Source organism: Vidua macroura, chromosome 4 (genome assembly GCF_024509145.1).
Source record: "Vidua macroura isolate BioBank_ID:100142 chromosome 4, ASM2450914v1, whole genome shotgun sequence".
NCBI lineage: Eukaryota > Metazoa > Chordata > Aves > Passeriformes > Viduidae > Vidua > Vidua macroura.
The window spans coordinates 5840974-5983949 of NC_071574.1; the positions used below are offsets into that span (position 1 = coordinate 5840974).

Genomic DNA, 142976 nt, shown 5'->3' on the forward strand with positions numbered 1-142976 from the left:
TCAAAGAAGAATTACAAAACTAATTCAAAAGGGAAAAAAAAAAAGGCAACACAGGCCAGCTATTGTTGCACTAGCACTGCCTACACACTTCAGCTGGTGTGGGCTTCAAGCTGTGACATTTTGCACGGAGAATACGTGAAAAGTAATTACCAGGCCAAGTAATTAGTGCAGGCTGTCCCAGCATCGTTATCACACTTGCTCTGACCAGGAGGGTGACAGCCCTTGGGTCAGGATAGCCACCAAGGGTCAGGGCCTTGGTTTTATGTCTTGTTCTGAGGACATCAGCCCCATTTACTCCTGTGTTGGCTGCTCACAACCAACCCACAGCATTATTTAGTACGTGCTCAGGGAGCTGCTCTTCAGTGGTGAAGCTCCTTTAGCTCTTCTACTGCCATAGAAGGTCTGACACATTCCCAGGTCCAGCCTGAAGTTACATTCAGAAAAAGCTTATGCATTTTTACAAACACTCTCTGTGCCTCCAGCAGTTCAAGGATCAGGAGGCAAAATCCCACAGATACAGGAGGGAGTAATTTGCTCAGATGTGAGTTCTAATCACACTAATGGCAAAGGAAGCACATCTTTTGCTTGGGGAATTAAAATTAACAAATGCAAGGGCTGTGCTTCACCTGTACCTCATCTGTTACCTCTTCAACAAGAGGGCAGCTGGAGACAGCTGACCTTAAAATGCTGTTCATGATGAAGACATCTCGTGACATGACACCATTTGATGGAAATTCTCTCTCCGCAGTAGCCAACAAAGTCTCAAGCAAGCTGCTGAGAAATTTTCATCTTGGCACAGGCCATTTTTCTCCCCTGTATGTAAAAGGATAACACAACTTGACTCACTTGTATTAAAAATAAAAAACTATTTGAGGATTAAAAATTACAGGAATGGACATGAAACTTAAGTCTGCTTCCACACGAGCATCCTGTGCTTATTCAATCAGAAAAAAATTTGCTTCCTAGGGAATTTTACTAACCAAATGAGTCAAACCCAAAGTCTTCCATTATGCTGCAAGAACTGCATGAGATACACAAACAGCAAGTTGCTCAAGCACAAACATGCAAAGCTGACTGACTGCCATAAATATGTAACACTCCTGTAACTTCCAGTGATGATTTTTTCCTTTCTAAAAATTCAATTACATCTGCATATCCTGTATCTGCCTTCTCCTCCTCACTTGGTTTTTGTTGTTACTCAGTGGCAGATTTAGGACTAATACCACCAAACCAGGAAAAGTACTTCCAGTAGTGCCAAGTGATGCCGAACTTCATTCCCACTGAAGTTCAGGGCAGCACTGCCACGCATTTCAGCAGCTGCACCATGCCTGATCTCTTCTGAACTCCTAAGAGATCCTCCACTTCACTACACACACAGAGGTAGAAGATTCTCTTCTGATTCAACATCAGGGCTGAGACCATTTAGTTTTGTGGTGTCTTGCATGCTCTTTTACGCTTTCATTAGATAATGTCGAGTTTGGGGATACACTTCCTTAAAATGCCATGCCTGCCATCAGAATGGAAAGCTTTCCTACCCCAAACCAGGGCAGCAGTCTTTCCAAACACCTCAGTTAAAAATGCTGGTTGGTGTCACGCACCGCACCAGTGGGAGGGACAGGGTCACCATGCAGCATTCTTACACGCAGATTAGATATCAAGTCCCCAGTAGATATCTCTATGCTAAACTCCAGGGAAACCTTGGAGATCTCTTCCTTCACAGCAAAGAGACACCAGGCAGCAGTAACATATCATTTAACTTGCAGCATCCTACTAAAAAAAGCCTTATTTCCTGACCTGGAACTACATTTATTAAGGAGGAAGAAATTTTCACCGTAGTCCCTGAATTGCTGCCAAGAAGTGAAGCTGAATTAGTGGCTCTGGCCCTGGGGTCTCTGGGAAGGAAACACTGCTCTGCTAGCCAACCCTCTGCTCACTGAGCCCTGCTAACTATCAAAGGCTGGCATCAAAAGCTCCTTGGGCTGGATTCAAGTGAGCAAATGAGAATTAAAAAGCAGTGGCGTGCAGCAGCACCAATTCCCTGGGCCGCCCACCACGCGGGTCATGCCAGCTCTCACAGGGAGCCGTGCTTTCCCGTGGAGAGCAAACATGTGAAATCCCAGGCCAGAAAGCTTCATCTAAAATTAGATCTACACATCCTCTGAGCTACTCTAAATTGAGCCAAGAGAGACAGAGATAAGAGGAAGCACATCAAAGGCAAAGGGCAAGTAGAGCTTCAGAGCTGCAGAGGAGATGATTTCTGATGATGCCCTGCTCCTGCCCCTCTGTACCGTGGTGGAGCTCCAGGAGAAGCCATCTATCACATCCCCTTGGCCCTGCCATCACCAGCTCATGAAACCCAGGCTGCCTCTGCCTGGATGCACATGCCTGCGTAGGCATTTTCAGGAACGTTCCCCAGAGCCAGCACTTTTGGCTGAGTATACGAAAGACTTTATTCCGGTTGGAATACCAGAAATGTTCATATTGACAGCTGCAGCCAATGTGACATAAATAAAGCCAACAGAGCAATGGAAATCGTGGCTGACAGCAATTATTCCAGCCAATGCTAGAACTCCCCTAGGAAGGAAATACAGATTCCCTGGACTCACCAGCAACTGAAGATTGCCTTAAGATGTCGAACAGCTTGCATATATTTTTAGATCAAAGGAGAAGGCTGGAAGATGCTTTAGCTTCTCTGAAATTTTTGATGCTTATGTGTAGCCTGTCTCAGCTCAGCTGGGCCCTGCATCATCACAAAACCACGGGCAGATTTCACTTCTCTCCTAGTGACCTCACTGCTGTCCTCAATCCGCACACTGACTCGGGCTCTGGTGGGTTTTAAGCGCTCTATAAATGCCAAGACAGAATAAATGCCAATTTTACCTCTTTTTTTTCAGGGACAGAGTAAAGAAATAGCATGGTTAAGCCATTAGCACAGCACCCCAGAGCCCTGCATTCAGCAGGCAGCTCTGCCCTGAGGAAGAAGGTTTCATTATTTTTTAGTTATTGTTTAACATCCCTGTCCAAAAAGGGACAAAGGCAAAGCTTACCCTGTGCAGAACCAGGTACATGGCAGGGGAATGCCCTGCTCTGACCCAGTGCCTTCACTGTGACCACTGAAGCAGAGATCTGATGAGTTTGACTTTTCCAAGACTTTTTTCCTCCCCCTTCCAAAACCAAACAGAGCTCAGAGCAAAACCTGTTGCAAAAAATGGCCTCTTCCAGCTTTCTCTCCTGGCAGTTTTAGCCTCAGAGCTGGGCTGCAAGTGCTAAACCTCATTAAAATTAGAAGGCACAAGCCCCCTGCACCCAGCAGGTCAGTTAGCCAGAGCTGTCAGATTGGAGGATGGTTTATTGTTAGCTTACATGGTAAAAATAAAATCTGATTACAAGAAATTGCTTGGCTTCAATTATAACATCAGTGTTAGTTACAAGTGCAACGGTGACTGCAGGGAGGGTAGGTGGAGTGGCAGAGATGAGGAACCACACTGATTTCAGTGCAGTAAGCCCCTTGAGACTTCTCCTGCAGAGAAGTCCATCATGACTAATCCACTGAAACTCCTCAGAGCCTGTATTCTGCCATCCCCACCTGCACCAAAGATAAAAAGCTAGAGCCAGAAATCCCTGATGACTCCCCAGAGCTGCCTGCACCGGCTCAGGACTGGAGGACCATGGCTAAAGAAGGCACTTTATGCTTTTGTGGCCTTTGGCTGGGCTTTTGTGTGCTTGCCACAGACAGCTCTGGGGGTGCCAACAAACCTTCCCTTCAAGGGGCTGCTTCACAGGGATGCCTCTCCCAAGCTCATGATGTCAGGGGGCAGCCCAAACGCCAACAAATTCAGACAGGGATTTCTACCTTTGCAGGGTCCAGCTGTCATCTCTGCCCTCATCACACGGATCAAAAGGAAAGAGTGCCTGAGGTTCTTGGGGCTTGGCTGGTCAGAGCAGCCCAGCAGTGCTTTGTGCTGGGTGAACATCCCAGTATCAAGCACACACAGCTTTACTGCTCACTCATCCATTCCCACTGTAAGAATTCTTCAGGAGTGCCTTGAACCCACTCCTGAGAGCAACAGGACCAAAGGTGCATCACACACATCTAAGGCTCAGCACACACGTGGAATTTTTTCCCCATCCCTGTGCTCGCAGTGACCACGTGATGTGCAGCACACAGGACAGAGGGAAACAACACAGGAGCACCACCAATGCACTGGGGATGAAATCAGGATAAGGAACAAAAACACGTACTTTACAGCTGAACACTGTGACAGACAAGACCTTAAGGAACCACCTCCTCCAGCAACAGTTAAACAAGAGACGAGTGAACGCTGGGGAAGGGAAAACATCCAACAGGAAGGAGTGTCCTCAACAGGAGATCATCTCAGAGCAGGATTCTGGAACAGACCCAGGAACACTCTGTGACTGTATCCATCCATACCTATTCCATGAACAGGCTGCCCAGGGAAGTGGTGGAACCTCCATCCCTGGGTGGATTTAAAGGATGTGCAGTTGTGGCGCTTAGGGACATGGTTTAGTGGTGGACCTGGCGGTGTAGGCTAATGTTTGGTTTTGATCATCTTAGAGGTCCTTTCCAACCCAAGTGATTCTGTGATGCTGTTCTGTCTGTGCCTTATGAGAGGGTGTGTTCCCAGTTTTACCAGGGACACGGAGCTCAGACCATTCCCAGACGTGTTACAGCCACCCCCAGATCCGGGGCTCGTGCCACTTTTAAAGAGAAAAGCACTGTTTGAGAGAAGACTTTGTTCTTCTCGGAGATGATGGGAGTTCAGCTCTTGATGCCAGGAGGGAAGGAAGAAGCCAAGAATTTGGCTGTTAAGAGTGACAGCTGTATAACTACACTTTCAAATGGGCCAGGGGAGGAAAAACCAGTCCAAAACCTCTCTGGAGACAACCTCTGGGCAGTTGTGCACCTCAGAAATGCAATTAACATTTGGATGCTCCACTTCCTCTCCATGAGATGCTCCATGATGCTCCACCTCATCATCTAGTGAACCAGCTGCTGTCTTCAACAGCTGAAAGCACGGTGGAGCTGGGAGCTGATGGACAACAAGGCCAGCCTCCTGTATTCCACAGAAACTTCCCAGAGCTACTCTCTGCTCATGGCTGGCACTATTCTGGGAGCCAGCAAACAGGAGATCACCATGAGCAGTAAGGTGAAGAAAGGTCCTTCTGTTCATTAAGCCCTTCCCACCAAGTATCCAAGATAAATGAATTTGTTCCCTATTTCTGACCCAAAACCTCACCTACAGAAATCACCTGAGCACAACCACTGTCCAGGCCACAGGGGAGCATAACCACTCTCCAGAGTGGCAGCAGGAGTGACAGAGAAGTTTCCATCAAATGTCCCCATTTCACTGGGTGTGAAACAGGGACAATATTTGCGCTCTCCTTCATCCACAGAGGTACCAAGGGGGAACTTCCCCGGGGCTAGGATTGTTTTATTTACAGCTGTCCGTGCAGAGATTCCAACGCCGTGCGTGGGAATGGTTTCGGACTAAAGCCAGTTAATAACCAGAAAGCCAGCAGGTGGCACTCAAGAATATCCAAGACTCTGGAATCATGCAGGACCAATAAAACTTGCATCTGCAGTGCACAACAGCAACCTGTGCCTCATTACATAGGTGTGCTGCCTATCAGCAGCCTGAGAAAGAGGCGATAGCCTGAAGTGCTAAGGCCACAATTGCTTTAGTCTCCTTTATTGAAGGGATCCAGGCATCCCAGGCAGGATCCAGGCATCCCAGGCAGGATCCAGACTCTTGCCTGGGAGCAGCCTGCATCTCAGGAAGGGTGCAGCTGGGCAACACCACTGCTCCTTCTGCGTTCCCAGCCAGCCAGCACTCGTGCATGAGGGAAAAGCTGAGGATAAGCATGGCAAAGTGCCCGCCACGGCTGAACATGAACAATCTGCAGCTCTCAGGAGCACTAAAACATCTCCCAAAGGCTGCTGAAACAACAGCAACAAGCCTCCCTTCCCATATGAGCACCATTAGGGCAAGGCCATCCTCCTTGCCAAGCCCAGGCTCTGGCAAGGCACAGCAGTGTGTGACATCTGCTCCTCCCTCACGCAGCTCTGCCAAACACATCCAGGTGATTTGGGGTTTCTGGGTGGCAATGGTCACGCAGGTTTTTAAAGTTGTTTCAGCAGCCTGAAATGAAAGGTTTTAAAGCAGGTGAACAGCTTAATCTCTTTTGTGGTGGCTCTGTTTCCTAAAATTAATTTGGCTACTTCAAGTGCTTCCTCACGAGCCCTCTGCAAAGACTAAAAAGCACCTTTTTCCAAACAAAATCCAAGACAATCAGGTGATTCCCCCAGATGGAGTCTTTAAGAAATTACCATGAGCCCACCAAAAGAAACTGTGAGCAGCTGTTAGCATTGGGCCTTGCAGTGAAACGTGCTGGTACTTCTCTCTGTACAAGGATTTCAGAATTTTTTAGCTTGCTTTCCTAAATCAGTTCCTCACTGGAACTGCTACAGGGTGCACCTGGCTGGAGCAAGGATTAAGAAGCATAATTTAATGGCACGTTACTGTCATAGGTGACCTCTGGAAGGTGGTGCAGCACATCCAGCCCAAAAGAGGACATCAGTGAGCCACAGCCCCAGCTGGCCACAAGCGCCCCTTTGCACAAGATCATTCCTGGGAAATCTGCACGCTTGGCCCAGCCAGCCCCACTGGAAGCAAGCTGCTCATTTCCTCCTGGGATGATGGTGATGCCTCCCCTTCAAACCTCCGGATGGTGAGCACCAGGGGGAAGGCAGCACGGTCTTCTCCACTCACCCCCACACCAAACCACAAGTCAGGCTGGCAAAGAGCAAGGCAAGGGAGCTCCCAGTGAGCCCGGGCTGCCGCAGCAGGGGACATTCCACAGCCGCTCGGCAGGTTCCACGGCTGTCCCACGGGCACAGCCCAGGGCTGCTCCATGCCTTGCACACACCATCTGCTGCCTCTCGGGTCAAGGCAGCTCCCAGCTCATGGAAAATTTTGACATGAGTAATTTCATTGTTTTTGTTCAGCTTGGACTGAAATCAAATTCCACAGAGACACTGGGATGGCCCTGAAAGCCTATGTATTAACCAGCTTATCTGTACATCCCTTGAAAGATAACCCAATTCTGGGTTCTGCAGCAATTCACATCCCCAGTTCTGCACCACCCAGAGTGCTGTTTGGGATCCCTTGTGCAGCCCTAGCTCCACGTGGGGTGTGGGAAGCTGCAGCACGGGCCTCAAGGTGCCGGTGCGGGAGGCAGCGGGAACAGAGGAGCCCAGATAACCCCGAGTAAACAACCAGCTGAGCCTTCCTTGGCAGCACTTTCCCATTGTCTATTGTGTACAGCTGGACAAATGTCAATAAATTACCAATGGAAATGAGCCCTGCTGAGCAGGCAGCTTGGCTTAACAGCTGTTTTCTAGGTGGCACAGTGGCATTTCAGCTCCACTTTGCAATCGGTGCTGCATCGGCTGCCTCCGGGGGAGGGAAGGGAAGGAGGAAAGCAAGCCCCGCACAGAGGGAGGGTTTGTACCTGGCCTCCCCCAGGGGAGAACACAGTGAGAGGTGGATACCTTGGGGGAGGAGAAGGTAAAAAGCCAAGCAGGCTGTGGTGAGTCATGGGAAGCTGTGGCTTCCTGCCAGACACCACGGAGGTCACAGCCAGCAGCGGCATCCCACTCCCAGCTCACTTGTTCCTGCAGCTTATCCATGGGGGAGCAGCGGCGGGGAACACGGAGCGGAGCAATGCAAGGGCTTGCACAGGATCACCGGGAAGCTTCCCGAGTGCCAGGAAAGCTTGGGAAGAGAAAGAAAACCACAGAGGGATGCATGGAAGGCTGCAGCTCCTCCATCTGCACCCTTCAGCGTACACACTGAAGGTAGCTGCACTACCTGACACTACTCTCATAGCTGCCATCCAAGTTTGCCAGCGTGCCAGCCCGGCTCCGAAGGCTGGCTGGCAGCCAGCGCCCACAGAGAGGCAGTCTCACAGCTGATCTGCACAAGGGAAGGGGATGTGGAGAGCTGGGGAGGGCGAGGGACACGTCTGATTGACACCTATTCCTCCCAGCACAACTTCACTGCTTGCCACACTGAAGCGAGGTGGGTTGTGAACTTCAGCAACAGCCACCCTTTTTTATCTACCCTGAGCTGCTCAGAGGGATCTCAGAAACAGGTCACCAGCGTGACAGCAAGCTGATTTGTCTGACGTATTCTGCAGGAGAGTGTGTATTTTCACGTTGCTCAGCACCTCTGAGGGGAGCAGAGCTGGCAGCAGCCAGACGTGAGAGTGGCACGCAGTGTCCAGGACAGCTGGAGCCAGTGCACTCACTCCCTGCTGTGGAGGCCCTGTAAAAACCACCCACCAAACTCCCATAAAAAACTCTGTGGTCTGCTCTAGGGTGGCTGTTAAATACAATTATGCCAAGAAATGAGAGGCTCTCACTTTCAGAAGGAAAGGCATTAAGCTGCAAAGTCATTGAGAACTGTTTATTATGTAGCGTCTGTTTAATCTCCACCAGGAAAAAAATACCTCGGAGGATGGAGGGCTGAATTGGTAATTCCATCCTTTGCCTCCAGCCTTGGGGATTTTTGTAATTAAGCACAGTGAAATCAGAGATGATTTCAAATTGTCTTCTTGGAAAGGCAAAACAGAAGAAGAAAGCCCACCTGCCTGCACACAACAGGACCTAAAAGGGTTGAAAGCAGACCACAGGCTGTGCATTCCAGCCACACAGCTCCCACAGGCTCTCCTGGTCTCCCTGATCACCCAGCTGTGGCCAAGATAAACTATGAAATCAGCCTGAACACAACCAGGAATAGGGAGGCAAGAGGAGTAGTGCTTACAGAAGGAAACTATGCAAAACACAACCACCCCACAAGCTCTTCTGGTCAGGAGCAAGCCCGGGGGATTGTGCAAACCAGGCTGCCAGTCAAGTGCAGGTGCCCTCCAGGGACCCAGAAACTGAGAATGGTAATTGATGGAAAGATTCCTTTCCCAGCTGCAAGCAGCAATGGTGGCAATTTCTGGGGGTTTAAGACAGACTGAATATCAAAAGCTGAACCTGTGAAAAAGAGATTTAGGACTTCTCCAAACACAAGGAATCAGCCTGACTTCCAAAGCATTTAGCTGGGGCTTCTGAAGAGTCACCTCGACAGTAATGATTGCAGCCTAACAACCCAAATTCCATGTGAGTTCCTGCAGCAGAGACCCTTTTTTTCCTCTGTATAAAAGAATCCCAGGCTGTTATATCCTCCACTTACCTCAAAGCAGAGTATTTACCCAAGAAACTGCACCAGCTGTAAGCAGCACTCAAGTTTTTACCCTCTTGGCCAACCGAGATTTATATGAATCAAAAAACAGTTCTGCCTGCTGAACAGCGATGCTGACATTCACCATCTATTTGGTCTCACAAACCCTGACAAGCCTTGCACAATACTGCAGTGCTTCTATGGAGCGTTTTCTCCCGGCATCATTCTTCTGTGGAGAAAAGAGGACCTCACCACTGTAGGGTGGAAGAAAAGATGCTGTATTTCATATTCTCTTCCCCAAACCAAATCCGTGGCTTTTCATGCCTAGCAGGACAGACGCTGCAAGCCAGAAAGCACAGCCTGGCTTATCGTGTCTGTGCCAGCATCTTATAGCACTTACTCGACTTTCACATCTTCCTTAATGAAAATTTGTTATCACCTTCCTCAAGAAACAAACGAGGAGCTGATTTTCTACTCCAAACCGGAGTAAAATCAGAAAAAAAAAAAAAAAACAAACAAACAACGGAGCAGAAAATCAGAAAACCGTGGGTGTTCAGAAAGTAACACGCTGAAACAGCAAAGGGACGGCCAGCGCGTCCTCCCTCAGACCTTTAAACGGAAACATCAGCGCTTGACTGGGCTTTTTTAACTAAAAAAAAACCTGATAAACGTAACCGGAGGGAGAGCGCCTCCTGTTTCTACAGCAACCGAGGGCCCGGCGCGGCGCTGGCAATGGCATCCCGGGAGCGGCCGTGGGAGGTGGGGGGGCTCGGCAACAAAAGCCGCCGCGCCAGTAAAACGGGGGACGGACACGGGCAAGCCGAGAGGCTGCCCGCCGCCCCGGGGTCCCGCCGCCGGCCGCCCCCCGCCCCACCTGTAGCGCATCCCCGGCACTCACCCCAGAGCAGGGTGAGGATGTGCGCCCGCGGCACCAGGCTGAGCGCGTAGACGGCGCCCAGGTGCAGCAGCCCCATGAGCACCACGTTGCGCCACACGATGGCCTGCCCGCCGCCCGCCGTGCCCGCCGTGCCCGCCTCGCCGCCGGCCGCCCTCCGGGCCGCGGCCATCGCGCCGGCGGCGGCCCCCGCGCAGCGCGGCCCCGCAGCGGCTACGGGCGGCCGGGACGCGCCGCCGCCGCATCTGTTGCTGCCGCCGCCGCCGCCGCCGCCTCCATGGAGCCGCCGCGCCGCCGGCTGCGCCCCGCACCGCGGCGGGGACGGGCGGGGGGCGGCCGCGGGCACCGCATAGCGACAGCCAATGGTGGCCCCGGGCCGCCCGCTCCGCCCCGGCCGCCGCTCCGGCCCCGCCCGCGGCCGCCTCCCGGCGCGCCCCCGCGGCGGCGCGGCCCCGCTGCCCGTGCGCGGCGCTCCCGCCGGCTGGCCGGAGACAAAGGTGGCGTTTAATTCTGGGAGGTGGCGCCGTCGAAGTAAAAGATGCCGCTGGCGCTAGAGGGGTGCCGGTGTGGGAGACGTGGTGGGTAAAGTTTCCTGCCTGGGAGTGACAAGGTGGGCGCTGAAAACGAGCGCGGAGACAGGCAGCAAGCTGTCGGCAGCGCGCAGCCGAGCGGGGAGCTGCCTCGCTTGGTGTTTGCCCCGTCCCGCCGCGGATGGAGCGGCATTGTTGTAGCGCTCCGGTGTGGTTTCGGGGGGGGGGCGCCGCCCCCTGTGTCCCCACCGTGCTGCCGCGACCTCCCGCTGCCTGCTGTGCGGGAGAGAAAGGATCCCGGGGCAGCGGGGATGCCAGGGTGCGCGTTGTCAATGGCAAGTTCAGCGGTGGCACAGGGGTGGCCCGGAGGAGCGGCAGGCGGAAAGCAGCTCGCTGGTACTAGCGGGGTGCTTCACCTGCCGCGGAGCAAGAGCATCCTGCACAAGCAGCACACAGAGGGTTTAAGTCATTAGGTGGGAGCCAGACACTGATTCCAGATAAAACGTTTGCCCGTGGTGGATTTTGTTCGGTGCTGAATGCTCCTGGGAGGACTGGAGGGAAGAAGGGAGCAAGCCCGGGAGCACCAACAGCCCTCTGCCCTGCTGGGACCAGATTTTCCATGATTTACAGCTTGCCATGTCCTTCACTTGCTGCACCAGGACCGCAGAAGAAGGTGATTTAACTTGCGCTGTGCTTTCCTGCCCTGACCTCCTCCAGGTGCCCAAGGTCAACTGTCAGGCTTATTTCATGTGTACCTACTACTGATCTAATACGTGATACTCATCCTCCTGTTTGCACTCCGATGCTGGGGGCAGGCAGGAGAGAAGATTCCATCCCTTCAATGATTTTTCCATGTCTCGGTGCCTGAGAGCAGGAAGAAGCCCCCACACCACACAGAAGGAACCTGCAGAGCCCAAGCTCACCTCTGCACACCACGGATAGGATGCCCTGAGCGTTTAAGGCAGGAATATCAGGGTTCAAGGTGAATGAAATGGGAATGCTGCCAGGCAGCAAGGAAGTAGGGTGACCCAGGGAGCACACCCCCCTGAAAAGGCAGGATGTAACCATTCATCCTGACCTGTTTTTGCAGACTGTTAAAGCATGGCACAGGACAGATGTCAGTCCTGTATGCTTGTGCAGATGCAAGTGGCACTGAAGCCTCCTAATTGCCTTCCACAGACATTCCTGCCACCCTGGCAAGAGGCAAACACACAGAAATTGCTTTGCCAGATTTCCAGCTAATTTGAGTCACTGATGAACACATCTGTGAAGGTTCCCTCTGGGAGCCGTTGAACACAAGACCGTAAGTTTCACACCCCACATTTATCTCTGGCTCCCAGCAGTTTGCTTACAGAGTAGCCAAGGCAGCAGGGAAAGCAGGTGAACAAAGATGACATGAAAAATGCTCTGCTGTGGCCACAGGTCCTCTGGGTGTACAGAGTGCTGATGCCTAGGGTGACACTGTCAGGTAACTTCTGTGGAGAAGTCCTCGTGCCCCTCTCCAAGTGAAGTTGGCTGCATGCAGAGAAAGCTGGGCAAGTGCTGCAGCAAAACTGTAAGGGGGATATTATGTGGTACCCAGCCCAGATGGCTCCAGAGCAGTCCCTAATGCTCATGGAGCTGCTGGTCCTGATGGAGGAGCAGAGGAAGCCCAAGGCAGACCGAAGTATCCCGGTTTGAGAGCGTCATTGCACGGTGTCATTCCCCATGCGTGGAGCCCATCACTGTTCCCCTGCTCCCAGAAATCACTGCTTGGGCAGAGGCAACTCAGTGACAGCATCAGCATTTTTCCCAGGATCACTGCAGTGGCTGTGGGAAGCAGCATGTTTTGGGACACGATGCTGTGAAAACATCTACTCTCTTAAATAAAGGTACCTGGCTACACAAATCACAGTGTCAGGATTATGTGTCACAGAGAGAGGTCTGAACTTTCAGATGAAGGCCTTGCTAGTACCCAGAAATGCAAAGAAAAGATTTTGCAAATCTGAATCCTACTTCCCTTGGTAAAAAAAAAAAAAAAAAAAAAAAAAAAAATTGGAAAACATTCAGTGAGCCAGAATTGCCTAGAGAAAAAAAAAACCTGGGGAGCTGCAACCAAAACAGCAACAGAGTTAAAAGGAGATTTTCTCAAGAAACATTCCTGAGTTCATATTTTTAAAAGCAAAGGATGTGCAAGTCTGGAAGAAAAAAAAAAAAAAAAAGCTTGTGAGTGTAGTTCAGAGATCTGGAAACAACTTGGTTTTGTCTGCTGTACCCAATGGTGCATGCAGACGAGCTGAAAAGGAGAACTCAAGGCAGCGTTTTGAGAGGAAGATGACAGCCTCCCTCTTGTCTGCACATCTTGCCTTAGCTGGCAATTCCAGCTGGACTTTCTGTTGTCATGCCTGTCCATCTGCTCACTGGGTTTGGCCTCCAGTGCTGCAACAATGCCTTTTCTGTGCAGGTGAAAGGGGCACCTGGCACTGAGCTGTGGTCCAGGGGACCTGCCTGTAGTTCTTGTTCCCATCTTGTGCACTGACTTCAAATGATCTCACTGTGCCGTCTGCCTCACACAGTTCTTGCTTAAATCTCACTGCTGGCTGAGAGGGCTGGACTACAGACTCAAATCCAGTCGCAGGAAGCAGGCAGGAGTGTGATTCCCCCTGGGCTGAGCCTGCCTTTCTGAACCTGCCTGAAATGCTGCACCAGGTTGCTGAACACACACACTGGCACAGGCTCTGAGTAGTGCTTCAGTGCACCCCACAAGTGATGGCACATCCTCTCAGCCTCGCCACTGAGAGAGAGCTCATCCATCATCTGCACCGAGGTGTGAAATGCTGCCCTGGACACCAGCCTGGGAATACCTCGCTGGCAGATTCCCACTGCTGATGGGGGCAGCTGTCTCTGGGCCACAAAGATACTTCTGTGTTGCTGGGAGGAAGGAGGTTATAGGTAACTCTGCCAGCACAACCGAGTGTCCGACAACCAATGTGAGAACAAAGGACAAGGACCTAAATCTTGTGGAGCTTCCTGTCCCAGCAGAAAACATCCTGGACTTGCAGGGGTTCAGGGTTCAGCACTGCTGCTGGAGTTAGGCACTGCCCCTTAGACAAAGCCTGTTTTCTTTCCTCACTTGGCAGGGAGAAGCGCGGGGCAATCCACTCACAGCTGCAAATGGCCCTTGCCTGATGTGCTCTGTGTGTCAGTGCCTGTGTGGGCACAGCAGCAGCTTGTCAGGTGGATGCCTGTGCCATCAAAAATCCTCACTGACAAGTAACATGAAGCCTAGAGGCTCTCTGCCTCACTGGGGTGAGCCAAGCTCCTCTGGAGCTGAGAATGAGAAGGGCCTGAAAGCCTTTGTATCTCCACAATTTTATTATCACAAAGGTTTCAGCAACAGCAAAAACTGACCCTTAGTGTTGCATAGCTCCAGAATTTATTTGTCCTTCTCCAGTTATGTGACCTGGCAATTTCCTGCCTTAGAAAGCCACGCAAAGGAGGTCAAAGGGAGGCTTTTGCCAGGGTTTGAGAGTGGTGTGGCAGGGGCAGGCAGGCAGACACTAGCTCACCTCCATCCCAAATGGGTCTCGGCGCAGCACTGGCTTCGACTCCTGATGGGCCTGGACCCAGCAGAGCGTGGCTTAATGAGTGATATTGCTACCAAGCACATTAGTCTGAGGAGCTTATTAATTACTAACTACACCTCCTGAGGCAACTGAATCAGCAGAGAGCATATCACTAGATCCAATATTGTTTTTGATATATTTTAAACAGTCTTCTAGAATCCTCTGCCTGGAAGAAAGAAAGAGGGCAGTGGTGATGAAAGGCGGTGAATGGTTCGTGGGAACATTGAGTATATTTTAATGGTTCTCAATCCTGCCTGCTACCATCACATTTCAGTGCAGACCTATTTAATATGTTGTCAACAGTGGCCTTTCTTTTTTTTTTTTTTTTTCTTTTCTCTTGCCATGAAAAATAATGATCCCAAAGCATTGTTTAAATGAGCACTTTAAGTAAAGAAGAAAACAAAGCCTTAAACATCAGAGGGACAAGGAATATGTGATCAACGTTTGTGGATTGAAGTGCTTCTTCTGTACCTGGCAAAGAATTTGTGCAACAATTTCTCAAGAAGTCTTCTGTGTGCTGTCCAGGCACAGGGGACAAACAGCACCCAAACTTACTGGGTGAGGTCAGCTGCAGCTGCCTTTTTAATAAATCCTCTCCTAATTAGATGCTCTTCTGGATAACTTGCAGCTCTAAAGCTCAGAGGAATTTTAATCAGTTCATCCTCTTTTGAGTGAGGATTACATTAAATGTATCCATACATCCACGCTGACTGGCCATTTGGTGATGTATCTGTTTGATCTGCAGGATCTCCAGAGGAAACATGGGAATGATCAACCCAGTACACAGCAAGTCAAGGCTGGGAGATTACCCGTTTGGGGCTGGACGTGCTGAAACTGTTCCTGGTATCAGTACAGTATTTATTACATTCTTCAGTATTCTCTGGCAATGGCCTTGGCCCTTGTTCAAGGCTGAGCAACTCTGCTCAAAACCTCAACAGGACACTCAGCATTCCCTGCAGGGGAGGTGCTGTCAGTTGGTGGCAGATGTTTGGCTGGATTCCCCTTTCGCTTTGAGCCCTGCCTGCCTCTAGACCTGCCGCTCTGCCTTTGCCATGGATGCCTCAGAACAACGAGGGGTGTGGAGCCATGTGGGATGGCAGGTAGTGGGGAGGGGAAATATCTGACTCAGGATCTCCTCTGTTTCCCCTCTCAGGCGTAAAGGGGCTGGGCTAATGATCCAGCTGGGGCTGGTGCTGCTGAAGCCAAGTACCAGTGGTGCCACTGCTCTGCATGCTGGCTCTGCCATGCTTCCCAAAACATGCCCCCTCCCCTCCATAGCTTTTTGGGGAAACAGCTCTGGCAGCAAGACCCCTATCCCTTGTCTCTCATTAGCCCAGTCAGCCTAGCACATGCTTCCTTCTGGGCAGAGAAAGCACAGTGAAACGCTATGCAGTAAACTCACATTCCCAATTTATGTTTGGGAACTGCATGATCCGGCAGGCGCAACACAGGAAAAATCCGAGGTACACTGAGCACAGGCTAGAAAGGCAGCAGCAATTAAAGACAATCTCCAACATTCATGCCTAATGCCTAATGCTGACCTCGGACCTCTGCCAGCAAAACCAAAGCAAATCCATTACAGAGCTGTACAAGCACAGAAAGGTTTTCACTCGAGCGTTTAACTTGGATGTCCTGCCTGCAGCCAGGCCTCTCTGCAGCATTGCTGCTGTTACATCCCCACCTGTTTCCAGCAAATAGGACACAACTGCATTAACTCTGCCCTTTCCTGCTGGCCCTTTTGCTTGGATGGTGGCCGCTGAAGTAGCAAGGTACCTCCTCATGTCAGCTGCCATCAGGTAACACCTATGCTGCTCTCTGAATAGATCCTTGAATTTCCTTCAATCCCTTCTTAGAATTCTGCAGCCTTGGGTGGCAGCAAAGAGGAGCAGCTTCGTTGGTGTTACAAAGGTATAAATCCCTTCTCACTCAGTGAGATCAAAATTAGGCTATTTGGGGCCAAATTATTTCACCAGCATAACTTGGCAGGACTTCACTGCCTCCTGTAAATGAAGATGGCCATTTGCATTTATCCCATCAGATGGGTGGCTAATTGCTTGGCATTCCTTGAAGATATGAACAGACGGCAGCATAACCGATAATTCATCTCAGCTGCTCTCAGGAGAGAAGTAGCAGATTTTTGCATCCACTCCTGTTATGCACTCGGGCAGTGCAGCTTTCCTGACTGGCTGAGGTGGAAGACAGCTCTTGTTTCAGCAAGGAGAGGAGATTACTCCATTGCTGACAGTGTCCAGGCCATGGTGCAACATCAGGGTACTCTTAGGATGCTATCACCTCAAAACCTCTCCTCATTTCTCTTATCTGGTGGTCTCATTTTCGATCATTTCAATTTCCAGACCAAACCTACACCTGGCCAGCTCATAGCACGTTTGTTCTCATGCAACACTGCTCTCTAGCTCCAAATAACCCGATTCCCTTGTGCTCTTCACAAGGGGAACAGGCAAAATTTATTTAACTTCTTCCTATTAAATAAACTTTTCAGTCCTGTCTCTGGCATGTGTGCCTTGCTGAGTCCCTTCTCATTTGGCATCCTCTTTGACATGGATGCAAGTCTCATGAAGGTTTGTGTCATTAAGCACTCCTTAATTTTCACAGAGCCATATCTTACACAGGGATAGTCCCAGCTAATTACTCTCACATCCTGCTGCTCTTGTTCCCAACTTATGAGCTTCCAATTTACAGCAGTGCTTTTGCCCACAACCCTGCACCTACTGGAGGGCATGCCCTTCTGCCATCAACATCAGTCTCCCCAGTTGTCACTGCCAGAAACAGCCAGCTTCCCAAAATATGAAACATCTACCGGCCCTTCACAAGTGCCAGTGCATGCCACCACTCCTGCTCCACGTCAAGAACCCCCAAAAACTCAGGGAGAACATATGCAAGGCCAGCTCCTGAATTCCTTTAGCATTACCTAAATTATAATTTATAAATAACTTTATTATTTTAGTTTTTATTATTTTTATTATTAATTTATAAATAAAAAATTATCTGCAGGTTTGGTCCTGAAGTACTGAGATTGCTTTTTCTTTTCCTTGCTGAGCAGTGCATCACAGAAAGCAGAGGCCAGCCCAGCACAGCTGCTTTTCACCCTACTGAGGGTTGTTCATTTTAAATTTATTTTATTTTTGTTTACCTTTGAATGTGTTCTTATAAAACTTCTTTTCTACCTTGAATCAAGACACAAGGGTGCTGAATACACTGCTGTAAGTACATTTATACAAGAATACTTGTAACACTGCTTAGAAACCTATAAACTAGGTCAAAAATTTTACTCCAAGTGTTGTTTAAACTCCTGGAATAAGGTTAACTCCAAGCTGAAGCCTTGTGTTCACCAATTTTAAAAGCTTATGAAGTAAGAAAATTCTGGAAAGGAAATAAAAGTGTTTTGCCTAACAAATCTGTTTGAATTCACAGAAGCCAGCAGTGATTTACACTGTTATTATTTCTTGCAGTATGCTCTGCCAAATCTACATTCCACAAGCACTGATACTTTAGGTTGTTTCAATGCAAAACTGCCTCTTTCGTTTCCCAAACCCAGACATTTCTTCCAACTGTTGATCTTTCTGTGTCCTACACAGACCTTTTAGTGATAAAAAGAGGAAAAACAAAAGTATTCTCATGCCCAGGACACAACAGAAAGCAGCCCCGCTGTACTCCACATCAAAATCCCTGCACTGCACTTCATAAAGACAAATTGTAATAAATTTACATTTATTGAAAATATCACATTAGCTTTTATTTTACTCATTTGCCCCAGTGCACAATTAAGCTATTTAACATGTAAATTGTAGTAACAGAACTGCAAGCAGCTTCATAAAATGAAAGACCAAATACACTTGTAACATGATCAGACTGCTTTTAATCTGGTGGATAAGGAACAGTGGGGTGGAAGGGAATAATCTGTTTTAGGGTCCAATACACAACCTACCTTGTCGTTTCAACGCATATATCTCTTATTAAAAGCCACTGTTTAGCAGTGTAACATGCACCTAAAAATTGACGACGTGGGACATCATCCATTAAATATCCTATTGGTAGATGAGAATCGTTAGGGATGGGGAAAAGGATTAAAATAAGAAGAAAAGCACCAGGGCTCCACAGCCCTTCTAGAACCAGGTACTTTGCAGGGAGAGTGTAATGCCATTTGTCAGCTCTACCGCGCCATGCTGTGAGGACGAGCGTTTGGTCCATTTCCCGCATGTCTGCCGTAGAAACGCACTTCTCTTTGGGAAAGCAACCACCAGGGCTCTCTGCAAGTGTGGGGCCACCTCACACCCCCAGCTTATTGGCCTGGGTGAGGACAACCTTGAGGACTGGCATGAAAGCAGAGGTCTCGCTGAAGTTGCTGGTGCTGACGATGTGTGTGTGGATGTTCAGTCCTTCCTGGTAGTTGCGGGTCTCGATGCTCTTCACGATGTTGTGCAAGCCACTAATGATGGTTGGAGAGAGCTGCAAGGAAGGCAGGCAAGGCAGGTCAGCACAAAGGAAAAGAAAAGCTAGAAAAAGAACTAGAAAAACTAGAAAAAGAACTTGAAAAAGAAATTCTGAGCGTGGCACTTGGCTCTCGGGAAGGTGTAGCACTTAGCTCATTTATTTGGGCAGCCATCTTCAGAGCTGCACCACACTGGGAACAGTCACTGGGAAGTCTAACAACAGACTTCAACCAGAATGGACCTTCTCTGCAGTATTGCTATGCCCTGCAAGCCTTCCCTGCCAGCCCCTGGGTGCACTTCCCTGGGCTGGGAGACCTGCTGTGACACACTCCTGACACCAGAAAAACCTACTGAGCTTTTGCCTTTGGGTAAGGTTGATTGCTCAGCAAACGTGGCCTTGACAAGAGGATTACATCACTCTAATCTTAAGGTACTAAGACATTTAAGCACAGTCCTTTATTCTGCCAAAGCCTCCTGGAAGGCTTTGGAAAAATTACCAGATCTTCAAAAGTACTTGCACATCTGCCTTCCAGTGAAGTCACTGAGCTTCCAAAATTGAAGTCCCCTGGGTTCTGTTTTGACCCCAGCTGTGTGTCTCATTTCCTGCTGCAAGGGGCTCTGCTCTTTGGCTCAGCACAGCCTCTGCACAGCACCATAAAATTCATGACATGACCCCAAAACAACACTGTAAAGTCTGCACAGGCATGTGGGGCTAAGTACAATAACTGGCTGTTTTCTAAGAAATCCATGCAAACTTCCAATAAACGGATGTGGAGCACACTTCCAAAGAAAAAATGAGCACCTGCTACATACTGCAGAAGTAGTACTGCACCAGTGAGGTCACTGGCCATACGTGACTGAGGGATGGGGGGAAGTAAAACAGAACTTACTGTCTGTTCCCTAAGTTTGTCATACAGAAACTCCAGGCGTTTATTTGCATCATCCAGTTTCCTCTTGGTTTGCTGCAAGACAAATAAATGCATCAAAGGACAGCGATTTTTAGAATCCCAGACCAATCTGATATCATTGCAAACAGGTCCATGCAGCACATCAAATTCCTTTCTCAACATTTTCCTAACACATCATTTGGATTCTTTGTTCTGTACTCTTCTCCCCTGATTTTGCTAGCAAAGACCACATGACTGTAGTTCTCCACATGTAAACACTTCAGCTGCCTACAGAATATAGACAACTGTGAGGTGCACCTCTACACTGGTCATTTGCAAACCCCACTGGCACAGCTGATAAGAAAAGCGACAATTCTGAGTTGCAACATATTTTTTTTTCCTATGGTTCACTGAAAAAGCATAGTGATAACTGGATAAAATTATTACTCGAATGAAGTATCCAGCAACACTAGTGAGAGCTTAAGGGCACATGCAGATTCTCCATTTCTAAGTGTGTAAAACTCAGCCATCATTTATGGCAAATCCTAATTATATTTTTCCTCACGTGAATAGTAAAGCCAGCAGTTTGTCTAAGTTTTTAGTGTCAACAGAAAAAACTAATAGCCTAACCCAATCTGTCCTTACAGACACTTTGTGCTTCCATGGCTTTTATAAAGTAAACCTCTCACTGGTGTGCCTGGAATTATTTTGCCACCAAAGGCTCTTAAAATAACCCTAATACATTTCACCTGGAGCTGCAGCTGCTGTAGAAATGAATTTTCATCCACTTTTTTTTTTATTAAAACAACATCTAAAATTGTAGATTTTGGTCCAGAGTAATAAAACAGAAATAAAGCATCAAGGTTACAATTGCAGGAGCACAAAAAAGCTGCTGGTCAACAGCAGCAGAAATGGCATCAGTGCACAGGAGTAATGGAATTTCCTCCTAAATCAGTCTGTGCATCAATCCATCTTCACTTAGGATAACCGCCGTTTTCCCTGGCAAGTGGAAATGTTTCTCTGGATTAAGTAACTGCCTGGAGAAAATAAAGCCTGTGGGAAATGCTCTAGCTCAAGGGTGAAGACCAACTGCTGGCTGCTTGCTGTGCTAGAAATTAGGGAAAGCTGTTCAGATGGCATAAAGGCGAACACAGCACATGGATCTTGGGTCACATGCAGAAAACTCCTCAGCAGCAGTTACATCATCAAGGAACTGAGATATCTAAGGAAAAAGTACCCCAAGAGGAGCAGCTAAGAAACCCCCAGCTCAGCTCCTTTGGACTGCCTGACTCTCAGATGCATGACCACAGAACACTTGTTTCAAAACCCATGAAAAGGTGCAGATGCTATTTTTATTTTGCAGATGGCCAGCTAGGACAGAGAGGAATAAATTGTGTCTAGGAAACAGCAAGACAGCTCTCCAGCCAAAGCAATTCAGCAGAAGTGCAAACTGGGTGTTCTCCTTGCTCTTTGGGTCCTGTTCCCATTTTCCCCTTTAGAATGTAATAGCTGAGCAGTGCCTGTATTTGCTCTGACAACAACTGATGTGTACAGTCAGGGTGGTGTCTCTTGTCTCCGTGGGCTGAAACACTTTCACTGCCTAAAAAAAATCAGAGAGACTTAACAAGAAGCAAGCAAAATGTATTGGCAGAGCAGAAAAGCAATCCCCAGGTGCAGGTACGAGTGGAATGCTTTTGCCTTCTCTGTCTGTCTGGGGGAAGGGGCACTTAAGAGGAAGAAAAGGTCAAAGGGAATGCAGAATACACTATATATACATACAAACACAGACACACACACATATTTATGCACTCCACAGCCTTTAAATAAAGGATTTTGAGCAGTTGTGTGATACTGAACCGACAAGAGCACGAGTCTGTGTTGCTGACCAAGCAAATTCAGTGCACAAAGCCCTCTGCATGCCACCAGCACCACCTTTTAGCATGTGGCAGGCACGAGCTGAACAGTCAGCACCTGGGCTTTGTGGTGGCATGTTATTTACTGGCCATCAGAAATAAATGAGCAGCTTTGGGAGGGATAGCTCATTTATGAGGTACTGGCTGCCATGGGAAATGTTTTCCCTATCCAGCTCCCAGTGGTTGTGTTAAAGCTGTTAACCTTCCTTTTCCCAGGCAACTGCTGTTTCCCTTTGAAATGAGTTTCTTATCAGAAATCACAAGTCACAGAAATCACCTACCGGATCGGAGGCAGACAGCAGGCACCTCTGGATGAGAGCTTCAAACGTAGTCTTCAGAATAAGGTGCTCCTCAGGGATGGGCTTCTTGGTGATCTTCTCTGTTGGCAGTGCCTGCACATGCTGAGCAACAGAGAACAGGTGAGGCTTCTCCAGGTCACTGTGCCCACATGTTGTTTTCAGCTAAACCAACTGGCATTATTGCCTAGCTTGGCACAGCTCCTATTTCTTCCCTGTGGGTGTGTGGAGGTGACTTTACCAGCATCTGCTGTTGCTCCCTCTGGGAAGCTGTGAAAGTTGCAGAAGGAAGCAGCTTGTTGGCCCACACTGACTATAGGATTAGTGCCATCTAGGTGGAGATTACAGTAGCAAAATGCCAGCACGGTACAAAGCCAGTGCCTAGAAACTCCACAGTACACTTTGTGGCTACAAGGAAAGCCTGGACAGCAGGATCCTGCCTGGCAGGCTCTACTGATGGACAAGCAAACCCATGCAGTGCTGGGGCTACTACGTTACCTGGATGGCATTGCCGATCGGGGCCCCCGGGGCCCCCTCCGTGCTGGGTTTGGAAACAGTGGGTGGCATGGTGGATGGCCCCAGGGGCTGGGCAGCAGGCTGGAAGCCACCCTGCAGCACCATCTGCCCTGCAGGGAGGTGTGGAGGCTGGAAGCTGGGGGCACTGCTGGGCGGTGCTGGAGCCTGGGGCTGCTGCATCTGAGACTGCGGGTCCGCCAGCGGGTTCATGATGGGGGATGTGATGGGCACCGGGGGCAGGAAGTTGTCAGGGACCTGGGGAAAAAAGCAGGGCATTTATGTTGCTGTGGCTGCTGCAGGCATAGCACAACACCCAGCTCTTACTGACTTCCCAAACCTCAGTAATTGGGAGTGCTGGACACAGAAATAACAGGGGCAGACAACACAGAATTTCACTCTGGCTGACCAAACCCATCCCTCTGGCTGCACAGTAAGCGCCTTGGTGCAGCCCAGCTTGCCCCTGGCCACAAGAGCTGAGTGCAGCCACCTCAAATCAGAGCCACTCTCCCTCCAAACCACAGGTTTGGCAGACCAGCACTATTAGAAGAGAAAACTAACCCACACCTACATCTATTCTTACTATTGGGTCATTATATTTAGACTTTTGTGTCTCACTTTCAAGGGTGTATTTTTGTCCACGCAGTACAGTACGTAGGTCACAGCCAGCAACATGCCCCAGTAAAGCTTCTGAAAGCCTTTCAAGCTTCTGGCACACAGGTCTGCACTAAGGCAGATTATCAGGGCATTTCAGATTCATCCTTGAGCATCTGCCAGTCTTTACACAGCGGGGGTTTCACAAACATTTGGTAGAGGGAAGAAACAACAAAATGAGCTACTGGCCTCTACTACACATCATGCAGGAATCAAAACAACAGAAAGGGCATCCATGGGAATGTGCACATTTCTTCAGATGTGCATGGAAAAAAAAAAAATCCCAATCCAGCAACAAAGTCAATTATAAAATAAATTAATCCAATCAATAAACTTTTGAGTGGTGAGTAAGTTCTAAGTTAGGAGGAAAACAGCTGAAAATTGTGGCTTGAAATGCCAGATATTTCTTCTCTTTTATAACAGTCCATGTGGTGAGTCATTTTATAATATCCTAAACCACCCCTCAGACTGGACAGAAGGGAAACAAACATAGAAACATGACTGACAGATTTGTTAAATACTCAAGAGGGACTGCAACAAACACATTCCTCATTTAGAAGGAGCCAACCCGCAAGCCTTGGCTCTGGCAGAAATTCTGGCTGTGACACACACATGACAGAAGTAGCAAGAGCCCCGTGTGCAGAAGGCTGCTTCTTGAGCTCTCTGCTCCAGCAGTTATTCTGACACTAAGAGCTCTCTATCCAGCCTCCAAAAGCTTCTTCACCTTGAACTGCAGAGACCAAAACCCAAAGGGTAAAGAAGACTTCTGCCTTTGCCTTCACCCAGACCTTATCTTGGCTGCTCTCATGTTTTGTTCTCCCCACACTTTACATGCTCCAGACTAACTCTTGCCTCCCAGGGTCAGAGTGGTGGATAACACTGACTGCTGTGGAGATATTCCAGGCTACAGCAGCACCAGGGGATGAAAAGGCTCGCTCTGCTCCGTGCCAAGTGTTCCCAGTTATCCTGCCCTGCTGCAATTTAAATCCATTTTGTAAAACTACATTATCTCCATCATGAAAATTGTCTTACTCTCAACAGATCTCTCGGGGTCAGACCCTTAATCAGGATAAATTGCTTTCGGCTCCAGCAATGTCAATAATCTATAACAATTTGCACAGCCTCCTTATTTTGCCTAAGTATCATCTCCTGCAAAACTCTGCTGATGAAAACTGCAGATGAAAACACAGTTGGAAGTATTTGCTTCAAACCACAAACAATGTTGTTATTAGCAACCACAACTTCAACAAAAACCCACCATCTCTTTAGAGGCTAGGACATTTTGAGAGGGATAATGCATATTAGAGAGACATAAAGGCCATTTCTGCTCATGAGATGCAGCTTTTGTTTGTTGCTAACCCTTCTCTTCCCTTCTCCTGCCAACAAGTTTCCCAGGAAAAACTATTGTTTTTCAAGGGATCAGCACTCAGTTGTGTTGAGGTAGGACTTCCTAGAGTACCTTCTTCTTCTTGGCAGCTCTGTTGAGGGTGGGAGGGTCATTCCAGCCGTTCTGAGGCCCTGGGACAGAAAGAGAACAGAGACTGTAAGTACCTGGGAAGAAGGCAGTGATGCCTTCTTAAGCTCAGCTGGGCCACATCCATGCCATGGCTCTGCTGGCAGAGCCTGCCCTGACCTGCCTGTTCCTCTGCCCTTCCCTGAGGGCCAGAACATCTCCTGTGCCAGCCAGAGCCTCCCAACATCCCTGCCATCAGACCCTTTGGGCTCCACGCCCACTGGGCAAAGTTTGGGACCTTGACCAACTGTTCCCAAGCTAATAACCTAATTATTAACTTGTTCTTTTCTTGCAGGAAAAAGAGCTTTGAGCAGATATGCCTTTGAGGAGGGCCTACCATGCCCCAAAAAGCTCTGCTACACAGACTGTATATGTGAAGAGAGCTTATCCACGACATTTGTACATGAAGTTCCCCAGCCACACCACACAAAACACCACAAAAAAAAAAGAAGAGGCGTAAGAGGCTTTAAGCATTTCAGGCCAGTCACCTTGGAATCACAAAAGAGCTGTAAACCCAGCTTTCCCCTGCCAGCTACAGCATGGTTTTGGGTGCTTTGCATCCCCAGATCAGAGCAGAGCTGCTTGAGCAAGGTGGAAAAATCTGGCTTTCTGTACCAGGGATGATTTGTTTGAAACAGGAAGCACAGAAGATTTCTGTTCTCCCAAGAAAGCAAGCCCCCTGCAGCTGTGAGATTTGCACCCCAAAGCTCCCATCAGTGCAGTAGGAAGAGCTCCTCATGGAGCACATGGAATTGGGCCCATGGCATTGCACCCAGGCATTACCAGGGCCGCCCCGAGTAATCAGGATTTATTGCACAAAGCCACAAAAAGCCAACAAAACCAAATCCCTGCTCAATGGACTTTTTCACCACAGTGTTTTTCACTTAGGAGATGATGAATTTACCTTAAACAGCACAGGTTAACATTACTGCAGAATTTGCTCAATTTATCTGAAATTTCATTTGCTCCCAGGCTTCTGTCAAGCAAACTCCACATCCAGAGCATGTTAAAGGGGTAAATGAAAAGCTATTCAAAACCCCTTTCACATTTGCTTTTTCTTTAACCAAAGGCAGTGCCATCTCCTGGCAGCTTCCTCTATTCCTCCCTATCCAGAAAATCCCAGAGTATTTCAGATACAGGGAGTTTAACTGATAGAAATAAGACATTAAGAAAACCTCCCAGACTGTTACTGCTATTAAATTCCTGGAATAATTTGCATTAAAAAAGAAAAATATTTTAAAAGTATTTGTTTCTGTGGTTAAAAACTCCAGACATATTGTTATTGGCTTCAATTAAGGAATTAAAAATCAATTTGATTAAAGTCTAATTGGCAAACAGCATCACACTTAATGTTCTGTAAAGAACATTTGCATAATTGATGTCCGTTCAATTAATTTCATGTAGTGGCTGTAATTATTTTCAGGTTAGGTGGTACCTAGTTCACCTGCGAAGGAAGAGGCCTGGTCTTGAGATGGTAGACTTTCTGCAGACAAAATGCAAAGATAACTAAAAAAAATTTTTTTTCTTCAAAAATAATAAAGCAGCTGGCCTTTAATTTTTGACCAGCAATTTAGTTTCACAACATGCATCAGCAGAAAAAAACACCTAACCAAATTACAATGCCAGCCTGGAGACAAGTCATTTGTTCAAACCCCCCATGGAATTGCTTTTGTCCACCTTCCCCCACAACAAGCCTGTTTGCTCTTTCCATGCAGTAAATCAGTGTTTCTAGTTGTTTGTAACAAATGTTGCAGTGTTCTGCCCTTTTTTCTTCTCTCTTCTGATGCTCTCATTTTCTATTCCAGTGCAGTGCACAGACCATTACTCTTAGCCACAATCTTCTCAACACCATTTTACCATTCCAGAAAGCTTTTCAAGAGATGCTTGAAGTACCTGACTTTAAGGTGGATCTCCCAAGTATTTTCTCAAACCAAGGCAAGCTCTCAACTTGCATGCAGCCCAGCAACACGAGGATGTTCACACATCAGCTTTACACTCACACAAAGACACAGTGCCTGCTCAGACTGAGCAACAAACCCAAATGGCAAAATGTAGCCAATAAAGCCCTCACCATTCCAAAGAGGAAAAAGGAGCACTGGGGAGGAGATAACTCCTGTCCCTGGGGTTGGCCTGCTCATACTTCTGGTGAAAACCCTTCCCTTAGCTCAGGATTGGTCTACTGCATTTTCAAACAAGATTCAAGATGCTGAAAATCAGAACTCCCTTGAAAGTATGTTTTAAGATCTAACACAAAACAAAGTGAAAGGGGTTGAATATAAAATTAAATATGGGCTTTTCTTGCTTACAGAAGCTTCAAACACAGCTTAACATACTGATGCTATGTGCCTTTGCAAAAACCAGAAAATATTTACAGAACTCTTCCTTTTTACATGCATCTTTAAATCCAAGCCAGTTCAAAGATCAGGTGGTTGTGAAGAGTTCAGACTTGAGATATTTTTCCTTCCTCCCTTATTCCTGCTTTTAAATGAGTCACAGCTGCAAAGTGAAGCAGATGATGTTCCCAGATGAGAACATCACCACACACAAAAGCACACCACTTTGTTGCCAGGATCAGCATCACTGTACCAGAACACTCAAGAGTTACAGGTAAGATCTACTTCTGGCTGCAGATCTCAGTGGTTCTACAGGATCTCATGCCAAGGCATCCTCCACTAGGCACTGCAGCTGTTCAGAAAATGTGTTGGTGGTTAAGCATATTAAGCATGTACACTGTCACTGCTGCACTTAGAAAACAAGGGTTTTTTCATTCTTGTTGGTACGCTTTCTGAAAGGTGTAATCTAAACACTAGAAGAGAACGGAGTGTGCTCTTCAGACACACTTCATCTTTCTTCCACAGTTCTCCAGCTGCAATCATCACTTGTGTGTAGGCATGAGCCATCCTGGGCTCAGCACCTCACCATGCCCAGCAGTCCACCCCTGCATTTCAGCCTAAGGCTGCAGAAATCAGAGAGGATGCCCAAGTTTGGGTTCCTGAAGGTCTGACACTTTGTACTGGCTACCTTGCTCACCACAGCTGCTGAGAAAAACAGAAGCAGCATTATTTCTGAGATAGCTCTCAGAAAGTTTGATAAAAAGCCTAATATGAACAACTTTGAACTCTGAAAAGAGCTTCACCCACTCTGAGCATGCCATGTGGACTATGTCACACCACTGCAAGAAACTCAGCAGACCCAAAGTGCCTGCCAGTGATGCAAGTTGAGCAGTAAAATGGATAAGGAAGAACAATTTTCTTGTTCCTTGCATTTATTTGGAGGTGCAGAAGCTATGCTGTCTGCATTATAATGTGCTGCTTGACAGTCCAAGTCTAGAACCCTCTCCAACACCTCTCCCTCCATCCAATTTAATAATTCCTCTGGCTTAGAGATTCAAGTTTGACACACCCTGTAACACGGGGTCAGGAGAGATCACACTACAGCACCTCCAAAAACACTAAGGACACCAAATCTGGCTGCATGGTGGATGGAAAAGGCCTTTTCTCTCCTTGCAACTCGGGCAGCCCTACACCAGTCCTATTTTTTTGACATAGCAGAAGACCACTTTTTCCCCCAAACACAAGGGGGTAGGTGAGCTGCCAGCCTCGAGGACACCAGCAGGAGCACCTTCTCATAGTATTCATGCTGCCAAAGGCAAAATGCCTTTTGTGCACTGCATCACCCCTAAAAGACTTTTAAAATAAGAGAGGGAATGGCAGTGGGCACATTAGGGTCTGTCAGTAAAACAGACATCCCCAAAACATCCCTCAAATCTTGCCCAGTATTCCCTGTACCCTCTGCTTCCCAGATCTGCTCCTTGACTCTTCAGCTAGACCACCTGGATGTGAAGGGTGTTCATGAGCAGGTTTAGAAAAGGACTGCTGATTCTTCCTGCACTGTCTGACATGCAAAGCTGCTGTTTCACAGGCTGCTAAGTGAAGGCACAGGTTTGTTATGGCAGGCAAGGTCACTGTCCCACAGCAGTGACACCCAGGCAGTCACAAGCAGACACAGAGCCCCACCTCAGCGAGTGCTCTCTCACCAAGCATGCTCCAACATGCTCCTAAGTGTCAGCCACACACACATGCTTTTGATTGACATTCAGGGAAGAGACATGTAAAAGCATTTCTAAATCACTTCTGATTATCTTTTAAGGCATTCATAACCTCAGTAAATCCCATCACAATAAGAGGTTAGGGACAAAATAACAAAAGAGAGCTGATGCTATGGGAAATGCTGTTTAAATTAAATATGCTGCCAATCCAGGCTTAAAAGGCTGCTCAAGAACCAGGGACGTGGACAAATCACATCTGCAAAATCATTCAGCGAGGAGAATCGGGATCATCTTGTCTGCAGCGATTAGGAAAACTTGCTCATTTTTGTACTTTGCTCTCCAGTCCCAGTGGAGGCTCTGACACCAACGTTAAAACTGAGCCATGATCCATCCATGGCATACAACAGCCTCTTAAGAAGCCTGTTGTAGCATCCTGTCTTGGGCAAGACAAAAGCTCTGTGACAGTGGCAAGGTCTGGCTCCCCAGAGAAAGGTGACTGCTCATGCTGCTTAGTGCACCAACATAGCTCTATCACAGAAGCACAGGGGTGATGACGTGGTTTAGAAATGCTTTGAACTGATCTCTGAGCAAAAGCAAACTTTTTACAGAGCATTCACAAGGAAAGAAGTGCATATTTAACTGAGTGGGTGAAGACCAAACCCCTCCCTCCTCCCTGCCTGCCCCCCTGTCCAAGCGCAGACCTGTTCTCTGGGATGCAGGAAGGTCACTGGCTGCAGGCAGAGTACCTGTTGGTCCAGTAGGTAATGCATAAGCCACAGAAGTTGCTGGAAGTCCTGGCCTGCCATGCTGAAAGGATGTGCCAGAAGGAGGAACAGGGAAGGAAGAGATGGGATTCAGGCTCGTTGGGGAGGGTTGAGGCTGCCCGGGGTACAGCGGGGAGGGCATGGAGTGGGCAGGGGCAGAGGGCAGGTAGGAGGGGGTGGTGTTAGGGGCAGGGCTGGGGTAAGAGGCTGAAGCAGGGGCAGCAAGAGGCTGCTGAGGCTGATAGAGAGCTGGTCCTCCAGTTCCAGAGGAGTACTGCTGTGTGGCCTGATAAGCTACAAACGGAGAAAAAACAGTCAGTGAGTTCACAACAGAGCATCAGGTTTCATCTGCCTCTGCTTCCTTCTTCACTTGACTCTCCTCTCTTCATGTCCCACCCCCCCAAAACCACTTACCTGCCCAGTCAAATCCTGGCTCCCACAACTCTGCCTGCACTTGCAGGACTGCTCAAATCCCCAGCCTGTCACTGGGAGCAGGGAGGCACAGAGAGGATGGCCTTGGCTCAAAGGACTGCTGCTCTCCCACACAAACCCTCCAGCCCAGAGCCACCATGATGCCTGGGGTGGGGCTGGACACATGGACACTGCTGTCTTCTGCACCACTGCAATCCTCAGAGGGGCTCTCAGAGAAAGGAAAGCCCTGTCCCGAGGTTTTCACAAAGGGAAAGCTTAGGCCAAGGAAATGAATACAGACTCTGGAAGGGAATGTAAGCTCACAGCCTTTCACTGTGGGTCCTGCAGCCTAGTTTCACTGCCTCTGCCCATCTATGGCCATTTTTCCTCTCTCATGCCAGTACTTTCAGTCCCTGCTTTGAGTGAGTCAGGGCTCTGCCCCCTTCTTCGCTCACCTCTACTCATTTCCTCATCCCCTCTCCCATTCTCATGGAGCCCCAGTGAGAAATGGATGGATCAGCTGTGTCTCTCTTTACCGGGTCTGTGCTGCTTTCCCAGGACTCAGACTTTGGAGTGTCTGACTCCAGCACAACCTTGGGCCAGGCCAGCTGAGGAGCGAGTCAGAGAGCTGTGGGAAGACACCTCAGCAGAGGAGGAATGTTTGACAGAGGGCGTCCGAAGCCTGGACCCCACCAAGAAATGACAACACTCAGATGTCACCTCACCTTTCTCCCCACCCTGCAAGAACTCTGGGACTGGCTTGGTCTGAACACTCCCAGCCACAGGGAGGGCCCTGGTTATCCCTGAGTTAAGGCTGGAGAGGGGGAGGCTGCTGTTACTCACTCTGTGGGTACGCTGGCCGCGTTCCCGCTTGCGAGTACATGCTGTAGTTGGAGGACGTGGCTTGCTGTGGTGGCATGCTGGGGCCAACAGCACCTGGCATAATAAACCCTGGAGGAGGTGGGTTGTCCCCCTGTCAAAAAAAAACAAAACAAAACAACAAAAAAAAAAAAAAAAAAAAAAAAAAACAGGAAAAATGGTTGTGAGAGATAGGATTTAATCAGTAATGGTAATGCAGTGCTGAAGCACAACTGCAGCAAAATGATGAGTTCACATTTCAAGACCTGAAACCATGTTCCCTGGAAGAAGGGAATCACCAGCACAGGGGCAAATGCCTCCAACCACCCCAGTGCCTTATTAGGGTGCCCAGCACAGCACTGAAAGCACAGCTGGATGGGCAGTGACTTCAGCAGCAAGCAGAGCAGCACACACCTGCCTGCACAAGGAAGAGCTCCCTGCCAGTGCTGCCTGGTGTTCAGGCAGCCTGAGAGCACCCTGCCATCTTTCAACTAAACTTAAATGGTAGCTCTGAAGCTTCTAATCTCCATGGAAAAGGGGGAAAGGAAAAATCACACTTCAAATATTCCAGTGTGGGGCAAGGGTTGGGGAGACTCAGGTCATGCTGAGCTCCCACTCAAGACTTTCCAGTGCCACTCCTCTGGGCATTGGTGAAAAAAAAGTAAGGAGATGGAGAGGAGTAAAACCAGAGCACACATGGAAGCTGCTCTGTCCATCTATCTGTACCAGACTGTGCCAAGCATACAGATTACACCAGGATTACACACTGGGGTGGAGCAGAGGCTCAGAGAGGAATAATGAAGGTTATACCTGTGTGTCAGAGGGACAGCCTGCAGGAGGATGGCTGGGAAGGGCAGTAGGAGTTTTGTTACTCCAGGTAGTGACAGTAGGGGCAATTCTAACCTGAATTGAACAAAGAAATACCAATCATGGAAAACAAAACAATAAAAAGGTCTAAAGGGTTTCACAAAACAAGATGCAAAGAAGTGAATGCAAGAAGGTTTGCATGCTGGCACTTGTAACAGCCATAAAATCTCAGAGGAAGAAGGGAACAGCATTCAAGACAGACAAAAATCACTGTGCACTGGAGCCAGAGTGAATTGCAGAGCGCGGACGAAGCACAGTGTTGCAGCTGCAATAGGCTGTGGAGCTGTGGAGCAGTGTTATGTGTGCCAGTCAGCCAGGTCTCCATCTTTCATCACATTTTCCTACTGCAGAAGCACCCCCCCCCCAACTGGTCCATGACAATGAGCATCACTAACCACAGCTGCAAGCCCCAGGTTCCATGTTAAATTCAAACATATGCCTCACACAGAAGGAGTCTGTTCAAATTGAGCTTCAGATGAATTTCAAAAGGTTAAGATATAGTTTTAAAAGGTTAAAAACCTGATATTCAGCTCTTGCACATGCACAAATACACATCTTAATGGAAATTGCTTCCCAGCCAGTCTCCCATAGCTCCTTTCCTCCATCTTCCTTCTTTGCCACTCCAAACAGCTTCGATTCCATACAACCACTCCCACCTTTCTGATGGGATAGAAATCAAGAACTTCCCGTGCCTGGGACATTCCTGAGCAAGGAGTGGGCATGCTGCCCCAATGGTTGGGGTTCAAGGATATAAGCAGAGGGAAAGCTGTGACCCTGCAGCCCTGGCTGGCTCAGCTGGCTTCAGTCTGTGTGTGTCTAACCCCACGCAGTGCTAAGCTAATGGTGCAGTCAGCTGCACCACAGCCACTGCTAATGCCTGCATAACTCATCATCAGAGTATCTAAAAGACTTTTCACCCCGTTTCACGCCTGGTTTACTCAGATGAAAAAGAGGGTTCAACAAAACTATGCTGAAAGGAATCCAAGTGTTAAGAACATGTTCCTATTTGGGACAGCAGTTAAACAAAGGCTGCCTCAAGCTTGAACAAGCCCTATATACACTCTTTCTTAAAAGGAAGTCAAGTAAAGCAAGTATCCTAACGTGCAAACATGTAATTTCTCTCCATTCTGGTTCATCAGCTGGGAACCTTTCTGACTGACACCTGTCCCCTTCAAGCCCTTCCTGCTGAGGATGAACTCCCTGAAAAGCCAGCAACACAGGGGGTTGTAACTCCCAGTGAACTCATGGGGTTGTGATACACCCAGCCTTTAATTAACGAGCAGGGCTTGCTGAAATAATTGCTTGAGGCATTTCGGAAACAGTGGGAGAAAGAGGGAACTCTGGTTTAAAAAAGCATTGCTCATATCTCAGCATCTAGAGGAGAGCTGCTATTCTCCAGAGCCAAACAGGACACACAGAGCTTCACTTCTCAAGGCAACTCATTGGTTACAAGGAAGAAGGCCAAAGACACAGAGAGCAGAGTAGACTTGATTATTAATGATGCTGCATTTAAAATCATATGCAATGGGGTTAGCAAGGTAAATTCTGGATGAAGGATTTGTCCCTTCTGAAATCTACCATGCTAATACCCTGGAGAGAAAGCAGAGACATACACTACTGCTGACATCAAAAATGTCCAACTCCCCCCACACCCTTTCATCCCTTCTTTCTTCCTGCCCTGGTTTTTCTGGCAGGCAGTGCTTGGGGGCAGCACAGACAAGTGATACCTCTGCTTGTGCCAATCTCTGCCTAAGGAGAACACCCACAGCCCTAACACAGCTCTGCTCTCAGAAAAGCCCAGCCCAGAGCACCTTTAGAGGGGGGCCAGATGAGCTGCAGTGTTGTGCTGGGGGATTAGAGACCTGGCAGTGCTCTCTAAGCACACACAGAGCCGGGGCTGCCCAACACACCACACTGCCCTGATGGCCAGTGTGTTCTGCTGCAGTGTCATCCTCAGGTTGGAGGTAAAACCAGAGAATTTCCCTCCCCCAGTTCTCCTCTTCCTCCCTTATTAGTCTCATACTCACCTGGTCTTTCTTGTAGCAGAGCTCGTTCTCAGCCTCCCCACCAGCCCATGCCCTCTTACACCTGGGCTGGGAAGGTGTTTTCACAGCAGGCTGTACCCACAGCTGCAGAAAAGTGCCCTCAGTTTGCTATAACCACTGCTCAGCAACTTCTGCAGCCAAAATCAGAGCTAAGGGTGGGAATAATCTGCCCCAAAGGAGGTTGGAGAGCAGCATGTGCAAGCCCCAAGGCTTGCAGGGATGGGACAACATGGGACTGTGAGAGGAAGCACACAGAACTCCTGCAGTGCTCTCCCACACAGCTGTTCTTGGCACTGAAGCACATTTTCAAAAAAAGAGGGGGGGAAACACCTAATCTTCAGAAGCAGGCTACTTGACAAGGTGCTTAAAGGATGTTTCCAGGGGAGGAGTAAAGGAGGCATCTGTATTGACTGAAAGGAAGCACCAATGACCTTCACCACAAGGCTCTCAGTAGAGGTTTGTCACACAGCCTCAGATCAAGAGAAAGGAAAAAAAAGAATTATTACATCCATCACTCTGCAGAACTCAAGCACCACGTCCCTCCCTCACTACCAAAGGCCCTTTACCTGCTGGTAATACTGCTGGGCTGGAGCCTGGGGCGCTTGCATGCGTCCAGCCACGGGGCCAGCTCGCCCTTTGGGCATGGGCTCTCTCTCATATGGTCCCTTGAGGCCGTCCTGTCCCACTGGGAGCTCCCCTTGGGCTCTGCAAAGCCTGTCCCGTAGCTGCACGATGTTTGGCTGCAATCAGAAAAGGACACTGAAGGGAGCTGAAACGCACTGCCCGGCACCCAGCGCGTCACACCGAGAGGCTGAGTGGCCACTCGCTGATGAGCTCTCTCTGAGCCTGCTTTATTTCACTGGAATAAGTCTTTTCTGCATGACACATGAGGCCATTGGAACTGCCTTACAACTGCCTCATTCCCAAACCAGCTGTCTACAAATATCAGCTGATGGAAGACTGGAAGTCAGAAGAGAACAACTAAATGTTAATGTCGCTTCATTTGCCTTATCTGGCTCGCAGGAGGGACACCCTTTGGCAGTCACTGGCTGCGGGCACAAGGGTGTGAAACCAAGAGGGAGCAGAAGTTTGTTGCCTGCCAGCTCAGGGTGAGTGGAACAGCCTGTCACATTCCAAGGTGCAGGTCAAGTGGCAGTCCTGATGCTGAACTGCACCAGAGTTCTGCTTGAAGCACACCTGGTTCACAGACACAGAGGGAGCAAAGAGCCTGAAGGCCCCATACCTGGTTGGTGTTGGCAGGGAGGAAGGTGAGTGCTGCAGCCAGGCTTCCCTGAGCAGCCAGGAGGTTGGCATATTGGCTCATCTTCTCGGCCAGAAGGGCGCCCATGGCGTTCGGGTCCACAGCCTGCGTGAGCTGCACGGCTTTGCGCAGGATCACGACCTTCTCTATTAAATCCTGGAAGATCAGGAGAGGAAAACCCCACCCACAAGTGAGAACAACGAAGTGAAGTAGGCCCTGGCTTAAGCCTGTCCCTGGCAGGACCCCTCTCACCCAGTGGGGAGCCCAAGCCAAGCGCAGGTTTCCCGAACAGCCACAGCTGCACCAAAGGCTCGGCTGCTCGCAGAGGATGGAACAGCAACCACCCACCAAGCAGCTTCTAACAGCAGAGCCAGAAGAGTTCAAAAGAACTGCTTTTATCAAACAGGATTTCAGGGCTCTATCAGCACTGAGCATCTCCACCAAGTGGATGCTTTCATAAAATTATCTGGTGACAGCCTCAGAGCAAACAAACATTACACCTGTCACCACTACTGGTGCCACACTGCTGCATGCTCATTTACAGGGTTTTAGTAAGTCAGTTCTTATCCATCTTAAAAGGATCTAAAAACTCCCTTAGAAGAGTTGTCTATAGTTCCCTGGTTGTTACAGCAAAATGGTTTTCCTGGTATTCACCAGAAATACTCTATATCTTGCCTTCCTTGCACATCCAACACCAGAGCTGGTCTTGGTTAGGAGGTTTCCTTCTAGTCCTAAATTATAGGAACATTTTCTGTTAGGTTTTCTTACGTTTTTCTTACTGTATTTATACTGAAGGATACCAAAAATATTCATTTGCCAAAATTGAAGCCCTTTTAAAAATCTTACAAGAGATTTAATGACAATGTAGCACAAAAAGATTTTAACCACACATTACTAATAAAGATAGTTTTCTAACAGTTTGTTTTTCCCTACAAATCAGCACTTCAAAAAAGGCAAGTGAAAAAAAAAACCCCAAAGCAACAGCTTCTATTGCCACTATCATAGTAAACAAGCCACCTAATTAGGACTTCAACATTTTCCAATTTTACACCCTGAGAGACCAAAGCTATGCAATCAAAATGCAAATTCAAACCGAAGGTAAATCTGTAAATAAAGCCCTCAAAATCAAATTATTTTGATAATTCAGAGAGTTAATGACATGAAGCAAAACTCAGATACACATCAGTTCCTTCAATTAACTAAACAGTCTCACAGCATCATCAAGTAAGTACTTTCTAAAACTGTTTCTTCAAAGGCCTTAAACAGATGGAAGAAACTAACATTGTATCATAAAATAAATGATTTCATTACTGCTTCATTCCATTCATCAACCCTATTCCCTCAAGATATCTACTATAAGCAACGTATTTCACTGCTGGAAAGCAAACTTTCTATGTGCAAACCCCTAGGTAAAACTCTCCTGAGAACCTTCCTACAACTGCCTCTCCAGATTTAAATCTAATTCTATTCATTTCTTCTCCTGAACTTCCAAAAGTAGAAAAGTCCAAGTATTTCCTAACCATAAAGAATGCAAGCACTGAAAGACCCTTCTTTACCAAAACACTAAGTACTACAATTATTTTACACACGAAGTGTATTAGTACCACTAATGTGGTACTAATTATTATTATTATTATATAGTTTTTATTATTAGTACCACTAATGTGGTGCTAATATCACAGTGTATTAGCACTCAAACAACAAGGCAAGCACAAGGGCCACTGTACTTCCCAACACATTTTCCAGTATCATATTTGTGTGTTATTTTTCCAGAAAGGAAAGGCTTGCATCCTGATGTGCATCAGACAGCAAAGCTCTACAAATAGATAATTTGATTTAAGAGCCAAATGAGTGCAGTCTGTTATTTCCAACATCTTTCTTAAAAGAATTACCAACCTGAAGGGACAAGGGGCTGTTTCCATCCTGAAATTTGGTCCAACAAGCAACAAGTTTATCCACGTTGCCAGCACAAATGTAACAGAGGCAAGCTTGTGTCTGCAGAATGCTGTCCCCCTCATTCTCCAGCCTGCTACCCAGGAGATCTAGACAATATAAAAACAAAGATGCTGGTAAATCACCCTGGGTATCCCTCCCCACCACTGCAGAAGCTGGGGAAACAACTGGCCAAGGAACTGTGAGCAAAGCCATGCTACTGCTCTGGAATTATCCAGCCTGTGAAGTGTCCTTACCACAAAGGGCTGTAAACTCGTCTGGCCTGGCATAAGTGAGCACAGCAGCCAATGCCTCTCTCCAATTCTGCAGGTCACAAGACTGCACGATTTCTTTCCAGTTCTTTGTTACAACTGCAGTGATGAGCTAGAGCAGGAGAGAGATCTTGTTAGGATCTTGTTAAGATTTCTTCTGTATAATACACAGGATAATTTGGATCTTCTCCAGTGTACTCATCCCCACTGCATCCAGGGTCACAACAGGTACTGCATTGCAGTTCAACAGCTGCACAAGAGCACATCTTACTTAAAAAGGAAAAAAATCACAAAACAAGCTCAGAGAGCACAGAGGCCAATTATTCTTGCTACAAAATGAACAAGAAAAGAATACACAAATCTCCACAAGCTGTTGCAAATGGTTTTCAGCGCTATTTTTGCAGACTAAGATAACCTACCATCTATTTAGCTATAAAGTCTTCTACACAATGCCCAGGGAGATGTATGAATTTTGTTTGTTAAACTTTTTCATTCGGCTTTAAGCTCTTGGTCTCAAGCTGACCAGCAAGAGGCAGTTGAAAAGGCTGCATAAAGAAAGCAGCAAGTTGGCAGCAATATAAACCTGAGCTGGCTGTAGTAACCCTACACTGGCTGCCTCTGCAGAGCCCTCAGAATGAAATTACAGTTTCTTCCTTCTAAAACTCTGCCTCCAGTTATTTTGCTTTGGACAAAAGACAGACTTGGCAGCTGTGCTGCTCTAGAGTGAACAAAGCCCTTCTCATGCCAAGACTTCAAGCTCAGAAACAGCTGAACAAGCAGTATGTGTGCAGTTTGGGACCAGAAGAGAAAAAACACACCTGAACAACAAATGCAACATCCTAACTACAAGGTCAATGTTTGCTTGTCAGCATAGGCAGAGATAACTGGTCAGCTCTTCATAAAAACACCTTTTCCCAAAGGATGAACTACAGTGAAGAAATTCCTGTAAAAGCTGCCACCCTTGCTAAACCAACTGTTCTTTTAAAGCCACTTCTTCTGTTTCAACCTCCTGTCACTACTTTCTCATATTGGTAGTAAAAAAGAAAGATATGCACAAGCAGCATCTGCAACCCCTAGCACTGCAAAAAGCTGAAAATAACAATAACCAGCTGGCCATAACACACTGTCTCCTAGACAAAGGGTGATTAATCTACCCTGGGCATACTTTGCTCTCTCTTCTGTGCATGCAGTAAAACAAAGCGTCAACAAAATCTGTGAAGACTGATCACAGGCAGAAATCAATGTAATGCTGCTGGCCCTGAGCATGGGTGACGTGTGAAAAAAGTGACAGAACAGCAGACTGAAATGTGCCTTAAGGCACTTGTCTTTATTGTTGACAATCTATTAGTGTGTATGCAACTCAAAGACACTGGAGATGGGATAAAGAATACTCTTGTGTTCTGATATTCAGGTGGTGTGCCTCTTCTCCCCTTATCAATGCATTAAAAAAGAGTAACAAAAAGCCTTCTGCTCCGAGATCTTACCGACTTCAACCCTTACTACCATCTGCCAGAAATACACGTATAAAATGGCAAGAAAACTTTTTAAGGTGAAAAAGGGATATGAGCATGTTACTTCTGACCTGAAAGCACATACCCTGGTGATTTTGCTCCGCATCTTGGCGAAGTACTTCTCCTGCGTCCGGGAGAGCAGCTCCTGCCCGCCGGCGATGGCCAGGATGATGGCGTCGGCCATGCGGTTGTCGTGCAGACACAGATCCACTGCACTTTCAAAGTTCCCTGTCAGCAGAGCCTGTGTGATCAGCCCATCCACATCTGCAACGACACAGGGGTGCACTTCCAAATGCTGCCACAAAAGCCACTGAGAGATGCAGCAGCAGCAGGTGACACTGTCTGACTGTACGACACTGGCACAGTTCTCTACAAACCAGCCTGCTCCTGGCCAGGTACTTACAGGGGTGCTCACCTTCACCTCCAGCCTCAAACACACAGGGGCACTGTCAAGCATTACTTACCTTGTGACAGAGCAAGTTCCTAGAGGTCTAAATGGCCCCTAAAACAACTACCTGAGTAGTGCCATAAAAAGTCAAACCTCGACAGGGTCAGTGGCTTCTCTGTTACTCAAGATCCCCTGGGAGTTTCTGTAGAAACAGCACTTCATGCCTGACCAAGCATAACCTCTTTTATCACTCAGAGCAGCTGCATGTCAGCAATGGGGTACACAAGTGCTGTATAACTTCCTTCCTTCCTTCAAAAAGTTGTATTTTCAAGTGCCTTGAGACTGCGTGAGAATGCAGTGAGAGGCAAGTAATTACAACCCTTCAAAATCTGTGCAGAATTTGCCTTCTCACTGGAACACCACTATCAACAGCAGTACTTACAAATAACAGTACATACAGTAAAATCAATATCAAGGTTTTTTTGTACCTCCACTAACAGAAATGTTAAATGTTGTCTTTGCAGGTCCCAAATCTTCAGTTTCTTTTTTATGGTCCTTCAGTGTCTAGGAGAAAGGAAAAGCATAATTTCTGAGACTATGCAAACACTTAGAAAATACACACATTTTAAAACCATATGGTTCTTGCACTGCAAGTTAAATTTAGAACTTCAGACTGCCAGTCAACTCAGAGACCACTAATTTAGAAGGGAAGGTTATCCCTGTGTGCCAGTTTGGGCAGAGGTAAAGTTACTTTTCTTCACAATAGCCAGTATGGGGCTGTGTGATTTGTCCTGGAAACAGTGTTGATAATAGAGATGTTGCTGCTTTTGCTGAGCAGCACTTGCACAGCACCAAGGCCTTTTCTGCTTCTCCTACTACACCTCCAGTGAGAAGGTGGGGACTGCATGGGAAGTTGGGATGAGACACAACCAGGACAGCTGACCCCAAACTGATATTCCAGGCCACAGAACATCATGCTTAGCATAATATAAAACTGGAGGAAGAAGAAAGAGGGGGATGTTTGCAGTGATGGCGTTTTTCTTCTCAAGTCACTGTTATATGTGATGGAGCTCAGCTTTCTTAGGGATGGCAAATCTGCCTGCTCATGGGAAACAGTGAATTAATTCCTTGGTTTTGTTTTGCTTTACCAATTAAAGTTTCTTTATCTCACAAGTACCAGCAGCCAGACACCTGGATCCTGGGTACCAACTTACATCTGTAGCCATATACACACAACCCCCTCCGAGTAAAGCTACAGCTACAATGAGAAAATCAGAATCCTTTTCTTTCCTTCTCTTTCAGCCTTATCCCCTACCAAGAGCAGTCTACCATTAATGCTACCTAGGTTCCACTCTGCTCCACTTTGAATTTCAGCTCATCCTTGAAACCCTCTGCCCTAGACATACACCCCAGTTTAATTAAGCAAATTACACATGAACACAAGCTTAATTTTCAACACAGAAATCCAATGTAGCACTCAGGACAGGAATGTTCAGTAGACAAGAGGCTTCTTTTTCTACAAAACTTTCCCAAAATATTAAGACAGAGACCACTTTGTGTGAGTACCTGGATTTCGGGATTTCAAACAAAACTTTTCAATAATAAAAAATAGCATCAAAAGAGAAGTCTCTCTTCACCATCCATTTTCACAGCACAGGCTAAGCAGAGTGCAGAACCTGACCCACAAACCATCTCCTCTGTCACAAGCCATTGCTCCAGTACATGAAGGGAGTTCAGGAACACCCTGCTTGTTCAGCTAAACTGAAGGACACAGCAGACCAAAGACATTCATTTGGAAGGGGAAGCAAGTCTGAAACAAGCTTTATGTTTGATTTGAGAAAAGGACACAGCATCTGGAAAATGGTTTTGTTGTCAGATAACACTGGATGTGTGTTTGATATCAGTTGAGAGCATGTTGTGACTACCAGAGGAATAATGTGCCTGTCCAGTTACTTTATGCATGAGACAGCATGCCCTAATGCATCACCAGCGGCCTCAGGCCAGGCTCACAAATATTTAGGTAGGCTAAGGTCATGTTAGGCTGTGAATTCTCTCCTAGAAGAGACATTTGTAATGAGATATCCAATATCTTCATGACTGCATACAGCAAAACCCTTACACTGTCAGACACACACGTGTCTGCCACTATAGAGCCTGAAGAACTAACAAGCAATCAAGCACCTAACCCAAGGAGAGCATCCTGATTTCAGTGTCTTTAACAGGCTGTTTGTTATGTGGAGTCAAATGCACCACCCCAACATGCACGAGCCCTAAACCACTGTCCTCATCTCCACAGCCAGCTGTAGACAGGCACCAAGCACAGGAGGCTACCAGCCCAAATTCTAATCCAAAACGGAGACTGAGGGAATGGGGAAGAATGAAGTTGGGCTGTTCACACAGCAATACACTATTTTCAGTGCTAGTGACACCTCACAAGGCAGAGGCTGGGTCCTTAGTGCTAATTAAAGACCTGTCCTCATATGTAAAACACAGGGTTGAAAACAATGCTGTTCAAATGGAGTGTAGCATCCCAAATGCTGGCGTGGTTGAGCACAAACTGCCTGCAATAAACCTGGCTGCATACTGCCTGAGGAAGATGAAAAAAAATCTCAGCAAGAGTCCAGTTTCACCATTATAAATAATTTTTTGAATTTCTGTATATCCTCAGCAGCAGGAAAAGCCAAGAAAATGAAATGCTGTTAAAAGGAACAAAGTAAATACAGGGGAGGTCAGCAGGGTTAGTCTAGAGGGCAACAGATACCTCTCCCAAGAGCTGTTCCTCTGTAGTCTGGCCTTCATCCCCCTCATTTGGCACAGATCCATCAGATTCTGTAGAAGCCTTCAGCAGAGAGAAGATGCCATAAAAACCCACCAGCAAGAGAGGCAGAAATACTTTGCATTGCAGAGTACAGTCACCTTTCCACCAACCAACAGTTAGAATCAGACTGAAAATCACAGAAAATGCATTGGCAATATATGCTTGAGCCTCACAAAGGGGGCAGAGGCCCTGTTTCCTTGCTCTCTTGTGCAGTATCTTGTGCTGTTTTCATCTTAGCTGCCTCAAAACATGCAACAACAGCTTTCTTCCCCACGAGGCAGCTACAGATGACTCTGAACTGTCTGTGGCACAAAAGCACTGCAGTCCTGCTGCAGGCCACTGCAATTACAGTGTGGGCAGTAACTGTAGTTACCAGTCTTGTAGGAAAAGTTATAGGACCACACTCTCAGTCCTGCTTTCTTTAAAGCCTGATGAAGGTGCTGTTCTTGAAATCAGGTGCCAATGAGACCCCATATTAAAATCTGTGACTGAGAGCCCTTCACTGGAAAAGGAGGAGAACATCTGAGTGGACAAGAAGTGGTTGTTTTTTTTACATAACACCTTCATCCTACTGAATGTAGTAACTTGCCACATGCTGGATTATTTGTGACTTACTTTGGAACAACTACCAAGTGGAAAGAAAAGTGATTCTTGCTTTAAAAATTACCATGGCATTATGAAACTAACCACAGAGTTACATACATGTGTTTGCTTACCTCTCCCAAGACACCATCTGCAAGACCTTCTTTATTCAGAGCAGATGTGATCTAGAAAACAACAAAGATTTAAGTAAGTAACCTTTTAAAGAGGCACCAAATTCTCAGATTGCAAAACTGGCAGATGTAGCCACTATGTTGCTTGCACAACAGTTCACATGAAATTAAACATTTTAACATAAAACTAAAGCCATTTCCTTTTCCAGCCTGGATTTACTGCTAAGATACCTGCACCCCAAGCTCTGATGGAAACAACAGCTGCCTAACACCTTTAATTGTCAACTCAAGGGCTTCAAACTTCACTAGAGGTGCTGGAAACCACAGGAATAAAAGCAGTATCAGAACATGAAGGACAAAATCCTCTGTCTGCTCTGGTCAGGGAAAATAAAGCAGTGACAATCCTTGTGGAACAGAGAGCCTGTCAGGAAGCTGTGGGTTCCTGACATCAGGCACTTGGCTGTGGGCTAGGATTTTCCAAGGTAAAAAAAAAAGTTTAAATGCCCAGCTTCTACTGCTTTGCAAAGCAAATCATTACTCCAGAGTCAATTAGGGGTCTCAAAACCAGCAATTTTTGTACAGAGTTTCTATATTATTTCAGCATCAGGGAGCCTGGGTTTCATATTGCTCCTAAAATTACCTACTGCTTTTTATATTGTAGGCTTTATTTTACCCTTGTAGACTGGTTTGTGTAAAGAGCTGAGCTCAAATTGCTGGAGACAGTTTTCTCTTTCTTTTTTAACCACTGGTTTACAATAAAAATGAGAAATCCAGGACTTGGCTTGCATGAGAATCACAGGTTTTAAGAATATAACCCACCCTTCCCACATTCTTAACAGCTTATTACAAGAAGCTGAAATCTGTGATCCCTGTTTTTACTTTCCTAATGCTACCAATAATAGGAAAACCAAGTTGTGATTTAGTGAGCTTTTCATCTGGGCATCACAGACTTTCAGATGAGCTGTATTGTGCTGCTTATTGACACTGAAACACACATGGAGTCAACTTCTTTGTGGAATGTTTTGACAAAAAAGCTACATAAAACCAGGATCTTGCAGCTCCTCCCATCTGTTTCCTAAATATTGAAATAATGGGATAGGCCCAGCATTCCAGGCCACCCAGTTCAGCTGTGCCTGGTTTCCCAGCTTCTCCCCATGCACAGGGCATATAAAACCAGAGCAAAAGCAAGCAGTGGGCTTTAATCTCATGAGGCCACTCTGCAGAATCACTACTAAATTTCAACTGGATTTTCTGATTGAGAGCTGCTTTTCAAAAGCAGGATTACCCTTACTGTGCTTGCCTCTGCACAAGTATTTAAAAGCTGAGGACAAACTGTTATCAAAACCATGATTTTTCTTCCATAATCATATTAATTTTGCCCTGAAGGGCATTTAATTTGTGAGCACAATACACTTTAATAGAGCCAATCTTTGAAAATAAAACATTAGTTTGATATAATGAAAACGAGTCAAATGTTAAAATCCGCTGAAACAGAACTGAAGAAATACTAGATAATTCCTGGGTAGACAACTGGAAACAATGGAGCCAAAAGGCACAGCAGGTAACTCCCTGTAACACTGAGTAAAAATCTTCCAGCTGGGAAGAAAGGTCTATAATGATGTGCAAATTGCTTCCTGATAATCCAAATTTTGCTTTTCCAAATGTAACCACGGTTGACCTTTGGGCTTGTTTTTTTTTTTCCTTTTCCTTTCAAAAATGAATGATGTCTCCCACAAACAAAAAAGACTGTCCATGTCTAGTTAATGAAAACTGCTTACATGTTCTTCTACCAGAAAGCCTAAAAGCAGATCCCATTCCATGACGCTCGAGTAGAAGGATGTCACATAGCAAAGTTACATGAATAACCTGAACCTTTGATAAATATCAAAGCTTCTTGATGAGTGAGAATTTCTTATCAACAATGGACAGCCAGATGCAGACACACTTCTGACGTCTGCTGCCTGCTCTGGCATTTCCACTGAACATCCACATTGCAAGAAGACACAACTAATGAGAAAACCCAACAGAACAAACTGTTTTCTGTAAGAAATCTGAAATTAAATTCTGAAATTCAAAAGTTACTTATCTCACATATTGCACATTTACCTTCTTCCTCAGATCATCCTTCCTGTATCCTAAGAGCTCGAGGTATCTAACACGTGAATCTTCTTCGAAGTTCACCTTTAAAAAGTTAAAGACTATATTGCAATTCACAATTTTTCATTTTCTCCCTCACTGGCAAAAATGACCCAGTGAGAGTTACTCAGCAGTAAACTGACTTTACCCAGTCAGTTTACTCTGAGTAGACTGAAGGTAACAATGAGAAATGCAAAAATCTTCAGTGGTTTGGTCAGCTGAGCAGGTGGGCAAGGCTTCCATCTGGTTATTGTAGGTGAACAATCTGTTTATCTCCTTCACTTAGAAACCTCCAAATGCTTGGAGTGAGCAGTGAAAGCCCTTCTAAAGCTATCCCAAAGGTTTAATCCTTCTCACCAGCTCCCTGTACAAATATGTGCTGATGGGGAATATCAAAAACCGTGGGATACCCTCACCCCACCTTTACTTTGCCGTGACTCCTCGCAAACCCCACAAACACCCCCGCTCCTGAGGATCCTCCCTCTTCTGGTGGGCCTCCTGCAGGGCCATGGCTTATGGGCACTATTCCCACAGCCTGCAGCTTTTAGTTCCCAGCACCTCTTCAGCTAAATGTGCAGAGGGAACCACCTCCTGGCTCTCCCAGTCCCTGGGGAGCTCCTGAAGGGCTGTCACCCCGTTACCTTTAAGAAGGCCCACACGTTCCTCTCAAAGTCAGCCAGGGCCATGTCTATTTTCTTCTGGCAGTAGCTGACAAAGCCCTCAGACTGCACAGCCTCCTGCAGCTGGTTTGAGCGGGCCAGGAACTCCTTCTCTGTGACAACCTGGCTCACGTAGACGTGGGGATGCTGCTGCTGCTGCTCCATGCCCGGCTGCTGCGGAGGCTTGGTATTCTCAAACGTCACCAGCTTGCCTCCAAACTGGAATTGAAGCACACATACAGTATGTGAAAATCCAAGTATACAGCAGGGGAGCATGAATGAAAATGAATTTTTCATAACATATATATGATTATTGTCCAATAATTGAACACTCATGACATCTGCTCATTCAGTTGTTTCCCCTCCATCCCATACTTCTATGCATGTAAGGAGCTTGTTGGATAAGTAGGTTCACATTTAATAAGATTTGTAAGCAGAGCCACTCCTGTGCCTGTTTTTTTCTCTCAGACAAAAGACAGACCAGAAACTGAGAGCTAGAGCTGTGGGTCTATGGAGTACCCAGCAACAGTGGAGTATTTAATGATATTGCAATGCAGTTGCCAAAGAAACCTTTACTTGACATCATTAAGTAAATGCTCAAGCATGATGTCTGCCCTGCTCTTGCCAGGCTGTTTAGCAGTTGAATCTCTGCTGAGAGATAGGCAGTCAAAGTTGTGACAACATTTGAAGAGGTAAAATCAACACAAGAAAATAATTAGGAGAGGCTTATGATATTATTTCATTCTATAGCTCAAAGTTAATTTACACAGGCAAGTCCAATAAAACCTACATTAGAAAAAAGCAAAAGCCCAGCCAGGGAACAGACTGACACCTGGCTCCTAGGAAACCAGGACAAATAAGGGAATAAACAACATCATAAAATAACACATCAGTCAGTGGCTAGGCAACATCACTTCTCTTTGACAGGAGAAAATTGCATTTAATTTGCGCATCAGATGATGAATAAACAGACATATGATGCTGAAAATTGAGTAGTATTGCAGCAGAGAAATCAAATTCAAATGGACAGGCTAAAATCTCCAGAAGTTCCCAAATAAATGGCCTGTGGGTTTAGAAAACAAGCCAAAAGTGGAGCCAAGGCGCAAAAAAGCTGAGCTTGCCATCCCCTCAGCTGGCTCCTCTGCAAATCAACCAGCCATGGAGGAACCCACCCTTGTGCTGGTACAGCAACTCCTGTTACCTTGATCAAAGCTAACCTGAGTGTTCTCCACCATATTGGTTCACATGAGTGCAGTTTGAAGCTATGAAGTCTCAGATACTTGCCCAGTTTGGTCTCATTCCCCACGGTGTATATTTATTTATTCTAAAGCAAGCACTGCACAGAAACAAAAGTGAAGCCCTAATGCCAAGGCATAAACAAATGTCTCTCAGCAACGTTTCTTGTCCCAAGCATTTTGGTCAGGCTTTTGCTGACCTGTGCCCTGTCTGGAAACTGCCCTGAGCATCTCCCGTTATGATAGCAAAGAGGAAGATCTCCCAAGGTGGAGCCCCACACTGAACTCCCCCCTTCCTAAGGGGTTTAGCAGGTGCCAAAGCACTATCTCCCTACCTGCCAGGCCAGCCCTGCCCATCCCTGTCTCCTCCTTACCGAGAAGGATGCTCCCATGGGTCGCCGGATCCACTTGGGTGGTTTCTTCAGAGGCATCACCACACTCTGTGGGGCAGTCTGCTGGGGAAGCTGCAGGGGAGGCAGGGGCTGGCCCGTGCCAAACGGATCGAGGTTCCCAAAAGACGAGGAGAGCTTTGATAACACAAGGGGGGAAAAACCAGAAGCGACATTACTCTAGTAAACTGAACGTATATTTGTGCTGAAGCGGTACCCCTGCAAGCAGGGCTGCAGGCAGCCACTGAAGACTTCCCATATTTTGTTCCCCACCCCCCTTTTCTGTCCCTATTCTCAACAATTTTCAACACCTGGTCAACTTGCTTCTGCCTCAGGCCATCGGCGCTGCCGCCCATGATGGAGTAGACACTGATGCGCCCATCAAAGGAGGCTGCAGACAGCACAGCAGGGTTCCTCGGGCACCACTGGATATCAAAGCACCACTGGGTGTTCGTGGGCAGCTCGTACAGCACCTGGAGAGCAAAACCAAGCCCAACAAATCAGAGCTGTCATGGAGCACCCTGCCCCATAGCAACAATCTTCCCGTGTGCCCCGAGGCCGGTCTGCTCTCCCTGCTCCCCGGCAGCTTCCACATCACCGTACACATTGACAGCAGGCAAACCCTTATGATCTCCAAACAGCAGGACATCACACACCACTGCTTCATCTCTTTCTTCTCTCATTAAATCTTCTCTTTAATCCTCCCAGGACAAATGATGCAGGTGGGGTATGTCTGTGCTGTCCCACTGACATTCATGCTAGCTTATTCAGAGCTGATTTAGGTATCCTCACATGCTATGTGGAGGAAGTCTGTTTTCACAGGAAAACTGAAAAGGGTAAAACCTGCACCATGGGCAGCCAGCCTTTTGTGCCCTGGAACAGACAAACTCCCCTTACAGCAAATATTTAACCATAAACCAGGAGAAACTCAAAGAACAAAGTGCTAGCTGTCAGCAAAATGCTGTCTCCCATGGAACTAATTTTTATTTTTAATAAAAACATGCAGCATGATTCAACCACATGTAAAAACTTCATAAGAGCACAGGAACCAGCTCAGATAAATCATCTAACACTGTTCAGCTTTTGCACTTTTGGGCCAATGTCTGAATTTTAGAAACACTTCCCACTCCACAATTATTGCCCACTGGAGGCAAGGAGCCCTCCAGCATGTCTGAAGCCTTTCTCCTGGTCTAGGGACAAACACTGTCTGAAAAACAGATCTGCATTCTCTTTGAAAGGTATTCCCAGGCCCAAAAGGGCAGGGTGGGAACACATCTGAGTGGCTCTCAGTGATCTGCCACAACTATGGCAACCTGCAAAAACCCTCCTGACTGGATGAAGTTCTTATAGAAGGAAAAAGGCTATTGTAACAATGATCCAGCCACACTGGACCCAAAACAAAATAGGAAGCATACACTTAGTTTAAGTTCAGCCATTTCCATCTCTTATAATGAACAGGAGCATCACTACTCAGTCAGAGAGAAGCTGCAAGGACAAATCTGTAATATTGACAATACAAGCTCAGAAGACACATATAGCAAACAGGATAGGGGGCAACATCCCACAGAAGCATCATTCCTAGGAATGCAAGCACAGGAACATGTGCTTTGCATCTGCCACCTCTGAGCAGACATTTCTGGGTTTTTAGAAGTGGTATGCATACAATACCTCGCCTGTGTTAGGGTTGGAGCAGAGAATTTTAGCATCCTTCCCACAGCTAAGTAGCAGCTCTGGATCTGCCATACTCCAAGCAATGGCCAATATACCCCTGCATGAAAAGCCACAACAAAAAAAAAAAAAAGCTTAAGGTAAATGCAAAATTGTGATAAACAATGCATATTTATAAGTTCAGCATCCCACATCAAAATTCTCTCTCCACTCCTTCCTCTTACAGAAGGAGGAATTTTTCAATGTTATCAGCCCTTATTTTTGTTGAAATAGATATTATTTTCTGCATGAAAGGTATAAAGATGCAGCCATTGTATCTGAACATTAAATGCAACAGTCATATGGGAGAACCTGGGCATTAGTAACCATATGGTTTGTTTGCCTGCAGTGCCACTGATATCCAGTGTGCAAACCCATAGGTAAGGCCAGTGACTAGGAAGTTTTTCAGCTTTTTATTAGCAAGACATTCAAGTCAGCAGAACCCACTGGCAGCAGTTTTGGTGGAAGCCACAACACTGTTCTCCCTTCTTAAATCAATCATTGGATTTAATCAATAAGGAAAGTTTCACCAACAATGGAGGAGGGACAAGAATTTAACAAAATCATCCACTATACCAAAAATGAAGGCATTTAGGAGACTGAGGGGCACAGAAACTGTGCAGACCTACACGAGGATGTGCCTGGGTGCACCTTTAGTACATTATTCAGCCAAAATCAACTACTACTAATTCTTTTTTCCTTAGCTTCCTCTTCTTAAAAAACTTAGAAACAAACTAGCAGCTTCACTGTTTCAGCAGCCTGGTGGGTTTGTTTGTTTATTTACTTTTGGGGCCTCTTTCCTTCAGAGTACCAAGCTCCAAAAACACAAGTCTTTCATGGCACAGGGCTGCCACAGGTCAGCAAGCCAGAATACAGCACTGGCTGCTGCTGAAATTGCCAGCACCAAGGGAGCCTTCCTCCCCAGGGAACAGCAGAAGTGAGGTGCACAAACTGGGACAGTCACCAACAGTGCAAATACCGTGGAGCACACCATGCTATACAAGACTCATACCTTGTGTGACTTTCTAGAACACGAAGTGGTGAGGAGGCAAATCTTAGGTCCCACATCTGAATAACAGGCAGCCTGTCATCCTCCGAGGCCAAAACCATCTGGGTGGCAACTTCAGGGTGCCACGCCAAGCCTGAGCAGTGCATCTGAGGGGAGACATCAGGCCAAAGCATCACCTAACTGAGCAGCACTAAAGGAAAAAGAAAACTAGCCCAAATATGTCTGTGTGCGTGGTAAAACATCACTGCAAGGGAATTTGCAGCTGTGTTTCCAGGAATTATTTCTGACTGCGTTCAGACTGGGAAATTCTCCTTATTCCTGTGGATGAGGAGACTTGCACTTAAGTTTCCCAAGGTCCTCTCAGAGAGATTACACTGTGCTGACTTTTTCACAGTCCTAGGTTTTAATGTGAGAAAACACTAAAGCTCACCATATAAACCTTTTCCTCTAGTATTTTTATTGCTAATTTAATAAAAGCCAACATGAGGCAGAGAATGCCTCATTATTGTCAGGAGAACATTGCATCACAGGACTACCATCACATGATGAAGACAGCCTACTGTGCTGCTGTTATGTCAGGCAACAAACAGAAAACACTGAAAGTTACACAGTTTAATCAAAATAATAATACAGTGAGGATAAAGCTACTTCCCAACCACCCACTTCTAAATTTCAGTTTTAACTCTTGCCGTATCTTTGGAGTTTGTTATAGCAATATTGTATTTCAAACAATATCAAATTATACAAATATGTCACTCTCCACGAGTTGAACAGGCTCTTTTTTTGGACTTATACTGCCTAAAGGGGTGGCATGGTGGTTGTAACTATAGGAGGCAGCACCCCTGTAACTTGATGAATGCCACACTTCTCCGTGGCAAAATCAATAAAATCTTTCTGTGGTAGCCCCAAACAGATCTTTCTTAAAATTCAGTCATCACTCTGATAGGACACCTGAGTGCCTTGCCTTGCTTCAGCCTGTAGCTGGCTATTTTAATTTATAATGCTGACAACCCCTCTTGCATAAATATACTCCCAAGAGCAAACTGGGCCAGGCACCAGCATCTCTGTCACATAAGAAGGGGTGCCACGAGCCACCCCTACACCTCTGTGCAAGCACCCCAGCAGCTGCAGGAGAGAACTCACCCTGTTGTTGTGGTCACTGACTTTGATGATGGGCTCGTTCTTCCTGAGATCCCACACGGTGGCTCGGCCGCTGGGGCTGGCGGACGCCAGGATGTGCTGCACTTGCCTGTTCCATGCAATGCAGCTGATGTCCTCCAGAGGCTGCCGCACACACACAACAGCCTGTCACAACCCTGCTGTTTTCAGCACTTGCTACAAGTGACACATCTGCAAGGCAAGTGCCCCGTGTACTGGGGTGTGCTCTGGCTTCCTTTCTACACGTGCTGTAGTGTACAACGCCTGAAAACACTGATTTATAAGCTGCTAGAATTTCTCTGTGAAGTTATTTTCTGCTTTATAGTACTACACATTAGTTATTAAAACAAAATAGGCAAAACTGTCTTCAAGAACAGAAACTTAGTCCATGGAAGTGTATCCAGACATATGAATTGCTCTTTTGTCTTGGACTATTAGGTATTTATTTAGCAAACAAAAAAAAAGGTTTGCTTGAAGAAATTCCATGTTTTTTTTCATTCCCCTCCTATTCTTATTTTTAGACCAAAAATTTAAAGCATTATTAACCCAGCTCCTGTTGCCCCATTATTTCTAGTTGTCATTATAAATACGGACTAAAAGATATCCCAGCCTAAAACATCATTATTAGACATAAAAAGTCTTTTACAGGGATCGCTAAGGTGAATATCCTCTCAAATGCCTACATGTCAATGAATTACTTGAACTAAACAAAGTAACCAAACCCCACAAAATTTAAATTAAAAATCTTTAAATTGAAGATTACGTCTCATCCCACTTGCACACTTTTTTGTCTCCAAATTATCATGCAGTAATAAACCCATTTTTCAGTAACCATGAACTTCTGTGTAATTTTGTAACAGCAACAGAAGTGTGCTTGCATTGAAACAACTTCCTCCCATTCTTCCATTTCCTTCACAAGGCAAAAAGCACAAAAGACTATTGTTTTTCCCCATAGATCATCTTTAAGAGACACAGGCTAAACACTGGACCTTGAGTATAGCAATTAAACCACTCCCTGAAACCCACCAAGGTAACTGCAAAACCTACTGCCTTATCATCTGACTTCTCAGTAGCTGCTTTTTATCTTTCTCCTATTTTTTCTCTGTGTACCTTCATCATCTTCAGATTTGTGCATGCACTGAAACACGCAGGGGAAAACTAAAAGACAAGTAATGGTTATGGTATTTGAAAAGAAGTGTAACCTGAGATACTCTGCTTGTTGCTTGATAAAATGGAACATTTCTCAAATATTAAGGGGACACTACAGCTTTCCCTGGCCAAATACAATTTCTTAACAAGAAACTGCCACATGAAGACATGGCTGGCTTGTGCAGCAAGCCAAAACTGTAGGTCTGTCCTGGATAAAGAAGACAGCACATCCAGGGCTGCTGCAGGGGAAGCTGAGCCCACCACTCATTGCCTGGACCCGTGCACACTTGCACTTACAGGAACAGCCAGGACACTGCTCTCCAGGGGCTACAAAAGCAGCAGCATCCAGTCACCCTTGTATGCAGCTACTACCCAAGTTTGACTTCAAGAGGCTTCCCCTCCTCCATGCTCTTGAGACTGCTTTAAAACTGCAAATTTCAACCAGCTGTCACTTAACTTCCACGCATCTTTTTCATGAGTCTGCTCTGGAGAATTTAATAAACACAAATCTGGTACCTGTGTCTTCACTCCTGGTGTCATTGGTGTAGCAAAGTTGTTCAAGTCCCAGATATAGATTTCAGACTCATTAGCACCAGAGGCCACCAGATTAGTCTGTAAGAAATATTAATAGGCATTAAGAGTATTTCAGCATCAGCTCTCCCAGTCTTAGCTGCTGGGAGGCATCAGATCTGCAGGACTTGGCAAATTTCCCGTCAGCTTAGGATATAGGAAAAAACATAGGGGGAATAGTGACACGGCAGAGGAGGAAGCAGTGCTGCAGTTATGGCCACCACAGAGCTTTGCTCTGGACAGTGTGGCATTCCTGCCCTGCCCACAGTGAGTGCAGCCATCCAAAGCACTCCTGCACCTGGGATGAAAAAGTCCAGGCAGGGCAACATGAGCCAAGGTCACCAAGTGCCCTTTGGTCACATTTTGTGGCTGATGACAGGCAAGTCCTGAGTTCACAACAGGCAGAGAGGGACAGGAAGCGATTCAGAGAGGACACAATGAACACAGTACAGCCTTGCTGGAGGCAAGCGTGCAGGGACAGAAGTGTTATTTAGGAAACAAATCCAACTGAATTCTCACACAGCTGGTGGCAACAAGGAAAAATCAACACACTGTATCTAGAAGGAAGTAAATGTTCATTGGTGATGTGGGAAGATCTGTTGGTTTTGAGAGCTCTTCTGCTCAAGAGGCCACATGGCTGTGTCCCCTTGCTGTCTCCTCTTAGGAAGGAGGCCTTGAAGGTGGATCCTACCCAATCACCAAAGGAGAGACCTGAAAACTGATCTCACCAGAAACATGAATGAGAGCACATCATTCCTTCCTGTGTGACTGGCACAGTGCACAGAAGCTAAGAGAAGAAACTGACTGAAAACACCCTGAAGAGCACCTCGACACATAAGCAGAGCTAAAAAGATCAGCGAAACTGACAAGGTAAACTGATGAGGGGAAAGAATGAAGCAAATACCTCAGGCACTTTCATTCCCCATCCTGAAATGCCAGTAATGGGACAGGTGTTTCCTACTAAATACAAACAGACACTCAAACACCAACTGTAGTTCATGCTTTCCAGGGGAGGGGAAGCAGCAGAAACATCTCAGGTTACAAGTTAAGACAGGCCACTCCTCTATTAATGGTATGTTAAGAGAAACAGCAGAAAAACCAACCTGGAACATGTTGACATCGAGCGCTCTCACTGGTCCCGTGTGCTTGTCTTTCTGGGCTATTATTACCTCAGCCTCCCCATCTATGATTTTGGCTGAGTCATACAAGATGACATTTCCATTTTCACCCCCAGCAATCAGGACTCCAGACACTCTGTCCCCTGAGGTCATGCTGTGAGGGCCCCAGATCAGCTTGTGGTACCTGTAAGACACAGAGGGCCCCACAGTCTTAGAGCCAACCACCACCAGCTCCCTGTAGGTTGATACATCCCATTTTTGCTCACCCCAGCTACAGTGAGAGAAAAGCACTGCCTGCATTTCTCCCTAAGGACAAGTCTCAGCACAACCCTTTCCATCAGGAAGGCATGTCCCAATTCTGCTCCTTAACAACATGCACAACCAATAACCCACAAACTGGTAATATCTCCAGTCTCGTGGCTTCAAAATCAGGTAAGTGCTCCCAACAACAAAGGCAGTCAAAGTAAGGGCTGTAAGCCCAACTAGCCACAGCCTGAGAAACATCTCTGCTATCTGCAAGCAGCTTCATACAGGAGAAGAAACAGGTGAAAGTAGAAAAACTCCATATGCTTTTTCATATCTGTGCTTTTGGATGTGCAAGTTTTGTCTCATTGTTTTGTCTGCCATACCAGGGACTCGGCAAGTTCAATCAACATCACAGACACATCTCTTGGACCATGGCCTATTTTCAGGCTAACCCAAGAGGAATCAAACATACTTCCAGAAATTAAGAACACTATTGTGTCCATCTGTAAATACCCAAATTCCCTTCAACTCAATTGACTTCCTGCATAAGCAAATCAGCATTCCTGTGCACTTAGCCCTGCAAAGAATGAGCATGTTCTGCATAAAATGACACAACCACTTATCAGCTCTTATGCAAGCAGAAAGCAAACCCACATTGACTGGAAGGTGGCAAAGAGATACCTTAGCATTCACTGTAATATTGCTCATCTATTTGTTGCCTCTGGGCAATCTTCAATTAATTGCTTTAAATCACACCAACTTTAGCGTGGTAAGATAGGGACTGCAGAAAGCTACCCAAAGAGCATATGCTGGGTGAGAAACACCATAACAGCCAAGTGTTCAGGCTCCCAGTGTTGAGATTACAGAAGAGGTTCACAAAAGAATGATGCTACAAATGGAAATTGGTCTGTGATATTCAGACAGACCCATTCCTGGGTATGATTTTTATGCTTCTGCACCTAACTGTGCAAGTTTACGAGAAATGAAGTAACTGACAGGGTTGTCCAGGCATCACCAGCAAGACTGAAGAGGACTTAAAACAACCCAAAATGAAGGCAGGAAACAATGAGGAACAAAACCCAAAAATTAACAGTGCAATTACTTTCCTTTTGCCCTTTACTCTTTCCAAGATAAAGCATGGTTCTATAAAAGCAGTGCAAAACTTTGCTTGAAGGGCAATTAAGGATTTATCTCTTGTGGGTCCACCTGGACATTTTCATTTGCTGAAAACCAAAATACAGCCTGACGTATACATTGCTATCTAATCTTTAATTAGACACAAACAAATAAACAACCCTCAACCTCATTTTTAATGCATTTTCTGGGGCAAAGTCAAATTCTTGTGTTGCTGGTCAAGGGAGGTACTTTCCAAGGAGCACTGCATCCTGGCTATAAGGAGTGCTTCTAGAAATTCAGAATGCAAATGGCAAGTCTTGAAGAATTTCATTCACAGTTAAAACAAGGTAGAACAATGAAACTCAAAGAGCCAACACTGTCTTCCTGCTCTGAGCAGGTCAGTAGGACGTATTGACATCAGCTCTGCTCACAGAGCAGGGCATTTAAAAAGGGATTGTGGCTGTTTCAGCTCTGCCAGAGAGCTGCTACGAGTGCTGCTGAGATGGAAACTGGATGCTTTGATGCTAACAATATTTGTCTGGATAAGCACATGGTGAGGAGCTAACAGCTAAGTGGAGCTGCACAGCCAGGAATTTGGCTAACCCAAGTTAGTTATGTTACAGGAGTCCCCCTGAAATGCCTAAATACAAACAGGATGGTGCAATATGAAAAGCTGCCACCATAATTTCACATTTTCTTCTGTTTTCTTGTGAATCCCAGAGGCTTCCTAAGATAAAGGCTCTACACATGTATTCAAAGATTTTCTGTTTATGTCAAAGCTTTCTTAAGAGTCCAAGATCACTGCCCCACGGTATCAACTGCACACACTTGCCTTCATCTTTCAGTGCTGAACTTCTGCTTCTCTCCTCAACAAGAGCAGCCAAACCACATGAAGTGACATTTCTACACATACCACACGTAACAGTTCCACACACTGTACTTTTCTCTTACAACACTGCCTACCTGTGTGAGGAGGGGAATGTGGCACAGCTCTTCATATCCAGTGAAGGGTCTGCTAAGTCCAACTCAAATATTTCTAGAGAAGCACTTGTACTGAAGGTTGCATCCAGCTGCTGAGCTGATGTACCTGCGAGGAAGCACGCCTGGCAGTGAGAGAGCCATGATACATAGAGCAGTAACTGCAAATGCAGCAGAAGAAGGGGAACAAAAACATCATCCTTTCAAAAAGGATCCTCAGAGGCTCAGGTTTCTGTTTTTGTTACTGAGATGCAGTTCCACACAACTCTCCTCCCCATGGTTCTTTTTGTTTGGATGCTTCTTGATGAGTATGAGCAAGAAAAGCTTTGGGCAAGTACCTCTCCCTGATGATGCACAGAACCCAATTAAAGTTACAAAGGAGCCACGAGTGACCTAGTGCTTAGGACTGGTGTGACCTTTCCCTGGCACAAAGAGAAGGATGCTCGCTGTCACTTGCAGAATGCAAAGCATGTTTTTATCAGCAAAATGCAAGAACTCCACTCAAAACCCCGCAACATATACCGCACTCCAGCCCCCAGGACACAGTGTGTCTCCTACAGCTTTCAATGGCCCCTTCTTGGCAGCCACCACACACAGGTCTGCTAGCACGTGCTTCCCAAAAAACTCACCTGTGGCCAGGTAAATGGGGTGCTGCTGGGCAGGGCTCCATGCCTGCATGGCAGTACGGTCCACTTCCTTCAGCTTCATTTTGCTGAAAAGTAAGACCGAGACAGGTGATGCTTAAATGGTGCATGGTGAGACTGCGCTGCCACGGATTCAGGAGCCGCATTCGGACTCGGCAGAAGCAGCCAGAGGGACCATTCTTCTAAAGATATCCCTCAGACAGACAGCCAAGCCATCCTCTCCAGAGGACACCCGGGGGGAGGGGAGGAACGCCTCTCCGTTAGCAGAATAACATTGACACGTAGAGGAAACTGACGGCTGCCGCACATAACACAGGAAAACGTGGGCAAAGCTCCCAGCAGCTGTGAAAAACCCTCTTCTCACAGCACCGAGCACCCTACAGCAGCTTTCTGCCTCAACCCACGAAACAAACCCGGCCCCGGGAAGACCCTCCCCAGGCCGTGCCGCCAAACACACTCTCAGCGGCTCTTATTCCAGCCCCCCAGGGCTCCCCCGCCTCGGTGCACCCCCGCGGCCAGCGGGACCGCCGCCTTCGCCCCGTTTCCGACGGGAACCGGAGGGAAGCAGCAGTAAAGCAGAGGGTTTTGCCGTCCCTGCCCTCACCTCCGCGTCGCCGGCGCTCACCCGTCCCCGGACCGCTCCAACGTGGCAGCCCCGGCACCGCCTCCCGGCCGCCACCGCCTTCCGGGCGCGCCCCGCGGCTTCCGGGCGGCGGCGGCAGGGCCGCGCCTTCCCGGCACGGCGAGCGGCGGGCAGCGCCGGTGGATGTGTGTGTGTGTGTGTGTGTGGGATGTGTGTGTGTGGGGATGTGCAGCCGCCTCCTTCCGCGCGTGTCCTCCGTGTCCCTCGGGCGGGAGCAGCCGTCGGCCCTGGGGAAGAGGGAGACTGGTTAGGGGCGCCGGGAGCGGGGCGCGGCGCCGGCAGCGCGGGGGCCGCGGTGCCGCCTGTCCTCAGCTCAAGGGCAGTAATCATGGCGTGCTCATGATGTGAACAGCAGTGAGACTCATCACGGGACAGGGGCCAGCTCAGGGCGGGGGGAACAGCCCAAGGGAGCTCAGCCGGCTTTCACAGCCGGGGGGGGCCACAGTCCCGGACCCACCTCCTCACGGCAGCAGGGGCACGGCTCCGCTGCCGCCTCCCGCCGCCGCCGGGCTCCGCGGCCGCTCGGCGGGCAGACGCCGTGCGCCGGGCGGGCGCTGCGCGGACCGCATGGCGCGGCACAGCGGGAGAGGCGGCGCGCGCTTCCGGCCCCGCTATAAATAGGGGCTGGAGGCGCGGCTCCCATTGGCGCTGAGGATCGCCCCTCGCCACTGGCTGCTCCCGCCGCCGCCGCCGCTCCCGGTTGGCTCGGGCCGCTCCCGGTCCCGCCGCCGCCGCCGCCCGCGGTGACGCGGCCGCGCCGCCGCGCCCAATGGGCCAATGGCGAGGCGGCGGCCGGGCGCGCGGGCGGCGGCGGCGGCCAATGGGCGGGCCCGCCGCGGCGCGCGCGCGGCGGCGGGCGCGGCGGCGGCGGCGGCGGCGGCGGCCATGACGCGGAGCTGCTCCGCGCTGGGCTGCACCGTGCGCGACACCGGGCGGAGCCGCGAGCGCGGCATCTCCTTCCACCAGTGAGTGCGCCCGCCCCCGCGCCCCTCCGTCCGCCCCTCCGCCCCTTCATCCCGCCGTCCCGCTCTGCCGCAGGTTCCCGGTGGACGCCGCGCAGCGCCGCGAGTGGATCCGCGCCGTGAACCGCGTGGACCCGCGGAGCCGCCGGGCGTGGCGGCCCGGCCCCGGCGCCATCCTGTGCTCCCGACACTTCGCCGAAGGGGACTTCGAGCGCTACGGGCTGCGGCGGAAGCTGCGGCGGGGGGCCGTGCCCTCCCGCTTCCTCCCCTCGGTGCGGGCGGCTACCGGGCGCGCTCCCCGCTCCCCTCCCCGCGGTGGGTTCCGCCGTGTGCCGTGACCTGCCCTCTCCTTCCGCCGGCAGGAGCCGCCGGGCGCCGGCCGCAGGAGGAGCGGGACCCCCGGCCGAACGCTGAAGCAGCCGCTGCCCAGCCCGCCCGCCGGGGACCACAACTACAGCCTGCAGGGACAGCGGGCGGCCGAGCCGCGGCCGCCGCCGGATGCCCCGCGGCGCCAGCAGCAGCCGCCGGCCGCCGGGACGTGCGGCGCCGCGCACCGGCGCAGGACCGTGCCGAGCATCCTCAGGGAGCTGGCGGAAAAGCGGCAGCTTTCTGAGGAAATCGTGAGTTTGCTGCAGGCGCAGTTTTCAGGTACTGCCGGGACGCTCGCTGAGGCAGGGTGCGCTCCCTCGCCCCGGGTTCGTGTCTTTGCTTAACCCGTGCCAAGGAAGAGGCGAGGCACAGTGGTAGCGTTGCTGAGCCCTGCACTTCACGCCAGCCTTCAGGACCGAGTTGTTCCAGAGGCCATGCTGTTGCCTTGCGTTCTGCAGGGCGTTTATGTCACGTATGCCTCTGTTTCCAGCCATTTATTTGTTTCACTAAAGTTGGCCTTTTGTGATTTCTTAAGCAGATTTGCCTCGAGAGTTGCACAGCTGGAGGCAGATGGCAGACTACTCACCAGAAATGAGGCAATTTGCTTGTCTTCTCCATCTCTACCATATTAAGGCCTATGATTACCTACGGAAGATTCTTCCCCTCCCTCATCCTTACAGCCTGACAAAGCAAGTTTTTAGTTATTCATTCATTCAAAATGTATTTCCAGTACTCGTGTAGAAATGGATGTAACTGATCCGTCCTGAAGCTGCTTTGTTACTTCCCTGCATGGTCAGTACTTTCCTTGGCTTCCCACCACTAGGGTGAGAGGAAAGAAACTCGGACTATGCATGAAGGAAAAGTAGGGCTGCCTTCTTTGCCCTGCACGTCTCAGCCTGCCCTGCAGCTCTGGGCATGGCTGACCATGTCCTAAGTGGTAAAAAGTGCTGCCTGTTGCTTCAACTTTTCCAGAATCACGTCTCCTAATGACATCCTCCCTTTTTTATTTCCAGCTGGCTGTCTAATAACGAGGCTGCTGCAGGCTTCAGCAGTGACATTTTTCTCCGGCTTCAGGACAAGGTGGAGAGAGGGGATCAGGCCTGCCGCTACTGCGCCGTGCTGGTACAGGATGTGCCCCTGCAGAAGCAGCAGGAGTGGGACCCACAGACCAAGCAGCTGACGGGCTTTGTTGACTTGGGAGCAGGCATCCTCGACGCTGACGAAGCTCCGCTGGCGTCGGAAGCGATAATCCTCATGGCAGTCGGCATCTCGAGCCCTTGGACAGCTCCCCTTGGCTATTTCTTGGTGAACAGCACATCCGGCCGCTTCCTCGCTCAGCTCCTTCGTCAGGCCATCCATAAGCTGAACAACGTTGGGATCGTGGTCCTGGCTGTGACATCGAGTGCCTCTGCTCGTGGTGCTGAGACTGCCAGAGCTTTGGGGATCAGGATAGATCCCAAAAGGATTCAGTGCACTTTCCAGCACCCACCCGGTTCTGCTCACAGCATCGCATACTTCTTTGACGTCTGTCATGCCCTCCTGCTGATAAGGAATGCTCTGCAGTGCTTCCAGAAGGTCGAGTGGCTCGGTGACACCATGTGGTGGCAGCATGTGGTGGAGCTGGCAGCTTTGGGCGAGCAGAGGGTGTTGGAGCTGTGCAGTCCTGAGTCAGGCAGGGCTGGGAGTAAAGGGAGTTACCACCTGAAGGTCAACCTTGCTACCCTGCTGTTCAGCGAGGGTGTTGCTGAGGCACTGGAGCACCTCCAGAAGCTGGGCCTTGCCTCGTTTCAGAGCTGCAGCGGGACTGTCAAGTTTGTGCGTCTGATGAGCTCTCTGTGCGATGTATTTTATGGCAGAGGCCCCTACGGAAAGGAGCCTTTCCTTGCTGGAAATTACACCAAAATAAGCAACCTCTTCGACGAGGCCAGGAGCTGCTTTGTCAACTTAACAGACTCTGTGGGGAGATACATTATTAAGAGCAAACGCAAACTGGGATTTCTGAGCTTCTTGCTCAACGCTGAAAGCCTCAAGTGGCTCTCCTCCAACCACACATGTCCAAAAGGTACTCCTTCCCACCACCTCCATGCACATGCCTTCAGCCTGGACCCTCTGGAGCAGTTTCTCAGGGCCCTTCAACAAGCCTGTGGCAGCAGCAGCCCCACCTGCACCGTGTTCCAGGCTGCTTACCACAAACTGCTGGCCAGCTGCAGCCTGGCCCCCGGCTCACCACCCAGCAGTGGCAGTGCCAGCCCCTGGGATGCATCCCTGTCTCAGAGGAGAGCTGTGACTCTGGGCAGCATTCATGCTCAGTATCACCCAGCTCCTGGCAGGACTCTGGCCCCAGAGTACCCCTACAGTGCAGGGCTGCTTTTGCCCAGCTCTGCCCTCAGCAACGCGCTGACAGATCTGTCACTGCACGCACAGAGCCTCACCTGCACTGCTGGCTGGGTGGCCGAGCAGCTGGCCTTGGACTTGCAGTGTGAGGCTTGTTTTGCCTCTCTGTTTGAGGCAGGTGAGAGCAGGCTAAGATGCAGGTCAGTGCTCTACATAAGAAAGTTAGGTGGCGTGAGTCTGCCCTCAGCCAGTGTGCACCACATAACAAGCATTTCAGAACAAGTCCTAAACCGATATGGCAAAGTAGGAGGTGCCAACAAAAACACCAAGCTGTGGCATTTGTGTCTAGAACAGAAAGTCTTCCAGGAGCTTCTGGGAGAAAGCCCCCTCTTTCCCACCCTCACAAACCATTTATTTGAGGGGGAACTGAGCATCAACAACCACTACACAGTCTTAGTAAAGGAAATAACACGGTGTTACTTAAACATAAGAACACACCCCGCCCAACACCTGAATTTGAAATACCCTTGTGGAAGGCATAAATTGAAGAGACTGAAGGGAAAGCATTTGTTTCCATCACCACTGGGTAGCTGTCAGTCAAGCTAAACCCACACATGGTCTTAGTGATTACTCTGTGATTCCAAGGATGGCTGTTCCTTGCCGAGGCTCAGTGCTGGACAGATCTAGGCAACACACGTGAGGAAACAACGTTGGCAGAACTGGTGTTGATAAGCAGTGCTGTTTTGGGCCACTGCAAACCCCCTAACCAGAGTTTAACTGAGCAAAGCAAGGAAGTTTATCCGATCCCCTGTTCCTTCTAGCAGTCCTGCAGAGCAGCCATGCATTTACATATGGCAGGTCAGGATGAACCAGGGCTGCTCAAGGCGCCTGGGGCAGTGGTAGGAGACTGCAGTGTCCCTGGAAGTGCTGGGTGGCTTTAGTGCTGCAAGTGCTCTTGCCAGAAGAAAGCTGATAATTGATGGGGTTGCAGGGAATCACATGCACTGGCACTTTGATTTCACCAAAAAGATGTGCTTTATAAAATCTGGGAGCAAGAAAGTTCGCAGAGTTTCTACTTAAATAAGAAAATAAAGATGTGAAAAGGAAGTGGCACTCGAAGTTGTACACAAGCTCTAATCACCTTTCCAGTAGGTCTCATGAAACAGCTAAAGATGCTGATCCAGTCTAGGTCCTCTGGATCACTGCTGAGCCTGTGACCAGATTGTTGTGTCCAGTGGCATCCAGGAGCACCAATACTTTCCTCTAGGGGTAGGAATACATGGGTGTGCTGCAGAGGGCAAGCATTTCAGTTCCCATTTCATGGCCCCATCCTCCAAGGGCTGGCCTGTGTCCTGCAGCCCAGGGCACATGGCACCCACCCTCCCTTCAGTGTTTCCACTGATCACTTGAACCATAGCTTTGATGCCACCAAGTAGGACAGGTTTCTTCAGTTAGTTCATTTCCATGGCAAGGAAGCTGCCTCCAGTGCTTTGCCTGGAATAGCAAAGTTTGGCAGAACTGCTGCTAAGGGGTTTCCTTTTGCCATGCAGAACTAAGGGGTTTCCTTTTGCCGTAGAGGTGGAAGGAAACGAATTCCCACAAAATCTGCTGTTCACTCACTTTCAAGATCCATGATGGAGCTGGGATGAAAACTGGTGATCTGCCACATCCTAGGGCAGTAATAATAATAAAGGTATCATTCTGCCTACCAGTAAGTTGACAAAACTGTCCCTGATTGGTTTGGGTTTCTCCTCTTTCCCTTAGTTCTGCTGCACTCAACCCCTCAAGCTCTGCTTTGAGAGCAGCAGCACCACAGAAATTCATACAATCACTGCTGGGAGGAACCAACCAGAACTTCTGAGCTTTTTTCCAATCCAAATATCTATGCAAAAAAAGCACCTTGAAGCCATCACTGTCGCAGAGCCATTCCAGCTACAAGAGACTTTGCAGGAAACTATTCCCTCCCTTCTATATGTGATTTTTGGGACAACTGGCAAAATGCTGCTGAAATCTCAGTGACAGATTGCAATTATGGAATGTTGGAACACTTGCATTGCCTCCACCTCCAGCTCTAAAATGAGTAGTTATGAACTGTGCCATGGATTGCTGTGCATGACAGCACACCAGTAACCAAGGGATATTTATTTATCTCTGGTAGCATTTGGTCTCACACTGAAAATCCAAGTCAGTACTTGCATCAGAAGTGGACCTAGTATTAACAATTTATTTTGCTATTTCAGTGACAAACCTTCTGTGTATATTTGTCAGTGCTGAAGCAAAGGAGTGCAAAAAAAATCATATTTACAGAATAGTATAAATGTTTATTTTTTGTGACTTATCTGACTGTTTTATTTGTACAATATAGAAAAGTGTATTCTTTGAATAGGTCTTGTAAATATAAATTTAATTTTTCTACTTTTGGATGTAAACAGAACTATAAAATGAACCCTTGCCCCATTCCCAATTATTTTTTATGTAACTGGATGAACTTGACTGTTAATCTTGTCCAGCAGTTTGATGCAAATGGCTAAGGAAGTACAAAAACCAATTCATACACTCTGCACCAGGGAGAAGGGAGACAGAAATCCAAGCTTAATATTTGAGAAAGCTTGTTCAAAACAAAATAGAAGAACTAAGAGCATTTGATTGCACCTTCAAAGTCTTTACAAGCAAAATATTCTCCAGCAATGCCATCATACATAATTACAACTGTAATCTAAATTTCACAAGTGCTTTTGCACACTGTATATAAATACACATCACAAAAGGTGCAATTTAGAGTAAAACACGGAATATATACAAAATTAACACAGATTGAAGTCTAAATAAAAGGCATATTGCAATCTGTTTGAAAAATAACGTAAGTAGGTATTACTTTATTCACTTACACTAATTTACATTTATACAAATCTTACTGGACAGACTATATTAGGTCACTAGAAGGGAACGGAATATCTGCACTATCTACAGGTAAAGTTACTGCACTGATTTTTTAGTAAATCCAAGTCCTAATAATGAAAAAACGTGGCATTTACTTACACGAGAGGTGGATTCCCTTTTCAGAGATTTGCACAAACATTGCTATTTATGCTCAGGGAGATGTCCTTAGCTAACAGAGCCCTTCAGACAGTGACTGGCAGGTCAGACCTGGTCTGTGAGCCCACCACTGCTGCTCACTGCCTCCCAGGCATTTCAAGGAGGCACCAGAGAAGGGTCAAGTGCCTTCTGTGCAGTGCACAGGGCTGGGAGGTGAAGCATCTTCCTACCCCTGTTGCCTTCACACACTGAGGCTCTGCTGCTGGTGTGCCTAGCCACTACCTCTCCCCAGCCTGGACCTGCATTTCTCTGTATTTACAGTTTTATAGAAGGAATGCAAAATCCCGTTTGGAAAAAAACATAGCTAGTTCAGGCTGCAGTGAGACAGGTAATAAAAATGCCTGTGATTAAACGTGGTTAATGGATGTTCATGATAGGCAAGTAACCCACCAGGTTAATTCTGCAAATGTGTTCCACTATCAAAAATGTGATCTGATATTGCCTGTAACAAATACTGAAAAAATCCCCTGCCTTAGTTTATACCCAGCTATAGCTGATTGCCCCCCATTTAGTGTAAAAAGGATCTGTGTTTTTGTAGCAATCCTGATTCTGTGCTAGCACTTTTCTCTGATCATCTCTCACAATTATTCTAAACAACACTAAAAGAGCCTTTATGCCAAGTAAATAGCCAACATGGAGAGAAGCAGCATCCTGAATACCTACAGCAGGCTGAACATGATCCCTACCTGCATTTGCAAGTCGATTCAGATGCAGATTGTCATCTCCTGTGACTTCAGCTTCTCAGGCCTAAACACTTTCCCAGGGTTACAGCTCGATCCTAGAAACCATAAGGGACTGCACAGCCCTACTTCCAGTGAGGGATTAGGCTGCTGCAGACCTCTGAAAAACCAAGCTTCACCTAAACAACAGCATCAATCTGCTACACACTTAGGTAACACTACACTGGGCAGATAGTCTGGCATTATGGCTGCTCTTCCTCACTTCTGAGGACAGGCCACTGTCTTAGCCTTCCAAGTTCCAGCTTAAGAAACACCTGAGCACTCTGCCCCATTCCTATCATTCCCTGTAATGCCATTCTCCTCTGTACTCCTTGGGCCCTACTCCAGAAACATTCTCCACAACTTGCTCAGTTGGGGTGCAAGCAACCCCTCTGTATTATTACCTATGTATCTCACAGTGCTCTGTGCACTACAGGGACATGCTGTGTCAGGTCCTAAATACAAGTACTACCTTCCATTTAGATGCTTATTTCTACCTATTTCCTTTCAGAATTATCTTGGATACACTGGTACCTCCATATTACAGGCCTGTCAGCAAAAGCATGACCTGGCTGTTGACATCACCTGTGTTTTCCTCTATGCACAGTGATGCAAATCCATACACTGTAAATAATATATATTATAATAATTTATATATGCCCTTCAGACAATTATTCTGGGAGAAAGGGGAGAACACATCTAACTTTTAAGAAACTCAGGGTAAAAGCTGTACATTGGGAAGAAGAACTGACTTTCAGGCATTGTCTGACGTAGAAGAGGATTTAGCTAAGATTTAAAAGGCTCTACATCTTGTTATAAAAGAATTTCCTGTTTCAATCTTACATGGGTCAATTTACAACAAGCACCAAATTAACAAATATTATTAAATCCATCCTTTATGCTAAACCAAAGTGTCCCTGTGCCTTAAGTGTTCTGTTCAGTCCGCTTCATTGTGGCTCATGTGCATGAGTCAGCAGTTCATGGCACAAGGGTCACCTTTGGACTTCCCTGCAGAGCTGATAACCCTCATCAGACAGCGTCCAAACTCCTCCAGGATCATGCGCTCTGCTGCAGCTTTGGACTTGCCCGTCTTCTCCGCTTGCTCTGCCTGTGCCAGGAGGCATTCACAGGTTGCATCAGCCACTTCCTTGGTGACAAATGTAAAGGGCAGCCTGAAACAAAGAAACATCCACTTAGCATCTGCAAAAACACACAAGGCGCCTGACTCCAGGGCTGGCGACTTTTTAGTCCGAGGACTGATGAGATTTCATCTGTCCCATTGCTTCCAAGAGCCTTTAGACAGTGAATAAGCCTCAGTTAACAGCCAAAGGAACTGGTGGCTCAGAATCCCTACTGTTAGAGGAACAGTGTTCCATCCCACCTCTACAGCTTACACAGACAAGGCTCAGAGATGACAGGGACATACCTGTCACACACATCAAAAACCTGTGTTAGAAACAACTCAAAGAGGGTGCAGCATTAACTTACTTCCCACCACCACTGCTGAGTGCTGGTGCTGGCCTTGTCAGCAAGTCTGAGATCTGGGAAGATAACTTGGTCTTTGCAGCAGTCTGCTGCTGCACCCTGACCTCTGCAGCATCTGCTAAATGCATCAATGTCTTTCGCTCCGGGCTTTCTTCAAAATTTTTACAGCCAATGCATTTGCATATGGAAGAACACATGATTTTTGCCTGAAAGAAACAAACAAAACAAAAGAAACCTGTTGCAAGTTTGACTCCCCTTATGAGAAATCACAACAAAAAGGAGACCTTATTTTAATCTCTTGCCAATTAGCAACTAGAACAAACTCCCAAGTACTAATCTTCTCTCTAAATTCTTACCTCAAGTTGAGATGTCTTCCCAGAATGCATACTTCAATTGAATCATAGAACCATAGAGCATAAAATGTAAATAAGTGGTTTCCCACTCATCCCTTTCTTCATCAACCTCAGTTTCCAGTCAGCTGAGTTTTGAGAAAGGGCCATCTACACTGTCTCTACATTCAGAGACTGATCAGTTAGTAATGAAGTAACAACAACTTCTGCTTTTGAATTCCAAAGACACATTCTATCCCACAGCATCTGTGGGATGCTGCTTCAACTCCTCCTAGGGACTTGGTGCAGTAAATTTCTTTAGGAAATGGTGCTATTCAGTAAAAAACAAATCCAAGCCTAAGTTCAAAGTTGCTAAATTGTTTAAAATTAAAATTACAGAACAGTAGTGACCAATTTTTCCACGTACATGGCTTTCTATGTGCAAACTTCTGGGAGAAGATGTAACATTACAGGAATGGAAACAAACAGAAGAGAAAACATTATAGCAATACAAGGAAGAGACAAAGCAAATGAGAGAAGTCACTACACTAAAGGGAAAAAGCTACTAGTTTTCAAATGAGATAATGCTTTGTACCTCATAACATTCGCAGTAGTTTTTGAGACATCCCGAGCGTTTACAGTTACACCCTTTGCTGTGCCTCCGATCCGATTCTCCTTCCTTTCCTTTCCCTATTTTGGGCTTGAAGGCTTCAGGGTTTCTGTCGAGGCAGGCCTGTCAATGCAGACCCAAAGGGTCAGTCATTGCATGCAGGGAGAAGAATTTAGAGGTGCAATAAAAGAACTTAAGCCTTGCACATGTGGGAGGAGATCAGGGCATTATACACCCACTCTGTCCCACTCTGGAGCTTCAGAAAAAAGAAGCTAAATGACTTTGAGCCCAGGGGGCAGGGGAAGAGGCCCCTCACCTTTATTGCTTTTTGCCTATCGTTTTCATGGTCCAGGTTGTTATAACAATTTGTACAGTTGCAGTTATTGCAGAATTCACCATTTGCAAAGCAGTCACAATACCTGAAACACAAGATGCAGAAAGCATTTGTAAATGTTGACCATTGCACTGGTGTGTGAGTATTGATTCCCACACTGCAGTAGCAGAAGTTCTTACTCTGGCACCAATATAGGTAAAGGACACCTTATGCTCAACTCCACATGTACAAGCAGTACCAACCTCACTGCAGAGCCAAAATCCTCTACTGCAAGTCTAGCTGCTGTCTAAAGACACAGGTGGAGCTCAAGGGTGTCCACCTGAGCTCATCACATAGCACAGGTCCCCCAAGCAGCAAGAGAAGTTAATGAGACTTTTTCCAAGACTGACTCTTGGGTCCCCCACATATTGAGGGCAGGTCTGCTGCAGCCACCACACAGCCAGCTCCTGACCCAGTCAGTCCAAGTCAGCCCTCAGGAGCCCTCACACAGCCAAAATAAAAGGCAAGCAATTGGAGTGACAGTTAACAGGCAAACTAACCCAGGAAGGAGATTTTTTTTTTATTAGTTTTGCCCTTAAGCTGGGATGGAAGAATAGAAAAGGGATAACAATTGGTACATCTCAGAGGCTTTGAAGCACAGGTAACCAAGGCAAGGATCTGAATGAGGATAAAGCAGACTTTAAAAAGGGACAAATATATGAACAAAAAGCAGAAAAACATGGACAGCAAAAGCCAATCATGTTGCCATGTTTCTTATGTACCTCTGGTGCCTCCCATCAAAAACATCATCTCACCAATCCACAGACTTGTAGATCTGATACATGGAAATACCACATTCATTCCCAGCTCAAACATGGCTTTAGGCCACAACAAACTCCAACACGTTTCAAGGTTTGCAGGACCACCACCAGCTAATAGCTGAAAGCTGCTGATCCTCTTCACTTGCTTTTCAAATCCTGCTGGGGGTGTATGGTCATTTTTTGGAGCCTAAACCCATTGCTAAACTGGCTTTCTGCCCAGCCTAGCACCACATAAATAGACCAGGGTTGCCCTGGAGCCCACTGCAACCCTTCATCAGGTTGACCTAGATTTTGGAGATTTTTAGCATCTTGAATGATCCCAGGGCAAAACTAAATCAAAAGCTTTTACAACCTGTAACAGCTCTTCTTGATTTTTTAAAATTCAGTGGTAGAATAGTCCTGGTTTCCAAAAGAACCAGGGCCAGCATCAATTCAGAACGTGAGCAAATAACTGAGTTGACTTCTTAGTAAATAGGCTATGCACCTATTTTATTTGGGAAAAAATAAGTTCCCCTCTAGACAAAAAAAAAGGGTTTACTACTGAGAAAGCACCTGTGCCAGACTGAATTAACCATCTGCTCTGCACCAATGCCCATAACACATAACATCAGTGATTTTACAAGAACAGCTTGCTTCCTAACAGCATTCTGAAGGTGTGAATTATTCCCAGTGATACCATTCCTCTCCCAGCATTTCTAGGGCATATTCAGGCACCAAAACCTAACCCCCTACACATGTAACATGCATTAGGGCACTGTGAGGTCAGTCATGTATGCAAAATATCTGAAAAACAGCTACACATCTTCCTGCTCTGCAACAGACAAGTTTGAGATACGAAACACAGGGCACACCTCCCCATACAGAGGTGGGGTGCACTATGCAAAAGACACCCAAGCTTAAGAGTTTAAACAAACTTCTTAACTTGGGTTCAGATGTCATTGCATCACTTCCCCTTCGAGTACCACACCCCTGATTTCCTCTTCATTGTCTAGGATTCAGAACCACAGATTAATTTCAGTATCTCCTCCCATTCCTGTCCCAGAAATATCAGTAAAGTGACTTTGATCAAGGTGAAGAAACTCTCCTCAGCTCCAAATGCTTTTGTGTCAAATTCTTACAAATACATGGAATGGAATAGCACAATATCTCATGGATAAGCAAGATGCAGACCTATCAGTGAAGAATCACTTGTTTATTCAATCCTTTAATAAAATATACACAGACCAATTTTTTCTGAAGTATTTGATCTAGCATGATGCACTTCACCAAAGTATAGTAAATACCCATGAGTGATATCATTAGATATCATTTCACTCATGGTACCAACAAGGCAACCAGAGCTGCTGAGTGGACTTGGCTCCACCATGCAATAAGGTACATGATGCAAAATTAGACATTTTTAAATGTCATGGTCCATACAGCTCACAGGAGCTGCAAAATTACACAGGCTCTGCAACATCTCCACCAATATCCACCTTAAATCAGCATCTAGATATAAAATTTCTGACATACTTAAAACCATTATATCCTGATACTTGGCACACATTTGTGACGTTAAAAGATTAAAAGAAAGAAAACTGTACCAAGCTGTACTTACAATTTCAAACACAGAGACTTAGTACAATTGCAAGGCTTCCTGGGGCGGTTTGCAGACTCAGAAGAAATTATTCTGGGGGGAGAAAAGGGCATTTATTTACACACAGTTTGATCAGTTTGTTCCTATTTTAAATTTTAAACATCTCATAATAAAAAACTTCGAAAAAATCTTTATATTCCCCTTGCATTAGGTTTTTTGGGTGACTGTGTTTAAGTAACTATTATAAATAGTGCCTTTCCAGCCCAGAAAGAGATGGATTATTTGCTGCAAATTTGGATGCATGCCTGAAGTAGCAATTAGGCTTTAAAGCTAGAAGAAGCATAACTAAAAAACTAGAGTCAGGGAAACCTTCCCCAGAATCCCTTCAAGTGCAGTGGAACCAGATCCAACCAAAATTCACACAACATGATGTGTGCCTTTTCTTTTGTTCTACTCAGAATTTAAAAAATAAAAAAAACCAAAAAAAATACCACCTCTGGAATAATGGGAAAGCAAGCCAAACCACAGTATTCAGTTTTCAGATAAATTTTATCGTAGACACAGTCTTTAACTGCTCCTAAGACTTGGATTTTGTGACACTAATCACATCCGATGAGATTTGTTCCACCCCTATCCAGCAATTTCTGCACGTAATACCAGGGAGATTAAATCAAACCCGTTCATTTGAATAGCTGCATCTGGATTTGGGATTAGTTTGCATCAGTTGAGGTTGCAGCAACAAAAAAGCAACTTCATGTTCACAATTTCCAGCAAACAGTAACACAAAAGGACTGTGCAGAACAGCTAAGCCTGCTGGATTGGCAAAGGGAAAATAATATACATTAGCTGTTATTTTCATCCTTCAAGGAAAAATGCAAGACTGAAAAAACCAAAAGCCTCCCATCAGGATCCATTTTGCTGTTTGGCTGAATTTCTGCATGTGTTAAGCATCTAGCTTATATGTTGTCCAGAACCTCTTTGCAGCAATATTGAGAAATAGTTGAGGCCTGTAGCTCACAGGTGCTGTTGCAAATAAAAAACGAGCAACAGGGAGCTTTCAGGTCAACTTCCTGCTGCATGAGTTCAAAAAACAGAAAGGAAAACACAGCTTTGATCAAGAGACTGGCTCAAATATCAGAGAGATCCACATCCTTCAGTTAGAGGTAATAATCACACCACAGCAGACTTGAAAATTCCCCAAACCAAACTCCAAGACCTCATGTTTATTCAAGCAGCCTATTCTACAGGTTTTGGTATTTTCTTTTTTTTTTTAGAACTCTTACCCATTAAATGGCAGTCTTGCCTGGGACTGGACACTGGATGTCCCTGTGAAGCCAGTGTTGCTCGCTATGGATACATAGGATGACTGTTGTAGCTAACAAAACAAAAAGGTTAATGCCTGACATCAAAGAAATTATAAAGAGGATGTGTTGCTAGTCTTTAAATTAGCTTTCCAGATATTGCTACAAAAATAACTTGCTTCTAACAACACTTTTAGACTCTTATAGAACTTGGACCAGGTGGCAACTTCCTGCCTCCATACTAAGCATAAAAATACCATTTTAGATTGTATTTTTTGTTGTCTACTACAGTGTCTAGATCCATACAGATGACAGGCATAACACACAGAAATGTTTAGACCACAGACAGCTCCTAAAAACACGCTCATTTTTCCCCTAATAGAGCAGAATCACATCCTGCACAAATATAAAGCTACTTGTTATGAAAGTAAGCAAAATGGTTTGCATTCCAACCTGAACCCACCATTTATTTTTCACATTAAAAAACCAAAATCTCATAAGAACCTGCCAAACAACACTGCTCTGGGCTACCTTCTTTAGCATTACTTAGAAGCAGCTGTTTGCTCCTGCTGGGACAGGTTCTGGGGACATATTGGCACATAGCAAGATACAGACCTACTGGGGCCAGGCAAATGAGGACAGGTTGTGACTGGAACACAAACCTCAGGAGAGGTCCAACAGATGTTAGTTTTAAGTAAAATTTGCAGAACTAGACTGGAAGGACACAGTAACAATCTTCAGGGTCAAATTGCAACTGTGACAAAACCAAAAGGCAACCAGAAACCAGTCTGGTACCAGTAATGCCAGGAGCTATCAGAGTCTTTGTTTCTACAAATTTCAGCCTTCAGCAGAACATTTCATCTATTCTCCTTTTCATCCTGAACGTTGGTCAGATCCTGGCAAAGAGCAAAAAATGAATCCTTAGGCCTCAGCTGGTGACTGGTACCAGCTGCTTCTGACCCCTGGCAATGTGCACCACTTTATATTGAATAAACACCACTTTATAATGAAGACAGCCATTCTCTGTGATCAAGCAGGTCACATAAATGCTCCCTTTCTCATCATCAGACTCTGAAGGTCCTGTGAACCAAGCAGACAAACCAATGGGATTTCTTCTTCCCCTCACTATTTCTGGGCACCAGGCCAATTACTCTGTTCCTTACTGGCCACGGAGATCTCAGACACCCAGACAACCAGGTGGTGGTGACTGTCATGGAACAGGGAAGTGTAACAGCACACAGGGCAGTTATAAAATCAAGCTGTTCCAAGTCCTAAGTGATGAACCTGGACTGGAACTGCTGCTGTACACTGAGCCCTGTGACTGCCAGTGGCCAGGGTCACCTCCACTGACATCTGAGGACCAAGTGACTTGTACTCTTTCATATGATTTTCAAGTCTAGGTTATGATTGCTAAAGTGATGAAGCAAACTTTGTATCAAGATCTGACCCAATATGCAGGGTCTAGGTGATTAGAAATTCCAAGTTGAGATCTAGGTGATTTGAGTAAGTTGACATTATAAATTCTGTACTATGCTACTCAAAATTGCACTACACCAATTCTGCTTACAGAAATGCTGTGCTATTATGATAATAAAAACTCCTTTGAGAAAACAAAGCTTTAATTGTAACTATGATTGAAATTAAAGTGCTGTCATCATTCTGCCAAGGGTCCCTAAAAGAAACTTGCCTCAGTGTCAGGTGGCAGTGACAGAGCAGAAACCTTTAAGAGAAAGGCAGAATGTTCCACAGGAGCAGCATTTGCTTAACCATCTCTGGGAAAGGCCATACCTGTGTGACATACTGAGCTGGAAGGACTGCATAGCCAACATTTCCTGTGCCAGGGGCTGGTGCCAGCACAGTGCCTGGGGGGAGGTTGGTGAGGTTGGGCTGGATCTGTGGCAGTGGAGTGGCTGGCATGATAAGTCTTTGTTGGGGCTGACTGGTAGTGACTATTTGAGAAGTTGAGTTGATTGGCTTGGGCACCACCTGGAGAGAAAAGAGCTCTTTGTGAAATCAGTGTTTCAGTCATTCAGAACACACCTTGATTAGCAGAACAGTTCTTTACAGAGCTGGAAGCAGACTTTTTTTCTGTCCAGCCAAAACAGGTCAGGACTATTACAAGACCTAAACTTAACTCACCTGTTTCACAGTCTGTGCTGGTACTATGGGAACTGACATACGCACGGGGGTCGCGTTCACCACCACGGGCTTTGCTGGTGTCAAGAAACAACATCATATGAACGTGTGTTAGTCACTCCAAGCCCACAGTTCAGCCCTTCAGACTTTCACATGTGCATAGCACAGAGGTACTTAACACTGTAACTCGTGGCATGCAACACTTGGGTCTAGACAAGACCTTTGTAAACAGGTCTTTGGCACACATTTCACAGCAAGAGTGCAGACCTCCTCTGGACACTGGATCTCCCTTACATCCCTTTTCCCTTTGAAATCTTTTATTCCATCACCCCTCTGGAAAGCATGGGCAGAAACCAGCAAAAACACCTGACACTTCTAAAGCAATTTACATGGAAGGATCTTCATGTTACAGGAGTTTTGGCAATATGCTTGTGGGCTGTCCCACCTTCATGCTCTTCATATAGAGGAGATGGGAGTTTACACATCCGGTAAACTAGGGAAAAGCAACCTAAAATGATCCCAGGATTCAGGCCCAGCTACAGAGCAATTTGATACAGAGGAGCATTTTCACATAAAGACAAGAGGTACCAGCAGAATATGGAATTTATGGAAGCCTTACCACAAAACCAAGTACATCTGGCAGTCTTCACAGATCTCTGTTACGTATTCATTTTAATCGTTACAGAACAAACATGAAAGAAAAACCCAACAGAGGTTTACCAGACAACATTACCACCAGCACTTACCCTGTTGCAGAGGCTGAGTATTCGTACTGGGATTTTGACTGGCAGATTGGGTTGAACTACTGGCTGTTGTGGCAGTAACGAGTCTGACATAATGGAACTTGCTTCCAGGTACCTGAATCTGCTGAACATTGGGTGCAGTTGCCAAGGGAATAATTGTCTTAAATTGAGATGTACCCACTCCTCCTACAGTAATGGTCTGCACTGCTGATTTCACAGCCTGTTAAGCCAACACAGACAGCACAAAGTTACTTGTACAAAGGCAGAAAGAACATCAACAGGTTTATTTCTCAATTTGTTAGTGAGCAACTCTAGCATACCATTCGTACCCTTGAGAGGGAAGACAGTTATCCTCTTTTTGCTTTCAAAAGCAGAACAGATGCAAAGAGATTAAATGCCTCTCAACAGCTCAGAGTAAACTGAGTTCCATTTTCAATGCTCTACACCAAACACCAGAGTAAACTAGTATTTACATGAATAGGGTGACTCAGTCCACAAGATACATCTGCCAAAACTATTTCAAGTGACTACATAGAACATGGCTTGGTTTGTCTTCCACAATCAACCAACCAAACACAGAAATATTCCTACTATTAAAAGCACATGGTAAGAACTTGCAGAACAGTTTGTCTGGACTGCATCATAATTTATCTGTGTGTGTACAGATATGTCCTGTTAAGATAGTTTGTAAGTAATCCACAGAAATCATTGTGCAACCCTTGAGAGGAAAAGGAAACAGAATCCATAACTGATGGACATCAGAAAGAGTACAAGCTGAGAAATGAAAGAAGCAAGAACAATGAGGAGTAGCAAAACAAATTCATTAAGAAAAAAAGGCAAAATGCTGAAAGAAAGAGAGCTCAGCAGACCTGTGCTACCTTACAGCTGGAGTATCAGTATACCTGGAATTTGCAAAAGTTCATCTTTCCAACTTTTCTCAAACTACAAACTGATAACAAGAAAGTTTTATTTCATTTATACACATTCATAAGTCTACTGGTTTGATAACAGCCTCTTTTCCCAGACTCGCTCAACCTCAAACCTTGATTTCTTCCTTTTTCTCCTTCCATTTAACTTTTTTTAAAGGTCAGCTTTTTATTATCATAATCTTTTATTATTGGTATAAAGCATATTGTCCTTGACATCAAGTTTAAGTATTACAGTTGATTGACAGTATGTGAATTCTTATGAGAACATTTTCCCAGATGCCCAGCTTTCAAGCAACTACATGAATGAAATCTCATTTTGCACACATTTTACTAGAAAAACAACCCTGCTCTTCTAAAAGATGATTTCTTGGATTTTTTTTATTTTTCTTAAGACATTTTATACCTTAACAAGCCAGAGCATCAAAATAAGCACTATGTGCAAGCACAGTCACAGACATCAAGGGGAGACCAGTTCTCTCTAACACACAAATGAGCAGCTGCTATCCAAGGACAACTGGGAAAATTGTAAAATTCAAGAGACAGTTCTTCTAAAGGCATGTTCTTGAGCCCAGTGAAGACAGGTGAAGCCCTTGTGTTGTGTCAGATAGCTTTGCAACAGGAACTCCCACAGACATCTCCATTTTCTCACTTAGAGTGCTTGCATTAGAGAGACTTAACCTTTTAACAACTATTTCAGAAGACAGTTTTCCCTGGGGAAAAAAACAGTTCAAATTTCTATGGTGTCCATACTCCAATATTAGCATTCCAATTATTTCCTGTATCAGTAAGATAAGTCTGGGAAAATCTGTCTGAGTCTCTGGTCTCATGCTGTACATGCGTGTCCACTCCCAGCTATATCCATACTCTGGATATATTTATATCCATACACATCCCTTCATGTTTACCAGAACAAGAGAACAGATATTGTGATAGAAAAAGATTCACCTAAGATCACAAAAGAGGAAAACAGCAAAAACTGTCATTTGTGAGAATGGTCAGTTTTGTCTTGTGATTAATAAATGCAAAGCTTTTTATAAAAGCTATTATGGAAAACCCCATTTTTCTAGAAATGAGACACAGGAAATAAATAATTTCTGGTTCTGTAGGTTTAAGTCCAGATCTCTACAGCAGGATTATGAACCCCACTGCTTCAAACCTCAGCAATACCTGGAAAGCATCCCTAGGCAGTGGCAGAAGAGAGAGAACCACCCAAAGAACTCCTCCTCGTGTCAGAGTTCTTCATGTGACTTGGGAGATTCAGTACACAGAAACAAGAATTTGCACCAAGTGGGGCTTTCCAGGTTGGAAAGCTACTTCCTAACAGCACGCCCTTGTATGGGCTTGCAATGGTTTGCACCCCTCAGCTGAAGAAGTGTACACTCCTTGGGGCATTGCTGTTGCCAATTCCTAAGCAAACACCATTCCAAGAACACCGGCAGACAGACTGCTGCCAAGCCGTGGTCCAACACTCCAATTTCCAGCAAGCAATGACACAGACACAGCAGAAGACAAAGGAAAGTCAGTCTGTACCTGGGTGGTTGTGTGGTTGACTATAGCCTTCCCAGGGGAGGAGGGTGCTGACTGCTGCACTGTGAGGATCTGCTGTCCTAACGCTACATTCAGTGGGACGCCCACCGTCTTCTGGGGGGAGCTGGGAGGCTGGGAGGCCACTGACACCACTGTTAGCTGCTTGGCAAAACAAAAAGCAGTTTAAACCTCTGTGCAGGATACAGGAGCCTGTACATACACATTCCCCTCCTCAGGACAGCACAGCTCTCCACCAGAACAGAGCTCTTTCTGTGAACAAGGGTGCTGCATTTAACCACAACTCACACGGGTCCAGCTGTAACAACAGCTAAGAGAGCCCTTAGGAACTTGAAGGCATCACTGGTTTCCAGCACCAAAAGGCTCCTGCAGAAATCTAGCACAGCATCTGAGTGGGAGTAAGGGGTTGTCTTTCCATTTGTTTTGTTGAGTTTTTTTTAAGGAAATTGTCCCATTAAAGCTTGAGCATTGTCAAGAGGGATCTTCTAAATAAAGGCATTATAATTGGTACAATGACTATTTCATCACAAATAGGAATTTTAAAGAAAAGCTGTTCAAAAGAAAATTCTCACCTCACACTACCAATTCAGCAAAGTATAAGAATATCAGTACTTTCAAATCTACACTGCAGTTTCCCACAGAGATCCAGTCTTCTGACCACATTTCTGCAGAGTGCAGTGTTTAAACACTCTATAGAACCACATCCCTTCCAAGGCTGGTTTTCTACTTTCTGTTCTAAACTTCCTTATATTTTAGGAAAAATCAGATACTTAGAATTGCTTATCAACAGTAAATTCAAGAGGTAACCCTTCACACTCACTTCTAGTTAAAAAAAGTAACTTTAGAATAAAACTTAACTTCTTTATGTTGCTTCTCTTACTAATAATTGTCAAACACAAGACTTTTACTCCATCTGTATAACATTGCATCACTAAAGCATAGCCAAACTAAAATAATTCTTTATTCTCACTTTGTTTTTATACATGAGATTTTAGTTTGCCTGCACTGTGCATCTTGTCCCTCTACCTCCCTTTCTCCAGCAATATTCCTCTTCTCAAGACAATTATCAAATCTAAAGCACAAGAGTCACCCTGACCTGTGCCAATCTCCAGCTCTGTGCAAGGACCATTGCAAATCTCATTTACTTTAGAAGTGATCAGGGAAGACTAAATTGCCTGTGCAGTAGCAGGCAATGGTTAATAAGTGCTGACCTCCTCTTAAACAGCCTGTTGACGTTTTATGAAGGCATTAAAAATAATTTGAGTGCTTGGCTAAGAGTGAACAGCTGCTCTCAGAATCGATGCTTAGAGAATGGCAAGAAAGGGAAACTATGCAGTAATGCATATCTACTTAAAACAATAGTAAGGGAGCCAGTTGGAAAAAAACTAAATTAGGGCATCACCACAGAGCATTGTGATGCAAAATGGAGACTCTGGAGATATTTTTATGGACTCTGGAGACATGTTTATTATCTCTGCAGAGATAATAAACAGCTTGTAGCAAAGACACAGAGAACTCCATTCAGACCACTGTGCAGGAGGGATAGAAGGCTGCAGCCAGAACAGTCCTTACCTTATTGGGGGATTTGAGTGGTGAGATAGCTATTTTATTCGGTGTCTGTTGTGTTGTTGTGCTCAAAGATGATCCAATGACTCCACTCTCAGAGATGGTTATTGTCTTTGGTGGTGTCCCTGGAGCAGACTGTGAAAAAACCCTACCTATAAACAATGAAGATACCATCAGCTCCAGTTATCCCTGGTCACAGTAACTTTTAAAGCAAAGTTTTCCCTGCAATTTGTGCAATTTATCCCTACTTCTGAGAGTGTACGACCTGACAGGAAGGACACTGGCATTCTTTAAGTTAGATTTAGCAACCAAGAAGAAAACAATTGCTGTTATTACAAACAAAAAGACAGTTTTCTCGGGCTGGGAAAAAAGAGCCAAAATGCACGTTGAGCTTTCTGTGCCATTCAGCTGATAATTCTTGACAGCCAGGACAGCATCCTGAGGAGCAGAGCCCTCCAGTACACCTGCACCACACACAAACACCCAGCCAGCTGGCAGTTTCCTGGGAAAGCCCTGGGCTGCTGCCAATGCACAGAGAAACTGAGCATCTGTGGGAGACTACTTCCTTTGAAACCTCAGCCATCAAACACGAGCTGTGTTACAGTGACCAAGAAAAAGATGTTTGGTCTGTCTACAATCAGCTCTGAGGTTTTTGGGTTTTTTCTCTTCTCTGTTGATGGTTGCCTCTTTCACTGCCTAACAGATTTTAGTCACACTACCACCTATGTTTTCATGTGTGTGTCATATATTCTCTCACTTTTTACAATGCCAAAGAAGAGTAAACATCAAAAACGGCAGCTCCAAATCGTGACATCAGTTTCAGGAATATCGCAAGCTCCCAGAATGGAAAATATTTTTTTTTTCTCCATACTTTCTAAGTTTCTTTCCAAAGAATGCTTGACCACTGAGCTTTCCTCTGCTCCACTTTGGTTCAGACTCATTTCTGTCATAGCTTCTGTCACCCATTCTCTTGTACTACATTTATAAAAATAAGAAAGAAACAAACAAATACCAGCATAACTTTTCCATCCAAAATCAACTAGTGGCATAACAATTAAAGTGAACTGGAACTAACACAAAAAAGCACTATCCTCATGGCAAGTTGATTTCTTCTGAAGTCTGTGTGCACTAAAACAACCACTTTTGTGCAGTCTAACTAACAGCATAGATAGTTGCCAGCAGCTGCTAAAGCCATATGCAACCTGAAGAATGTCAGTCTGCGGGGAATTTCACCATCTAGAGGTTTCAATCCTTTGAGTTATTTTCTTGGTGACAGCTTTCCCCCTTCTCACTACATCTCCTCCTTGGCATCAGCTTCCTAAAGAGAATCTGGTTGCTTATGTTGACAAGTCTTTCAAGTTTACAACTTCCACCTCAGCTTGCAGGTATTTTCAGACAATTAAAAATATTTATCAGATTCGGGAAAACATGCATAAAAAAATCAAAACACAAACCACAAATGTTACACTTTCTCTAAAGTGATCCCAGCCTCTCAAAGCTGGCAAGCTGTGCTGGCTGTTTGGAATGGTGAGAGAAAACTGGTATTTACAGATTTCCCTCTCAATTAATGAAGCAACTTTACCTCCCAGTGGTGGTTTTAGTGATGGCTTATGCACAGGTGATTTTTTCAAAATACTGATTTAAAAACTGCAAGTAATTTTTAATGTTTTTGGGGTGGGTTTTTTGTTTGTTTGCATTGTTTTTTTAAACACACAAACAACTTAATTCAAGCATTTATAAGTATAGTAATCTTCTTACAGGTCTATGCATTTGGTAGGGCATTTGAGAAAGAGGACAAACTGGGAGTGGGATGGGGAATTCCTCTTTCACCTGAAACACATGTCAGGCTGCCTGCAGCCTGACAACTCAAGAAAGAGATTATGTTCCAGCTATGTGCCATTCACTGGCATCTATCAGTGTTTTGAATAGAGACAGTAGCATCCTTTTTAAAACCAGCTCAAGTCCCAGTGCTGTAAAGACTTAACAAATTTGTTTAAATACCCAGAAAGGATTTTAGGCCTACTTAGGCTGATCAATCTGTAAGCAGTTAGACATCTTTCAAAGCTCTAAAGACAACTCCAGCTTCCTACATTTGTCTTTTTCAGAAAATTTAGATGTGCAAGATGTTTAGCAACAGACACACTGCCATTATATACAAGGTATTACACTGTGGTTTTTTCTTTAATTTTGTTGGTGTTTTTGCTGTTCTTCTGTGGTCAGTTGGGCTTTTATTTTTTTTATAAGGATATATAGAGTTGTTTTCCAAACAGAAAGACCATTTGTTATTTGCCTTAATTACTTTCCTAGATACTTCTGCGATTGTTATTTTTGAAGTAGGTGAGCAACTTAACAAAAACAACACAGGTTTATTCATTTTCTTCATTCAAACATTTTTTTTTCTGTTACTTGCATGTATTACATTTAAGTCCAACTATAAGCAGATTAAAATAATACAAAAGTATTTGTCTCCCTTTCCCCCTGTGTACTTATAAAATGTTTCTACAAATACTTTCTGTTCATCAAGTAATCTTTTCCGTGGCTCTGGGGTATTTTTTCCTCCTCCCCAAAATCCATGAACTAAAAGTACCTTGCAGTAAAAGCAACTCTGCAATTCCCAAGATTATTCTAAATGAGCTAAATATAAAGGTACCAACAACTGTATTTATCTGCTTCTACCAAAAAAGTTTTCTGATTTTTTTTTAATTGCTTGAGGTACTTTGACAGAAACTACAGTAAAAGTGTTGAGACAGAAGAATTTCTACAATTACCATTTCTTTGAAAAGCCTTTAAAAAATGGCAAAGCAAAACAAGTCAAAGTAGTACAACCTGCAATGACTGGTGACACTTGAGTGGTCTGCCCTGTAACAGCTTTGCTATTGATTGGTTTTGCAAATATCAGCTTGGTGATCACCGGGCCAGAAGTTGGGGTTCGAGTCTTCTTCGCAATCTAAAAGATGGAGGAAAAAAGATCTAAAGTAACTTGAGCATTTTGGATCTAAATTATTGTATTGTTAAGTACATTAGAAATTTAAAAGGGCAATACTTGTACACACAATTAGAAGAATAACTGTGTATCTTGCATTTCATCTCCACTTCTCTATATGGAACGAACTAGGAGATTATCCTTGACACCTCAGAATGACAGCTACCAAAATAGGATAGCCAAATCCCTCTCAGCTTTTTCAGGAGATAGCTTTTTGTGCAAACACCTCATCTTCAAGATGCTGAAATTATTCCTCACGTGTGGTTGGTCTACACAAAAATGTTAAAATTAAATACACAACTCTGAGTATCTGATACTTTAAATGAAGTCACTTCTTTTTGAGCCAACCAGGACAAAACTTGTCCCCAGTGATTTAAATATGACCACTACTGCTCTGAAACATCTCTTGACCATTTTGACATAGCAGCACACTTGTTTTGCAAATGGGGAAAATAGTTTCTGCAACAGTTCCCCAAAAGCACATGGATCATCAGAGCCTGCAAGTTTTGAGTACTCACTAGCCAAGAACAAATCAGTTGGCTACCTCCAGGTACAAGGGGATCTGTTTTCATATTGCAATCCAGTCTCCTGAAACACAGCTGGACCAAGAACATGTACAGCAATTCAATGACAGATCATTTCAGCTTGAAATCTTTGTAAGCAGGAGTGTATAGTCTTTAAAATTTTAAAGAAGATTTTTCTCCCCTTCCACACTGAGAGAAGTTAACTACCAGATGCATTTATTCCAACAGTTTTTATACAGTGGCACCCAGTTAGCGAATAGTTCAATTTAGAGGTTGACTTTTTCCAAAGACTTTTAAGCTGCTGACTGCAGAGGCTGCCTGTGGATGTGGCCTGAGTCTATGTGAGCACACTGGAAGGCTGTGAGCTCACATTTACTGAAGCCCTTACACCTGCCCACCCCACAGGTGAGGTACGTGCTGCCTCTCCTCCACCACATCCCGTGGGCACTAGCCATCAACTCCAGCAATATCAGAAAGGCACAACATGAGCATCCACATGGGGAGCCACCTCTCAAGGGCACAGAGCCACCTTTCTTACTCAAGCAGCTAAATCAGAAATCTGCCTGACATGCAAAGATACAGAGCTGACAGCTACTTTCGACAGCCTGAGTAAGTTACAAGTGCTCAAATGAAGCAATTGAGTAGGCTGGAAGTTATGGTTTCCTCTACAAACCCCTATCTATAGAATTTGTTGCCTGAAAACACCTTTTTTCCAACCACATAAGGCAAAACCATTCAAAATATTCAGCAGCACATAACAAATTCCTCAGCTGCTCCACAAAGAGCACACCTGAGGCTGCCCCAGCTCCCAACAGCACAGTCATGGCACGGCCAGGGAAGCTGGAGCTCCCTCTGCTATGGCACTGGAGCCCTCCCAGCAGGCTGGTGTGGAAAGCCAAGGGCACTTCTGTGTGCCTGAGCTACAGCCAGCCAGAGAAGCCAGCAAGGAGCAGCTCTGACACCAGGCACTCCCAGAGAATGGATCTCATTTAAAGGAAGCCACATGCTGCTCCACAGTTACACTACAAGTGCTCCTCAGGCATAGTAGGTGCTTTATGGGTGATATACGATTGTCAAGGATCTAAAATGAAACAGAGGAGAAATAAACCTGTTCTTTCTGGAAATATATTAAGTAAAACTTTGAAACATAAGTTGTTTGAAGAAGCAAGCTTCATTCACAGCCCTGTTCACAAATTTAACTCAAAGTCATTTCTAAATTTCAATGATTCAATTATCTTAGCACAGATAGAGCTGAGAGATGAGTAAGCATTTTATGCGTAATTTTTTTTTTTTCAGCTTGAACACACTTTAATTTCTGATCAATTCTACACATTTCATCTGCTTGATTTGAGATTTCTGTTTTGCTTAAATTAATCTTACCTTGCCATAAGGTATTATTGCAACTCAACTGTTATTGCTTTTTCTCTGAAGCAAGAGCTAAGTCTAGCTCAGAACATGATGAGCACTCAGCAGAACAGCCAGCTCTGGATAACAGCAGTTGTTTCCCAGTAACAGTCAATAAATGTGCTTAAAAGACTTGCACGAATGTATGTAAAATACTACCAACTATTAACACAAAGTATTTCAGAAAAAAAACTTTAAAATCCCAAAATAACAGATCAACACAAGTAGCCCTGCTTCGCTCACACTCGACTTGCAGTATCCTCCTCAAATAAATTTCCCCCTGCTGTTTTGTCTACAAAGAGGGAGGTCTAATATACAAGTAAATCCCTTCAGGGCTTAGGAAACAGCAAGACAAATGTGGTTGGTTATAAATGAGGAAGAGCACTCCTGCCCCTACCTGCTGCCAAGCAAGCCTTTCTGAGTTTTATGGCACTGGATAACCCCAGCCACCAGGGAGAAGCTTCTCTACACCACTGGGAAACTCACTGCCCATTTCAGTAAAGACTGGAGAAGCCAGAGGAAATAATCAAGATGCCACTCTGATACTTCAGAATGGGCAAGTTCTCTGGAGCACTTTGCCATTGCCTGTAGTGATCACAAGGAGCTTCACATTATACCCCTGCCTATGTAAGCTAAGCATGCCCTCTGCAAGTTACTTTGAGTTAGACTGCAAATATATTCCCTGGAGCAACAAGCTCTTCCATAGAAATATTATTATATTTAGGAGCGCACACCAACCTTCTTTCCCCTACAGAAGTCAAGAGATCTACCTGCAAGCAACTTGACTTCAAGGGTCAAGTTTTGTCTTCCTAAACACTCTCCACTAAAGATGAACTAGCAAGTTCATACAGCTGAACTTTGTTTTCAGACTGCTCTATTCACACAGAAATAGGCACACTCGTACCTCACATTTACTGCTGGATATCCACATAGTCAACTACCACAGAGGAGCTAATACACTGTAAATCCACTCCCTAGATGACCTGTTGGGAGCCTGTCAATGTACTCACTCTCTATGTCGTTTATATTTGGCCTAGTATGAAAAATCAGGGACTCTAGAAATGGAAAAGAACACCTTAACTTCAGAGATTAAGAAACTGAGCTAGGAATGGGAGTTTGGGGTTAGGGAGTGCACAAGGTCCCTTTTCAATGACGAAATAAAGCCACAACGATGGCTTAGCAGCTGCCTTGCCATGGTAGCAACAATGCTATGGACACTGTTAAAACCAGAGCCAGTTACCACACAAAACAAGCACAAGACAGACTTAACAGCAGCCATGGTGATGTGTCGGACACACGGTTCAGAGTCATGTGCAAGACCAAACTGCTGCTTAATAAACCTGGACTAAAGCAATAGAGCAGCAGGCACACCACCACTTTTAAGGCTGTAGGCAGGCAAGAGCCACAGGCTGAAAGCAGATGTACTTGCCCAGCAGTTTTTTTTCACACATCCATGGCACTAGTTTCAAATCAGGACAAGTTGCTATAAGGACAGTAATTAACCTCTGGATATAGATAAGGCCAAAGGCCCTGCCACACTTAACACTTCAGAGTCTCATACATCTAGAACTGTAAGCAAAGAAGGAGTCAAATTCCAAGAAACAATTTGCTGAACTCTACCAATTATGCCTCAGGTGCTGAGATTTCAACTATCACAATTAGATTACAAGATTAGATTAGATGTCAAGGCAATTGAGTTTCTCTAATGATACACAAAGCCTTTATGAGAGTGACCACAAGAACTGATAAAAGCTCTTTGACATCTAATCTGTACCAGTTCATTCTCAGCACCAAGTCAAAGTCTTGTGCTGCCCTCCATCTGAAATACCTGATTACAAGAGATAAATTACACAAGGGAGGAGGAGTCAGGGAGGCATTCACATCCTCCTTTTCCATTCACTGAAAGTTTAAGGGGCTCGTTCCGGGTGATGAGGTAAATGAATCACTTCATTTTCTAAGACAGGGACTCAAGGTGTGGGTTACCTCCCCTGTCATTCAGGGTAGAGTAGAGCCAGAATCACTCACCCAGCCTCATATGTCACTCTGACACTTCAGAAATTTTCTACAGGGAAAAGCACTGTCTATGAAGTGCTAATGTAATCATTTCTCCTGCAATATCGGGTGCTAACCTTTTCTTCTTGCTTTTCATTTCTACTCCCTCCTCTCCTTGTAGGAAAAAAGCAATGTCAAATGCTAACAATTCAGTCTGTTTTGCAAAGGGAACCAATGGCTTAACAAAAAGAAACCACAAGAAAACAAATTTACCCAGACTGCAATTAACTAGATTTAAAAATGGATGCAAATTCATTAGTAAGAGCTTCTGCTAAGGAAAGTGTAGAATTCCCAATGGTAAATCACAGAGGTCAATGGCCAAGCTGCTGATTTCAGACAGCACAAATCATCTCATGCAAGGAAAAACCACATCACAGCTAAGTCCTTCTCAGTTTCCTGTATCTGTCACTTGGCAGTGAATAATGAAGCCAAGTAACAGGAACTGATCCATTCTTAAATGTTCTTATGATGACTAAAGAGCAGAGACTTTCTTGAAAACTATAGTGACAATCATCTATGTTTCAAATGGCCATTATTAAATATGTTTCCAGATATGATGTAGCAACAAAAAAGGAGAAAGTAGAAATTGGTGCAGTAGAAATCATCTGCAACTTTAGAGAAAATATTCAGAATTGATCTTATTCACCTGCCATGAAATACTAATCAAGGAACATTTGGCTAATAAAATTCTTTAAACTTTGTCATTTTTATGTGCAGCTGATTATTTTTAATAGCATACTTAAGAGTTTAATTTCTCATTTCATTTAGACAGTAAAATAAATATTTTCCTATCATAATCTGCACTGAGTTCTACTTGTCCTTCACTTTAAGAAGTCTCATTTCTGCCTCACTGCCAATAGAACAAAGTCACTCACATTTAGTTCTGCCACATAACAGATGAGAATCAGACCCTTTGGGTCATAACCCAAGTCTTTTCAACACATTTTCAGATCCAAGCAGATTCTCTGTGGTTTCAAATATCTCAAGATCCATGCCAGAGATTGGGAACAAAACCTTGAATGTTCAGCTTATGATAACTAGATTTGAGACAGACCATATACACCCTTCTGATCTTTTTCAGATGCTAGAAGTTTTTTTCAGAGAGTTTATTTAAACAAACTGAACGTAATAGGCAGAAGCTACTCTTCCATAATGGAGGCTATACTTTGAATAAACAACAACAGGCATATAAACTTGAATTCAGTCTTCCTGAAAGTATGTAGAATTTATTTTTATAAAATGAAAATAATGAGAAAATTATCTTCAATTTACTGAATAGTTCACTTTCTCTGAGGCAAACCCTAAGTTTCTAGACAGTAGCTAGAGGCAAACAGCATAAAATGGCAAACATATCCACAGATGAAAGCATGGGCTAAGAGCAGTATTGTATTTTTTTAATACAAAGAATAAATGCAAAGGCTGAAAGCAACAGTGTGCCAATCAGTGCAGGAAACAGACAACAATTGCAGCAACAGAACTGGTTTTAAGAAGTTGCATCAGCATAACTCATTTTACCTGTACTGTTTTTACTTGCTGGGACTGCAAGACAGAGGGCTGGGCCGCAGTGTTTATCAGCTGACTTCCCTGTGTCAAAGCTGAGACACCCACAACAGGTTTCACTTCCGACCGACCTCCAATGACAACTTTGATCTGCTGGCCTTGTACCTTGGAGTCTCCACCTTGGGCTTGGGACACGGCCTTCTGCGACTGCGGGAGCTGGCTGTGGGGTAATGCTAAAACAATAGGCTGGCCAGACTTGCCCAAAGTTGTTACAATCAGCTTTTGCCCATCTGGTTTAATACTCTGACTGCCTATTTTAATATCAGTGGCCTTGTTCAGAATAATCTGATTAGCTGAGATAGTGACGGGGGTCTGAGCACCAAGTTTATGGAGGCCACCTGGGAAGGCAGGCTTTACAGCTGCATTCACATCAGGGCTTGGGGCTGTGGTGGTCAGTGCTGTATCTCCTGAGTGGCTGCTGGGTGCAGGGGCCGATTCCGTGGTGACTGTGGCTGTAGTCGTGGCCGAGGAGTCGCTGCTGGAGTTTACGTTCACTATTTCTTCCAGTTCTGTTTCCATGGGAATAGACTCTCCCATCGGCGAAGACACGATAACAGCCTCGATGCCGTCATCTTCCACCAGAGTTATGCCCGTGTCCATGATTTCCTCAGGGAGCAAGCTGTTCACTTCTGCTGAAACCACCTCCATCTTAGTAGCTGTGGCAGTGATGGCCGGAGCAGGTACTGCAATATTTTAAAAAGTTATTGGCTTCCAGAAAACACATATTTTCAAAGCTTTATGAATAATATTACCAAAGAAGAAAATACAGTCAATTTTTTTCAGACTGAAAGGATTATGCATGCACAGGAGGGATATAATGGGAAAAAAAAAAACTGTTATCAAAATGTAACATACTAAGCTGAATTGAGTCTCAGTAATAACTTATATCAAACCTTTACAATATCATTTGCTGAAGTAAAATAAAGGCATTACCACTCCACTCTTCACACCACAGTACATAAAGAAGCAGTGCTTCTCACCTGAAAATATGGGCACATACATTTAAACTCACTGAAGTATGAAGCAAGAGTTAAACAGCTTTTAAAAAATCTAATAGATGATGATGTCTTCTCATACATGCCAACATTGATTAGCAGGTTATCTTGCTCAAGAGACTTATTATCCATACCAGATGTAGCATTATTGCCAAATTTTCATTTTGGAAATCTCGGAGAAAAACAAATCACTGTTTAGTGATGGACTTGAACAACCCCAAAAGCTCAATCAACAGCCACCTACCACAGGGTCAAGCCAAAGCCCTGCCACTCACAAGATGAACAGATAATCCCTTGATGCTGGCTATGAAAAGAGCAGCTCAGTAATTTTTTTACCTCAATACTCACCAGAAAATTTATAACACAAAATTCATTATTCATTTGAAAGGTGTTCTCAACATAAAACAAATAACACACCTTATGAAAAAAAAAAAAAGGAATTCTTTTTAAGAGCACTCAAATTCAGATTCAAAGCCAGAGTCACTTCCACTTGAGAAACCTTACAGACATTGCTGGAAATGGTCACCATTCCCCTAAAGCTGTATCAGTGTCAAGAGTCTGAAAACAGATCAGCTTAATAAGGCATTTTCTGCACTTGCTAACCCCATGAGCACACTTGGGCCCCGGATGGGTGAGCACACCACGTGGGTCTGCCTACATGCTCCTGAGTACTAATTATAAGCTCAAGGGGACAAAACCCTTACAAATTCTGTTTCCTACTTGCTAGGAAAAGCAGAGCTGAGTTTTAATACTAATTCATGAGGAACTGTGCCGGTGAAAATACTGACCAAATGCCGAAGCAGCATTATTTCCTCTGGAGTCATTGTGGGGCCGTTTTGTACAGCAGCTAACTACAGAACAGCTGCATTTCACCCACAAGGTGGAAGGATTGGGGAAAAAAGCCCTGCTAGAATTACACAGTTTCCACACCGAGATCCAGAGACTATGCTGGAACAGTCCTGGCCTCCCTGATGCCAAGGGTGCCACTCTGACCCCCTCACCTCAGAGTGCCAGCCAGACCAAACTGCCCTGACACTCAAGAAGCCTGAGCTCTGAAAGAACTGCACTGACAGTCAAACTCGCAGCTCACTTATTGGCAGGCATTTAAAGATACAAAGTTATCTGATGTCACTGCCAGAAATACCTCCTATGGAAAGCATTTCTCCCCCAGTAATGCCTGCACAGTGATGCCAGCCCTGGTAAGCAGCCCTAGACAAAACGGCCAGCTTGGAGGGACACATTAGTAATAGTATCATATTGCTGCCTTAAAGTCAAAGAGGTTAACTGCATAGATGATTACTCCAAAGTAGGCTGTTTTTGAAGACAGCATATGTTAAGGTCACTAGGTCTTCTTCTGAGCTGTGTCACTTGCCTGTCACCTCAGCTACTTGCAAAGGCTTGCGGCTCAGAGAGTAAAACTTCAAACTATTTCAGACACAAAAAAAAAAAAAAAAAAAAAAAAAAAATCTCAAACCAAAGCATCATCCTGTTCTCTACTGATATGCCCATAGGGCTTGGATCCAGAAGTTAGACTCCTAGTGTCAAGCACAATCCATGCAATGATTGCCTCCAAGTTTGTAAAGGAGAGAATCATCTAAATCAGACAGTGGGAAATCCACCTCACTCTGTAATTATAAATAGTTTTAAATAACTTGCTTTTGTTTTCCATTTGTACACGTTTTTCCCAAAAGGAAAAGCATTATTAGCATCTTTTAACAGTAAAATACGTAAATATATCTAAGTAGTTTTATAGTTCATCAGTTATTTGCATTCTTTATCCTTGCCATTTGGTTATGTAAAAAAGCGGTAAGGGCTTATAAAATACCTATATCTAGTTGAAAGCATATTTATATTAAAATACATGGAGTCAGGCTTTTAAACAGCATTTTGAGTCCAAACTAACCACTGCAAGTCAGAATGCAGAAGAAAAAGAAATATCACATCTAGTCTGGAATTAGAAACTGAGAGTGAAAAGGAAAGAAACATTACTCATACTTACTTAAGATTAACAACTTATGGCAATCACATAGGAAGATTTTGCAGTTATCAGGTAATTTTAAACTTAGCTTTCATTATTGTATTCAGGCTAGTGTGCTCAACAACAGCAAAAAAAGAACCATAACACAACCCACTCGGTCAATTTCTTCACTGCAGGTTGGACACGACTGGAATAGATAGATGAAAGGCAACAATGAAAATTTCATCCTGGCTACACCAGCGGCTGCTGTCAAAGGCAACTTCAGCATCCCTGCAGATTTTTACTTCTTGGTATCTAGCCAGGATTTCTCAACAGTTCAGCTGTTTATTTTTTACTAATGCTTTTATACAGTTTCCATTTTTCCAGCCCCTCTGCTAAAGCGATTACCAACAGTAAAAGCGTGCCAACCTCTTTTAAGATCCTAACAGCCTTGAGATTGTCAAGAAAGGGTAGCAAATAGTTTTAACTGTTTAAACCCTTCAAAGTTTCCTTCACTACAGCAGCTATGTTTTGAGTACTGAATAATGCACAAGTGCTAACTACAGCCCCTTGAAAGGATGCATCACTATGTGTTTAGTCAAATCTTGAAGGAAAAAACCAGTCTAGACCAAGCAAGTGTTTAAGATTCAGACTGGGAAACTCAGCAAATATCCTAGGTTCAGATTGCTAAACAGATTATTTTAGCCTAAAAAAGAATGGCCACACAATTAAATAAAAGTTCACCAAAAAAAAATCACATAATGAAGATTTGTAAACACAGCTAGCTCAGAACATCCAACCAGCCAAACACATAAAAAAAAAAAAAAAAAGTTAGAGACTAAAGAATATCATCAGCAAAGTCCTGGACCAACAACTTTGAAAAATGCTAGGTAGAGTAAAAAGGAGAGGAACAAACTCTCAGCTTGAGCAAACCACCTATGATCATCTTACTCATAAAACAGATTCCTATCCTTGATATTCAGGAAGAAATATATATATATATGATGGTATAAAAGATAAAGAGGATTTCTAAGGAAGAGGATAAAGAAGATCAGGATTGTAGGCAAAAATACAGAATGGTGTCTGACAGGTATCTGTGAATTATGATCTTTTTTCTCCATCACTAGCATGTCACTGCAAAATCTCTAAGAAACTCTGTTAAAAGTATTGAGATCAATCATATCAACATCCTTGTTGATAAAACACCAAAACAGCCACAGGGAAAAAAAAAAAAAAATCAATATAATTAAGCACAGTGATCTACAAAGAAGTAAACAAAATGCAAGACATAAAAATGTCTTGTACTTTACAATAACTGCATTTTATTACACGCAGAAATGTCTCAGTTTCACTAAGAATAGCCAACCTACCTGCCTGCAAATATGAGCAGTTTGAGTAGGGTGACAGGTTACAAAGCTACCAGCAGGGCTATGTACTGCAGGCAAGCAAAACACACCTTTATAAATTCAGATTATACAGAAACAAGGCTGCTGAGACCAGCTTTACATGAATTCCTGGGAAGGTGATGCATGTTAGCAAGGCCATGACAACAGAGCAGAGAGCCAAGGCACTCATCATCATTTGTGGCTGCTGGCCTGGTGGTGCTCACCTGTGGGAACACTCTGGTCTAACCCAACACATCTAGGAACACTGGCCAGACCTGCCTTGAGTCACTGGCAATGCTCATTTTGTAACCAAATTCCCAAGTATTGCTTTCACCAGAAAATAAGGAAGCCAGATCAGTAACAGTTTTTATATGAACACCTCTTGAAGTACAACACAAACCCACACCACCCAAAATCAAAAGCCTCATAAATGCAACTCATCTAAGTTACCCCTGAAGCAGCAGGGATTCTCTTGGGAGCGGTAAGAAAATGCTAAGTGAAACTAAGTATCATTGCCAGATACAGCAGTATCTGTAAGTAGTTCTTTAAAGCTGGGACAGATACACTTAAGAGTAGCACCCTTAAGAGCCAGCAAGAGCAAGTATTTTCAACTTCTGAGCTAAAACTGTGCAAAAATCCTTAAAAAGAAGTATGAAGAAGAACAATAAAGTCTGCCCCCAAGAAAGGGCAGAGTGAGGCTGAAAACCTGAGTCAGAAGAGTGGCAGAAAAGTAAGAGTGGACAACCTAACAAGTAATTGTTCACTGCAAGTACAGTGGACTCTAATGAAAATGCATATAAAAGAATGCAGGATCAACAGTTAGTCAGTACAAAAGGGGTGGCATTTTGATTTTCCATAGCTGAGACATAAATGTGCCAACACCATCTCTTCTCTTTCCAATCAAGGTGCAGCAGAGGACTGCAAGCAGGCTATGGCTCACACGTGAGGATTTTTAAACTCAAAAATCCCACATTACATGGTTGCATTCATAAAATTGGCATAAAACCTTAACTAACAAAGGTTTAAAAACACAATATATTTCCTTCCTAAGTCCATTCATTAGAACAAAGTCAAGAGCAGGAAAAAAAAGGGGAAATACAGAATGGATCCTTGATGATTTAAGTGAGAAGTATGAAATGCTGTCGACTACATCTTAGTTGCTTAAAGATATTGCTTTTCAAATTTTTCAGCTTCTGCTTATCTGCTCTCTCCAATCCTGGCAGATACGTAAACTCCTGAAGGCTGCCGAGCTGAAGAAATCTGATTTTTTTGGGACCTTAATACTTCAAGATTAAGCAATTTGAAATGCCCACCCCTCAAGTGCCAGTGCCTAGACCTTTCTGCCAGGACAGGGACAGGTAGCAGACCTGTCTGTAAAAGGTGTGCCCAGGTGCTGGATCTCCTGCAGCAGGTGGTAGGAAAGAGTTGGATTGCTGGTTCCAAGCACAGGCTGCAGGAGACTCACAGTCCACAGCCAAAGAGCCAAAAACTCCCCCCCAGCAGCACACCCAGAAGAGATAGGGGAAATAACGCTGAAGAATGGAGGCTTGCAATGGCAAGGACAGGCAGAAGGAAGAGACTTCTCCCAAAGGCTGAGGTGCCCTTACCAAACTGCTTCGCTGCTCTGCAGACAAAGAGGAAACACCCATCACAGCAGGAAAGATGCTGAGCTAAGGCAGCCCCATCTACTCCCTTTGCTGCCAGCAGCGGTTTGGGTGCTCAGACCATGGGACTTGCTTCAGAAACCTGGTCTGTGAGGGACTGGGGGATCCATCTGACAGAGAAAAGAAAGGGATCTTCATCCATAGGCTAGTCTGGATGGTGAAGAGAGTTTTAGACTAAAGTTGTCGGAAGAGGGAAACCGAGGGCTGTGATCTGGAGCAGTCTGGTTGGAGGTCTGCAGCCAGCAGTGTTCTCCAAGGGGTCAGTACTGGGTCTGGTCCTGCAGAACTTGTTAAATGATCTGGATGAAGGGACAGAGTGCATCCTCAGCAAATTTGTGGATGATTCAAAACTGGGAGGTGTGGCTAATACATCAAGAGGTTGTGCTACAATTCAGTGAGACTTGGACAGAGAGGAACCTAATGACATTCATCAAAAGTAAGTGCAGGGTCCTACACCTGGTGAGGTATAATCCACACACCAGCACAGGCTGGGGGCCTACCTGCTGGAAAGCAGCTCTGTGGAGAAGGACCTGGAAGTTCCAGGGGAGTAGTTCCATACAAGCCAGCAGTGTGTGCCCCTCTGGCCAAGAAGGCCAATAGTATCCTGGGGTGAATTAGCAACAGTGGGGTCACTATCTAGACCTCACAGCCTGGAGGGACTGCAGGGTGTCCTCTTCTGCAGAAACCCACCTAGACACAAACACATGTAGCCTGCCCTAGGTTCTGTTAGACTAGATGATCTAAAGATGTCCCTTCCAACCCCACCCATTCCGTGATTCTGTGAGCAGCTGGAAGCTGCAACAATTTAAGGACAATCCAGTGGAAATAAAAAATAAAAGCATGTTGCAATTATTCAACCATGGAACACTTAGTAAGCTCTCCATGCTGCTATAATTAACAGATAATAGTACACTTAAAACATGAGCACCCACTCCTGCCCAAAAAACCCAATACACAGAAGAAGAAAGAGATGATGTTCTTTGCAGACATGCTGTAAAGAAAAAAAAAAAAAAAATCAAGTTTTCAAAAGTATTCATGTCTTACTGTCTTCAAAATAGAAATGTTTTACTAAACTGCATCTTCTTCCTTCACCACAACAGCTGCTACAAATACACTTTAAGACTCAGCTATCCTGTGACCTATAGCTGTTTTCTTCACATCAAAACTATTTCTCACATAGAAGGAATCTCAGCATGATACCATAGAAATTCAATTACACAAACCAAGTACAAAAGCAATTTTTACAATTAAACTAACAAGGTCCTTAGAAAGAGTACATAACCAAAAATCCCCATTAGTCAGAGCCTTTCAGGCAAAATAGAAGGTGGAAAGAAAAAGGAAAAAAGCTATAACTAGGTTTTGGATAAAAGCAACATGTCATACAAATTGTAAATGGTTGAATTACATTACATGTACAAGTGAGTGCATTGTTTCCTAGAAAACCAGCATTTCAAAACACAGGAATATCTAGCTCTGGATTGGACAACCCCCTTTCCATCACAAGAAAATAATACTACATTGCCCAAAGGTACTACCTATTACAAAATGAGATTATTAAGGAAGAACATTCCAGCTGTTGAGAGGTACTGAGCAGTATTACGGAACAAAACACAACAAAACTCCAAGCACTCACTCAGAGTCATTAAAGTCTTAAACACTGCTTGTTTACCACGCACCTCACTCACAGCAACTTTCCAGGAAAGTACTGGAAATAACATTCCGTGCAGCAGAATACTTCAAAGCAGTTTGGATTGCCTTCTGTAATGGAAACAATGTTCTACTTTCAAGTAGAGCTTTAGGCAAACTAAAAATAAAATAGAAACTAAAAATAACAACATTCCCCTTCACCCTTCCCTTGGTTTGCACGCCAGTTTCAGTCATTTTCAAAACATGCCATAGCACAAAAGCTAAAACACAGAAGTGCACAGGTACTACAACCACCAAATACATTCTGAAGATGTTCATGACAGTGAACAATCCAAATTTTGGGTTCGTGGATTCCAGGGTCTTTACATTTAATCAAGTGCTTCTAACCTTATGTTCCATACAAACTTTGGGGTGAGACCAAAAGGAAAAAACCTTAAAATAACTTCAAGTAATTTAATTTTTTGCTGCATTTAGTAGGCCAATAGTAAGGCATTACGAATCTAAAGTTACATTGAATAAATATGTAGTGAACTTAGCTTGACTGATAAAAAACCAAAAACCAAACAAGCCTGAAATGTGAGGAGTTCTTATCACTAGGCCCAAAAAAATGCAGATTTTTGTCTTCTATATATAGCTTGAAATAAAGGTCTTGCTTTCCAAACTCCAGACACCTCTTGAATGTGAGGCTACAGAAGAATTCAGAGGACACAGCAATATCACACCATGAACACTGAACAAGTGTGAAAACTACCACCATTGACTTGATATCAAGTTCCTCACAGACTTTCAGCAGGTGTTATCATATTACACACCCTTAAGCTCAGTCTTGCTGCCAGCAATTTCAGCAAGAGTACATTTTAGAAGTGTATTTATGAACAAGAGTTCATCATAACAGAATCCTAACCTACCATTTTTATTGAGACTTTGCCAACTGGGAAGCACAATGATGATCCAAGTGCATCTCACCTATACTACACTAGCACTGCCCAGTTAGCTACAATACATGAAGTTCATTCTAACTGAAACAACCCCCCCATTACACTGATTTCAGTGAGGTATTTAATTAAAAAAAAAAAAGCTAAAATGCACAGAAAATTTTGTCCTAAAAGCTTAATTTCTTATGTGTCTTATGCAATCATGATCCTTTTCAAAGTTAGAACACCACAGAGATGAAAACTAGAGAAAAACCTTAAGACAAAAAAGTGCAGTGCTTTAAAGGTAGTGCTGTCAAGATCTGAACAGCAGTGAAAGCTGCTATGGCCACTACCACTTTTTAAACTTATCTAGATTGGCTTTCTTCATTTTTGACTCAAGTGGAGCATTAAAACAAAAATAAAGATAGCCCAAACAGTTACTTTGCAGTGATTTGCAGGAAAACATGCTTCTAGCTGCAGTCTCAGCAGTTCTACCAGCTTTAAACATGACAACACTCCACAAGTACAGAATATATTCACTTGCAGAAGGGCTGAGCTGAAGATAAATAGCTCACCTGGAGGCAAACCAGGACTTCATTCAGATTCCTTCAAAAACTACTATTAACACCTCCTTCCCACTTCAAGCTCTAGATAAAGCACCTCTGTATTCCTTTTGGGAAAACTTACTTAAACAACTCTGACTGTGCAATAGCTGACTGACCTTTGTGGAATGAAATTCCACATTAAGATTTTGAGTTGAAATCAATTCAACAGGAGAAACAGGAATTTCTGTGGAATCTTCATCCCTGCTCCAGTACCATGTGGGTCACTTCAAATGCAGGCTGCTCAGACCTCTGAAGTCTCATGTGTCATTACACAACAAGTTGAAGAGCTTCTGAAACAAACTCATACGTTTTCATTAGCTGTTGGTAAGAAAACCAACAGCTTTGGATAAGCACTTCAAAAACCCCCAAAAACTTACAGACGGGACTAGCCAGAAAGAAACATTTCAGTGACTAGGACTACACTGTATCTCTTACAACCTTTGTTTTCAGTATGCTGGAAGTGACACGGCAAGATATTGACACTGTATCTTATTCTACCCCTGGAGAAGCTTTATTCCACACAATATGCCAATGCCACCTAGGAAGAAGAGCTCTTTGCATGCACCTTCCATGCTGCTCACAGGGAAGCTATTCCAGTGCCCAATCACTCTCTGGGGGAGGAAAACCCTTTCCTAATACCCAACCTAAACAAGCAGCAGGCCTTGAGAAAAGCCCTAAATATGTCTTTACAGGATACCCTTCCAAATTTGATTTTCATGGCAGACATGCTCAACCACCCATTGGACAAGTCACCACCACACTGTCTGAGCTGATACCGATCCAGAATGTTCATCTCTTTCTCAGAATTACTAAATGAAGAAACAATAGTATGCAAAGCCTTAACTGTATTTTTTCCATGGGAAAAGTTGTTTGGCTTTTTTTTAATGTAGCAAGATCTAGCTCTTTACTACATCTAAAACCAATTTGTATATACAAAAGAAGCTTTTGCCAACTTTTTTTTTTTTTTTTTTTTGACAGCTTTTGTCAGTTCATAATTTTGAGGATTGGAGATTAACAGTGATTAACATATGACAGGACACTGGAGCTGACCTGCAGCTTGGCAGGTTCTCTGTGTGACTCAGCTGCCCTAGTCCATCACTACACAGTGAACAGCACCTCACACCCACAAAGAGCTGGACACACCTGAACCACAGGCTGTCACTCTGTAAATTCTCCTACAATCCAGCTCAGGACACACACCCAAACAGCTCTGTGACAAACTGTACAGTCCACTGAAACCAATTCAACAGCAGCAACAGAACATGAAAATAACTATGTGATGTCTTTCTGTAAAATTCTATAGCATCTGCATTTATCAATGTCATTAAGAATTTTTGTTAAGAATCCAGGACATCCAATTTGTCAAAACCTTTTATTCAACCTATTTCTTTTTGCTGACATAACATCAAAACTCACCTTCCTGCTCAGCAAAGAATGAGCTCTTATTTTTCCCAGTCATTCCAAATGGTAAAAATTCACAGGTAGCCTCCCTCTTGCCTATTTTCTGCTTCTCTCCTGGGGAAATCCACATTTTGTTTTGTCCATAAGAAACAGGAGTGACAAACTTTGACTGCAAAACTGACTTCAGCCTTGCTGGTCATTGCAGTGTAGCCAGTTCACACTACTGGCACCAAAACTAATCTCTGCAAATGGAAAATTCACCCACTGGTCATGTAATGGTCCAGGCATTCTCCTAGCAAAGAGAAAACTTATTTCAGGAGAAGATCAATGCCTACCAGCACAAGGTTCATAGTTCCCAGAGATTCTTGACTGCTTGCTAGTGCAAAGGATTTAGAACACCTACCTATGCAAAGTAGAATCAAGTCACAGTTTAGAAAGTGAAGGTCACTTGTTTGCCTAAGTTGATTTCAAGGGGAAAACAATTAAATCTTAGAGAAACAAATCCTTTTATTGGGTCATTTTATAAGCAAACAAACTAAAGAACAGGCTAGGTAATCTCCTTATTTGCTGTGTTCTCTCATCCCTTTTTGACAAATACAAACAAGCACATCAACTATTCCAGGCAACTGAAATTTACAAAGAACGACACAAAAAAAAAAAAAAAAAAAAGGAAATGCAGTTCTTAAGAAACTATTGACACCAGACATGCTTTCATTCATTCATTAGAAAAGCCTCCACAGAAGTATATGTATAATCAAGACTCATCCCGCTCTGCTGGCATATTGTCAAATGAAAGAGCACAATTGCATGTAGGTGATCTTGCTGTACTACATTTCTCCTAATTAACTGCCATTCTTCAATTTTGCTATTTTTTCCAATAATGGGTAAAATAGTGTCACTCATTTTAGGCATTCCCCGTTTTCTTACTCTCTCTGACACTCTATGTTTTGTCTCTAAAACTGAAAAGTTTGTTTTGTCATAAAGCAAAGAATTACAAAATCACTCAGCACTGTGTTTTTTCAACAGAGAGGCTTTTGTTTAAGCTTACTGAGCTAGAGATGCTTTAATAAAATGCATGTCATGAAACTAGACAAAGATGAATCCATGAGGAAGCTATGATTAACAAGGGTAAGTGGAAAAATTAATCATCTAAGACTACAAACTCACCATGTTTGCATATGTAATAGCAGAGTGAAAGCAAATAGCTTTAACACAGTAACAAAATATGTATGTGGAACACAGATAAAATTTCCATTCTCTTTCCCAATGCCCACATAAGACAAGTCAAGGAGGCAGTTTGTCTGCATGCTTCCCTGAGGACCACGGCTCTAGGTGTAGAAAATACAATACCAATGGCAAACAATAGCAAAGAAAAAAACTCAACCTCATTCCTTATCAAATGCTGAATACATAACCAGTGTAAGTATCCAGTCTTTTTTCCAACGTTTACAAGGAATACTTAAGAAAATACCAGGTGTTCTTCTACCACAAATTAACCATCTATAGTCACAAAATAGTTCCCAAGGCAACCATAATTCCCTCAACCAACGCACACCATTCCCTTCCCATTACTCTACATTCTGCTAAGTGAGTGCTCACTGCCTGAGACTCCACACAAACAACTGTGTGCAGCAGATCAGAAGAATGGGCAAGGTACACAAATTAGCAACTCCTACGTGTTAAACTGACACTTGTCAAGTGATACATATATGAGAATTTTATATTACACAGTTGAGGTTTTTGGGTTTGTTTCATTTTTTTACCATGAGAAGATTGCTTAAGCTCATGTTTCCACTGCCATGTTTATAATAGAGGTGCTAGCTGATTTTTTTTTAAGACTGGACAGAGAAAAAACAAAAAACAAACCAACTTGTCCACATACCAATTATGAAGACATCCTTCTTCCCTTGGCAAGCTCTGAGTCATTTATGCTTCCATTATAATTTTAAAAGGAAAAGCAAAAGCTAAAAAAACCTTATATGCCAATGAACTGATAATTATACACTAATAAAACAAGCACCTGCTACAATTTTATAGGACTTAGTGTGAGCAATATCCTAGCAATACCTTTATTGCACGGTTACTTCAAATAGCATCATTTGCTACTTTGTGTGTGCACGAGCAGCAGCATTACTTTCCCTGTATTTCAACTCCTTGTGTGTTCTAAGCCAGCACTACTGCTCAAGGTCTCCTGTCCACCTTTGGCATCTGCCTTTTTGTTTCCATCCGTTTTCCCTCCTTGTGCTAGCAAACATCCAGATGAAGAAGCCAGGCAGGAGCAAAGTCATTCAAAACCAACTGTAGGTTGTCACAAAGCCATTTTCTCTATGCCACTGACACTGGTGTCCAACCCAGGAAGAAAACTAATCCACAAAGTTGTAAACAAATTCTGGTGAGTCAGTGTGCTGAGACAGCTCTGTTCAAAGTCTGTGAGCACCAGAGCAGCACAAAGACTTTTCACAGAAACAAGTTTCACCCAAGGAAGACAGACTTCTCGAGTCTGTAACAGAAACTGCTGTTACTCCAAAGGAATAGAAACCCCAAAACAGTCAGTCCCTAAAAATGGGGATTCTGTATGTACCTAGAACTCGTACAACAGATCAAAGCAGAGCCCAGCACTAAGGGCATACCCCTCATATGGGCAGCAACATGTGCAATAGCAGGATGGCTTCTGAAGGGAAGTGATGCACAAATTAAGGAGCTACCAATCTACATCCAGATCTGGAACATGGGAATCTCTACTTCATGTAGCTTTACACCCCACAACTAATCAAGGGATTATTCTGTTAGTCTTCCTCTTTCTTGTGTAAGAACATTCCTTTCCAGACTTCTAATGACGTCAGGTGAGCAAGCCTAGTCACAGGCTGTACTGAAAGCCACATGCTGCTTATCAGCTTTCTGAGCAACTGAGGAAACCAAGCTATTCAAATATAAGGCCTGGCAAAATAGAAACTTTTGAAACAAGAATTCAAGAAACATTTTCCACTTCTCTTTGGGAGCTCCTGAAACTAAGAATAATAATAAAAACCTGAAGAATCAGAGTTTATCTCCTAGGTACTTGCTATGAAGGGGCCCACCACACCCTTGCAGTGCTGTAGTGTACAACCTCTGCAGGACATTAGGATGTGCTTCTCACAGCATGTGAGCACTACCTCTGTAACAGGTATGGAGAACAAAAGCACAATCACACCAAGTGACAGATGAGGTACCACAGTTTGTTGCTGAAGCAGAAATCAAAACACAACCCCCCCAATCTACCTTAGTTCTCTCTTAAAACATTTTTCAAACAAGTGTAAGGGAAAGGAACCTAAGGGGCTCTGATGGTTTTTCCAAATCTAAAATAAAAGATATTGTAGTGTATGAGATAACATCTCTAAGGTTGAATTCTGACAGTACTCTTCATCATCACCCTTCTTATGCACCTGTGGTTTGCAGATACTCCACCTGAAAGCATATAAAACTTCTCAAGAATTCAAGAATGACAGAACTGTTCAGAGCCTTTAGTTACAAATGATCTGAGCTGGACATCAAAGTATAAGCAAAACAAACATCAGCAGATAGTTCTTGATATGTAAGCTGAACAAGCAGCCTTGCATAACAAACTGCTGAAGCTTACCCCACCACAACAAGCATGAAGTACTTTTTTATCCCATTAGGGAGGCTGGGCTGTGTTTTCAAACACACTCTCCAAGCCAGCCTGCAAGATTGTTTGGCCTACAGAGCAATACAACCACACCTCCCTCTCTAGGCTGGTGCAACTCTGTACAAGGCATGTAACTAACATGTAACTCAGTGACAGATATGTAAACTGGATGTCTTGACAAATAATAATTTTAAAAGAAAAAAAGACAAGTCTAATGCATTTTATTTTACAAAAAGATTCCACTGACAGAAGAAATATATTCAGCTGATAACCTACTATTCTTCTTGCCTCCAATAAGCCAAAAGCTATTGTGAAGAAGATAACCACATACTCAAGGATTGAATAACCTGTTTGTTACTGCCAGTTTAATGTAAACATTGCAAAGAACACTCCGAGTTATTTCTCTATATTCAGTATTTCCTACAGTAACCTTAATATATTTCAAGGAACTGTTCAGAAGGATAAAACGAATGAAAGGTGATTTAAATATCTGTCCTTTCCTCACCTGATATCTTAATTCTGAGAGCATTCCTCCTGATTACAGTATATTCCAGCGGACAGTTTCATGTGCTCTCAGTGCCACCAGGCTTTCCAGAATCCAAATCCTCAATATCAAGCATGACATAATTAGTACATGACATGCTTCGAATTCAAGGCCACAAATAATCAAACACACTCTGAATACTGATACACCTCATAACAAGAAAGATGATGACAAAAAAAGCTAGGACTGTCCCAAAAGATGGTCTGGCTATATTCACCGATTCATTAAGTTTGAAAAGCACCTCTGGAAATGATCCTGTCCCTACCTCCCTGACAAGACAAGGCCACTTGGAGCAGGCGACACGGGACACAAACCACGGCGTCTCCACAACCTCCCAGGGCAGCCTGTTCCAGTGCTCTGCCACCCTCAACATAAAGCTCTTCCTCGCGTTGAGGTGAAACTTCTGGTATTTTTGCTTATGGCCATTTATCCATATCCTGTTGCAGAGCACCACTAAAAACTGCCACCATCCTCTTGGCACCTGCTTTTGAGATATTTATATGCATTAGTGACATCAGTCTTCTCTTCTCTAGACTAAACAAGCCCAGCTCCTGCAGTCTCTCCATACGAGAGATGCTCCAGATCCCTTATCGTCTCCGTGGCCTCCACTGGACCCCCTCCAGGAGTTCCTTGTTTTCCTTGTGCTGAGGAGGCCAGAACCAGACACATTCCCTTGGAGCCGGGGGCTGTCCACGGCCGGGCAGCGCACGCTCAGGCCACAGGTGCGCCCGGGCACGGGCAGGAGCCGAGGAAGCACCGCACCCGCTCCGCGGGGCACAGCCGCAGCGAGCATCCCGCTGACACAGCCGCGGCGTCCTCACCCACCCGGCGCCGTGCCCGGCGCGGCCCCGGCAGCGACCCGGTCTTCTCGAACGGCGCATACCGGCGAGCAGCCCGGGCCCCGGAGCCGCCCGACTCGCTGTCCCCGGGCCGGGGCAGCCGGGCCCCGCCAACCCCGGGCCCGGCGCGACGAGCCCCGGCGGCCGCCGGCCCCGCGCGGTGCGGCCGCTCCCCCCGCGTCCTCCCCCGGGCCGGGTCTCACCTGGCGGGAGCGGCCCGGGCCCGTCAGCGCCGGCGGCCGCCGCCGCATTTCGAAAGATCCGCCATTTTCAGCCCGTCACCGCCGCGCCCGCCCCCGCCGCACCTGCCCCCGCCGCCCCGCCCCGGCGCCGCCCCCGAGCCGCGAACCCCAACCCCTTCCGCACCGGCGGGTCCCGCGCAGACCCCGCTCCGAGGGGGAGCCGCGCCCCGCCGCGGGGCCGCCGTGACCCCGCCGCTCTGTCGCGGCTCCGGGCGCAGCTGACCCCGGCAGGGAGCGGCAGGGAGGGGACGCGCCGGGCGGGCACCCCCGCGGCGGAGAGGCGGCCGGGACCGACTGTCCGCGCCATCCCGGGGAGGCCGGCGGGGCCGCCCGGGACCCCGGCCCGCCGCGGGGAGAGCGCCCGGCGATGCCGGGCCTGTTCTTTCCCGGCGGGAGGCGGCTGTCAGCCGTGCCCGCGCCCCCTTCCCTGTCCTCCCGCCGCCGCTTTCCCGCCCCTCGCACTCACCGGGCGGGCGGGCGCGCTTCTTCTTCCTCCGCTAGCGATGCCTCTCTCCGGTGCCGGCGCCCCCCGGGGCCGCTCCCGGCGGCCGCGGCGGCGGCGGCCGCGCCCGCGCCGATCCCGCCGCCGCGTTTGTTCAAAATCACGCGCCCCGCGCCATTCCCCCGCCGCATCCCATAATACCGCGCCGCCCTGGCAACCGCCGGCGCAGCGCCCCGCGCTTCCGGGACCGCCCCTGCCCGCCGTCCGCTTCCGGGGCCGCGCGCGGGCACCACCCGTGGAGGAGGAGGAGGAGGAGGAGGAGGCGGCGGCGGTCCGGCCTCATCCCACTGGCGGTGTAAATCCCGTGGGCTATCTCCGTGGGATATCCCCCTCCCCGCCCCCGCAACCGGCCGCCCGCGCCCCCTCCCTCCCGCGGCCTGCTTGCTCTCCCCCGTCACGTGACACGAACCCCCCCCCCCCGCCGCCGGCGCGCGCGGCTCCATGGTGGGAGGAGGTGGCTGCCAAGATGGCGGCGGGCGCGGTGAGGCAGGACTTGGCGCAGCTGATGAACTCCAGCGGCTCCCACAAGGACCTGGCGGGAAAGTGAGTTGCCGGCCGCCTCCCCGCGCTGGGGCGAGGAGGGGTGCGGGCCGCCCGCGGGGTGAGGGGGCGCCGTGCGCTGGGAGGGTGGGTGGGTCGTGTCCAGCGGCCGAGATTTTTCGAATAAAAAGGAGACAGAAAGGTTGCGCTTCATGGTTGTGTAGTTTTTTTTTTTTTTTTTTTTTTCATTCACGGGCTCCCGCGTGTCCGCTCGGCCCCCCTCAGGGCTCTGCTGGTGTGGCACAGCGAGAGGCCGGGCAGTTTGTTTTCCTCTGCCGCCCGTGTATGTGTCAGCGACTCTCTTGTTACTGTGAAGAATTATTACAGTTTCCTTACGTGCGTGTTTTGGACGGCAGCCCTTAGGGGCTGAGCTGCTCGTGGCGCGATGTGTCACACAGCTTTTCGCTCCGAGAGCCCAGTCAGATGTGGATCTCTCACCTGGAATTCTTCGACTCCTTGTGTTCTAAGGGGGCTGTGTCACTTCTAGGATTTTCGTGTAAAACCTTGCAATTTTTCCCCTCAAAATGTGGCTTCCACGCGGATGTAGTACCTCATCAGTGTGACACGCGCTGAGGAAAAGTTTCATTAGCTTGCTGAAACAATAAAACAGAACTTGCTATTTTTGGCAAAGTAAACTCTTGAAAACACATGGAGTACACCTGTGTTGGTGTCACGTGGCTGTAGCATAATATTTGTCACAACACTATTTCTCAGTCACACTGAATGTGGCATTTTGAACGTTTGACTACCTTGATTAATCTGAATCTATGAGCAGTACAGATTTCATTACTTTTTCAATGCGCTATCCTGGGCATATTATTATTATTATTATTATTATTATTATTATTACTTTATACTTCCAAAACTGCACGTATGTTCTTAGATAACAAAATGATTGAACTCTGTTATCTGAGAATCTAATCCCGGGATTTAAGAAGAGCCAAGTACCAATTCCAGGTGAATGTTCATAACACTTGGGAACAAATTGGAGAATTGCCATCTCAAGGTGTAGAAGATATGAGCAAAAATGGGGCTCTGACACAGAAAGTACACAGAGAGGCAGAAGTTCTTAGTGAAAAAATGTGCGGTTTTTAACCTTTTTAAAATTTATTTATGGACAGGTACCGTCAAATATTGGAAAAAGCCATTCAGCTGTCGGGTGTGGAACAGCTTGAAGCTCTGAAAGCTTTTGTAGAAGCAAGTAAGTGCATGAGTGGTTGTACAGTGAGTGAAGGCCAGAGCTCTCTGGGTTTGTGTGTTTGTATTTCTTAGCTCTACATGAGACTGTGTAAATGCAATGTGCTCTTGTCCTGTTGGAACTCGGACACAACAGGAAGAGGAACCCTCACCACCACACTCAGAAGTGAAGAGGGAATGGATTTGTAAGCTTTGTGGTTAATACAGCTTTCCAACCTGTCAGCAGTGGAAGGTGAAAACAAAGCAGTCCCTCTTGAGTGCTGAAGTTTGTACAGGATGCCAAGTGGTATTTAAACTGACAGCCTCCTTCTTCATCCGTTTGTAAAACTGCCAAGAAATTGCTAGGGTTTGTTTTTTTTTTTTTTATTGTGTTGTACTGGGTGTTTGGCTTGTTGAACATCTCTGTAAATTATGTCTGCTATAATGTTTTTAAAGTTGAGAATAAGCTTAGTAAGCTTTAGCCCAAACAGGTACTTTGTCCAAGATATTTCAGCAACTGAGAACTATAAATCAAGGTGAAAAATTAATTTATCTGTCAGAGGTTAGAACTCTGGTGACCTCTAGTGTAAACAGTTTCTGAAAGAAAAGGAAAACCCACCTTTATAAAAAAAGAAAAAAAGAAAAAAAATCCCATTCACTTGCATAGTTTTTAAAATTTAAATATTCAAACTTAATGTAAAAGCAAATTATCACCTGTAGTGAAGGCACTGAAAAATTTTGCATCTATTCCGTGTGTTTCTTCTGTGCCTCTCTGAACCAGTGGTGAATGAGAATGTCAGTCTGGTGATCTCACGGCAGCTGCTCACAGATTTCTGTACACATCTTCCAAGTCTCCCTGACAGCACAGCCAAAGAAATTTACCACTTCACCTTGGAAAAGATACAGCCCAGAGTTATTTCATTTGAAGAACAGGTGAGAGATCAGTGGTGAGATGGGTTTTGGCTTGTGGGTTTGGCTTTAGTTTTTCCCCTCCTTGTCTGCTGACTATTTCAAGCCTTTCAAAAAGCTGCTCAAAACATATTTCTACCTAGAGTCCGGTTTTTCAGTCCTATACATGGAAAACCTGAGCTAAATGCAGAGAGCACTTAGGACTGTGCAAAGATTATAGACTGTCACTTCATCATGGTGATGGACATGTGATTCCTCTGCTTCCAGTAATTGGCTTGTTAAAATGAAATAGTCCTTGAGCTGCTGGAGGTGTCTGGAGAGACAGGCTGCTACTCACTGTATTGCCTTTTAGCTGAGTAGTAGAACAGACAGGTGGTGTCAAGAGCATGCACCTTGAAAAGTAGCTTTTGTTTCAAAATAAATAAATTTTCTCTGTGTGTTTATTTTAGCCATAATCATTTTACCAGGAGAAAGTATTTTCTTGGAATCCAATTCTGCTTAACTACTGAATATGCTGCTTTGCTTTTTCAGTTCAATTCTGTGTTTTGTTGTCCAAATGCATAGTATCATCTGAGAGTTCTTAGAGAAGTTGTTTATATAAAAAGGCCTTAGGATCTAGTATTGGAGGAGAAAGTCAAGGCAGTTTCTGCCATGATTTTTATTTGCTTCTCTCAATCTTTTTTTAAGCAGCTTTTACTCTGAGCTAAACATGCTTGCATGTATGTCATCATGATTATGCAGAAATTAAATCCAGAAATCAGATGATTTCTTTTTTTTTACCCACACTTCCAGTTAAAAACCCAGGTTGTAAGCACTAATACTTTACCTGCTGGCAGCTGCTCTCCAAAGCAGAAGTTCCTTCATTAGGGTCTAATCACAGATCACCTCATTCCTACTTCACAGACATGATGTGAGATGTAACTGCAAGAAATGGCTTGTGATTCTTGGTGCTCCAGTTCTTGAAAGATTTCTTTCATCTTTTTAAAAGCTTTATAAATGATGGTTACTTTTGCTGTTGATTTTATTGTCTTTCAGGTGGCTTCAATAAGGCAACATCTTGCATCGATCTATGAGAAAGAAGAAGACTGGAGAAATGCAGCACAAGTGTTAGTGGGGATCCCTTTGGAAACAGGGCAAAAGTAGGTTACACCCAGTTCTGTGGTGTTAGCTGTACCTGCTCTCTCTGTACTGAACTAGACCTGCAAGTGAGAATTTTGGGGTTTGCTGCACCAGAAATTACCCACTATTAATTATTCTTGTTGATAAACAAGTTCTTTTTAATAGTATTTTGCAGTAGTGTTTCTAAAGTTACTGAAAGTTCCTTGGGAGGTGGCAGTTTTTCAATGTGTTCACCTTCTCAGTTCAAAATGAAGACGTAGTTTGAAATTGGATTTGGATATTAACAAATGCAGTTGGGGATTCTTTTGTGTGTTTCTGAGCTGGGGTTTGTTTTAGTTTGGTTTGCTTGGGTTTTTTAGGTGTAGAACTGTTGCAGTTAGTTTTCTCTGGCAGTCCTTTCCCCTTTCTTATTGTGCACCTAGAAGGAATTGCTGTGGGTTTTGCCTATTTTTAGCACCTATTTGTTGCACTGCAAGGTTGATTCTTAACTCAAGTGGCTCACCACTGGTGGCAAACTTCCAGTCCACAAAAAACTGATCATGAGAGTGTACATTTGTCTCTTGGTGGACAGCATTATTTCTGCTGGTGTTTGCAGGAGCCAGTTCTGTAGTAGCATTCGTCTCAAATTTCCTTACTCTGTACAGAAAGCACTAATTTGGCAGTAGGGAAGAAGAAAGCAGGGTAAAGCAAATGTTGCCAAGTGCTTAAGAATCATAACAAATGTTAGAGCAGCTGAGAGCAAAGGTAGTTCTGGAACAACTCTGAGCACTTGCTTTTTTCTTTCCTCTACAGGCAGTACAATGTGGATTATAAACTTGAGACCTACCTGAAAATTGCCAGGCTGTATTTGGAGGATGATGACCCAGTTCAAGCAGAAGCTTACATCAATCGAGCTTCCCTGCTTCAGAATGAATCAACTAATGAACAGCTGCAAATCCATTATAAGGTTGTCTAACCTGCTTTATTGCTTTCTGTTTCTAAAGGGAGACAATGCGCTGCCACTAAAACTTTCATAATGAGAAAAGAGACAAAGGGAAAAGCTATATGGTTTGGGGAGCTTGAGACACATCTTAGCAGTTATTAAACAACTCATTCCTTACCATTTGGAGATAAGTCTGTAATGGTTCCTTAAATGCCACCTTTACTGATAGAAAGTAAAAACTAGGCTAAAAAAACATCAAGTATTGTTGAAAATATTGCCTCCCCCTTTGTCTATAAATCTAAGCGGGGGAAAAAATTGCATCCAATATTAGAGACAGTAGTAGTGCCCCCACCCCCTAGTAATTAAATAATAAGTCCCATACATAAAGGTAGCTTAAAGTCTTAAGTAGTAAATTAACTGCTGGTATTCCTGCTTTTTTGTGGGTTTACTGTGTACATAGTTCATACACAAACTTCTCAAACCATTTTAGTAACTGATGAGCATTAATTATTACAGTGTAACAGAATTGGTCAAGTGTGGAGGTGTTTAAAATTCTGTGACACAAAGCAGATGTGCCACGAGCAGTAACTCAGCGTTTGGTGGTTTTTGTTTGTTGGATTTCCCTTTCCTTTTTCCCTCATCCCGTATAAAGTTTTGAAGTGTGCACTCAGTTGAAAGTGTAAATATTTTCTGTGAAATCTTAGAAAAGCACAAAGGAAGGAAGAAATATCAGGTGGTGTTTCCATGCTGAAAGGGAAAAGCAAATACTTGAAACATAAATTGATGTCTAAGTGGTAGTTGTCAGTGCCAGTAGTGAAGGGGAAACACACAAGTACACTATCAACTGTACAATATTTCAATTACTTAGGCTCAATACTTGGCTTTTCAACATTTGGAATGTTTTAACATGTGAACAGTGGTGGGAAATGTCCTTTTAAATTGATTTCTCTGATACTTTAGCAAGGACTTGTCAAGTCAAGCTAATTCTTTGAAGGCACACATTTCCCTAGGAAGCAGAAGAGCAATATTTATGGGAGCTATCACTTGACAGTGTGCAATTTTTACACAGCTGTATTATGCAGCCACCTCTGCTGCTTTTCTTTTTCTGAGCTATCCTTCCTTTCTAGGTTTGCTATGCTCGAGTACTCGACTACAGAAGGAAGTTCATTGAGGCTGCCCAAAGGTACAACGAGCTGTCCTACAAGAGCATCGTCCATGAGACTGAGCGGCTGGAGGCATTGAAACACGCATTGCATTGTACTATTTTGGCATCAGCAGGTAAAATACACCTCACATTTTTGTGTAAAAGCTATTTCCCCTGAAACAAGTCAGCTGGTGTATTACTTGTATGACTAAGATTTGCTGAGGAATCCAAAGTTGTGAACACGTTGTCGGAATTACACATTGGCAAAGCTCAGAGTTGGATTAGTTCAGTGGCTTTGCCTTTGAACTGAACACAACCAAATTCCTTCTTCAATAGAGCTTTGTTGGCTGTAATTTGCATGCATTGGGGAAAAAAGGTAACTTCCTGCTGTTTACCTCTCAGTACTCAGTGTTTTGGTGCTCAGTTATGAGAATTCCTCTTGACTTTCCTAGGACAACAGCGTTCCCGCATGCTTGCTACTCTCTTCAAGGATGAGAGATGCCAGCAGCTTGCAGCCTATGGGATCTTGGAGAAAATGTATCTCGACAGAATTATCCGTGGAAATCAACTGCAAGAGTTTGCAGCTATGCTAATGCCTCACCAGAAAGCAACTACAGCTGATGGTACACACTTCTCTAAAACCTTGTAATGCTAGGTGTTCATCCATGGGAGTTAGTATTCCCAAATCAGTCAAGAAGTGTCATGGAGAAGAATTTATTATTGCTTATATCATCATTTAAGAAATATTTTTCAGCATGTATAGTTAGATAGTAAGGCTTTTTAGATATCATTCATCTTTCTGCTTTGCCATTAAGGTTTTCAAATACTCTTCTGGAAGATAACTTGTCACATTTTCTTTCCCTGTCCATGTGCAGTCCTCTTCACTGACAACTTTGCAGTGTTTGTGATGGAGTCTCTGTCCTCGCGAGCTTCTCAGGCGCTGTTGAGAGTAGGGAAGTAGGGTGCCTAGAAACCCGTGACATGCATGCAGGCCATAAATGGTCTGTACTGATGATACATTTATTGGAACTGCTTCCTGACTTGACAGGAAGGTGACATAGTGAGGGGATGGTTTGGACCTCACACACGTCTCCACTGACATGACACTAAGTCCTGAACATCTGAACAGTCAGAAAAAATGTCAGGTAATGACTGAGCTGGTATCCTAAACACACTGGTCTCAGTTTTCTAGCTTGGAAGAATATAAAAGTGGAAAAATACGTAAGTGTGAAATACCTCTGAATCAGGAAAATCTTCCCAGTGAAAATAGTTGTTGATTAAGGAAAAATAAGTAAGCACATACTTGCAGAAGTGAAAACTGTGTTAAAGGTACTCACTAGCAATATGCTGCATTCCTTCCCTTGGTGACTTTGTTGTTTATTTATAACCTGTACTGTTTGTCCCTAAAGAATGCAGGTTAGCTGGTGTTTAATAATGTGCTTATCTTCAGCTAGAAGTTAAGGGGCAAATGAGTTATACTGTTGAAAACTGTTCAGTCGAGGAGAGAGACATCAGATAAGGGTTTATCACAAGCAGAGTAAGAGAGAGGTTAATTGTACCCCTAAGAGCCATAATGAATAGTAAGAAAACCCCCAATGGTCTTTCCGTTTGTCAAGCTAAGATCACAAGAGGTCAAATCCCCTCAATTCAGACAGTCTTGTAGCAAGGACTCCACTTGCTTACTCTAGAAATTAAATGAAAGGTTTGTCCGTTTTAAAATCAGCCATGTGCCATCCATTTGTTTCTGTCTGCTGTCTCTGGGCAGCTGAACAGTGATCCAAGGCAGATGCATCTGGACCTTCTGCACATGTAGCACTTCAGAAAAAGAAAGAGAAGCGTTTTTTCATTTGCTGTAGTATATAAACCAATATTTCAATCTTATAGTAATGTTTTGGGGTTTTTTTTCCTTATCTAACCCTAAAGGTTCCAGTATTCTGGACAGAGCTGTTATTGAACACAACTTACTATCTGCAAGCAAACTTTACAACAACATTACCTTTGAAGAGCTTGGAGCATTACTAGAGATCCCTGCAGCCAAGGTATCCATTTCCTTTTTTTTTTTTTTTTTTTTTTAAGACAAGGAGCATGAATGGCATGAGAAAATATCTGTGGTAAATATTAGGAAAATTAGTCAAATATTAGGGAATAATTAAATATTCCATGTTACCAGGAAGGTTAAGTATCTAGCACATCTTATGAGAATGGGAGTGGCACAATGTGGAACGAACAACAGTGGAGTTAGATGCCACTGATTGTTTGTCTAATCATTTAATGAGTGCTCTCTGTAGGTTCCTTCCCCCCCTGTACGTGGACCTGGTTAAAAACCCATAAGACTGTTAAGTCTGAATAATTTCTAACTTTTCTGAGAATGGACTCAGTTTCTGACATCTTTCCTTGTTATTCTAGGCAGAGAAGATCGCTTCTCAGATGATAACTGAGGGTCGCATGAACGGCTTTATTGATCAGATTGATGGAATTGTTCACTTTGAGAGTAAGTGCAGCCACAGTATAATTTATTTTTTTAGCACCTTTCAGAGTGAGCTTTTTGAGGTGGTCCCTGCCAGGATAAGGAAATTAAGTTTATGAATAATCCCTTCTGCCTGAAGTGAGCTTGCTCATCCTGCTGTAGCCAGGAGGTGGCAGAGTTGGCCATAAAGACAACCTTTGACACTTCATCCACTCCCTGCAGAGGTCTTTGCAGCCTCCTACCCACAGCAAAGAGTGAATTTATTCCATCAGTCTCTTTCTAGAAGACTTGGTTCACTTGGAAGTTCTCTGTTCCAATCTGCTTCAACGCAGGAGTTAGGCTTGTAACAGGCAGCCAAAATAATTGCAGCTTTTGAGTACAGAAGTGATCCTGGTGTCACTGCAAGGAAAGCTTCTTCTGTGAGCTAGGTGAGGGCAGTGGCAAAAGGACAGGTTGCAGTTGACAAGGCAAGGGAATTGCTAAGACTTACTTTGTTTAGTATTGGTTGCTTTTTCTTTTCTTTGCAGCTCGTGAAGCTTTGCCAACTTGGGACAAGCAGATTCAGTCCCTGTGTTTCCAGGTGAACAACCTTCTGGAGAAGATCAGTCAGACAGCCCCGGAGTGGACAGCGCAAGCCATGGAGGCCCAGATGGCTCAGTGACCATGCCCCACTGTCCCAGTGGAGCCAGTCACCTGCCTGCTGTGCTGGCAGGGGGAGCTGAGAGGGACTGGGAAACAAACAAAACACCGTCTTCACTTCCCCATCTTCTGCTTTCACTACGGCTTAGGACACAGCTAGCTGATCCCATGTTTGGTGTGACAGGCTCCCAGTTCTCTGAGCTTAGATTGATGCTCTTGCTGCCTCTGCGTTGCACTCTGCTCTGAGGTTTTCCTTTTAAAGAAGCTGTAATGTCTGCAGCAAGCTTTAGGTTTGGTTTATTTAATTTTATTTTTTTTTCACTGTATTGCTATAGCTTTGTAGCCCATTACTTCTTATGATGCGTGTTCTGCTGTGAAAATAGAAGCACCATGTTTCTTTTAGTTGTAATTATTCTAATAAAGGCTGAGATAAGCCACTTGGTTTAAGTGTTGTAAGGACCTGTGGTTTTGTTTTCATTTTTGTTCTTAAACAGTAACTTGAAATAAAACACATTTTTGTAATTGCATTTTCAGCTCCTAGAAATGTTAAATTAAATCCTTTTTTTTTTCCTTTCTTTGCTTATGAAATGCAAGTCAAGGTGTCATGTGATAAGCAGGACTAACTTGAAATGCTTATGCACAGCAATGAAGACTGATTTTTATCAGTCGAGTTCAGCACTCTTTACCCATCCTTGCTTTGCCAGATACACACATTTAAAAAACATGACAAATATTTTGGTCTTCAGAGGCTTCTATGCTTGGTTATCTCCAGTCTGTTGGAAACTCCATCCACTCAATTATGCACTCAGTTGCATATCTAGCTCCATACCTTGGATCCATCATATTTTTCAGTTCTTTAATGGCTAAGAGAAACAAATCCAAGTTGGCTGACAAGGCAAACATCCCTGAAGAAAGGAATTAATAAGTTTCAGGATGTCAAGCACAGCAGAAACTACTTGCTGTTAAATCAAAATCTTTAAACAGGAATGAGCAGCATGCACACTTCCTATCCTTACACTTGTCATTGTAAAGAAGTGCCTTGTTTCAAGGTGTGTTGACACTACTACTCAGTAATAAACTAACTGCTTAGTATAGAGCCAATTATGATGTTCTTCTTTGCTGTGCAAGTGCTGCACATCTTAGTACAGCATCATCATAAAAGTAAGAGCAAAGTGATGACATAAATGGTGAGAGTAGGCTGAAGGGTATTTTGACCACCAATTTCCAAGGGAAATTACTTGTAACTTGTTCAAAGTGGTACTGGCTGAGAATTTCCTCTCCTTTCAAGAGAAATGCTGACATAGTCACTATTAGTTTGGAGCCTGTTGTTTTTCTTTTTGCTTGTGCCCTGACTTCTGCATAGAGCTCTTCTCCTGGAGCATGCCCTTTGCAGATGGGCCATGTATGCCATTCATATACATTCCCATTTAGGTTATTTGCTGCTTCAGTCTGGTACTTTAAGGAGAAGCCTGTCCTGAAAAGCCATAGCGGTGTGTGTTCACAGCTGTTTTGTGGACCTTTTCTCCCTGTGGGCCAGGACAGACTTCTAGAAAGCAGTAAACAGTTCTACTGAACCATTTCTGAAAGGACAGACCTGAAGTGGCCAACTCAAGCCTCAAAACCAAGATGACCTTTGGTGATGCATATTTCAAGCCACAGACTGATTTATCTGATGGCCCTGACAGGATTCCCAGATCTAACCTGGGAATGCTGTGGTGAGCCAGGGACAGGTGAGGGAAGCAGAGCCACTTCCAGCAAGGATGAACACACAAGGGACAGAACTTGTAGCCTTGACACATGCAGCATTTGGGGTATGGAATGCAACAGGAATGCTATGGAAAGAGTGTAATTTTCACATCAGCAGGGAAGACCTAATTTATTAGAGTAAGTACAATTACCTGCAGATATTGCCGTAATCCATTGCCCAGCCCACGCTGGAGGCATTACAGAAACCAGTAAAGGGAATGGCTCAGAGCACCTGGTCCAATATGTTATATATATGCAAAGAGCTTGAAGAGTGGAGAAAGCATGCTCAGTGGTATCAGTCCAGCCCACTGGAGACACAGGTATGTGCTATACAGCCTGGACATGGAAGCATTAATGAACGTTTTCTCACAAATCTCCAAATAGGAACATGAATGGCAGAGACTATACACTGTCTTACTTTGTTCTTATTCTGCAGTTGACAGTTTTAGGTAAGGAAAACTGGATCCACCATTCTCACACTAGAAGAGTAGTTAAATGATCTACCAGTTGACCAACAAGTGACTTTCGAGAATCCTCCATGATTTTATATAGCTAATCATTACCACTCCATGGCAATCTCGTTGGCCTTAATTCTATTACATTTGTTACTTGTAAGGGCAGTGGTTCAATACCTTGAGAGTTTTCTTTTTCTTTCTTTTTCCTTAAAGTAAATCAGCAGGTATGCTCAATTAAAACAGAGGGATGATGAGGAATACACATAGTGCTGGTGGCTACAGGCTGTGCCCTGGGTGGGAGGAATGTCAGGAACCCCTGGCAAGGGGCTGTGACCATGCCAAGGAGTGACTGGTCACTCTGAGACACACCAGGAGCCGATGAACAGCGAGAAGAGCCCAGACTAAATATCACCACTGGAACGGGCATGCAGACTGTGAAAGTGTAAACGTCTGTGAAAGTATATATATTTATATATATCCTGTGAAAGTGTAATCCTTTGTTCAAGTTTGCTTGTTGGAAGCACACAACTCCAGCTGTTACGGCGTTGCTGCACCACCATTAAATAACTTTGAGGATCCAGAAGAGTGGCACATTGCTATGGGAAACCTGTGTGAGCGTGGGGAGCTCAGCGAGGCACCCACTGGCTCGCTGGAGCTGCCCGCTGAGAAGGGCCCTCGGTGCCAGCAGTGAGATCCCCGGAGCGGTGGGAGTGTGTGGCTGCCAGAGCGGCTCCTGGGCGGTCAGACGGGGAAGTTGCCTTAACACACGTGCGTACAGAGCAGTGCCAACCCCTCCGAGCGCATTCCCCACCCGGGAATCCTCCCCGCTTCAGCCGGGATCCAGAGGCAGCAGCTCCCCGCTAGATGGAGAGCCAAGCGCACAGAACGGCGCGGAGCCCGCAGCGCCCGCGGAACGGCAGCGCATTCCCGCTTTCCTTCTGTGATTAAACTCCGCTCGTCCCTAGCGAGCACAGGAGAACAAGTGACTTGGCCTCTGGGCTCTGTAGATTTGTGAGCCTTTAGCTGCATTCAGAGCAGCTTACAGAGCTTGTTTCCATATGCAGGGCTTAGGTTGCTTTTCTTGACTTCAACTAGCTGTCCCCTGGTACCAGAAAGATTTCCCTTCACCCAAGCTAAAAAATGACAAAAAGAGAACTTTGCTCAGAGTAAGGGAGTAAAAATTACCACAGGGCCTCACAGGATGATCAAAACAACACATAAAATATTTTTAAGTATAATGTGGGACTGAATTTGGGATAAGGTCCTGGTATTACAACAATTAAAAAAAAAATCTTAGTACAATGAGCTACATTTATGTAGAAATGTTTAGTTTTCTTTCTATGAAGAAACCTGGAAACAATGTAAGTCATCTGTTAGGGGGACAACACCCATGCAAATCCATTTCCTTTTTTTTGTTTAAGGCTTAGGGACTTTACAGATGATAAATGACTTCTCTATGAAAGCATGTTTTTATTCTTTGTGGTAGTCCTATTTAACTTTGTTATTCATTGCAAAAGATAATCCAAAAGCAAAGAAGTTTACCAGACTAAGAACATTAGACTGAAAAGCAGGGGGGTCAGCCTAGGTTCATAGTGAGTGCACAGTATTCATTTTGTTGCAACATTGTAAACTTGAAATTACGACTTTTGAGGGAAGGGATGCCACCCAGAGGCACCTTGACAGGCTTCAGAGGTGGGGCTGTGTGAGCCCTGAAGCTCAAGTTCAACGAAGCCCAGTGCAAGATCCTGCAGGCGGGCTGAGGCAATCCCGAGCACAAATACAGGCTGGGCAGAGAACGAGCAGCCCTGAGGACAAGGACTTGGGGGGGTGTTCGTGGATAAGCAGCTCAAGATGACCTGGCAACGTGTGCCCACAGCCCAGAAAGCCAAATGTGTCCTGGGCTGCATCCAGAGCAGGGAGAGAGAGGGGATTCTGCCCCTCTGCTCTGCTCTAGTGAGACCCCACTCAGAATGCTGTGTCCAGTCCTGGAGTACCCCAGGGCTAATGGCTTTAAATTGAAAGAGAGCAGGCATAGATTAGATATTAGGAAGAAATTCCCTACTGTGAGGGTGGTGAGACACTGGCACAGGTTGCCCAGAGAGGTTGTGGATGTCCCAGCCCTAGAAATGTTCAAGGCCAGCTTAGAAGGGGTTTTGAGCAACCTGTTCTGGGGGCAGGTGTTCCTGCCCGTGGCAGAAGGGTTGGAACTAGATCAGTTACAATGCTGTAAATCAAGTAATTGGTATATTTTCAGAGCATAGCATGTGTGGATTGTTTGGGGCAAGGATTGAGGAAAACACATATTATCAGTTACCTCACAGCTTTGGGTGAGTCCTAGCACGATTATGTCTTTGTTGCCTTTCAAATGCTACAACTTCGTTGTAACTTCCATATTTCAGGGTATATAATGCTTCCATTATTGCCTGTATGATGCTTTGTTTCTGGGTACAAAACACTTCCCAGCTGCTGTGACTTTGCTTTCAAAACAGGCACTGTTGTTGCACACCTGATCACCCTTAAAGCCCCATGTAACAATTGGCACTGATGGTTTCAGAGGGTTTTTAAGAACCAGGAAGGAGAGAAACTCCTTTCTCCAGCATAGTCTGTCTAGCTGGTCTCTACTAGGTGTGAAGAGTCCCGAGGCACTGCTCTGACTAAAAAGTTAGAGGAAAATGATGAGGTATGTGAAGTACTTTGTAACTATTTCACATGGTCAAAGTCCATGAGCAGCTGTAATATTGTGATCTGAGGAATAGTCACTTTCTCCAGTTGCTACTGCTTTGCCTTGTACATTTCTGTTGGATGTGGCATTTTGTTGTGCCTCTGCATTGCTTGTGGCATTATAGGCAGCATTATGGCTAGGTTTGTGCCCTTTGAATTAGCATGCTTATTATCTGAAAATAGACAATTGTCATGATATATTTCTACTTTTCAGTAATGGCTAAAACCAGAGAGGAGTAGTCAGAGAATCTTTCAAATTCTCATAGTCTTTGTAAGATGTCTTGTAACTTGAATGTGTTCCGAGCCTGCGCTATTTCCATTGTTGTCATCTTTTTGAAGGGCTGGGACTCCAGATCTGCCTTTGTAAGCCTCCTTTACCAGCAGCTTGTCAATGGCTTTGATCTGTGGGGTTTTGCTAATGGAGCTCAATACCTGCTCCCCTGACCTGAGGGCATCTTCTCTGATCAGATGCTTTTTCCTTCCATGCAGAATAAAGATTACCAGCCAGGGGAGGATTAGCAGAGAAGGCAAGATTATGAATTTCCTGGGGGCTGTTGGGGAATTCAAGATGCACACCCAGCTGATGGGGCTAATACAGTATGCATGACCTAAGAAAGGTGTATTTGTACTCTGGGGGTAACTGAAGACCCAAGACAGGATCATAAGGATCTTTTGTTGTCGCTTGCAAAAGTTGCTGCAACTATCACAGTGAAAGAATATCTATTCCAGATTTACATTGACTTTTTATGTGTGGCTTTTAGCTGGAATTTGCCTTTGTATTGTAAGTCTTGTTTCTCCTCTTTGTGGCAGATGTGAAGAGATAAACAGATGGGAGTTGATCACTGGACTAGGAGCTCACATTAGTTTAGGGCTCATCCATAGGCTGGCTATTCTGTCAGTATTCCCAGGGAAAATATGTCAAAACAGAAATGTGATTCACTTAATAAAGAACTACAGGATGGGAATGTATTAGTGCAGGTCAATATGACTTAAAGGGAAACAGGTGCTGGCAAACAAGCTAAGTAGGGTTGAAAAAAGTAATTGTGCAGGGGACAAGAGGTACCCAGCTTCACAGGTGCTTGTGATTTGCAAGAATTGGCTGTTCAGAGCTGATAGGATGAGAGTTAACAAACTGATGTCATTCTAGCTGTTGATGAAGGAATCCTTGTCAGCTGGGAGTTTTTGTTAGAGACAGCCTCAGTTCAGCATTTCTGTTTGCAGTCTGCAAGTAAATAGCTAATAGAATGATGTTTGTGGGTGCTGTGTTACAGCGAAGGCACAGATTGGTAAGGCAGTCTGGGTGGAGGGGAGTTATTAATTCAAAACAGAGCTTGAAATGGCTGCATGCAAATTAGACACACAGGTGTGTCAATATTTCATTGCTTTTTGTGTTGCATATTGGTACTGGATTAAGCCATTAAGAGAAATAAGCCTGAAGTATTTGTACATCTTTTTAAAGCTGTGTTAAAACATATGGACAACAGTAAAGTGTGGTCAAAATGATTTTAAAAAAGGTGAATTTTTTTTAGGGAGGACCTGAAGAATTTAGCCTGTTGAGTTCTCTCAGAAGCCCCTGGAGTGGCTAACTATCCATTTTCTTCCATGCAAAACATATTCACTGAACTAGGGTGAGAGATGCAGTAAGAAATGGGTAAAAAATGAAAATATGCAACTGCAGTGATGAAACAAAGCAGCAGTTCCTCAGAGCAGGAATTAAGCTCCGGAACTAACTGTCAAAGGGCAAGGGTAGGTTTCCACTGCTTTGCTGTCTTGAAATCCAGAATGGCTGCCTGGCTGCCAAGTGGCTTGGTCAGTCAATACTTGTGGCAGCACATTTCTCTCTCTCAGGATTTTTTATAGAGGTGCACAGAGAGGAAGAAAGAGAAAACCATTTCTATTTCTGCTCCTTGTTTTTCCCATGTGGAATGTGTTTGGAGAATTGTTTACCTGGGGTGATTGCTTGATTGGATTCTGGTGAGGATTGTTTGAGCCTGGTGGCCAATCTAACCCACCTGTGTCTGGACTCTCGGCAGAGTTGTTAGAGATGATAGAACAAATAGGTTTGTAGTTTCAGTATCTTCCTTTATATGGTATATTAATGTATTTTAGCATAGTTATAATAAAGAAATCATTCAGCCTTCTGAATTGGAGTCAGATGTCATAATTTCTTCTCACTGGGTTTGCCTGCATTTGCAACAATACTGGCTGAGTTTAGTCCAAAGGCAACAGTGCAATTTAAGGGTCTGACCTACAGGAGGTCAGACACCGTGACCTAATGGTCTGTTCAAGCCTGAAGCTTTTTCAATCTGTGAAGTGATTTGAAGGTGAAAAGACTTGTACCTTACACAATTCTGCACAGCAGCCATGCTGTAGCCTTTAATTGTTTTTATTCTGTGATGCTTGTATTTGAGGCAGAACTGCATCAGAAATTCATGGCCAGACAACAAAGCAATCAAATGCATCAAACAATAACTGCACTAACTTCTGGGTCTGAGTGGAAGGGTACATTCTGTTTTCCAATAAGGTAATCACATTTCATCTGACAGTTTGACTTTAACTAACGAAATACTTATTTAAATTCCTTGATCAGAAAGTGAGATGCTAGAGGATATATTGCCAAATGTGAAGTGCTCTGCTGTTGCTTGCCCTAGTCAAGTCAGGAAAACATTTTCCAGGGAGTTATCAAACATGGGTGAAATGCTAATAACAGCTGTGCCTTGTCTTCTAGGGAGAGACATTGACATTAGGGCTGATGAGTGACCCAGCTGGATACTTGGGGAGAATCAAAGGGCATGTGGGTGATTTTCAAATCAGACTGCCCTACCTTGCAGGTGGGTGGGCTGTTGTGAACAGAGTGGTGGGGTTGTTCAGAAATGCCTTCTGCTGTCAGCCAGAGACTGTGGCATTTGGCTAGGTCTGAATGTGATTTACAGACTGATGCTGGTCACGAAATCCCATCAGCATGCTGCCTCCTGGCATGAATGTGGACAGCCTTTGGGAGACAGATGGGTAAAAGGCCTCCAAAGGACACAGATTGGATTATCAGTTGTAGTACTTCATCACATGCTGGACTCTTGCATAATTTTTAATTGAAAAAAGATGACTGACAATTCAATTACACATTCTACTGTGCAGGCATTCGATTTCATAGCCAGTTGTTCCTCTTCTCTCTGCCCCAGGATGGATCTGGTTTTACCCTGATGTCAGTTTTGTTGCCTTGTGACCATTAATCTCATTGCCAAGCTGATGCACACACCAGCCTGTGCAGAGGAATCCTACTGGAAGCTGCAGCTGGTAGGAAGAGGAGGTATGGCAGAAAACTCCCTTGTATCAAAGGGTTTCTTATAAACCCACCTGTGCTGAGAGCAGGCATTGGGGATGCTTAGGTGTGTTTATGCATGTTGTGGGAGCTGGGAACAAAGCAGTGTGCTCATTACTGATGACTTATTGTCGCTCAAGTGTTTAGGAGAGAGATACCAGCCAGCTGCTACCTGCTCCTGAGGGTCTAAAACAATTCTGGTAGTTAAGAGATGCTTAAAGATGTTCCATGTGCTCCTCCAAGCTTGTTGTTTCCCACACTTGTAGAGCTGTCAGGCATTTTCTTCCATTGCTGACATTCTGCAATTGCTTCTGGCTGCTATCAGCATTGATTGTGCTATTAGCTTGTACTAAAATAGGAGAGAATCCATGCGAGTGGTTGGCTTTTCTTTCTCACCCAAAGCTGGCAATCAGTTCTCAAGCTGCTGTGCCTAGAACAAATCACTGCATTCTCACAAAATGAAATATGCTCCATTTTGGTAGGTAGGAAGCCCTTTGTACTTAGATGGATTGATTTATCCTGAGAGCACCATGGAGCCAGCTTAGGGTTTCTACGTGTTAGATACAGTACACAGGAAGGGAATCTGTTACCTCACATTTTAAGGGCTTCAGAAACGAAACAGCGATTCTATCTCACAGCAAGTGTAACTAGGTTGTTAGTTTTGGGGGTTCACCAGCTCTTTTGTGTGCTAGGTGCAGTTATAAATCTGTCCTGTGGCTGGGATGTGGCTTTGGATGGGTTAGAGTTGCAACCCTGGCAGCCCAGTGTGCCCCATTTTCCAGTGTAACAGCTGTAAAGAGGTCCCAAAGTGCTACAGGTGTACAAGATGAGCAATGATTGTTTCTAGTGGGGAGTCCCTGAGAAGGAGATGCCAGCTTGAGTTAGCAGAACTGTACTTCTGAAATCTGGTGTCGCATGAAAAGGGGGCACATTTTGACAGGAATTCCACAGAAATATGCTGACATGGGCCTGTTTCTGGGCAAGTGAGAAATCTCTGAATGAAACTGGCTCACAAGACATGATGATGTCTGACTCCAATTCAGAAGGCTGAATGATTTCTTTATTATAAATATGCTAAAATGCATTAATATACCATATAAAGGAAGATACTAAAACTACAAACCTATTTGTTCTATCATCTCTAACAACTCTGCCGAGAGTCCAGACACAGGTGGGTTGGATTGGCCATCAGGCTCAAACAATCCTCACCAGAATCCAATCAAGCAATGATCCCAAATAAACAATTCTCCAAACACATTCCACATGGGAAAAACAAGGAGCAGAAATAGAAATGGTTTTCTCTCTCTGCATGTGCAGCAGAAGGGACTTAGGAAACCCAAGTGAAAATATCCTGTCAGGATAGCTGATAGTACAAATAGTCACTGTAAAAATGGCACCAATTTTAATACCTAAAATATTTTCTGAGCTATATCCCATAAAAAAGTTACCCTTTAAACTGTTTAGTTGTTTTTGGGGCACGTCTTGAAGAATCAGTGGTGTGTTATTATTTCAGCTTGTGATAAGGGCTTTCCTTTATTGCCTTGCATGGGGTATGTTTTATTCATGTTTTCCACACAGTTGGTTTTTGTTTCCTGGAAATGGCTGCTGTGCATGGTGACCTGGAGAGCTGCTGCATCTCCACACCTGTGAGGGTGAAATGGCTGGGTAGTTTCCCTTAATGAGCAACTGAGTCCCCCAGTGGAAGTTTCCACTGCAAGGACCCAGCAAGCTGCTCTGGCACCTTACTCAGACAGTGGCACCTGGGAGCAAATAGCAAGAGAGGAAGCTGTGCCAATCCTCCCTACTTTGGGTTTTGCCTTGTGACAGTCAGGTGGCAAAAAGCAGATTTCAGTTTCAGACTGATGTTTTTCCCCCAGTGGCTGTGCTGCAAAGGGTTTTGTGCCTTAGACATATCCAGGCCACACAGTGAGGACAAGCTGGGTAAAACAGGCTGTGCTGGATTCTGGGGTTTTGTACCTAACCTGTCACAGGCTTTGTGCTCACCTCAGTTAAGCCTTGCTTTCGTAGCTCTTAACTGTCCTATGTCATAATTAATTTTTGTGCGAGGCTAATCAGCAGCTTTAGTTTCTTTGAAATGGACAAGCTGTGTGCTGGTTTTGGCTGAGATAGAGTTAATTTCCTCCACAGTAGCAGGCATGGGGCTGTGGTTTGGATTTGTGCTGAACACACTGTTGATAACACAGGGCTGTTTTGGTAACTGCTGAGCAGGGCTTGTACAACATCAAGGCCTTTTCTGCTTCTTGTACTGCCCTGCCAGTGAGGATGCTGCGGGGGGCACAAGGATTTGGGAGGGGACACACAGTCAGGAAAACTGACCCCAGCTGACCCAAGGGATATTCTAGACCACATGGCATCATGCTTAGCAAATAAATCTGGGGGAAGATGAAGGAATCTTCTCCTGGACATCCCTCCTCTTGAACTCTTTTTTTTTTTTTTTTTGTGTTCTACAATACTGAACAACCAATTTACTGCCATGAAACCTGAGTACTAGCAACAGAACATTCTCAGACACTTGCTGCTTTGTCACATGGATCATTCTTGATGTGCTCTGCAGCTGGTCTCCTTTGCTGCTCCTAATCTGTGCTGAACCATTTTAAGCTCCTAGGGACACCCAGTGATTCAAAGTGGTGTCATAGTTTATTTCCAGTATTAACACAGAGAAAGCATCATTTCACTGAACACAAGAGCCTCTTGTCTAGTGCATTAGAGGCTGTTGAGCTGAGACTACAAGATCCTTCCTTAAACATAATCAATGAGGATTTTTTTTCTTGAAAACCTGATTTCTCCTTTATCAGAGGTCTTGGTGGTGGTTTGTGTCAAAAAAAAAAAAAAAGCTACCTCACCTGAATTAGGGTTCCCAAGTACCAGAGAGGAAAGCCACACAAGAAGTGTCCCAAATGAGCTTAGTGTGGTCAGGGAGCAAGGATGCTTTTCAAGAGCATTGCCTGTTGCTCTGTGTGCATAACTAATCATCCTGTCTCCTGAAGTTGAGAAACACATAACAAGTTAGCCAGGGATTATTTTTGTAAGCTCAAAAATGCCCTGCAGGGATTTCCCCACCGTTGGGAGGACAAGCTGTTGAATTATGTCCATGGTGGTACCTTCTGGGTTTAAAATACCCTAGAGGAAGGCTTGAGAGGAGGTTCAACCTGAGTGGATTTGTTCCAATACCTGGAGGTGGGAATTAGTCTTTGCTCTTCCACTGATTTCCCTTTAGGAAAGAATAAGTAGCAGTGTATTACTAAGATCTGCTTAGACAGGAGAAATTGTAAAATGCAGCCAAGATTATGTAGAAGTTTAGGATCCCTTGGGGGGTTGAATTTTTCAGGCTCTCTAGGTTTGGAGATGATTCTTTGGAGCAGTAGCCCGAAGCTGTGATGGGAGGCTACACAAAACCTTTGCCTGTCCAGGCAAATGAGCCCCATAATATTTCTCAAGGGGAAAATGCAACCTGATCCAACAGTCCCTTAAGGGCAGTGGTTCAGATAAGGGAGGTCATGGACCAGTGCCTTGTACCTTTAATTTACAAACCAGCTAATAGGAGCCCACCTCAATCAGGGTTTCTGAGAAGCAGAGAGGACAGCCAAATGTGAGTTGTCCCAAACCACCTTAGCGTGGCCTGCAGGGTGGTCAGGGAGCAAGGATGCTTCTCATACAGCATTACCCATTGCACTGTGTGGATAATTAATCATCCAGTCTCCTAAAGCTGGGAAACACCAGAGAAAAGTGTTCACTTTTTGAGATGGGTGGGACACCTTTTGCCCAGGAGAGTGTTGGTTATCCTGCTTGCCTATGGAGGGAGCCATCCTGCCTGGGATGTTGTGTGCTTACACCACCTTTAGACAGCATTCATCGGACAGGAGAAATGATATTCAGAGCACTGTCCCTCATACCATGACAGCCACATGATCCCAAGGGTTAACCCATCCTCTGACAGTGATTCAGGCCAGGCCAATGGAATAACATCTTTTTTGGGGATTGAAATGAGCTACAGATTGCTCATATGAATGGAAAATGTGGTGTTGATGGTAACAGATCCAGTGTAACTAACATGTGACAGGATAAAAGGGCAAAAAAGATAGTTTATAAGTGTCAGAGCAAAAACAAAAGTTACAAATTAAAAGACAAAAAATAAGTTGTTTCTTCTTGTATATGTTTCTAGGTATGCTTTTCCTGGGTCCTTGGCTCCTGTCTGCAGTAAACACTTTACTGAGAAAGCAGAGCTACTGGTACTCAGCGATTCCCAAGACTGTGATTTAACACAAGTAAGTTTTGCTAATGACTTTTGCTCCTTCCTTATTATTTAAATATCCTTCCCCCCCTTCCATTTTAGGTGATATAAATTATCAGCAGCACTGACAGTGTCAGAAATCCTGGGAAGTCCTGGTTTGTGAGGAGATCTTTGAGGTAGCAATATAGAAAATGTACAAAACTTAGCCTGAAGCAAGTGCTTGTTTTCAGCTGAAACCTTCCCAGCAGCTCCTTGTCCAAGGCAAGGTGGAAGACATATAGCAGACTCTGGTGCCTGGCTGTGAGCTGAGTTGCCTTGGGATTGTGGCACAGCATTAACACCAATATTGTCACACAGGAACAATAGGAAATCATCTTCTCTATCTAGTGTAATACAGACTTTCCTGCAGTCGTGGGGTAGCAAGTAATAAACACTGCTGAGGGCTGTTGTAAAGAAGATGGTGATTGCTTATCTTGAGATTAAGGTTTTGTTTTCCTTGCAGAAACTATCTCAGAGCTTGTAGCTGGAGAAACTGTTGTGTTACTTCTTCAAAATGTGCCAGAGTTAGCATTGCTTATGACTGAGGAAAGCAGGATGCAGTTGTTCTGTCTATGATGGAGTGGGAGCCACAAAAATAAGGGGACAAGAATGTGCAGAGACTATTCATTCCCTTTTCTCTTGCATCTTCCATCAAGTGTATGGGCTTAATTATGTAGCTATTGGAAAATGCATGGCATTGGCATTCCAGCTAAGGATGATTCAGTGTGCTTTCAACATCTATGCTGTAAAAATGGGGTGGCTGGAGCAGGGAAACAAACTGAGGAAAGTAGGAAATGAGCCAGATATTAGGGATTTATCTGAAATTCTGTTAGTTTGAGGGTAGAATTTGTGTTGGCAGGGTGCATTCTTGAGACACACATCAGCAGCTTTGCCTGGATATCCCTCCCAGTACAAACCACTGTGTTTACAGAGGTCAGTGGTGTTGGGCTTATCATTGGGATTTTAACTGTGGAATTTGTGCTGTTGATACCTCACTGGTTCTGAGCATGGGGGTCCTGCAGACACAGGTTGGAATGAAGGAATCCAAACAAGGTGAAGGCTATTTCTCAATGAAATGGTACTAATGAAGTGTCCTGCTGGTCTCTACTATTCTTCTGTTTACCCAAATGCCATTTATTAGCATGTTTTCCCAGCTTGACTGTGTGAAAGCTGAGTAGGGACTGTCTCTGCTCCTTAAAACTGCTACAAATCTGTTAGACTGTACACATCATGGATCTAAATATACATTTAGGTAAAATATATAACACAGCTGCTAGGCAGTTTATTTTCACCAGTGGAAAGACTATATTTCAAGAGAGTGGTGAGATGTCAAGTGAATTATGGGGTTTGTCTTCTTACTTGTAAAAATAAATTGTATATTCTATAATCTGAACCAGACTAGGTTTTAATTATGCACTGTTTTGCTTTGATTTACTAGGCAGGTTATCTAGAGGCCAAAACACTAGCAGATATATTGTAGTAAGTTTGGAATGACTTAAAGGGCAAACATTAGACTGAGTGATTCATTTTGAACAAGCTATCATAGGTTTTCTTGCTAGGCTTTCTTTCATCTTTTGCCTCCAAGCTTAACTCTTTTGTGGATTACTGTAACTTAATTTCTGCTTTATAATTTGGTTGTTAATTATCAACCCTGTTGGTCCTGCATATAGTTTATCCCCATAGGAGTCTGGAGAAATAGATGTCATTGAACTTGTCTATGCAGGACTTTTAGCTAATTGACTGCTTTTTCTTGTGCAGAGCTGAGTCTGGAAAGACAAGCCACAGGCACTGGTGTTTCAGTGAAACGTGTGCAGCACACGATGGGAGATGCTCACTGAAGTCTCACGTTACTGGTAGCAACACTGATGTCTAATCTTCCTAGATATATGATACTCCAGCCAGACTCCAGAGATTTTACCCTCTGGTCTTTGTATGATGCTTGAATTTTTTGTTCAAATCAAATGCCAGAAGTTTCTGCAGAGCAGGATGGGTTTTGAGCCGGACAAGCATTTCTTATCAGTGGATTGAGTGCTTGTGGTCAGTGATGAACAATTGGGTTTGACATCCTCTTGCATGCTGGTCATGGATTCTGACAGCACACTGAGAGATGCTGTCAGTAGGATTGCAATGTTACAACTCAGCCCTTACAATGGCAATGGTTAGTTTGGATTAGTAAAGATAATAGCTGAGAAATGCTGACTGTAAAAATCACCTGTTAACATCTCCAATCTGGACATCAAATCTAGTAGATTTTATGACATCCATTAAATACAAGGGCTGAAAAACTGGTATTAGACCAGAATATCTGTGTAAAGAATCCAGTAAATTTACCTAGTGTAAAGTAAAACAACAGCAACATGGGGATGGTCTGGGCTGATGTCTTGGAAGGTTTTTTGATGGCAGGTGTTTCAAACAAAAGCAAGGAGATGCTAACCTTCACTAAGAAAGCACTTTAGAGAAAATGTTACATCAATAACTGGGCAGCAGTGGATCAAAATGCAGACAGACCAACTGTCCAAAGTTAGTGAGTGCTGATACTGTGCTGGAAGAATGACTACTGTTCTCATATTGAATGATGCTCTAGCCTGACCCTGCTTCCTTCTGGGATCTTAAGTATTTTTAGCCTGTTTGAGAACTCAGCTGTAAAATGGACATATGTGCATTCAACTTGTGTACTGGCATATGTGCATTCAAAGTGGTTTCTTGACATGTGATCAGGTGCTGCAAAGCAAACTGGTATTTGTCAGTGAGCAGTGGGACTGGGTTTGTTTGCTTGGACTTGTAAGATTATTTACCTAAGTTAGATTTTTGAGTTGCTTTTTGACTTAGATGAGTAAAAAGTTTATAAAAAGGCATCAGATCTATCTGAATTATATAAGTAGAAAGCAAATTACCCAGGAGTAGTGCTCTGTACCCTTAGTGCTCCCAAATTATGTAGTGCCCATTACTAGTTGTTTGCAGTACTGGATCAGGACAGTACTTATCTCATCTGCCTCACACTGTCTGTGGTTTCTAAGTTAAGTCAGGGAAGAAAATTTGGCCCTACTCCTCAAATAGCCTTTTTCTATTTCACAGTCAAATATCCCCAGTTTAAAGAAGCCCCATAACCAGCAAAACTGAGTGGAACTCTTTGTTCACCCACTTTGCCTAACAGCAAGTGCTGAATGTAGTGACCCTGCTATGAACAGTACCAGAGCCTACTCTGACCAGCCCAAAGTAAAGGCCATGCTTTTTTAATTTATTCCTCTAGTTAGCATGCACTGGCTACGTTGTGGAGAGCTAGACGAATTACTAAAATTCTTTGCAGAGCTAGAGCTGAACTTGATTATTTTTTAGCAGTAAGTTTTTAATTACCTTGTCACTTACACCAGATTTGCCGACAGGCTTCAGTGAGCATTGCAGTGCAGCTACTGAATGCAGCACAAAGTGGTTGGTGTGCTTTATCTTGTAGGTCTGTCAGAGGGGTTTTTATTCTTTGAATTAATATCAAGTTGTTGCATATGGAACCTTAGAAGCATGCATTTAAAATTTTTTTCTCTTGTTTAAAAGCAATCTGTTAGAGTTCTACTGGCTGAGAAACACTTTTTACCATCAAGAAGCAATGCTGCATTCACTGCCTCTTAATGTCACGGGAGCTTCCTAGATTTTTTTGTTTTGTTTTGGCTGTTGTGGTGGATGTTTGCTGCTAGAACCACGTGATCAACTGCTGTTTAGGCAAATTATAGACAAGTATAGAAAGAATGGTTGCACTCCTCAGAAAAGGAGGAAATAGCAACAGGGTAGCTAGTTAGAATGATGATGTCAAGTAAAAGGGAGGGCTGGTGAAAGATACTGAAAGCTGAAGTATAGAGAAATATTTATGGAAAATAGGAGGAGAGAAATATAGCCTTGTGCTGCATTTGCCCTCTGCCTGATGACTAAAAAAATTATCTGCAGTTGTCTCTGTTATACTAGCCTGGCTGTGGTCTGAAAATCACTGTTTGTTACTTGGCAATCTATTTCTCACAGAATTTCTTCTCCTGAACTAAAAATGAGCATATATTTGTATCTGTCTGCATCATGCATTTATTTTCTTGCTGTGAACAAGTATCTAAGGTAAACTTGTAACTTGTGTCCAAGCACAGCAATTAAACAGGAAGAAGTAGAAAGTTGCTCTGTAGAGAGATCAGTCTCGGAAAGAAGCAGTGGGTTTTTAACTTGTAAATGCTTCAGCAGTGCATAGGAGGCTGCAATTTGCACTTTATTGCTCCACGTGACTGTACCCACTCTGTTTTCCTGGGCATAATTTGATCCAATAAAAAAAAAAAAAATGGCATAAGGTTTTCACAGCAAATGGCATTACTTGACTGAGGTTTTGCACTTGCTTAACTTGAAAGGTCAGTGAAGTTTCTCTGGGTCACAGCAGAATCAGATGCTCCACAGTACCCAGCCTGGGTTTGCTCTTTGCTTGACACTAAATATGAGAGAGTAAGCCAGGCAGTGAGCACAAGGGGTAATTCAGTGTTTCTGGAGAAACTCTGTGTATTGCAGGAATTTGGGAGGTCAGGTGGCATGATCACATCTGTTTCTTTTAGATTTGAAATCAAGGAATCCGTAAGTTGGAGGAAAGGAAAGTATTCTGCCTGCTCATCAAGACTGACATTGCAAATTTGCATATTCAAATGTAGCCCTTGAAATTCTCCGTTTTGTGGTCATGGTTTCAGAGACTGAAATGTTTAACATCTGTTAACATGAATGCAGCTTAAGCATTTGCACAGCTGGGGATCATGCCATATATGAAACTTGGGTGTAACCTTGAAGAAAAGAAAGCTGATAATTTCCCCTTAGCTGCATTAAAAAGAAGTCCTGTTTTCAAGACTTGTAGTGTTTTTCTAAATAAATGTTGCCGGGTTGTTGGATGTGTGGCTGCTTTTTGTACCCTTTTATAAATGACTTGCATGCCACCAAATACACCTACTAACCTGCACTTGATGGAATAACCAAATAAAGTTTAAAAAGCTGTATTACAAAGATTGATATCTGTGTAGGCTGGTTGATTCATGATCTGGTTTACTTGAACACTGGTGGATTGTAGAAATGTGGTATTACTTGTGGCTTATCTGAATGGGATTATCAGGGCTTTCCAGCAATTACTTCCAGCTGTTTCAAAGATAAGTGTGAAAAATGGAAAGCTGTGGAGAAGGGCTGGATGCAGATATGCAAACTCTTCAGACCCTGCCTAATAAATACTAAGTGTGAATGTAAACAGTGCTGCTTTGAGGGTATGTAACAAGGATTTTGGGGATGGTGCTGTGTGGCAAATACACTGAATGCAGGCAGAGAGAAGATTAATTATATCTGTAAAAGCAGTAATTGAAGTATCAGAAAAAAAAACGTAGTTCTAGCACTTCCTATTAGTGAGATTTCCTGACTCTTTGGTAATGTATGGTAGAATGACACAAAGAATCCAATTTCTCATTTGCTGCTACAATTCCTGAGGGTAGAAAAACTTTTTTTTTTTTTTTGCAAGTAATACTTTCCTATCTAAAGGAATAAATTGAGCTGGGTGCTTCAATGCCTTGTTTCGATCCCTGTTTTGATAGATGGGAGACAAACCACAGAAACTACCAGAAATGAAATTAAGTGAAAATGAGCACCACTTAAAACAACCAGGCACTGCATCTTAAACTGTAGAGGGGAGTCTAAGGATTGTGCAGTCTCCTGTGTCCATGGTTTTATGCTGTGCAAGAGTTAGAGGTGTGAAGTCCCAACTGGACTGCTGCTGGGGTCCCTGGAGGCAGGGAGCAGAGTTATTCTAGCTGAGCATCTGCTACATAGCTGAAAGAGCAAAGAAAAAGTGCTGTTCATGCATCTGCTGGTATTGATTATTATTGATTTAGCAGCACCCAGTGCCTCAATAACTCAGTGACATGAAACAAGTAAATTAATGGCACCTTATTTACAGGCACATCTTGCTGTGATGCCTTTGCCTGTGGCCAAGTGCAAATCATCTCTGGTCTTTTAGCCCCTTCAAAAGCTGGGCAAGTCCTTCTCTCAGTCTCCTGATTATCTCAGGAAATTTTCCAGAGCTGTCCAAGTTGCAGTAGAAGCTGCTTCCAATCACACTGGAAAGAAGGCAAGTGCAAGGACACATGGTCCAAGATCAGCTGATGTTCAACAGGCAGGTGTCAGGCTCATCTCTATAGGCTTTTTCTTGTGTCTAACTGTATGTGAATATTCCTGTCAATATTCTTAATCTTAATGATATATATATATATTTAAATTGGTAAACAGGACAACATTGATAAAGGTTTTTACAAGAGAGGATAACAGTTTGGTCTTTAATCAAAAGCTTAGCCCACACAGTTGGCGTTTTTAAGTCTGGAAAGAGTTCCAGGACAGAACCAAAATGGTTGTAGTATAAGTCACAAATTTCATTTGAAAGGGAATAAATGTTCTATAAAATGTTTGGTTTTTTTTTTTTTTCACAATAGATTAAAAACCAAAACAACAAAACCCAGAAAGTTCAGAATAAATACATATTATTGATCACTAATACCTTAGTTTTACCTCCTGTATGCTCATGTGCTAAATTACAAATGCTTTCACAAATAACTTAGCAGTAGAGACTTAAAATATCTCCTCTGCAGTCAGTCAAGTTCATAAAATGTGGTAAGCAGAGAAAGTTCTTAGTTCCTGGTTAAATTAAATCAAAAACATTTGATGTCTAACAGGGTCATGACTAGAGTCTGTGCTTCAAATTCTTTTTTTTTTAAACTTTTTTGTTCTGCTTGACTGAGATGCCTGAAACACAATTATGGCTTCCCACATTCAAATGAAAGCTCTGAGCAGCCTTTCTAGTGGTGATTTTCTGTGGGATGCTATAGTATACCAAAAAGATGCACCAGTCTGTAATATCATCTGCAGTTCTGATGCAACTTCAACTGTAAGCCATGGATTATAATTTACCATGGCTTTAATGTCCATACTACTGATTCTAGGAAATGCTGATCAGTGTTTTCCCCTTCCCTTTCCCAACAAGGCACCCAAACAAATATTTGTGCTCCCCTTTCCTCTCCTAGAACACAAGGTAATTTCTTGAGGTTTAAATGTCTGTAAGGGTAGGTGTGAATACATGGATTTTCCATCAGAATGATATATCTGCTTCCACTGGAATGGTCAGGTGATCTAATAAATTTTCATCTCTGCAAGGGGAGAGTTGGAAAGCTACTATATTATTGCCTTGTTTTGAAAAGCAGTTGAGGAACAGCAAATGTATTTTCATATGCTTTCATAGAATGATTTGGGTTGGAAGGGACCGTAAAGATCTCATTCCTGCACATTTAGTGGTGGATGAAAGGAATGCTAAAGTGTTCATATAATGGGCACTCCTCAAGGATCTGCATGATTTCTCCTGCAGGATCCATGGATCCTGTGCTAGTACCTCAGCTGAACTAGAGTCAGAAGGGAAAGGAAAGAGTGTTATTCATGAGAAGATCTTATGGCTTGCTCACTGCTGGGGGCAGGTGAGTCAGATGATTTTGGCAATTCAAGGTGTTTGCAAAGAGAACAGACAAGAAAGAGTATATTTTAGAAGGGAACAGTCACAGAGTTCATGTTCCTGCTAGGACAAGTTTGTATTGTTCTGTTAATATAAATCATTCCTTGAGAGGTCTTGGGAATGCAGGCAGGCAAAAATGTTGACACCTTAGGATATTTGCCCAGGGTTTTTTCCTCAGAGGCTTTGTCTTGTGATACTGATCCTGATAAGGGAAAATCTTTCAAAGTAGAAAATGACCTTGCAGTTAAACCAACTTTGACTTTTGTTATTCACTCAGTTCTGTGTTGCAGGGTTTAGTATTTTAGAAAGTTCTTTTGGAAAGATCAACTGTACAACTTATGTAAGCTTGCTTTTGTCCTGTTCAGCTATTCCTTCTGCTTGGAGGAACAGTCATTTTCTCACTAGGTGTTGTCAGGGATACACTTCAAGGGCTGCACTGTTCATAAAGGAGTTTAATCAGTTTGGAACAAGACCTCTATGAGGCATGATTATATCCAACAGGAAGAGTAGAAAAAAAAAAAGTGTCTTGTGTGTTCACAGCAATGCTCTGTGTGTGTCAGTTTTGCAGTTGGCATAATTGTGCATGGGACAGGGCTCCAGAGATGTAAGCTAGTTTGGCACACTCTCAATAGCTTAGGAGATATTATTTTGCATGGAAATAGTGCTTCAAACCTAAGGTTTTTCCTTTCAGCATGATCAGGAAAGGACCCTTCTCAGGTGGTTGATACATATGAAGCATTTCTCTAAGATTGTGTGGTCTGGTGACAGTGCCAGCTCTGCTACTGCCCAGCCACATCACCTAAAGAAAGTTGTGGGCCAGGTCTGTCTCAGTTCTGCTACCTGGAAAAAAGGGAGAGCCACTGCCTGCCTTCTCCAATCCTTTCTGCCCTGGTCCAGCCCATGCTGGGAGGAGGAGGAGAGGACTTCCAACCCCTCTGGGAATGCTAGAGGAGTGAGTGAGCAGCTGTGTTGTACTTAGTTGCCAGCTTGGGTAAAACCACAACACTTCCACATCTGTGGGGGAGAACATGGCATAAATAGGAGAAAGAAAAAGAATTTTTTTTTTCTTCAGTCCCACAACTGTTGTTGTCACAATCCTCACTTGAAAGTGTCTTCTGTGGAAATATTCAGATCTGTGCTCAAGTTAAGGTTCTGGCCAGTGCAAAGTAAAGGTAACCACTAATTCTGTTTCATCCTGAGGAGAAGCTGTCTCCTGAAAACATGAGAATACACATTTTTCTGTGCAGCAGGCTGCATTCACTTGTGGAGACAATGGACAATAAAGGCTTTGCTGTAGTGCTAAAGCAAACTTGAATTTTCAAATTATTTCCTTTCAGAGTTGGTATCTATTATTCATCTGAGTGTAGCAGTTCTGAAATCAGAGATCTGCTCAGGGAGCTCCTGGCTTTGACTCAAGAAATAATAAAAGAGTAGAAGAACAAAAAGAATGGTTTCTACAATATTTGGAGCAATGGCACTTTGAGATGCTTCAGTAGACTTCTGTATCTTGAGTGCAGCCTTTTATGTTACCTCTGGCTGCACTCACTTATCTGCAGCCTCTCCCTCTTTGTCCTGGTTTGCTATTCTTTCCTTGAAAGGACTTAATATATATATATTTTTTTTTCCTGTATGAATTGTCTGGAATCCACTTCAAAGGCTTATTGATCTTGATGGAGTTTACTTGCTTTGGAGCAAGCCTCTGACGAGGCATGATCTTAAGGTGCTTCCTACACTTTATGGTCTATAGATCGTGTTCTTTAAACTGCTTCCTCTGTAAACTTGCTGTGGCCAGGTTTTCCCCAGTCTCAGCTTGCTCCTACACCTCCACTGAAGTGTGAGGGTGCAGTGAACCCCATCTCTGTCAAAGGTGACTGGAAAGCAAGGCTTGTTTTAAAAGGAGTCATGCCAAGTTCCCCAAGATGTGTGAGTTTTGGAAACTATGCAAAAATGCCTCTTAGTACTGTGCCAGTAATAAGCTCAAATAAGTTTAAGTTTTTGTTTTTTGGTTTTTTTTTTTTTTTTCTGCTAAAGAATATAGAAAGACAAGTTCCTTCTCATCTGTTGCTTCTCACTGAATTTTCCAGAGATTTCTCTAACTTCCCAATTAAGAGAAAGCTATCAAAGGTTTAAAGAAATGTGACGTGCAGTGGCAGATCCCAAACTTGGAGTCATGCAATTTCTTCTTGGAAGGAAAACAGATTTTGCAGTAAATACAAAAGGCCAATGCATCCCAAATGGAAACCTCAGAGCTGCAGTTCAAAATCATGCTCTGGCTGGGCTGTGGCAGGACCTTTGTGCCATGGGGTGGGCAGACAGGCTTGATGGCAATGGAGCAGCGGAAGAAAATTTCACACCACAGAGCTAGATGAGGACATTGTGGCCCCTTGGGAAGAGTCCTGTGGCTGTTTTGCTTACAGTGAGCATGTATTTTGTGTGTTCAATGTTGGTATTAACCTCCTTTTGGAAGGTAAAATCAAATAATAAATGTGTATGATAAACAGGTAGTTTACTGGTAGCTAAGCAAGAGATAATAAAGATATTACTCTGTGTCCATATTTCCTTGGCATTGCTATTTCTGGTGTTGATGAGCAGTCTGCTAAGCTGTGTCCTAATTTCAATTTTACAATTGAATAAGCAGTTACTTGGGGTATTTTAATTAATCAGAATTTCCTTACACTGATACATAAGATGCTACTGCATAGTAGTGAAGCACAGATAACTGTGGACATGCTGACTAACCTTGCAACAATTCCATCAGCTGAAAATCCTTCTTACACTTTTGTTCTTTGGAAGGAACACAGTTTGCCTCTTCGAGGTGAAAAGAATCAGTTCTTTGGTTGTGGTTTGCAGTGGATGACTCATTTGTGACAAGTGAAGAAGGCATGTGCAAATGTGTGCTCTGCTGTGTGGCACTGCTGTGATCTTATCTGACATGTGATGTGCCCAAGTGGCACATGCTGGATGGAAAAATCTGGTGCTGTTAGAGATGAGCTCATCCTTTTCTTTCACATCTTGTTGCTGAGAGAGAATATTCTGTGTTTTTTCTCATCTACAGCTTTTCTTTCCTTCCATCACTTTACAAATTGAAGAAGACAAGCAGATACCTGAAAAAAGTCTTTTCAATATCTATGCTTCCTAAATACTTGAGTTTTTATTGTTTACTTTTTCACTGGTTCTGAGCCTGTTCAGTTGGAATTCAATAATTTCTATACCATTCTTAAAATTCAATTTCTCTGGTTAACCAGAACTGAGCTTTGAGGAGAAACTTTAATGTTAGCCTACAACTCCCTGAAGGGAAGCTGTAGCAAGGAGGGAGTCAGTCATTTCTCACAGGAAACAAGTGACAGGATGAGAGGAAGTGGCCTCAAGCTGCACCAGAGGGGGTTTAGGTTGGATATTGGGAAAAATGTCTTTGCTGAAAGGGTGGTCAGGCATTGGAACAGGCTGCCTAGGGAAGCAGTGGAGTTTCAGACATGGACGTTGATGTCGTAGCTAGAAAGATGCAAGTTATTAACTGTGCTTTTTGCAGTAAACACAGCTGGCTTCATAGTTAAATTATAGATTATTTCATTGATGAAAAATGCAGCTATTGTCTAGTTCACATAGCAAGGCAAGTGTTTAATGCCTTCTTGTTTTTCACACAGCTGAAGTTACATGAACAGCTGAAGTACATGAAGTTACATGAAGTTTTTCACAGAGCTTTCAAGTTACATGAAAGATGCCCAGTGAGAGGCTGCAAGTCCCGTTGAGCTCTGAGAGGTTTCATGTGTGCCTTTCATGAATGGTAGTGAGAGATCAAGCATAATCCTGCAATTACACATTTCTTGGAGTAGGCAGGTTGGTGGGAGGAGGACTGTTCTGTTTTGCTGATAATCAGTTCTTAGGTTTTTACAAATGCATGAAGTAGAAGAAAAGCGTGGATTTAGTGTGGTGGGTATTTAGCTACACTTTAATCTCCTTAGTGTTGGTGCAATGCTCCTATCAGCAGGAGGAAATCCCAAGAAGCAGAACTCCATGACATCTAGAATGTCCTTAAAGCCCCAACTTGGCCAGAGGGTCTCTCTTAAATCTTTCACCTACATTAAAAATGAGTTATCATATCAATCAGGTTTTATAAGTGCAGAATCACAACTGAGCTGTTTTCAGGGGAAGTGCAATTGTTGTGTGTCTGACATTTATGTGAGAGCTCAGACTTCCCCAGTATAAATCTTTGTCCATCCTCTAAAAGCATGTGTTCAGGTAGACATGTGGAATTGGAGGGACCTTTGTGCTAATGTATCAGACCTGGACATTTGCTTTGCACAAAACATTCATCTAACACAGCTTTAAATTCTCACTGGGAGGTTTTTTACCACATGTTAATATTTATTCAATACTCCTGTCAGAAAGTGATCAGTAGCTTTGGGTCACACAGAAGAGCAAAGGATGTAGATTGAGAGGTGAAAGATTTAGTTCTAGAAAACAGCATGTGAAATATCTTTAAATTTATTTTAAAGAGTGCATGAGTGCCCCTAGCTGTAGCAAATCTTCTGTAAGTACTGGAAGTAAATGGAGCTGGTTATGACCTTCTGTTCTAGTATTTGGACTGGTAAGAAAGCATTATAATCAAGTGAATATTTTCAGATTAAGAGTTTGAAATTCTTTTAGAATTGCAATAAACCTTTTAAATTGAAATCTTTGCATATTAACTGCAATATTTGACTGGTTTGGACTGTCAGGACTGCTGAAATACCAGAGTGTCATAAAGTTCAAGTGTGGAATTTTTGTGAGGATGGAAGCCTTTCTCTTCATAGTTTGAAAACAGGTAAAAAAACCCTGCTCCAAACGGCTCAAAGACAAAAATGAATTTGGAGCATACCTACAGCTAAAAACGCACTTTTACTCAGTACAGCATGTTATGAATTTATTAAGTGACAATTTTATTCTCCTTGATGTTTTGAAAATTATCTTAACATTGTAATTTTACTAGACCTGTTTGCTTGATGAAATTAATTTTAATTGGAAAAGACCCAGCTGTATCCTGTGGGCCTTCCCCCTGGTGGAGATTTTGTGGATTGTTCTGTGTAGCTGCAGAGTGATACATCAGTTATTAACCTCTGAGAAATAGGGGTTATGATAAGGGAAAGGCTGGCACGTTGTCATTAGGGCCACAAGGAGTGTTACTGTAAGAACAAGATCTTGTTTTGCTCGGTGAATATTGTGAGAAGAAACCTTCAGCTGCTTTGCTCCTCTTGAAAAGCAAATTAAATTTATCATGGGAGAAACTTTGGGATGGACAGCCCTTGAAGTGAAATACTGGGTTTATTCATAGAAGAGCTGCAGTGTGGACAATAGAGGTGTGGGTTTCTTAAGACCAATGAGTAAAAGCTGTGACTTTTTTTTTTTTTTTTTTTTTAAGGCTAGTTCCAGAGTATCACAGAATCACTTAGGCTGGAGAAGACCTTGTAGATTATAGCTCATGTCATGTCATTGTCACAAAAGAAATATCTTGGTTTTAAAGAAATTTTTTTTAAGTTTTCAATTAAAATGCAATGCAGCTTCTCACCAGAAATTATGCTTATGATCTGGTGCTGCGAGATGTAAAGTGAAAAACAAAGAAGATAAATTGATGACAAAATAAAATAAGGTCATATAACATAAGGGAAGACTGCAAAAACAGAAGGGAGTGTGGTACACTAAAACGCAACATAAACAAGTTTAGTTTCAAGTTTTGCTGGTGATGGAACTTTCTGTTTTTGGGAATGATGAGTCTCCTTAAGGTATACTTACCATGGAAATTCCATGATTGCTTTTAATAGCACAAATTCATATGGATGTATAAAACTGTCCGTTGCTAGTACCAAGAAAATCTTTCCATTTAGCCTGACTCTATTAAGTTTTTGTCATCATAGGGGAGCAATAAATGCCTTCTGAATCTGAACAAAAGACTTTTGTCTCCTGCTCTGAACAAGGTTGGAGTGAGCATGTGCTGGCAATCCCTTTGAATTTCTCCTCTAAAAAGAAGAGAGAGGGTGCAGTAGCTCTATTTATAAAAGTTCACTAGAAACAGAGTGTGTGTGTTGGTGCCACAAAACTGTCTCATGACAGTTCTAGCTGAGATGTCTCTCCATGTTTTAAATTACTACACTTTCATGGAATGTTTCTGTGATAAATGCAGCTTTTCAATGCATCTGGTTTTCCCACCATTTTTTTTTTTCCTGCTGGATCAAAAGTAGATCAAAGGGGAGATTTCTGGGGAGAAATAACGAGGAAATTTAAGACAGTAGAACAAGGATCAGAAAAAATAGGAGGGCTGGGAACTGCCTTGGGGATGATGTCTGGACAGCAAGCTGTAGCAAATGTTTTGGGGTTGGAAGTGAATGTGAAGAATGGGGACCACAGTATTTTTGTCTTCCAGCTACTCCAGCCTGCAGGAGAAGGAGGCATTTAGGGTGTACAGTACAGCAACCCCAAGCAGAAAATCAAAGTGTCTCCAGGCAGAAGCAGGACTGGAGATGGAAAAACTGCCTCTCCATGGGCTCCCCTTGCTGCTTGGGTAGATCAGGCCTGGGAGATTACAGAAGGACTTTTGGAGGGAAAGCAGTCTCTCCAGCCAAAAGGGGAGGTGTCAGTGTCACACCCCAGGAGAACTTGGAGGAGCCTGAGCCAGCCAGCCCCACCAACAGCCTGCTAAACTCATATTGCTGTGGGTGAGAGCTTGGCACAGAACTGCAAGGGAAGCCAGATCCCTGAGGTTCTGTGCATGTGGCAGTCAATATTTCTCACAGCAGAGAACAGAGCTTGGGGTTGCCCTCGGGGCAAAATGAGAGACTGCTTCAGAAGCCTTGTGGCTCCTTCTGTGCAATGAGTGGGAGTCAGAAAATGAAGCTTTCTGCTACACCAGAACACCAGAGCCCTGGATATTAAGCTGATGAAGTCAATTCTACAGCTAAAGCTTTAGCAAATTAGCAGTTTGAAACATTTTTATGCACCTAAAAGTGGAATATAATTTTCCTGATGGAAGTGGACAACAGGAGGGAAAGAAAAAAAAAAAGGCTTGCAAGATTATCAGCAATATGGTAATTGCTTCAGTTGTCTGCTTTGGGGTCCAGGGCACTGACAAGTGAATGCAGACATCCTCTGAAGTGTGCAGACTCTGATTTAGTCTGAAAGAGTTTGTCACTTTAATAGTTTGTGCTTGTAATGGTTATTAGCATAAATAACATGAATTAGTAAAAAAAAAAATAAAGATTCACTATTTAAATGAGAGTCTAGCCTAAGGAAGGTGGTTTTCTATCAATTTTGAAATAATATTAATAATATTTGAACATTTTTAGCAGAAATGTTAAGGGTAAATTGCATTTCAGTCAAGTGCATGCGATTATTCTCACCTTGCTCTCTGGCATGCTGTTTTGGTGTTGGGCTGAGGGTCCAGAATATCAGACTCAATCTGGATTTCATATCCTGTATTTCAGGGGCACTGAAGTCTGAGACTTGGCAGTTCAGCAGATAGCAGACACCAACTTCTCCTTTAATCATTCTTGAAATGGAACTCATGTTTCTGTCCAGCTACATTTTTTGGCCCTGACTTTTCCTTCACACTGATACTTTTGATGGCTCTGTTAACTCCAGAAAGTCCTATATGAACCATCTAAGAGTGAGGACCAAGGGCTCTGTGTTACAAGGTGTCTGGACTGAATGAAAGTCACTTAAAATCCCAGTGGGCACGTGGTCTCAGTTCAATGGTTCCACCCAGCTGCTCACAAATGAAAGCTGGTCTTACTTGCTTTAAAGTGGAGAGACAGGGTAGGGAAGAAGGAAATAAACATGCTATCAAAAAAAAAAAATAGCTTGGCTTTTAAACTTTTAATCTTCAAGCTGTACTGCAGCAAAGGCAAAACCTCCAGTAATGAGTTTCACAAGTACCTGAGTTCAATTCATCCTTTTGTCTTAGTTACATAATTGGCTTTCATTGACTTGTTTCCCGAGTCCTTGCTGGCTGGCTGGCTGCTGCTCTGAGATTTATGGAAATGTTCATTATTTCCAAGTCAGATTCAGGGTAAAAGTTTAGGTAAAGACAGAACTTTTAATGCAGGTAGGTCCTGTAGGCTATATTTGCTCTGTATTCAAGCAAATGTGCTGTTAAATTTCTAGATTTTCTGAAATAAATAACCAATTTTGGTATTACAGGTACCAAATTAAAGAAGTATGAAAAGTATTAAAGGGTATGATTAAGGGAGTAATGTTTTCTTTGAAAACGTGAAAATAGACAAAGAAATGTTCTCTCCAGTAGGGATCACTAATTATCTTAGAGGGAAGCAAAAACTACTCAGCTCAACAGGGCAGAAAGAAGGAAGTTTGTTAGAAGTTGCTTAGAACATCAAGCTTAAGCTTATTTAGGTAGCTACCTGTCCTACACTGTCATAACATCTGGAGGAAAACACTAACATAATTAGGTGCTTTAATGGAGTTTAGATCTAATCCTTTCATCCTATCATGTCCTTCCCTTTGCCAGAGTAGAGATTAGTATTAGTCAATGTGTTCTTGAGCTTATTGAGTCTAGTTTTAAATGCTCAAAGTGCAGGATTCTGTGTGAACTTAGCTGCAGGTAGCATCTGGTAAGTGTGTGAGTTTTTACTCTTGCCATTTCATTAGACAAACAAGGCTTCTTATCTTGTTCTTCTCTGTATTAAGTCCTTTATCTTTTCTTTTAATTTTTTTTTAGTGGTATGGTAAAATAATTGTACTTGCTGAATATGAGCGTGGCTTAAACTGTTGGAATATGCCCATTTTAATATTTTTTTTAAAAGCTTCTACTGTCTTTTTTTGAGGGAAGGATTTGGATTTAGCAGTAGAGTAGGGAAGCTGCTAATTGAGCACAGCCATCTTAAGTTTATCCTGTCTCCAGATCAGAGTAGTGGTTAGTTTTGGTAGTGTGTCTAACTAAAGACTATTCAAGTTTATAGTACAAGAAAGTTTGGGGGAAAAACCCATTTCTGTGTTGCCTGGTTAGCCTGTGAGGCAGACTGTTCTTCCCTGTGAATTCACTAAGCTCGTGTTTGTTTCAAGGCTAAATCAGAATTTTGGAGCTTCAGGCTGTCTTCTAGCAATTGTACATCCCTTTATCTTTGTATCAACTGAGTCAATTGTGCAGGTCTTGAAAAGAGGCTGGAAGTGCTGCTCACTCTCCTGTACAAAGACTGTGGGAACTGAGACTTTCAGAGGTTGAATAATCTCTTTTATTCAGATGGGTTTTAATCTACAAGCTTGCTTACCAAGCTTGACTTTGAATTTAAGAGTAACTGGTTTTCATTTAGGTAATTCAGCTTGGGCTTTATGAGATGTCTTCTGAGTAAAAGAAAATGTCATCATTTACAAGCACTAAAGGTGACAGAGCTAAATTGCTTTGCCTTACACCAGTGAAAGGGCAAAAGGCAACAGGTAAGAAATCTTTCTCCTGTGAAAGTGGCCAAGAAGGATCAGAGATTTCTCAAAAAGACTGTGAAATCTCCATTCTTGGGCTATTCAAATCCCACATGAGCCTGGTCCCAGACAGTCTGTTGTAGATGACCTATGTTAAATAGGGGCATTGGACCAGATTATCTCCAGAGGTCTCTTCCAGCTCAGTCTTCTGCTGTTTGGAGCAGGCTCTAACCATTCCCTCTGTAAGCATCTATGTGAGGTTGAAAGCTCATCATTTTGCTACAGTTAAAAGTTTTTTTGTTCAGCAGTGCAAGAAAAAAAAAAGGACTCAGAAATGCTGTCCTTTTTTTGTAGAAACTCATAATTAATTTCTTGTTCTGAGCTATAAAATGTGTTGAGGAATTCTAGGCTTTATAGTTTTACCTGTAAAAATAGTCTGATTTGGTAAGATTCTGTACCTGCATGAAAAAGCCTATTAAGCACTGTTGTGATTTGCCAAGCCTGATTCATGACACATTTAACTGGTCTTCAGTTTTAAACTTGCATGTTTTCAGTATCTTTTTAACTGACAGTCCTGTTAAAAGATGTTCACAAAAGCAGATGCAACACTTGATTTGATACAAGTGGCTTTTTATGTGCATGACTTTTAAATGGCAACCTCAACTAAAACCATACCAGCAAAGCTTTCTGTGAAGTTGATGCCTTTTTTTACCTGACAATTCCCCTCATGGACTTAAAATTCCTTTAATACTGGCTTGCAGCTTGCTTAACTTGATCTATTGCTAGACTTTAACTCCAGAGTTTAAAACTAGAGATGGGTCTTTTGCTTCACTCGCAATGCGTGTAGGTATTAGAGATACTTTAAATAGTTTCTTTTTGAGTGCTAGCAGGAGATAGTGTGCTGTAACAATGATTTTTGTCCTGAAGAGGATGAGTTGAGGAGCCTTAGTTTAGTTTAGTTTACAGAAGCATCAAGTATACACAAGTTTGCTGTGGTGTTGAATTTAAAATACATTGGAATTCCATTAACCTCAAAATAGAAGCCACTTTGTCATCTGCTATGTGCCACTATTACTGGACGAGCACAACAGTGATGTTCCCATATCCTATAGATAGTTTTCCTTCTGTTCTGCTAGGGTTTGAGAACAGTACAGGCAGAGAAATTAATGCTTTTAAGAGTTTGCAATTGTGTGCCTACTGCATGTGATGCTGAGTGGGAGCCAGGGGTCTTTGTGTTGTTTTTAAATAACTGGAGAAGGACAAATTGATATTGTATATCTCTAATGCTTCTCTGAGTGAGGTGGGGTGGAGGTTAAGGTTTGTATTTTTAACAGATTTGGTAAAATAATGCAATAAGGAAGTGTAAATAATTAATTGAATATGCTTTCTGTTAAGGGACCAAGCTGTTTGTAAGAATGTTAGTGTTGAGGGTTGAATTTGATTTTTAGCTTGGCACTTAGAACACAGCACGGGGCTGTCCATTTCTGCATCAATGCCTCTTGCTATGAGCTCTGCTTTGGCAGAGAACTTTTAATTAATATAATGTTAATTGTAACTAATATAAACAACATCTGACCATAGCAGGGTTCAGTTAAAGCTGTTCTGGCAGCACTGACACACAATTATCTGTTTCTCTTAGTTCATGTTGTGACTTCATAGAATTCTTAAGGCAGGAAAAAACCTCCAGGATCAAGCACAACCTTTGACCAAAAATCACCCCACTGACTAAACCACAGCA

At 44.3% G+C, this 142976-nt stretch overlaps 5 protein-coding genes across 23 annotated transcripts in view; 2 read left to right on the forward strand and 3 right to left on the reverse strand.

Moving 5' to 3' along the window:
- Positions 1-10318, reverse strand: part of SCD5 (stearoyl-CoA desaturase 5) — a 24935-nt gene extending 14617 nt beyond the window's left edge. Inside the window, exon 1 of the mRNA XM_053976633.1 lies at positions 10150-10318. Coding sequence (XP_053832608.1) covers positions 10150-10318 — 169 coding nt within the window. The remainder of the gene's footprint in view (positions 1-10149) is intronic.
- A 7675-nt stretch (positions 10319-17993) lies between these two features.
- On the reverse strand, positions 17994-57272 carry SEC31A (SEC31 homolog A, COPII coat complex component). 15 transcript variants are annotated; one of them, XM_053975069.1, is made up of 29 exons: positions 57115-57272; positions 56496-56578; positions 55852-55975; positions 53512-53710; positions 52355-52450; positions 50675-50815; positions 49535-49677; positions 48484-48583; positions 47127-47288; positions 46801-46953; positions 45174-45410; positions 44503-44577; positions 42400-42450; positions 41627-41704; positions 39354-39429; positions 38563-38741; positions 36952-37078; positions 36659-36804; positions 34745-34918; positions 34068-34241; positions 31400-31492; positions 30575-30704; positions 29303-29614; positions 25953-25991; positions 24455-24513; positions 22327-22599; positions 21814-21933; positions 19623-19694; positions 17994-18748 (listed from the first exon to the last, which is right to left on the reverse strand). In XM_053975069.1, the coding sequence occupies exons 2-29, from the start codon at positions 56572-56574 to the stop codon at positions 18569-18571; spliced, it is 3792 nt and encodes a 1263-aa protein (XP_053831044.1). In that variant the 5' UTR covers positions 56575-56578; positions 57115-57272; the 3' UTR covers positions 17994-18568. The 15 variants fall into 15 exon arrangements, with proteins under 15 accessions (XP_053831044.1, XP_053831042.1, XP_053831040.1 ...); XM_053975067.1 differs by having other exon boundaries at positions 25944-25991; XM_053975065.1 differs by having other exon boundaries at positions 29258-29614.
- Positions 57273-58038: 766 nt separating this feature from the next.
- On the forward strand, positions 58039-63152 carry THAP9 (THAP domain containing 9). The gene is made up of 5 exons (XM_053975007.1): positions 58039-58118; positions 58192-58387; positions 58478-58763; positions 59023-59173; positions 59498-63152. Exons 1-5 carry the CDS (start codon positions 58039-58041, stop codon positions 61422-61424), a joined length of 2640 nt encoding a protein of 879 aa, XP_053830982.1. The 3' UTR covers positions 61425-63152.
- Positions 63114-102883, reverse strand: LIN54 (lin-54 DREAM MuvB core complex component). 5 transcript variants are annotated; one of them, XM_053975009.1, is made up of 14 exons: positions 102813-102883; positions 86466-87193; positions 80814-80934; positions 77994-78139; positions 76407-76562; positions 73951-74167; positions 73208-73281; positions 72857-73054; positions 71051-71142; positions 69789-69860; positions 67374-67476; positions 67043-67180; positions 66122-66324; positions 63114-65805 (listed from the first exon to the last, which is right to left on the reverse strand). In XM_053975009.1, the coding sequence occupies exons 2-14, from the start codon at positions 87156-87158 to the stop codon at positions 65604-65606; spliced, it is 2415 nt and encodes an 804-aa protein (XP_053830984.1). In that variant the 5' UTR covers positions 87159-87193; positions 102813-102883; the 3' UTR covers positions 63114-65603. The 5 variants fall into 5 exon arrangements, with proteins under 5 accessions (XP_053830984.1, XP_053830985.1, XP_053830986.1 ...); XM_053975010.1 differs by lacking the exon at positions 102813-102883 and adding an exon at positions 102308-102382; XM_053975011.1 differs by lacking the exon at positions 102813-102883 and adding an exon at positions 94188-94209.
- On the forward strand, positions 102819-112211 carry COPS4 (COP9 signalosome subunit 4). The gene is made up of 10 exons (XM_053975014.1): positions 102819-103391; positions 104510-104589; positions 105346-105497; positions 106509-106612; positions 107385-107538; positions 108642-108792; positions 109111-109281; positions 110582-110697; positions 111065-111149; positions 111653-112211. Exons 1-10 carry the CDS (start codon positions 102850-102852, stop codon positions 111784-111786), a joined length of 1689 nt encoding a protein of 562 aa, XP_053830989.1. The 5' UTR covers positions 102819-102849; the 3' UTR covers positions 111787-112211.
- Positions 112212-142976: the final 30765 nt, after the last annotated feature.

Bases quoted from the DNA above. Each gene is read 5' to 3' on its own strand.
- COPS4 (XM_053975014.1), top strand. From the start codon at position 102,850: ATGCCTCTCTCCGGTGCCGGCGCCCCCCGGGGCCGCTCCCGGCGGCCG. The intron at 106,613-107,384 runs GTAGGTTACACC...TTTCCTCTACAG, and splicing joins CCTTTGGAAACAGGGCAAAA to GCAGTACAATGTGGATTATA. The intron at 107,539-108,641 runs GTTGTCTAACCT...CTTCCTTTCTAG, and splicing joins AGCTGCAAATCCATTATAAG to GTTTGCTATGCTCGAGTACT.
- SEC31A (XM_053975064.1), bottom strand. From the start codon at position 56,574: ATGAAGCTGAAGGAAGTGGACCGTACTGCCATGCAGGCATGGAGCCCT. The intron at 53,711-55,851 runs GTAGGCAGTGTT...TGTGTCTTACAG, and splicing joins ACATTCCCCTCCTCACACAG to GTACCACAAGCTGATCTGGG. The intron at 22,600-24,454 runs GTACTCTAGGAA...TTTTTTCCCCAG, and splicing joins GAGCTGCCAAGAAGAAGAAG to GTCCCTGACAACTTCCTGCC.
- LIN54 (XM_053975009.1), bottom strand. From the start codon at position 87,158: ATGGAGGTGGTTTCAGCAGAAGTGAACAGCTTGCTCCCTGAGGAAATC. The intron at 71,143-72,856 runs GTATGGCCTTTC...TTGTTTTGTTAG, and splicing joins CAGCTCAGTATGTCACACAG to CTACAACAGTCATCCTATGT. The intron at 66,325-67,042 runs GTACAAAGCATT...TGTTTCTTTCAG, and splicing joins ACTACTGCGAATGTTATGAG to GCAAAAATCATGTGTTCTTC.
- THAP9 (XM_053975007.1), top strand. From the start codon at position 58,039: ATGACGCGGAGCTGCTCCGCGCTGGGCTGCACCGTGCGCGACACCGGG. The intron at 58,388-58,477 runs GTGCGGGCGGCT...TTCCGCCGGCAG, and splicing joins CCTCCCGCTTCCTCCCCTCG to GAGCCGCCGGGCGCCGGCCG. The intron at 59,174-59,497 runs GCAAGTTTTTAG...TTTTATTTCCAG, and splicing joins CATCCTTACAGCCTGACAAA to CTGGCTGTCTAATAACGAGG.